This window comes from Aquarana catesbeiana, linkage group LG01 (genome assembly GCF_042186555.1).
Source record: "Aquarana catesbeiana isolate 2022-GZ linkage group LG01, ASM4218655v1, whole genome shotgun sequence".
Lineage (NCBI taxonomy): Eukaryota > Metazoa > Chordata > Amphibia > Anura > Ranidae > Aquarana > Aquarana catesbeiana.
In genome coordinates, this window is record NC_133324.1 from 125,440,619 (window position 1) to 125,584,797 (window position 144,179).

Sequence of the window (144,179 nt, forward strand, 5' to 3'; positions counted from 1 at the left end):
TGCTACTACACAGGTTTTTATAGAAATCAAGAAACACTGATGAAATCTCCAAAGTTGTTAGTGCAATTTCAGTAGAAGAAATTTGTAATTCTACTACTTGTGACATTGGTTTCTGGGATTTTACAATTGCAGATAAAAGATGGCCCGTATTTTGCTCATCCTCGAAATAAGGTTGCTGGAGGAAAAAACGTTTCTGCTCTGCTTTTTTACGAGAGATACCAGAATATATCTGTTGTTTTTGTATTCATTTCTGCTGTGTTTCTATAGTAGGGTTTGCTATATATTGAAGTTCAGCCTTTAAGAAATCTTCAGTCAATAAATATTCCCAGGCCCTAGATTTTTTTTTTATTCTTGATATTTGAAAAAATATACAGTCCTCTCATATAAGCTTTTAATGAATCCCAATAGATCTGTGAAGATACAGTAGACTTGTTAATAGTGCTAGAGGCCTGAATTATTTTCTGTTTTGAAGGAAAAAGGTCAAACCAAAAAGGGTTGACTTTCTATAAAGTACAGATATGAGTTAAATTTAAAGTCAACTTAAGGACTAATGGGCAGTGTTCGGACAATCCTCTAGCTGCATATGAAGCTTCAGATATGACGGGTAGCATCATAGGTGTAACTAGCAAAAGGGGTGCATGCAGAAATTACTGGAGTTATATCCAAGCTATATCTATCTAAAGAAGGATCAAGATAATTATTTAAATCTCCTATTATTGGCCAGGGAACATCCGTTTTGTCAGACATAAAATTCAGTAGCTCTTTAAGTACCTCTGAGGAATATGGGGGGTATGGAAAGTATTCAGACCCCCTTACATTTTTCACTCTTTGTTATATTGCTGCCATTTGCTAAAATCATTTTAAGTTCATTATTTTCCTCATGAATGTACACACAGCACCCCATATTGACAGAAAAACACAGAATTGTTGACATTTGTGCAGATTTATTAAAAAAGAAAAACTGAAATATCACATGGTCCTAAGTATTCAGACCCTTTGCTCAGTATTTAGTAGAAGCCCCTTTTGATCTAATACAGCCATGAGTCTTTTTGGGAAAGATGCAACAAGTTTTTCACACCTGGATTTGGGGATCCTCTGCCATTCCTCCTTGCAGATTCTCTCCAGTTCTGTCAGGTTGGATGGTAAACGTTGATGGACAGCCATTTTTAGGTCTCTCCAGAGATGCTCAATTGAGTTTAAGTCAGGGCTCTGGATGGGCCATTCAAGAACAGTCACGGAGTTGTTGTGAAGCCACTCCTTCGTTATTTTAGCTGTGTGCTTAGGGTCATTGTCTTGTTGGAAGGTAAACCTTCGGCCCAGTCTGAGGTCCTGAGCACTCTGGAGAAGGTTTTCGTCCAGGATATCCCTCTATTCATCTTTCCCTTGATTGCAACCAGTTGTCCTGTCCCTGCAGCTGAAAAACACCCCCCACAGCATGATGCTGACACCACCATGCTTCACTGTTGGGACTGTATTGGACAGGTGATGAGCAGTGCCTTGTTTTCTCCACACATACCACTTAGAATTAAGGCCAAAAGGTTCTATCTTGGTCTCATCAGACCAGAGAATCTTATTTCTCATCATCTTGGAGTCCTTCAGGTGTTTTTTAGCAAACTCCATGCGGGCGTTCATGTGTCTTGCTCTGAGGAGAGGCTTCCGTCGGGCCACTCTGCCATAAAGCCCCGACTGGTGGAGGGCTGCAGTGATGGTTGACTTTCCACAACTTTCTCCCATTTCCCGACTGCATCTCTGGAGCTCAGCCACAATGATCTTTGGGTTCTTCTTTACCTCTCTCACCAAGGCTCTTCTCCCCCGATAGCTCAGTTTGGCCGGACGGCCAGCTCTAGGAAGGGTTCTGGTCATCCCAAACGTCTTCCATTTAAGGATTATGGAGGCCACTGTGCTCTTAGGAACCTTCTGGCCATACTGAGTGATTTGGGAGAAGGGCCTTAGTCAGGGAGGTGACCAAGAACCCGATGGTTACTTTGACAGAGCTCCAGCGTTTCTCTGTGGAAAGAATAGAACTTTCCAGAAGAACAACCATCTCTGCAGCACTCCACCAATCAGGCCTGTATGGAAGAGTGGCAAGACAGAAGCCACTCCTCAGTAAAAGGCACATGACAGCCCGCCTGGGAGTGTGCCATAAGGCACTTGAAGGACTCTCAGACCATGAGAAACAAAAGTCTCTGGTCTCATGAAACAAAGATTGAACTCTTTGGCCTGAATGGCAAGCTCCATGTCTGGAGGAAACCACTGCTCATCACCTGGCCAATACTATCCCTACAGTGAAGCATGGTGGTGGCAGCATCATGCTGTGGGGATGTTGTTCAGTGGCAGGAACTAGGAGACTAGTCAGGATCGAGGGAAAGATGAATGCAACAATATACAGAGACATTCTTGAAGGCAACTTGCTCCATAGCGCTCTGGAACTCAGACTGGGGCAATTTTCGTCTTCCAACAGGACAACAACCCTAAGCACACAGCCAAGATAACAAAGCGGTGACTCTGTAAATGTCTTTGAGTTGCACAGCCAGAGCCCAGACTTGAACCCAAGTGAACATCTCTGGAGAGATCTGAAAAGGGCTGTGCACTGATGCTCCCCGTTCAAACTAATTGAGCTGGAGAGGTCCTGCAAAGAAGAATGGGAGAAACTGCCTAAAAATAGGTGTGACAAGCTTGTAGCATCATACTCAAAAAGAACTGAGGCTGTAATTGGTGCCAAAGGTGCTTCAACAAAGTATTGAGCAAAGGCTGTGAATACTTATGTACATGTGATTTTTTTATTTTTAATAAATTTGCAAAGATTTCAAAAAAACTTTTTTCACGTTGTCATTATGGGCTATTGTTTGAAGAATTTTGAGGAAAATAATGAATTTAATTCATTTTGGAATAAGGCTGTAACATAACAAAATGTGGAAATAGTGAAGCGCTGTGAATACTTTTTGGATCCACTGTATGTGGCTTAATTATGTTAGGGAGTGATGACACAAAATGATTTCTAAACAGACTGACTGACAACTATCTGGTTAAATAGTGGCTTATATTATAAACATACTCTCCCATTGCAACACACTTCAGAATAGAAGTTTATTAAATGAACATGGTGTTTAACAACTGTTGTGTTATTTATGATCAATATGTATTTTTTTTACACTGAGAGAAAGAAATAATAAATGAGAAGACAGAATACAATAAATCCAATGACCCAATTCATTGAGTAAAAATATATCATAATCATGTCAAGGTTGAATCTCCATCCATGGCTTTCATCTTCAAAGTCAAATCTGTAACCAGCATGTGGAAACTGCCTTCTCCCAATACGGTCCATGTGTCTTCTGAAATCTAACACAAAGATGGTAATTAGGTATGTGACACATTGAAGCAGAGTTATGTAGCTCACACAAGTTAAACACGAATAAGTCAGAGTTTTAACCTTGTTCTCCTAGTCTATAAACAGAAACCACAACAACAAAGTTACAAATGATTACAAAACACATTTCATAAGAAACATACAAACCCCTCTAGGATGCACCAGTCAATACATATGTAATTTATTGGTAATCAGTGTCAGGTCACCTAGAGGCTGGGTGACAGATGCACACCGTTGGGATCAGGAGTGCACCGCAAGGTAGTGGACCGTACGGCTGACTGCTGCGGATTGAACCCTGGGAGGTTTCAGGAATCAGGTCTACTGGATCACTGACACAGATCCCACTGGGAGCTAGAGCATAGATTCCCCAGGGCACGGAGTCTAAGAGCAAGCAGGTGTTCACCAGAGCCTTTAATGGTAAGGATGGACTGCGATGCAGTCTGGCTCCAGGTCGCGGCCCCCAGGGTCTCACAGCTCACGCTTACGGTAGACTACAGGAGAAGAGGAAGGAGGCAGCAGGCTGGAACAACAAGGAAAGTAAGGGACAAGCCAAGGTCGGGGCCACAAGCAGACAAGGACAACAGAGTACACGCCAAGGTTCAGGGTCACAGGCAAACAGGGATGGTCAGGGTCACAAGCAGACAGGAATAGTTAAGAACAGGCCAAAGTCGGTAACATGAATCAGATGTAGGAAACACAGCAAGTACACACAGAGGCTAACACACAATGGTTGATCAGCACTGCTGGCTTGCAGTGCACAGGTTAATACAGGGTTCCCTGATAGGGCCCGGGGTGGGGCCATGCTTAGAGGAGAGGTTACAAAAGCAGTCAGGTGAGGGTCAGCTGGTCTCTAGAGATGAACACATGGAGACAGGTATGCTGATCGACAAACTCTATTGCATAACCATGACAATCAGTAACATATATTAAACCTTTGCAGTCAAGAGCTTTAATAAACATCCCGACCATTTTCATATCAAAGCAAAAACTTCCTCAGTATTTCTTTTTATACTTACGAGGCACTGCCCATATTTAGTATGTTACTTCTGAGTATGGGGGTGCTCATGCATGTGCTTTATGCAATGATTAAACACAGGAGTGTGAAATGCATTTGCTGATTTGCCTAGAGCTGTACGTGGATGTCCTGTACCTATTTTTAATTGATCTGTGATAGACTCACCCGGGACAGACGCTTTTGGAGGGGACTGAATGCTTGCCTCTTGCCTACCGACTATGGGCCCTGGCATTTGAGGGAGCTACAAGCATTTAGGAAGATGTTCTGTTATGTAATGCAAAAGGACATTATTAAAAAGGCCATGATGGTCTATGCCAGTGTGGGACTCATAGCAGATGCTGATGTCATCAGTAAACCACCTGTCTGGGGCCCCCTGCCATAATGTTTATAATGTTTTTATTGTAAGTAGGTCTGCTATTTTCTAAAGGAGTTTTGTTTTTTTACTTATGATAATGTGTATTGTACTGTGTGAGCTTGGAGACGGCAAGTCTGACCTGCAATGTGACATCTGAGTCATCCAGGTGGTTAATTAAGTATCCTTTGTGATGGGATTAACCATGAGTCAGCTGTACCTCATTAGCTAAACCATTCTGTGATCTTTTGGGTAAATATTTGGGTCATTGCTAATGTGGTGAGTGACTTCCTTCTCAAGTTTAAGTATAAAAGTCTGTATTCTTGTTCAAATAAACAGTTCTTATTCTGGTTTACTCTAAAACTGGTGTTGCCTAGTTCTTGGGGTAACTACAGCCAGATTTGCTGGACTTGTGTTCCAGAGCTTTGGGAAGCAGCTTCTTGGCGGAAATACCCAGTCAGGGTGTCCGGATTCTGTCACATGATCTTCAATAAAGACTTGTATTTTAATGCTGGAAGTGCCGTAATTTCTTCTTTCTTTATACACATGCATGTGCTTTACCTGCTGCCTGGCCTAGAATTAAAGGTAATACATTCAAGTTTAAAAGCTGAACTCTAGGGAAGATATTTTTTATAAACTAGATAAGGCCAACTTGGTTCAATATAAATATGCATACGTGATATCGGGGACCACTGGTGATGCTGTAAATCACTGTAGCAGCCTTTGCTACATATAGTGAGTCCCGTGATCTTCTGGGTTCCCTGCGTGTGGCTTCCCCTCTTCACACTGACCACAGAGGGCCACATGATCAGCACCTCCACCATACATAGAACGCCTTGTACTTTTTTTATTTTTTTGATATCTGGCCCAATTAAGTCTGCAAAAATATAATTCCTGGAGTTTAGTTTTAAGTCTTTTTTTTACATTTTTTAATTTGTTCAGAAATCATATTATATTTGCAATGAAGGTTGTCCCAAAAAGGCACCACAGAGAAAATCAGACATTGCACGACATTTAAAAATGAACAGGCAGATATAAAGAAAACACTACAGTTTTTTGTTTTTTTTTAAATAAATAAATACACAAGATTAAAGCGTTTGTTACCCCAACACTTCATATTCCTGATATGTGCCTGCTGTACCATGTACTTGTATAAGAAAGTATCCTGTTCTCTTTGTATTGCTTCCTTTATGTGAAATCCCTGGTGTTTCTGCCAGTCCTTCCTTCCTATTAAATACTGACCACACTAATCAGCAGAGCACACTGTGGTCAGTACTCTAGCTATGCTGGGAACTCAGTGTGCTCTCCTCCAATGATCAGACTTGTCCTGACACACCCCCCACACAGCCATTCACTGGGAAGCTCAGTATGCTGCTGCTTCTCCTCCCCCAGGTCTTATGCAGCTGAGAACAGAGGGAACAAGATCACTTAGAAAAAGGACATTTATAACGTATTTTTATATCTATACCAAAATATTTTGCCTTTCATTCCAATTTTAACTGAATGGGTTGTTTTACAAGGTGATCGTTTATAATCACTTTCAGTCCATATATTTTTAAATGCAAGTAGTATAAGCACATAAATATGACTTAGGAAGCCTTTTTGTAATGCCCTGTACAATAGAGCCCAGGCTGGGAGAGGCTGGTGCATTACAAGGAGCCAATCAGTTCCAGTGCACAAGAGCTAACAAGTGACATGCTGACAGCAGAGGAACATTAGGTCACCAGGTTTGCTCTGTTGTCTAACAAGGCTTTGTAAGCCTCAAAAAAGGCTAAAAGAAATTTAAAACAGCTCCCATATAGGTATTTAACTGTATAACTTGCTGTTTGCTGGAGTTTTAGCTTTAACAAGGGGTATACTGCATGCGCGCATCTCTGATTATTCTGAATTTTATTGAAAAAATGAAGACAAGACAAAGTGTAAATATTCATCTACCTATCCTTTTACTTGGCTAGCTAGATAAATATTTTTGTCATGTTTATTTTATTCAAATTAATTGTTTATTCACATTAATGAACAGTCTCACGCATCATGATGTACTCTACAACATGATATACTGTAAGTGAAACATGTATTTTCATTTGCTTTGTTTATGCATGTTTGTTTTAAACTGAGATTTTATGTCTTATTGTATACAATCTTTGTTTACATAAAAACTATTACATGGCAAAGGATTTCCAAAGCGCCATTGGCTATCTAAAGAGAAACCACAGCAATGGCAGCCTGGTTTTAGGCTCTGTTCTAAGATAAAGTAATCACAGATAAAAGAATGAATCACAATAAATCATTGCTCTGACCCTGTATGTATCGTTCCTCTTAAGCTATTTACAGTAGTTGCGGAAAAGGATAGCATTTTTTTTAACAGGTGGAAATCAGACAGAAAGTTTAATCAAAAACAAAAATAAATGAAAACCTGCATCCACAAAACCCAAAACCCACAACTAATCAGGAGGAAGGCAAAAAACCCTCATACAGCATGGTCCAATCAAAATAAGCCTCCACCAAAGCCCCCAGCTCCGATGGGATGCCCCTTGAATTTTATGCCACGTACAATATGTTGCTACACAAATTATTGGACGTGTTCAATGGCATTTTCGATTCTATCATCCTCCCAGCTTCTATGAGAGATGCTCTTACAATCTTAATTCCAAAACCAGGAAAAAACCCACTATTCCTAAAATCGTACAGAATTGTACAGGCCTACTTTCTTGTTGCAGGTGGACATTAAAATTCTGGCAAAAGTGCTTACCTCCTGTCTCAACCAGGTGATTCTATCCTTAATCCACATGGATCAGACGGGCTGCATGCTCAGTAAAAGCATCGCAATTAACATACAGTCATAATTTATAAATCTCCAGGCCTGTCATAACCATGTTGGTACTAGGGTGGTGGTGGCATTGGATGCAGAAAAAGCGTTCTATTCAGTGGCATGGAGTTACCTTTGGGAGTGTCTAAAATGTTTTGGATTTGGTCTCAAATTCATTAAGAGGGTGCAACTGTTATATCAAACACTGATAGCATGGGTATCTGTGAACGGCTGGGTCTCTGACCCATCCTGTAAACTGGGGCACCCGCCAGGGTTGCCAATTCTCCCCTCTCCTCTACGCTTTAGCAACGGAGCCATTAGCAATTTCCATTAGCTCTAACCTCCTCAAACGTGGACTTCAACTATAGGCCAGATGATTTGCTTGTATTTGAAGGGCTCTGGTGCATCGCTCCCAGATCTCCTATGTCATCCCCCGGGCATCCTTAGCTAAGCCGATACATATGTACGAGCCTTATTCAGCTGGCACGGCTCAAGTGCCATTTTTGTAAATGTAATTACATGTTTTTAATGAGAATTAATTTCTACCATATGGAAAGCACTAGATATTGTATATTTTGTTTCAGGTACCATCATCCCTTGAGTGCACCTATGATGCGGGGAACCAATTGAAGGAAAACAGAAGGATAACACGCTATGTGGCTTTGATTATATAATAGGGGACAGCTTGTTATGACTCACTGGTGAAACAGGGGTCATAACGTGAGGTGAGCAGTTACTGATTATATATATTTTCAGTTGATTTATTAACACAGTTTATGTATATATGTGATATTTATCTTATAGCATTCCCTGGTGTATCTACCATTGCAAATCTACAAAATCATTGACTCCATATTAAACACCTTTGTGTGTAGCAGCAGCATAAGCTACCTTGGCAGATCTTGAAAAACCAGCTGACCCTAGAGAAGCAGCCTTGCCTGATTTCAATAGTTACTACCTAGCATCCCAGCTTTCCCATTTTTACCATTTTGACAAACTGGATATGGTATGATGCCAAAACCCTAGCCTGCAGGTTGTCTACCCACCCTGTCTTCATCCCCTTGCAGACCATCATGTGCGGGACACGGGGCTCGGCTGCGCCTCATGACTGGATGAGCTTGACTTACAACCAACTGAACTGGCTATGACTAAACTGAGTACTCACACATTCCACTCCCACACGCCTCTCTAGTTCAACAATCATTTACTCAAACTTCTCTCTGCTAAACCCAATCCTCTGGGCCTCCATAGGGGAACATCTATCTACATCATGTAATATCTAATGATGGCCCTAAAACCTTTCAAACACTGAAAGATTAGCTCTCTCTCCCTAATTCTATTGTCCTTTCAATGCCTTTAGCTTCTGCATGCCTTGCATACTCAGTTCTCAAAGGCATACCCAGTGCTGTCAACAACTCCCCTTTTGGAGGTGATCCATGGCTCTGACCCCAAAAAGTTGATTTCTACTCTTTACAATATCCTACTCACACTCCGCCACTAATATAGCTTTTCAATTCAAGACTCGCTGGGAGGTGGACATGGGGGGCTGGACGACACGCAAAAGGAGGAAATACTAGATAGTTGTAAATTGGTCTCTCCTAGGGTCTTGGATTGTCTAACACAGCTGTATATTCTACATTGGGCCTACCTGACCACCAGAAACACTTTACAGTGCCAGAAAAGTGATAATTTGTAACTGGATGCAGGCACTTCCCCCCAACACTCTAATTCTGGATTGTGTATATCAATTCTACTCTCCCCTACAAAAAAAGTTAATATATACACAGAGAGGCTGTCCCTCCAAGTATAGTAAAATCTGGGATATATGGTTGGAACACTCGGCTACCTGTGTATGTGTTGATCTCTGCCTGTTTATTTCTAACCTATATATATATATATATATATATATATATTAGCTGTCAATTACATTTTCTGCATATAGAAAGACATCAAGCCCTTTTTTGAACCAATTTAGAGTTGGCTAGGACTAGATACTGTAGAAGACTATTTCACACTTTCACAGCTCTTATGCCGCGTACACACGAGCGGACTTTTGGACCAGACTGGTCCGACGGACTATCCAACGGACTTTCAACGGACTTCCAATGGACTTTCCGAATGAACGGACTTGCCTACACACAATCACATAAAAGTCCTACGGATTCGTGCGTGATGACGTACGACCGGACTAAAATAAGGAAGTTTATAGCCAGTAGCCAATAGCTGCCCCAGCGTCGCTTTTTGTCCGCTGGACTAGCATACAGACGAGCGGACTTTTCCATAGGAACTGGGTGCAGTGGAGTTCCGACATAAAGATTTGAAACATGTTCCAAATCTAAAGTCCGTCAGATTTTCGACCGAAAAAGTCCGATGCAGGTCCGATGAAGCCCGCACACGGTTGAATTATCCGCCGGACTCGGTCCGTCGGACCAGTCTGGTTAAAAAGTCCGCTCATGTGTACGCGGCATCACTGTAATGAACTCTTTCTTTGTGCATAGGATAAACCTTTTTTCCTCTAGGTTTAGAGCGCTCCCTTAAAGCGAACACCTTTTTTACCAAGTGAAGTATACGTACCATTTGTCTATTTATACAAGGTAATCCTATCCCATCTCTTCTCAAGAAAGAATACATTTAGTTAATCATTTCTCATAGTTAAGGTTTTCCATGCCAACAGATTATCAAAACCCTTTTACATAAATTGGTTTATAAAAAGCTGATGGTTTGCGCATAGTGGTCCTTTAACTATGAGTTAAAACAATGATTTGTCTTTTGCTTATCGTATGAAGTGCTAAATTCTTTGTGCTGAGTGCACTAACCCATAAAAAAGCCCATCTGAATCAACGCATTAGACTCTTACCTCCAAACACTCTGAAGAGTCGATTGCAGCTAGGTAATGGCCATTTTGCACAACTTGCTCTCTGGAAACTCTGCTTCCTTTTCAGATATTCATTTGGAAAAAGAGCCGCAGAAGATTTGCTGAGGTCTGTAATTTGACAAATAGAAAAGCAAGTCACGCTCACAACTAATACCGCAATAAAATCAACCCACATTGAACACATACATTATATATTTGCACAGTATGATGACTCAGCATTGCAAATTAAAATAGCAAGAGTGACATTTAACTTGTGTGACAAGTTACCTTACACTAAGACCCTCCATCAAATTTACAAACTCTAGCAAGATAATAGCTTTTACAGCTCTGCAAACAGTAAGGTTTCCCTACAGTATTCCTAAAGACCAATTAAACCTTTAGTTTAAGTCAGCTAAATACATTCCATGTGCTTCAAAACAAAAGGTGTTTAATGTCTTACAGGTGGTTTTCTTTTTAAAGTAGAAAAGCCTGTCTCTTGCCAGTGATTTCAAAAGGGGAGCAGTGGTCTCTCTGCAGAAGTCTGAGCTGCCCTCTGCCAGTATGACCTGTAACTTTGCAATCAGCAAAATTCAAGTTCCCCTAATTAGAGAGCTCTAACTCTGAGTCAGCAAAGGACGTATCAGACAGATCACTGCTCCCTCACAGAGAGCTAGAATTCTGCTCTGCAGCATGCTGGCATGGGACAGATTATTCTACTAAAGGTTTAATTGGGAATTAAAGCTAGTTTCTAAGTAAATGGCTAAAGACACATTTAAAATGTATATATCTGTTATCTGTCAAAAGCTGTAATTATGTTTAGGCAGCCTAGAGATCCCAGTACCAATGCAAGGCAGCATAGCCGGGTAAGCTATATAAATGTGAAAAAACCTTTCGATGCTATACCTGTGTATAAACCACCTATTATTCAACTCTAATGCCCCGTACACACGGTCGGACATTGATCGGACATTCCGACAACAAAATCCATGGATTTTTTCCGACGGATGTTGGCTCAAACTTGTCTTGCATACACATGGTCACACAAAGTTGTTGGAAAATCCGATCGTTCTAAACGCGGTGACGTAAAACACGTACGTCGGGACTATAAACGGGGCAGTAGCCAATAGCTTTTGTCTCTTAATTTATTCGGAGCATGCGTGGCACTTTGTGTGTCGGATTTGTGTATACACAATCGGAATTTCCAACAACGGATTTTGTTGTTGGAAAATTTTATAGCCTGCTCTCAAACTTTGTGTGTTGGAAAATCCGATGGAAAATGTTCGATGGAGCCCACACACGGTTGGAATTTCCGACAAGCTTCGATCGCACATTTTCCGTCGGAAAGTCCAACCGTGTGTACGGGGCATTATGCCGTGTACACACGGCTGTACTTTTCGACCAAACTTGTCCGACGGAACGAATCCGTCGGATAATTCGACCGTGTGTGGGCTTCATCGGACCTGCATCAGACCTTTTCTGTCGAAAATGTGATGGACTTTAGATTTAGAACATGTTTCAAATCTTTCCGACGGACTCGAGTTCGGGCGAAAAATCCATTCGTCTGTATGCTAGTCCCACGGACGAAAACCAACGCTAGGGCAGCTATTGGCTACTGGCTATGAACTTCTTTATTCTAGTCAGGTCATACGTCATCACGGTCGAATCTGTCGGACTTTGGTATGATTGTGTGTAGACAAGTCTGATTCGACGGAAGTCCATCAATGTCCGTCGAAAAGTCAGACGTGATTCAGTCCGTCGAAAGTCCGGTCGTGTGTACACAGCATAAGAGCCCTTTCACACTGCCAGCGCCCGGGCGTCGATGGTAAAGCGACGCTAGTTTTAACGGGTGCTTTACCGTCGTTTTGCGGCGCTTTTTGGGCACTAGCTTTTAACCCCTGCTAGCGGCCGAATAAAGGGTTAAAAGCAGGCACTTCGGCGGCGCTGCCCATTGATTTCAATGGGCAGGGGCGCTTTAGGAGCGGTGTATAAACCGCTCCTAAAGCGCCTCAAAGAAGCTGCTTGCAGGACTTTTTTTTACATCCTGCCAGTGCAGCGCCCTAGTGTGAAAGCACTCAGGCTTTCACACTGGGATTGCAGACGAGGCTTTTTTCAGGCGCTTTACATGCGCTATTTTTAGTGCTAAAGCGCCTGAAAAACGCCTCCAGAGTGAAAGGGGTTTTAATACTATAGGAGGCAGCTTACACCACTATCCATCCAACCACCTGTACAAAATGCAATCAATATATATAGTCACAAAAAAAGTGAAGCGCTCTCCTTCAATATAGTGCATAAATAAAAATCTGAAAACAGCGTAAAAATCATCCATATATAATAAATTTACATGAGTCCATCTTTTCTTTTTAAACATATAAACAGTCCATAAATAAATGATTCAATGTTCGTGAAAAAAAGGTTGCAGTCCCATACACCAAAAACTCTTCAGTATTTGCCTCTGATCACCACAGTGGCCTTCACCCCACCTATGGGTGTCTTCTCACCTACAGTACAGGAGGTCTATATGCGCTTTGCTGTATTATAAGTGGCACCGCTCCCACTGGCTGTACACTCCAAATCCGTAGCTCTCTGCACGGTGTCAATCAAATAGGAGGCAAGAGGAAAGAACCATAGTGCAAATCGCTAATAAAAAGTATTTATATCCATATAAAAATGCACTCACATTTCAGAAGAATAAAACGGGTATTTCACAATACAATCCTCAGCATACACGGCTTTACCTAGTCCCAGCGAAATTACATCACCGTCCACCTCACTTGTAGCGCCCAATGAGCCTAAACCTTTAAGAAAGCCAATTGGATGCTATGAGTGAGGTGGGCGGTGACATAATCACGCTGGGACTAGTTCGAGCTGTGTATGATGAGGATTGTATTGTGAAATGCCCGTTTTTTACTTCTGAAATGTGAGGGGATTTTTATATGGAAATAAATACTTTTTTTATTAGCGATTTGCACTATGGTTCTTTCCTCTTGCCTCCTAATGATTGACACCACGCTAAGAGCTACGGATTTGGAGTGTACAGCCAGTGGGAGCGGTGCCATTTATAACACTGCAAAGCGCATATAGACCTCCTGTAATTAGTGAGGTCCATTCAAGCAGGTGAGAAGACACCCATAGGTGGGGTGAAGGCCACTGTGGCAATCAGAGGCAAATACTGAAGAGTTTTTGGTGTATGGGACTGCAACCTTTTTCTTCACAGACATTGAATTATTTATTTATGGACTGTATATATGTTTAAAAGAAAAGATGTACTCATGAAAATGTATATATGGATGACTTTTACACTGTTTTAATTTTTATTCATGCACTATAATTTGAATGCACTATATTGAAGGCGAGCGCTGCACTTTTTTTGTGACTGTAGCCAGGTTAGCGACCTTACTCATCAATAGTCTGGTCACTAAACAATGAAGGAGCACCACCACAGTCAAAAGATCATCACTTTGCTCTCTCCTCCGGTTAGCAAGCCTCTGATGTAAGAGTGATAGTACCATGTGGTAGAGCATTACTGGCTAACACACCTCTGGCCCTCCCTCTCACAGTCTGAGACAGCTCATGTAAATGATATAATGGCCATTTAATACATTCATTTATAACCAAATTAAATTATGGTGTTTTGCATCTGCCTGAATTTAAATAGTTTTAATTAAACATATCAACAGTTATATCTAACTGTTAAAAATAACAAAGGAAGCATAATAATCCCACATAAATTCACACAGTTAACTGGTCATTGAAGAGATCAGCTCGGCCCCGCCCCCTCTGTCTCCTAATTGGCTCACTGGCTGTGATTAACAGCAGCGGGAAGCCAATGGCTCCTGTCAAAAGCCAATCAGGAGTGCGAGTCTCCAGAGAGGCAAGGCCCTTTCAGCTATGAGTAAGCACCAGTAAGGGATGTGAAACGCGTCAGTGATTTATCCACTGTCCTTGATTGTTGTATGGACTTATGAGGCTGTCTGGATTTCCCCTATTGCATGTGCTCTTGTGGGGACATTGCTGGATCAAGAGGGTGCTCAGCTAAGTTTTAGGGGTGCTGCTGCACACAGACGGTTTTTTACCTTCATGCATAGAATGCATGAAGGTAAAAAACCTTGTGCCTTTACAACCACTTTAACCAGACTTGTTACATATTATTGAAGACGACTCACCACTCACTCAAGTGGCTTACTCAGTTGAAAGCAATGTTGGGAACATACCCAACATTTATATTTGCATAGGCAAATTAGCTTCAGATCATCTCTCTGGACACATTTTATGACAAACACAGTGTTTGAATTGAGGTGACTGAGCTGCCCGTGTGAGTATAAATGCTGGGGTATGTTTCTGACACTCAAGAAGCCACTTGGGAAAAGCAATATAACGTCTTCAATATTACTAAACAAGTCCAGTCGAATGCCAGTAACTATTAGTTATATCCATAACCTGAATAAATGAAAACTTGAAAGAACATGCCATTTATTTACACAGATGTATGAGCTGTTGCTCTTGTTGACAGCAGGCAGGGACAAAACACACTCACCGGTATGTTAGGTGGTGTAGTGCTTGATGTATGAGATGCTGCCCACAATTTCAGATTTCCCAAACTCTGTACTGCTATAGGATGCTCTCATTGAGTAGTATGTAGAATATAGAGTATATGTAGCAATACAACACGTCAAATCCATCTGTTTGCCGGGTTGTACAAACCATAAATTTTCATACTGTATGTCAACATGGGAAAATTTGGAGTTATCAGGATTTTTTTTTCTGTCAGTGACTCTCTTGGAAAAATTTCTCTCACTTCTTGTCCCTGTAGCACTAGGACATGAAAGGGTGGTGAGGACATTTATCGCTAAAAAAGAAATACACAGCAATAAATATATTTCAGCAGTTATACCGCTTCCCTATCCTACAAAAAATGGCTTTGAATTTTGAGTCTGAGTCCCCATTGTAGAGTCTTCCCATTACTTTGTGTCCTAACAGGAAGCGAGGAGAAATCTTCCCTGTAGGGGAAAAGGCAACAGTAAAACCCTTTAACCATACCTGCTCTATCAAAAGCAAGATTTGGCTTTGGGTGGGCTTTATAGAACGGAAATCTGTTAAGAATTAGGCCAATAGCTTTTAAAGAAAAAAAATATTTTCCTCAAAGAGGTCATGCCCAAAACCTTCCTAGCCCCATCAAGCTGATCCATGGATAAGACATTTCAAAGGTGGTAGGTCCTCTTTAAATTGCTTTACCTGTCTGAAAGCACACTATTGCGATGATTGTCCTGCAAAGTGGACAGGGTGTTCTTGATGGACTGTCTCTTGCCAGTGTGCGTAAACACGGCTCGCAAAAGACATGGCGGCACGGATAGCACATGTAAGGGTTGAAATACACATCTAAGCACACAGCACAAGTGTGGCTTTCCTTCTCTGGGATGTCCTCCTTTTCCTCGTCCTCTGTTCTTAGATTTGAAATATCGATCTGGAAAATAAAACACATCGCAATGATATATTGCCTTTTGCACACACAGTGATTTCACACGAGCGTCTAATGACTCATAAACCCAAACCGGCATCGTGAGCCAATTTAACACAGAATTAACAGGCATGTCAAAAAGACATGTGAAAAGCGCTTATTATCCATTGCCAGCAGTGAAGGGAGCGAGTGGGAAGCACAGGAAGAAAGCAACCATGTATCACTGTGGCCGAATCTCAAAGCTGCCATTAACAAGTGGAAAGAAGGCTTTTCCAAACTGAGAGTAAGCAGATAATGAGAAATTGGTCACAGACATCTGCATAGTGGAAAGCGGAGGAGATGGCTAACATGATCCCCTGCATGCAGTCCACAATGATTGATGCTTCACCAGTTCTGGCACATTTGTCACAGAGATAATGAGCCAAGTCTACTGTATTTCTAAAAAGGATCACTCAACAGTCTGCTTAGAAAAGGCTAGCTCTTCTATGCCCACTCCTTTCACTAAGAGGAGCGGCAGTGCCAGTGTGAAATCAGATGGCGCAGACACTGACACGGGCAGGGACATATGGGTATCGTTTAATGGAAAGAAACGGTCTATGTGGATAACTGGGAAAGCATTGAGCAAGGATAGTTGCTGATTGTAAGGAAAGATACAGTACCTTGAAAAAGTATTCATACCCCTTGAAATTCTCCACATTTTGTCAGGTTACAACCAAAACGTAAATGTATTTTATTGGGATTTTATAGACCAACACATATTGGCACATAATCGTGAAGTGGAAAGAAAATGATAAATGGTTTTTATAAGTTTTTACAAATAAATATGTGAAAAGTGTGGTGTGCATTTGTATTCAGCCCCCCTGAGTCAATACTTTGTAGAACCACCTTTCACTGCAATTACAGCTGCAAGTCTTTTTGGGGATGTCTCTACCAGCTTTGCACACCTAGAGTGACATTTTTGCCCATTCTTTTTGCAAAATAGCTCAAGCTCTGGATAGAGAGCATCTGTGAACAGCAATTTTCAAGGCTTGCTACAGATTCTCAATTGGATTTAGGTCTGGACTTTGACTGGACCATTCTAACACATGAATATGCTTTGATCTAAACCATTCCATTGTAGCTCTGGCTGTATGTTTAGGGTTGTTGTGCTGCTGGAAGGTGAACCTCTGCCCCAGTCTCAAGTCTTTTGCAGACTCTAACAGGTTTTCTTCTAAGATTGCCCTGTATTTGGCTTCATCCATCTTCCCATCAAATCTGACCAGCTACCCTGTCCCTGCTGAAGAAAAGCATCCCCACAACATGATGCCATGTTTCACGGTGGGGATGGTGTGTTCAGGGTGATGTGCAGTGTTAGTTTTCCGCCACCCGAGCACCTTCTTCCACATGTTTGCTGTGCCTCCCACATGGCTTCTCGCAAACTGCAAGCAGGGCTTCTTATGGCTTTCTTTCAACAATGGCTTTCTTCTTGCCACTCTTCCATAAAGGCCAAATTTGTGGAGTGCACGACTAATAGTTGTCCTGTGGACAGATTCTCCCATCTAAGCTGTGGATCTCAGCAGCTCCTCCAGAGTTACTATGGGCCTTTTGGCTGCTTCTCTGATTAATGCTCTCCTTGCCGGGCCTGTCAGTTTAGGTGGACGGCCATGTCTTGGTAGGTTTGCAGTTGTACCATACTCTTTCCATACTTACCTGCTTTGTGCAGTGGTTTTACACAGAGCAGTCCCTATCCTCCTCTTCATGGGTCCCCCGACGACACTCCTGACCACTCCCTCCTGCCCCTATACCAAGTAGCTTGCTTCTGAGTGGCTGCTCTGTGTCCATTCACATTGACTCACTGACTGTGATTGACAGTATTAGGAGCCATTGGCTCCCGCTGCTGTCTCAGCCAATCAGGAGAAGAGACCCAGGAGAGCTGCTGCTCGTGTACGTAGCTGGATCGAGATGGGGCTCAGGTAAGTATTAGGGGGGCTGGGGGGCTGCTGCATACTGAAGGCTTTTTTTTTACCTTCAAGCATAGAATGCATGAAAGTAAAAAACCTTGAGCCTTTACAACCACTTTAACAGACCAAGCTGTCCAGCAATAGTGGAAGTTGGTACAAACCATTTAACACAGGCAGGGAAGCTTACAATGGCCAGCTTTTATCAATTTACATAAAACCTCTATATCAAAAGGAATAAAAAAAATGATAGCTGTAACTGCTTAAAAAGTGTTATTTTGGAATACAGTTTTAATTAGTTAAGCAAGACCTAAATCTGCTAGTGTATCTAACACTACCCTTTCCCCAGATTGGCAATGCTGCTGTCCAAGGGTGGCTCCATTGATCCTGTAAAGAGTGGGGCCATACTAGAACAGGATGTGTGTTACTGGCTGGACCACCACACAAAAATAAAGGGAAAAAGACAAAAATAAACTATTGCAGCCACCACATTTAAGGACTGGTAAGCTGCAATATACTGATTTTTTTGGGGGGGTATAATACCTCTTGCGGACCAGCCACTGCAGTTATACTGCGGCAGGTTGGCTCCGCTGCGCGAAATCACGTAGCTGTAAGTGATCTCGCGAGGTCTGGATAGCAGGTGCGCGTGTGCCTGCCGCGAGCTCCGCGAGTCCGACCGCGGGTCCCGCGGATTCGATGTCCGCGGGCATACCCACGATCATCCCACGGAGAGGGAGAACGGGGAAATGCTGATGTAAACAAGCAATTCCCCATTCTGCCTAGTGACACTGTCACTGATCACCACTCCCTGTAATCGGGAGCGGCGATCAGTGTCGTGTCACACATAGCCCCTTCTCCCCACAGTTAGAATCACTCCCTAGGACACACACAACCCCTGCAGTGCCCCCTCCTGGTTAACCCCTTCACTGCCAGTCACATTTACACAGTAATCAGTGCATTTTTAATCCCACTGATCGCTGTGTAAATGTGAATAGTCCCAAAATAGTGCCAAAAGTGTCCGATGTGTCCGCCATAATGTCGCAGTCACTATAAAAATCGCTGATCGCCACCATTACTATTAAAAAAAAAATTATTAATAAAAATGCCATAAAACTATCCCCTATTTTGTAGACGCTATAACTTTTGCACAAACCAATCAATAATGTAGAAGAGTACATATCGGCCTAAACTGAGGAAAAAAAATATTTTTTTATATATTTTTGGGGGGATATTTATTATAGAAAAAAGTAAAAAATATTGCTTTCTTTCAAAATTGTCGCTCTTTTTTTGTTTATAGCACAAAAAATAAAAACCGCAGAGGTGATCAAATACCACCAAAAGAAAGCTCTATTTGTGGGGAAAAAAGGACGTCAATTTTGTTTGGGGGCCACGTCGCACGACCCTGCAATTGTCAGTTAAAGCGACGCAGTGCCGAATCGCAAAAAGTGCTCTGGTAAGGAAGGGGGCAAATCCTGCCCAGGGCTGAAGTGGTTAAAGAGTATGTTAACCCAACATTTCATATTTCTGATATGTGTCTGTTGTACTGTGTACTTGTGTGAAAAATGATCCTCTTCTCTTTTTATTGCTTTCTTTGTGTGAAATACCTGGTGATCCTGCCAGTCCCTTTGCTTTCCTGTTTCAAACTGGCCATGCTAGGCATGTGAGCACATATACAGTGGCTTGCGAAAGTATTCGGCCCCCTTGAACTTTTCAACCTTTTGCCACATTTCAGGCTTCAAACATAAAGATATACAATTTTAATTTTTTGTGAAGAATCACCAACAAGTGGGACACAATTGTGAAGTGGAACGAAATCTATTGGATATTTTAAACTTTTTTAGCAATTAAAAAACTGAAAAGTGGTGCGTGCAAAATTATTCGGCCCCTTTACTTTCAGTGCAGCAAACTCACTCCAGAAGTTCAGCGAGGATCTCTGAATGATCCAATGTTGTCCTAAATGACTGATGGTGATAAATAGAATCCACCTGTGTGTAATCAAGTCTCTGTATAAATGCACCTGCTCTGTGATAGTCTCAGTGCCGGTTCACATAGGGGCGACTTGTCAGGCGACCTAGTCGCCTGACAAGTCGCCTCCCGTTCTGTGCTACGGAACCGTTCTAATAGGAGCGACGCAAGTCGCTCCGACTTAGAAAAAGGTTCCTGTACTACTTTGGGGGCGACTTGGGGCGACTTACATAGACTTCTGTACAGAAGTCGTTTTGCAAGTCGCCTCGGAAGTCGTTTGCAGGTCGCCTCGCTGAGGCGACCTGCAAGTCGTGCCGCCCCTGTGTGAACCGGCACTAAGGGTTCTGTTGAAAGCGCAGAGAGCATCATGAAGACCAAGGAACACACCAGGCAGGTCCGTAATACTGTTGTGGAGAAGTTTAAAGCTGGATTTGGATACAAAAAGACTTCCCAAGCTTTAAACATCCCAAGGAGCACTGTGCAAGCGATCATTTTGAAATGGAAGGAGTATCAGACCACTGCAAATCTACCAAGACCTGGCTGTCCCTCTAAACTTTCAGCTCAGACAAGGAGAAGACTGATCAGAGATGCAGCCAAGAGGCCCATGATCACTCTGGATGAACTGCAGAGAACTACAGCTGAGGTGGGAGAGTCTGTCCATAGGACAACAATCAGTCGTACACTGCACAAATCTGGCCTTTATGGAAGAGCGGCAAGAAGAAAGCCATTTCCCAAAGATATCCATAAAAAGTCTCGTCTAAAGTTTGCCACAAGCCACCTGGGAGACACACCAAACATGTGGAAGAAGGTGCTCTGGTCCGATGAAACCAAAATCGAATTTTTTGGCCACAATGCAAAACGATATGTTTGGCGTAAAAGCAACACAGCTCATCACCCTCAACACACCATCCCCACTGTCAAACATGGTGGTGGCAGCATCATGGTTTGGGCCTGCTTTTCTTCAGCAGGGACAGGGAAGATGGTTAAAATTGAGGGGAAGATGGATGCAGCCAAATACAGGACCATTCTGGATGAAAACCTGTTGGAGTCTGCAAAAGACCTGAAACTGGGACGGAGATTTATCTTCCAACAAGACAATGATCCCAAACATACAGCAAAATTTACAAAGGAATGGTTCACAAATAAACGTATCCAGGTGTTAGAATGGCCAAGTCAAAGTCCAGACCTGAATCCAATCGAGAATCTGTGGAAAGAGCTGAAAACTGCTGTTCACAAACGCTCTCCATCCAACCTCACTGAGCTCGAGCTGTTTTGCAAGGAAGAATGGGCAAGAATTTCAGTCTCTCGATGTGCAAAACTGATAGAGACATACCCCAAGCGACTTGCAGCTGTAATCGCAGCAAAAGGTGGCTCTACAAAGTATTAACGCAAGGGGGCCGAATAATTTTGCACGCCCCACTTTTCATTTTTTTATTAGTTAAAAAAGTTTCAAAAATCCAAAAGATTTCGTTCCACTTCACAATTGTGTCCCACTTGTTGGTGATTCTTCACAAAAAATAAAAATTTTATATCTTTATGTTTGAAGCCTGAAATGTGGCAAAAGGTTGAAAAGTTCAAGGGGGCCGAATACTTTCGCAAGCCACTGTATACCAGTGTGGTCAGTTTCCTGGCTGTGCTGGGAGAACAGTCTGCCTGTCCTCCAATGATCAGACTTATGATGACATGCCCCCCCCTGCACAGCCATTCACCATGAAGATCTGTGTACTGCTGTTTCTCCATCCCCATCTCTCCAAGCCCCTTATGCAGCTGAGAACAGGGATTATGTGATATTTTCTAAAAAATAAAGGTATTTACACACAATTGCCTTGCCTTTCTATTTTAAACAAAATGGTTTGTTTTACAAGGCAAGGGTTAACATATACTTCAAGGTTAACTAGAAAGAATGCTTAGTTTGTCTTTGCTCCTATTTAATTCTATGTTAAGTTGGCCTATAGAAGAAGAGCAAATATCTCTCTTTCCACATGCACACACTGTCTATAATTTAGTGATGCAAAAATAAGCAAATTAATATTTATCTTTCTAGTAGAAAATGATTCTCCTAGTATCCGGTCATGAGAGCAAATGGCCAGACATAGGTAGTTCTGTTTGTACAGTGCCATGCAAAAGTATTCACCCCCCCCCCCCCTGGCTTTTTACCTATTTTGTTACATTACAGCCTTTAGTTCAATTGTTTTTTATTCTGAATTATATGTGATGGATCAGAACACAGTAGTCTTGGTTGGTGAAGTAAAATTAGAAAAATATATACATAAAACTATTTTTCAAAAATAAAAAACGGATAATTGGCATGTGCGTATGTATTCACCCCCTTTGTTATAAAGCCCATAAAAAGCTCTGGTGCAACCAATTACCTTCAGAAGTCACATAATTAGTGAAATGATGTCCACCTGTGTGCAATCTAAGTGTCACATGATCTGTCATTACATATACACACCTTTCTGAAAGGCCCCAGAGGCTGCAACACCTAAGCAAGAGGCACCACTAAACAAACACTGCCATGAAGACCAAGGAACTCTCCAAACAAGTAAGGGACAATATTGTTGAGAAGTACAAGTCGGGGTGGGGTTAAAAAACAAATATCCAAATCTTTGATGATCCCTAGGAGCACCATCAAATCTATCATAACCAAATGGAAAGAACATGGCACAACAGCAAACCTGCCAAGAGACGGCCGCACACCAAAACTCATGCACCGGGCAAGGAGGGCATTAATCAGAGAGGCAGCACAGAGACCTAAAGTAACCCTGGAGAAGCTGCAGAGATGCACAGCAGAGACTGGAGTATCTGTACATAGGACAATAAGCCGTACGCTCCATAGAGTTGGGCTTTATTGCAGAGTGGCCAGAAGAAAGCCATTACTTTCAGCAAAAAACAAAATGGCACGTTTTGAGTTTACAAAAAGGCATGTGGGAGACTCCCAAATTTTATGGAGGAAGGTGCTCTGGTCTGATGAGACTAATATTGAACTTTTTGGCCATAAAAAAAAATGCTATGTCTGGCGCAAACCGAACACATCACATCACCCAAAGAACACCATCTCTGGCTCTCATATAAAGCCAGCAATTAGTTTGCCCACTCCCGTGGGCTGCCTGGGAGTGGGGGGCAAGCACCGCCGGCAGGCAGGGTTGAATAGGACCTCTTCTCCTAGTAATCGCCCAGAGGAAGAGAGAAAAGAGAGCCGGCCGGATCACCAGAGCACAGAACATTGCTGTAGCAGCTTTCACTTCGATTGCCTTGTGTTCCTCACACTCGCTGTCACATGGTACTTGCTGTCACATGGTACTTTTTTACGCTGGTACTTTTACAGACTGTATAAAACGTATTTTACGTATATAAAAGTTCAACAAAAGGGGGAGGGGAATTGGGACTTTAAATGAAACTGCGCCGGGTAGAGGACGCACGTTTCCATCCCTATGACACAATATCTAAAAACCCACAAGCAGAGGCCAGTGGGTAAAAAAAGAGAAGGGGGTGGGACTTTGAATGAAGCCAATGGTTTGCAAGCCGACACATAACGGCGGGTCAATAAAATTATTTTATTGCATATTCATACAAACAATGATATCAAACAATATCAATTTAACACCTGGTAAAATGTTAACAATGATAACCAGGGATCAGCATAAGGACCATTAGTATAGTTATCAAAGATATAAAAGATAAAAACGGTAACATGAGTAATAACATGGGTATGAGCAATATTATTGAAGATAGACAAGGGATCACCAGGTGTCAGAAAGCGTAGATAATTAAAACAAGGTAATGCCTGCCTGATAGCTGGCCTCAAATTCCTGTTAAAGGGTAAAGTTCTGTATAGCATGGAATGGAACAAAAAGGTGGGCAACTAGTAGCTCGACGCGTTTCGTGGTTCAGGACCACTCATCAGGAGCAGACATGTCATGTTTCTGGAAATTAAAAATAATAATATCATGGATCAGGGTTACAGTGGGTACAGGGGGCCAAATAATCCCCCAAAACAATATATATAGAGAAGTACTTACAGCAGGCATGGGTAGATGGAGAATGGCCAGATACGGCAACCGTCCGGGACTAACGCCGGGCCGGGAGCTGAGGCGGGACCACCCCGCCGCGGCGACCAAAACTATACTAATGGTCCTTATGCTGATCCCTGGTTATCATTGTTAACATTTTACCAAGTGTTAAATTGATATTGTTTGATATCATTGTTTGTATGAATATGCAATAAAAGAATTTTATTGACCCACCGTTATGTGTCGGCTTGCAAACCATTGGCTTCATTCAAAGTCCCACCCCCTTCTCTTTTTTTACCCACTGGCCTCTGCTTGTGCGTTTTTAGAGATAGTATATCAAAGTTCCCGGGCCAGGAGGCGGGGCTGTATGTGACGGCGAGCACGGGGAACACATGGCAATTGAAATGAAAGTGGTTACAGCGATGTTCCTCGGCATTCTGATGATCCGGCCGGCAATCCTTTTCCTCGCCTCTCTTCCCCTGCACAGGTAGGCTGCATTGATGGACACAGGCTGCATTGATGGACACAGGTAGGCTGCATTGATGGACACAGGTAGGCTGCATTGTTGGGCACAGGTAGGCTGCATTGTTGGGCATAGGTAGGCTGCATTGTTGGGCATAGGTAGGCTGCATTGTTGGGCACAGTTAGGCTGCATTGTTGGGCACAGGTAGGCTGCATTGTTGGGCACAGGTAGGCTGCATTGATGGACACAGGTAGGCTGCATTTATGGACACAGGTGACGCAGCTGTGATGGACACAGGTAAGCTGCATTGTTGGGCACAGGTGAGACAGTATTGTTGGACACAGGTGAAGCAGCATTGATTGGCACAGGTAGGCTGCATTGTTGGGCACAGATGAGGCAGCAATGATGATCGGGGTGAAGCAGCATTGATGGACATAGGTAGGCTGCATTGTTGGGCACAGGTGAGGCAGCATTGATGCACACAGGGGAAGCAGCATTGGACACAGGTAGGCTGCATTGTTGGGCACAGGTAGGCTGCATTGATGGACACAGGTAGGCTGCATTGTTGGGCACAGGTGAGGCTGCATTGATGGACACAGGTGAAGCAGCATTCATGGAGACAGGCTACATTGTTGGGCACAGGTGAGGCAGCATTGATGGACACAGGTGAAGCAGCATTGATGGACACAGGTAGGCTGCATTGATGGACACAGGTAGGCTGCATTGTTGGGCACAGGTGAGGCTGCATTTTGATGGGCACAGGTGAAGCAGCATTGATGGACACAGGTAGGCTGCATTGATGGGCACAGGTGAAGCAGCATTGATGGACACAGGTAGGTTGAATTGTTGGGTACAGGTGAAGCGGCATTAATGGATACATGTAGGGTGTATTGTGGGGCAAAGGTGAGCCTACACTGATGGGCACTGATAAAGTTGTTGTTAATATTTATTTTTATAACTTAATTCTGCATAAAACATTTAAGTGTCATTTCATGAGATAATTTATGAGGGCGTGTTTAGGGGCGGGGCAGGGTAGGGGTTGGGTGGGGCAACTGGTGGCGAGTAACCTTGAGGCCTAGCTAGTAGCTTGGGACACACACAGTATCTCACAAAAGTGAGTACACCCCTCACATTTTTGTAAATATTTTATTATATCTGTTCCTGTGACAACACTGAAAAAATTACACTTTGCTACAATGTAGTGAGTGTACAGCTTGTATAACAATGTCAATTTGCAGTCCCCTCAAAAAAACTCAACACACATCCATCAATGTCCAAACTGCTGGCAACAAACGTGAGTACACCCCTATGTGAAAATTTCCAAATTGGGCCCAAAGTGTCAATATTTTGTGTGGCCACCATTATTTTCCAGCACTGCCTTAACCCTCTTGGGCATGGAGTTCACCAGAGCTTCACAGGTTGCCACTGAAGTCCTCTTCCACTCCTCCATGACGTCATCACGGAGCTGGTGGATGTTAGAGAACTTGCGCTTCTCCACCTTCTGTTTGAGGATACCCCACAGATGCTCAATAGTATTTCCGGTGGCACTGACTTAATTTCCTGCTCCTTGGAACGCACTTCCTGGTTTCTGGAACGCACGCCGTGAGCAGCGTCCGTATCCATCTCTAATCCCTTTACATGCCTGTTTTTATCAACTATTTTGTAAGTACCCATTTGTATATGGAATAAATCCCTTTTCACTATTCGTTTCATTTTTTCCTTTTTTGGTGCCTAGTGATTCTGCTGAGAAATTCCAACAAGAAATCCTTTGATCTGATGTGCACAACACCACTCCTGAGCTTCTCTGGATACCATCACATAAGCCTGAAGTAACCCCCAGGCTGCAAAGCTGGGGGTCATCGCCATTTGGTGAGTGGGGACACATGTGGGGGTGGCGTTTCTGCACCTGAAAAGTCCTGGAGCGTCTGTGGTCCATTGCACTTCAAAAGTTCTTTTTCCCATTGTGGATCAGAACATTCAGCACATTTATTTGTACTTTATTTACATGTTTTTTGCTTTGAATATTTACATCTGCACTCGTCTACACTTGGTGACACGTGTTTAATAACATTTGCGAGCGCCACATTTCCATAATTTTACATTTCTAGTGAGTAGCACTTTGTGTGTGGCAGCTGCTTTAGTTTTCTTTTTCACTGTTTTTTCACCATTCAGCGCAAGATTAAATTTTATATTATTCACAGGACTCTGTGCAGGCTAGTCAAGTTCCTCCACCCCAAACTCACTCATCCATGTTTTTATGGACCTTGCTTTGTGCAGTGGTGTGCAGTCATGTTGGAACAGGAAGGAGCCTTCCCCAAACTGTTCCCACAAAGTTGGGAGCATGAAATTGTCCAAAACGTCTTGGTATGCTAAAGCCTTACACTCCTTTCACTGGAACCAAGGGGCCAAGCCCAACCCCTGAAAAGCAACCCCACACCATAATCCCCCCTCCACCAAATGATTTGGACCAGGGCACAAAGCAAGGTCCATAAAGACATGGATGAGTGAGTTTGGGGTGGAGGTATACCTTTGTGAAAGATATACTGTAATATCTCCTTACACCTACATGTAGTTAACAATATAAATATTACACAGTGCTAATTTGGCACATTTATTTGTTTGAAAACAACATGGTATAAACTGGAATTCCCCTTTAATGTGTCAGAATTAATAAACCTTAATCACTGTCATTTACTCATGGAGGAGCCATCTGTTTACTGAGCAGGAAAGATCTACACATGAAAACTGTAATTATTCTGGTATATGCTTTTAGCCCTGGCATATTTTTAGGTCTGTGAAAGACAAAGAAAATAGATAACATTGTGCAGGTTCTACTCGTAAGAGATGAAATAACAGTAATTATAATAACATAGACACAGACTGAGGTATCACCAGTCTGGGTAGTGCACTTGTACTGTGACCTGGAAACTTGTACATACAGTGCCTTGCAAAAATATTCACCCCCCCTTGGCTTTTTACCTATTCTGTTGCATTACAGCCTTTAGTTGTTAGGTCAATGTTTTTTTAATCCGAATTATATGTGATGGATTAGAACACAATAGTCTAAGTTGGTGAAGTAAAATTAGAAAAATATATACATAAAACTATTTTTCAGAAATAAAAAAACTGATAATTGGCATGTTCGTATGTATTCACCCCCTTTGTTATGAAGTCCATAAAAAGCTCTGGTGCAACCAATTACCGTCAGAAGTCACATAATTAGTGAAATAATGTCCACCTGTGTGCAATCTAAGTGTCACATGATCCGTCATTACATATACACACCTTTTTGAAAGGCCCCAGAGGCTGCAACACCTAAGCAAGAGGCACTACTAACCAAACACTGCCATGAAGACCAAGGAACTCTCCAAACAAGTAAGGGACAATGTTGTTGAGAAGTACAAGTCACGGTTAGGTTATAAAAAAATATTCAAATCTTTGATGACCATCAAATCTATCATAACCAAATGGAAAGAACATGGCACAACAGCAAACTTGCCAAGAGATGGCCGCACACCAAAACTCACGGACCGGGCAAGGAGGGCATTAATCAGAGAGGCAGAACAGAGACCTATAGTAACCCTGCAGGAGCTGCAGAGTTCCACAGCAGAGACTGGAGTATCTGAACATAGGGCGACAATAAGCCGTATGCTCCATAGAGTTGGGCAAAGGCAGAGTGGCCAGAAGAAAGCCATTACTTTCGGCAAAAAACAAAATGGCACGTTTTGAGTTTACGAAAAGGCATGTGGGAGACTCCCAAAATGTAAGGAGGAAGGTGCTCTGGTCTGATGAAACTAAGATTGAACTTTTTGGCCATCAAAGAAAATGCTATGTCTGGCGCAAACCCAACACATCACATCACCCAAAGAACACCATCCCCACAGTGAAACATGGTGGTGGCAGTATCATGCTATGGGAATGTTTTTCAGCAGTCGGGACTGGGAAACTGGTCAGGGTTGAGGGAAAGATGGATGGTGCTAAATACAGGGATATTCTTGAGCAAAACCTGTACCACTCTGTGTGTGAATTGAGGCCAGGACGGAGGTTCACCTTCCAGCAGGACAATGACCCCAAACACACTGCTAAAGCAACACTTGAGTGGTTTAAGGGGAAACATGTAAATGTGTTGGAATGGCCTAGTCAAAGCCCAGACCTCAATCCAATAGAAAATCTGTGGTCAGACTTAAAGATTGCTGTTCACAAGTACAAACCGTCCAACTTGAAGGAGCTGGAGCAATTTTGCAAGGAGGAATGGGCAAAAATCCCAGTGGTAAGATGTGGCAAGCTCATAGAGACTTATCCAAAGCGACTTGGAGCTGTGATAGCTGCAAAAGGTAGCTCTACAAAGTATTGACTTTAGGGGGGTGAATAGTTATGCACATTGACCTTTTCTGTTATTTTTTCCTATTTGTTGTTTGCTTCACAATAATAAAAAAAAACATCTTCAAAGTTGTGGGCATGTTCTGATGCAAATTTTCAAACAATCCATGTTAATTCCAGGTTGTGAGGCAACAAAACATGAAAAATGCCAAGGGGGGTGAATACTTTTGCAAGACACTGTATGTACATAGGAAGAGTTTCCTGTCATCAGAAGACACTGGTACATTCTGTCATTACAGTAAATCGAAAAAGGGAATCTCTATTCATAATAAGTTTGTTACAGAAGGTTTATAACTTGTTTGTAAAGGTCAAAGCGTCATGGCTGTAAGCTAAATTCCCACTTCACTGTCTAGTGAGTGACTAAAAGGAAGCAAGCATAGAGGCAGTAAAGTTTGAACTCCTGTCCCTCCATGCTTATTCCAGGTCAGTGACTCATTAGGTAACAAATCCAGGGTCAAGATGACTGCCCTGAAATCTGCATCATTGAAAAGCAAGTCAGCAATGGCAGCTCAAATATTTCTATCATCATTGGGTCTTTTAAAGTGATTCAGAGCAAAACAACAGGCTGTCTTGGCATCCCCACCAGCTGAGCATACACATCTTTCTTTGGCTTTCCCCCTACTCTGTTCAGCCATCAGGAGTGAATCACCCATACTTCCTGGTATGCAAAATGTGTACAGTGGGGCAAAAAAGTATTTAGTCAGCCACCAATTGTGCAAGTTCTCCCTCTTAAAAAGATGAGAGGCCTGTAATTGTCATCATAGGTATACCTCAACTATGAGAGACAAAATGTGGAAACAAATCCAGACAATCACATTGTCTGATTTTTGAAAGAATTTATTTGCAAATTATGGTGGAAAATAAGTATTTGGTCACCTACAAACAAGCAAGATTTCTGGCTCTCACAGACTTGTATCTTCTTCTTTAAGAGGCTCATCTGTCCTCCACTCATTACCTGTATTAATGGCACCTGTTTGAACTTGTTATCAGTAAAGACACCTGTCCACAACCTCAAACGGCCACACTCCAAACTCCACTATGGTGAAGATCAAAGAGCTGTCGAAGGACACCAGAAACAAAATTGTAGACCTGCACCAGGCTGGGAAGACTGAATCTGCAATAGGCAAGCAGCTTGGTGTGAAGAAATCAACTGTGGGAGCAATAATTAGAAAATGGAAGACATACAAGACCACTGATAATCTCCCTCGATCTGGGGCTCCACGCAAGATCTCACCCCGTGGGGTCAAAATGATCACAGCGGTGAGCAAAAATCCCAGAACCACACTGGGGGACCTAGTGAATGACCTGCAGAGAGCTGGGACCAATGTAACAAAGGCTACCATCAGTAACACACTACGCCGCCAGGGACTCAGATCCTGCAGTGCCAGGTGTGACTCAGATCCTGCAGTGCCAGGTGTGTCCCCCTGCTTAAGCCAGTACATGTCCGGGTCCATCTGAGGTTGAGAGCATTTGGATGATCCAGAAGAGGATTGGGAGAATGTCATATGGTCAGATGAAAGCAAAGTAGAACTGTTTGGTAGAAACACAACTCGTCGTGTTTGGAGGAGAGAGAATTCTGAGTTGCAACCAAAGAACACCATACCTACTGTGAAGCATGGGGGTGGCAACATCATGCTTTGGGGCTGTTTCTCTGCAAAGGGAACAGGACGACTGATCCGTGTACATGAAAGAATGAATGGGGCCATGTATCGTGAGATTTTGAGTGCAAACCTCCTCCCATCAGCAAGGGCATTGAAGATGAAACGTGGCTGGGTCTTTCAGCATGACAATGATCCCAAACACACCGCCTGGGCAACGAAGGAGTGGCTTCGTAAGAAGCATTTCAAGGTCCTGGAGTGTCCTAGCCAGTCTCCAGATTTCAACCCCATAGAAAACCTTTGGAAGGAGTTGAAAGTACGTGTTTCCCAGCGACAGCCCCAAAACATCACTGCTTTAGAGGAGACCTGCATGGAGGAATGGGCCAACATACCAGCAACAGTGTGTGACAATCTTGTGAAGACTTACAGAAAATGTTTGACCTCTGTCATTGCCAACAAAGGATATATAACAAAGTATTGAAATGAACTTTTGATATTGACCAAATATTTATTTTCCACCATAATTTGCAAATAAATTCTTTCCAAATCAGACAATGTGATTGTCTGGATTTGTTTCCACATTTTGTCTCTCATAGTTGAGGTATACCTATGATGACAATTACAGGCCTCTCTCATCTTTTTAAGTGGGAGAACTTGCACAATTGGTGGCTGACTAAATACTTTTTTGCCCCACTGTAACTCACTTGCCTTCCTCCCATGTGGTAGTAATGATGCTTGAAAATTGATTGCTCAGTGACCAATCACTGTTATAAGTAGGTAGGGAGAGAGCCCTTAGCTCTGTGTGAGCTCCAAATAATGACTTGGAACTTTCACAGGGCTTCCTTTCTTTGCTACCAGTGGTTGAGCAGAGCAGGCTGGTCCTCAAGAGAATGTTGCAGAGTTCACTTGAAATTGTCCAAGTAAAGTAAAGACACAGGTTCTCTTTAATGCCCCCACACCCCAGCAGCACCAGTCATTTTTTCTTCACTCCCCTGTTGGTCAGCTTCCAAGAGCAAGAAAAGAAAGCCCTGTGCAAGTTAGTTTTAGTCACTGCCTACATGAGATGGAGGACTGCTCCATGTAAAAGCACTAGGCCTGTCATCAAGCACCCATGTTGTCACTGGAGAGAAAGGAGAGTAATGCCCTGTACACACGATAGGATTTTCCGACAACAAAATCCATGTTTTTTTTCCGACGGATGTTGGCTCAAACTTGTCTTGCATAAACACGGTCACACAAATCTTGTCGGAAATTCCGAACGTCAAGAACGCGGTGACGTAAAACACGTATCACGAGCAGAGAAAAATAAAGTTCAATAGCCAGTGCGGCTCTTCTGCTTGATTCCGAGCATGCGTGGAACTTTGTGCATCAGAATTGTGTACACACGATCGGAATTTACGAGAACGGATTTTGTTGTCGGAAAATTTGAGATGAAGATCTCAAATTTTGTGTCTCAGAAATTCCGATGGAAAATGTCCGATGAAGCCTACACACGGTCGGAAATTTCCGACAACAAGCTCCCATCGAACATTTTCCGTTGGAAAAACCTATTGTGTGTACAGGGCATACGTCACATGTTTCTCCATATACTAAAATCCTAGGTATTTTCTTCACTCCTGGTGGCTGAAGGAAGTGGAGATGATTATTTGCTGCTAGGAAAAAAAAATGTATATTAAAGCACACCTTTCCCATTGCCCTGCATAGTTGTACTTTGGGGATCTTAAAGAATATCTAAAGCTTAACCTTTCTTTTTTTGTATTGGACAGAGAAAAAAATGGTTAAAACCCCATAGGGTTTTTTTCCTGCCATCTGTATCCTACAGGGGAGATCCCCCTTCACTTCCTGTCTCATAGACTAAAAAGGAAGTGAGAAGAAATTGTTTCAAAAGTGAGGGAATTCTCCCCTTGGGAACACAGATAACAGTAAAACCTGAAAGGGGTTCTAACCTTTTCCCACCCTACCCTAAACTAAACACTACATGTTTTGACTTTAGATAGACTTTTAGGCCTCTTGAACATGGGTGAAAAGAAAATGGAACATTTGTAGACATATATCCTTTTTTTAACAGGTGCATTATTGTCTATGGAACAATGCACACAGATGCATAAAGATCCATAATGCTGTTTACGTTTGGGTGCAGTAATTTGTGTCATACAGTATGTGTGTGTACACAAGTGCATACAAGCAATTACACATAAATGTCAATACTGGCAGGTAGATGTAGAATTCTACACAAGCAGGGCTGTCTTAATGCATGTGCACCCCTAGGCACTGCCTAGGGGCCCCAGGTGCATGGGGTCCCCATGATAATCTTGCATTACATCATACTTGTCAACTGTCCTGGATTTGTCGGGACAGTCACGCTTTTTACTAAGCTGTCCCGGGGTGGGCAGGCAGCGTTGTAGAACCTGTATTGTGCCCTCCTGACACTCCCTGTACTCTGCCCTTCTGCACCCCCTGCAGCACCCTTTCTGTGCTTTTTTTGCGGATTAGTCTTGATTTATGGTATGTTTTCTTATTGTTTAAAATCAATTTAATTACTATTAAATACTGTATATGTTTAATTCAATCAACTATTTATACTTTAATTCTTGAGAGTAGGTGCGTAAATTGGGGCAGGCTGGTAGGGGCCCTGATGCACACATTGACTACAGCAGGATGTCCAAAGACATGATTGAACAGTCTTTATTCATTTTTAACTATTGGACTGTTAAATTGTTCATACAGTGTTCGAATTTCAGTCAATTCCTGCAGAATCAAACAAAATTAAGCTGTGGATGGCTCTGTTGGCATGCCGCCCTCCCTTCAACTTTTTTCCAAAAGGAGTTGGTTTGAAAATTCCCAGCTGAACAGCACTTGTATCCAATCAGATGCAAGTAGTATTCGGCAGCCACTGGAGCAGTGAATGGTGGAAACCACCATTCCTTTATTTACACTGCTGATGGATTTGAAGCAATTAAGGCCAATATAAGTTGTGTGGCCAGCTTTAGGGAGGTCATAGCTGGCTTAAATTTCGCAGGCAATGCAGCATAGATCTCAGCACCAATTAAGATAACTGGATAATAATATGGCTGCATGGGAATTAAAGACAACCTGTCATATAAGAACTTACTACCGTAGATTGGCTGTTCATGTTTATACAGTGTGGGTCCCTTCACATGGGCATTCAACCTGTCTGTTTTTCATCCATCCGTTGATGAATGATCATCCGTTTATATCTGTGTCTGTTCAGGAAATAGACTTAAACTGACAAATGGTCTGTTTTTGCATCCGTTTTTGCATTGGTTGTTAGGATCCAGCTCCCAAGGGCCAGTTCACACCAAAGAAACGCAGTCCGGATGCGTTCCAGATGCTTTTCTGCATGCGCGTTTTTGATGCAGTCCAGTGCTTTTTTCCCCCCCTCTTTTTTATTAACCTTAAATAAGGACATATGCATTCCAGTGGGTTTAGGTGCATTCCAGTGGGGTTTACAGTGTTCCAGTATAGTCCAGTGCAGGAAAAATGCAAGCATTTCTACTATGCTTTCTGGAACTGGAACACACTGCAACTGCAAGCACTGGTGTGAACTATGCCATTGAAAACCATATAATCTACTTTACATGCGTTTTTGATGCAGAAAAAAAATGCAATGGACTGCATGTGGTGTGAACTGGCCCTCATAGTCATTGGTTGTTAAGGAGCCGGCACATACTGGCTTCATAAAAATTATGAGTCATCCATGCTGTCAGCAGGGAATTCCCCGCTGACAGCAGAAGTACACAAAAGAGCTGAGGCTGAAAAAAAATAAAATGGTGTGAGGTACAGTGCCTTAAAAAAGTATTCACACCCCTTGAAATTTTCTACATGTTGTCATGTTACAACCATAAATGTAAATGTATTTTATTGGGATTTTATGTGATAGACCAACACAAAGTGTTATAATAAGTCACATAATTGTGAAGTGGAGGGAAAATGATAAATGGTTTTCAAATTGTTTTCAAACTTTTTACAAATAAATATCTGAAAAGTGAGGCGTGCATTTGTATTCAGCACTCCCGAGTGTAGACTTTGTAGAACCACCTTTTGCTGCAATTACAGCTGCAAGCCTTTTTGGGATGTCTCTACCAGCTTTGGACATCTAGAGAGTACAATGGCAGCGCCGGAGACGGGACTTCCTATTACAGAGGCCGCCGTGTAAACAGGAAATACTCCTGTGTGCACGGCTCTCGTCCCGCCTGCTTCCTGTCCCCTCCAAGGCATCTGGACATATATATATTTTGTGGTCCTGGCGCTGGGAGATCTTTGGGGGCCACAAAAGATATATATGTCTAGATAACCAGGCGGGCCGTCCAAAACCAGAACGTGGACCGTGATTGGCCCGAGGGCCGGACTTTGGACATGCCTGCTGTGGATGGACTATGAAATTTGTATCTACATCCAACTGCTACATCCACTGGAATCTTAGTTCAAAGTGTTCAGAAGTGTGACAGTTCTACTTAAACCTCAACTTCAGAAAAGCAGCTAAATACATATCTGAAAAAGGTATATTGGAACCATTTTACCTGCTAAAGAATATTACATTTTCTGTAGCCAGTTTTTTGATCCAGGCACCACTACCTGACAGCACAATCAAGTCTCTGACCACTTTTGCAGAAACAGTAAAGATTGGTCAAGAACAATATACAGTATCTCATAAAAGTGAGTACACCCCTCACATTTTTGTAAATATCTTTTCATGTGACAGCACTGAAGAAATTACTTTGCTACAATGTAAAGTAGTGAGTGTACAGCTTGTATAACTATAAATTTGCTGTCTCCGCAAAATAACTCAACACACAGCCATTAATGTCTAAACCACTGGCAACAAAAGTGAGTACACCCCTAAGTGAAAATGTCCAAGTTGGGCCCAATTAGCCATTTTCCCTCACCTGTGTCATGTGACTTGTTAGTATTACAAGATCTCAGGTGTGAATGGGTTGCAGGTGTGTTAAATTTGGTGTTATCGCTCTCACTCTCTCATACTGGTCGTTTAGACATTATGTGTGTTGAGTTATTTTGAGGGGACAGCAAATTTACACTGTTATACAAGCTGTACACTCACTACTTTACATTGTAGCAAAGTGTCATTTCTTCAGTGTTGTCACATGAAAAGATATAATAAAATATTTACAAAAATGTGAGGGGTGTACTTACTTTTGTGAGATACTGTATAACAAAACACACCCCTGGCTTGCTTATTAGACAGTTGAGCACTTTACTCATTTTTCTCTCTAGTGCTGTCAGGATGCTCACTCTCAGCACAAATGTTCAGCTAAGGAGGGAGTTAAAAATCTATTATGATTTTATTTTGCACACATAACTGCATTCAAATTTGCTTTTCTTCATATGTGCTTGAGTTCATCTTTAAATGGGAAGTTCAGGAATCCAAAAAGCAAACAAACATATATACTCACCTAGATGGCTGCAGCTGTTCACCACTGCCTCTAGACCAAGAGCTGAGCGATCAAAGACTGATGATCCCTCAGTTCTCATCTACACTGAGCAGAGGGCTGGTGAATGTCAGTCTCCTCTACCCCTCCTGCACTCACTGAAGCTCCAGGCTGAGGAAGAGGTGGGAGCAGCTGGCTCAGTTTCTGCCGATCCAGAGCCTGGACCAGCTGAGTGACGTCAGCCAACAATGGACTTTAGCCTGCTGTTGGCTGAAAAGGGGTCACGGGAGTGCACACGGTTTACCTTTTTTGCAGTGGGCAAAGGCAAGGTGATCTTTACAATATGATTATAATAAACTGGTATTACTCACAAAAACTCATTATCATTTTACTTAGAACTAGTGATGTCAGTATGGCATTCCACATGTTCTTTGAAAAGCCTGAGGAATATGGTTGCAAAATTAAAGGGAAACCTAAGGTTAACTATACTTGAAGCCAAACTTGTTTTCGCTTTTAGAATAGAGAAGGTTTCAATAATGTCACTCTTGTGTCCAATTGGGGAAATTTTCCTTCACTTTCTATCTGTTAAAAGCAACAGGAGATCTTTCCTCTCTTAGACAGTTATCACCACAAGTGTCTCCTTTGGATCTTCTACTCACTTTAGGTGACAATTGTCCTTAGAACAAATAGAGAGGGGGGTCAACCTCCCCAACCAGGATTTGGACAGAAACAAAAACTTGTCATGGTTGCTAACCCTTCACTACTCTATCTAAAACTAAAAAAAAAAAAAAACTAAAAAAAGCTTTAGTTTCTAAACATTTTATGGGTAAATTTGGTGGCCAGATAAATTATTTCACTAACTGTCCAGAGCTGCTCTGGAAATCTGGAATCCTGGAAGCTTTAAATGATAAATTAAATTAAAGTAGCATTATTGTGTGAGAGATAATAAATTATATATACAGTATTCTCATCATCTACAATGGGATTAGTGTTATGCTAACTTTCCCCTATCAGAATGACTACACTTAGGGATAAATTTATAAAATATGTGTAGAGCTATTCATCGTGAAACTGCATGTACCATCATTTTGTGTAAATACTGGCAAAATTAAATGTTACTAGGCTATTTTCTATTTAGGTTGAATTTCCTTTATTCATAAATAGTGCGAATCAGAAAAATATGGCATTTGGGCCACTGGATGGAGCTGACCATCAATGTAAATAAGTAAACGTTTCCTATGATCATCAGCTTCATCTAGTTGCAAATTATTTTTTATAAATTCACCACTTATTTTCAAATGTTAGATTTACAAATGTTAAAAAAGGGACATTGTTAGGACTGGAAGAAAAATGATCTGCTTTTGAGCAATAACCTATCAGCTTTTAGTCCTGACCTCAATCTAAATGAACATCTTTAGGATGAATCTGAACACTGATTGGGAGCTAGATCTTCTCTTCTAACGTCACAAATTCGTAAAGACACACTCCAAAATCTTGTACAAACTTTCAGAGAAGAGTGGATGCTGTTATGGCCGTAGAGGGGGACGGCTCCATATTAATGCCCATGGCATTGGAATAGGATATCAAACCAGTTCTTATAGGTATAATGTCCAGGTCTAGTGTCCACAATATGCCAATATATTGCATACAGTAAAAACTGAATTTTTGGCGCTTAATCTAGCTTTGTCCCAGTACGGAGACTCTCTGGGACAAAGCAGCGGTCACAAGGTTTCTCAGGAGAAGCATGGACCTGAGCAGCAAGAATTTTGTCACCCAAAGGAGAAGTAAGACTGGTGCGAACCATAGTCAGAATACAATCAGGAGGAATCACAGGAACCGTAAAGGACTCCATCTTGGAAGTGGAGGAAAATTGTCATGACAAAGCATCAGCCCTTACATTTTAAGTACCAGGTAAGAATGAGACAATGTAATTGAAACTTGACAAGAAAAAAACCCATTGCGCCCTTCCAGGAGAGAGACATTTAGCCTCAGACAAGAATGTGAGATTCTTATAGTCTGTAAGAATGAGAACCGGCACAGTGGTACCTTTGAGGAGATGTCTCCATTCTTTCAGGGCTAAAATGATCGCTAACAGCTCTCTGTCACCACTCTCATAATTGCACTCCGCAGGTGACAATTTCTTGGAAAAGTAGCCACAAGGATGCATAGCACTCTCAGAGGTAGGACGTTGATACAGAAGGGCGTCAACTCCAGTCTCAGAAGCATCAACCTCAAGGATATAAGGTAACGTAGGATCAGGATCCTGCCAACACAGGAGCAGAAACAAAGGCAGCCTTGAGACTCTCAAAGGCATTAATGGACTCCGGAGACCAACTCTGTGGGTTACCATCTTCTCTGGTCATATCAGTCAGGGGCTTGACCAAAGACCAAAAGTTACGAATAAACTTCCGATAATAGTTGGCAAAGCCAAGAAAACGCTGCAGAGGACGTAAATCCCCGGGTCGGGGTTACTGTAGGACTGCTGAAAGTTTCTCTGGGTCCATCGAAAAACCAGTAGTGGAAAAGACATAACCCAGGAATTTAACCTGTTCACGATGGAATTCACACTTCTCCAATTTACAATAGAGATTGTTCTCTCTCTTAGTTTCTGAAGCACACGATAGACATCTGTGTGGTGGCTCTCCAGGGAAATATGAGGATATCGTCGAGGTAAACCACCACACATAACTGCAACAAATCTCGGAGGACATTGTTAATAAATTCCTGGAAAGCTGCCGGGGTGTTAAAAAGGCTAAAAAGGCATTACGAGGTACTCATAATGGCCTGTTCTGGTAATAAATGCAGTTTTCCACTCGACGCCTTCCGTAATCTTCACAAGATTGAATGCCCCTCTCAAATCAAGCTTCGCGAAAACCATTGCTTCCTTGAGGGGGTCAAATAACTCCCCTATAATTAATACAAGGTCTCAGTTCACCACTCTTCTTCACAAAGAAGAAACCAGCACCAGCAGGAGATGAGGATTTGCAGATGAAACCTCGAGAAAGTGCGTCTGCAACATACTCCTCCATGGTCTTATCCTCCGAGACCGACAAAAGGTAAAGCTGGCCACGAGGGGGTATGGCACTAGGTTGAAGGTCAATTGCGCAATCATATGACCGGTGTGGAGGCAAACTACCGGCTTGACCTTTGTCAAAGACATTGCTAAAATTGCGGTACTCCTCCGGAAGGGAGGAGAGTGAAGAGGTGCACAGGACTTTCGCTACCTTCTGGAAGCATGTCTTACTGCATTGTGGTGACCAGGAGAGAACCTCAGCGTGGAGCCAATCAAAAGAGGGGTTGTGCCTCTGTAACCAAGGATAACCAATAACCAGCGGAGACTTAGGTGAGGAAATAACTTGGAATTGGATTATATCATGGTGAAGAGCCCCTATGGCCATGGACAACGGAACAGTCTCATGAGTCACATGGGCAGGCTGTAGAGGTCTCCCGTCAAGAGCCTCAATGGCAAGTGGAGTGTCACGCAGCTGCAGTGGAATTGAGTGCTTCGATACAAAGGCAACATCAATGAACAGGCCTGCAGCCCCAGAGTCGATTAGAGCCTGTATCTCGACGGACGACTCAGCCCAAGAAAGGGTAACTGAAACCAGGGGCTTATCCTTCTGGATAACTGGGGACAAAACAACGCCACCTAAGGTCTGTCTGTGACAGGATCTTAAGGTTCGGGCGTTCCCTGGACAGGTAGGACAAGACTTCAAAAGGTTACCTGCCTGGCTACAATAAAGGCACAATCTCTCCCTCTTCCTAAAGGTTTTCTCATCCGAAGAGAGACAAGTGAAACCCAAGTGCATGGGGTCACCTTCACTGACCGACTCGGGACCAGGAGGCATGGGAGGTGAGGAAGGCAAGGGTAGGACTGCAAAGCTCGGAGACAAATGTACAGGAGGCTTCCACAAGCGCTCCTTAAAAGAGAGTCTTTCTCTGAGTCTGGAGTCAATGAGGATGGCAAACGTGATCAACTTCTCCAGCTCAGTGGGTATATCTTGGGCTGCTATCTCATCCTTGATGGTATCTGAGAGACCATGAGAAAAAACAGCCACAAGGGCCTCATTGTTCCAAGCAACCTCTGCTGCCAGAGTATGGAATTCAATGGCGTAATCGGCAACAGTTCTCGTACTCTGTTTGATGGACATGAGGCACTTGGCAGCAGAAGCGGAGCGTGCGGGAACGTCAAATACCCTTTTAAAAAAAGCCACAAACTCAGGGTAAGTCAAGACAACAGGTTTTTGCATCTTCCATAGAGGGTTTGCCCAGGCCAAGGCTCTCTCAGAAAGCAAAGATATCACGAAACCTACTTTGCTTCTGTCCGAACAAGTGGATTGACTACATCTTTTGAATTCATGGCCTTCACCTACTGTCAGAAACCATGAATCAGACTGAGAAAGAAGTACAGTTAAATCACACTTGTTTAATAATAATAAAAAAAGGGTAAACAGAATAAACGTATTCAAAACATAACCAGAGTTCAGGAACCAGAACGGATAGTCAGACAAGCCAAAACCTCAGGAAGCCAGAAGAAATGTCAGCCAAGCAAGTCTTTAACAGGAACACAGGAGAGCGTCTCTAGAGATGTGACCAAGGCGAAGGCAGAGATCATCTGGACTGGATGGCATACTCTTGCATGCCATTGCTGAGCCTGTCATCTACTAGGACCCCCAGGTCCTTTTCCATCCTAGATTCCCCCAGACTTTCTCCCCCTAGCGAATAAATTGCATTCATATTTTTTAGCACCCAAATGCATTATTTTACATTTTTCAACATTAAACCTCATTTGCCATGTAGTTGCCCACCCCATTAATTTGTTTAGATCTTCTTGGAAGGTTTCTACATCCTGCTTAGCTTAGTATCATCTGCAAATACTGAGATTGAGCTGTTTATCTTATCCTCCAGTTAATTTATGAATAAATTAAATAGGATTGGTCCCAGCACGGAACCCTGGGGAACCCCACTTTCCAGACCATTCCGAGTACTCCCCATTTATCACCACCCTCTGGACTCGCCCCCATTTCCAGTTTTCAATCCATGTACTCACCCTTTGGTCCATGCCGACAGACCTTAATTTGTGCATTAAACATTTATGGGGTACTGCATCGAATGCCTTTGCAAAATCCAGATACACCACATCTACAGGCCTTCCTTTATCTAGATGGCAGCTCACCTCCTCATAGGTTAATATATTGGTCTGGCAAGAATGATTCTTCATGAATCCATGCTGATTACGGCTAATAATACCATTTTTGTTTACTAAAATCTTGTATATAGTCCCTTAACATCCCCTCCAAGAGCTTACAAACTATTGATGTTAGGCTAACTGGCCTGTAGTTCCCAGGGATATATCTTGGCCCTTTTTTAAATATTTGTGCTTTTCTCCAATCAGCTGGTACCATTCCAGTCAGTAGACTGTCCATAAAAACTAGGAAAAATGGTCTGGCTATCACCTGACTGAGTTCCTTAAGGACCCACGGGTGCAAGCCATCTGGTCCTTGTGACTTATTAATGTTAAGTTTTTCAAGTCTACTTCTAATTTTATCCTCTGTTAGCCATGAGGGTGCTTCCTGTGATGTGTTATGAAGATAAACATTGCAGACTTGGTTACAGAATCCACCCGTTTTCCTTGTGAAGACTGAGGAGAAGAATAAATTCAGAACCTTTTTTCTATTTTGTAAACAGATTCCCGTCATCATCCTTTATAGGGACAATATGTTCTGACCTCCCTTTCGCCTTTGCTTTTATATGCATTTTTACGTTGGAGTTAAGCCACCCAGGACTTGTTAGCTCTTTTAAATTTATTTCCCATTGGGATGCACTGGCCAATACCTTTATTTAATATGCTCTTAAAGCACTCCCATTTTTCCTCCGTGTTCTTTATACCCAGGATTTTACCCCATTTAATATCTTCTAGCAAGGAGTGCAGCTTAGGGAAGTTGGCTCTTTTGAAATTCAGTGTCTTTGTTTTACCCTTGTGTTTCCTGTTTGTGTGATTTATGCTGAAACGCATTAACCTGTGGTCGCCGTTTCCTAAAATGCCCCGTATTTCCACATCTGCGATCAGGTCTGTACTGTTTGTAATCAGTAGGTCTAGTAACGTATTGTTTCTTGTTAGTGCATTCACCATCTGACCCATGAAATTGTCCTGCAAGACATTTAGGAAATGGAGAGCCTTGGTCGAATGCGCGGTTCCTTCCACCCAGTCTGTCTGGATATTTAAAATCCCCCATTATGACACTTCCCATCCTTGCCACCATTCCAAACTCTGATATGAAGTCCACCTCCCCCTCCTCCCTCTAGTTATGGGGCCTATAGCATACTCCCAGCATTACTTTCCTCCCTTTAAAAGCTCTACCCATAAGGATTCCACCTCCTCTCCTGCTCCATTTGTGATGTCGTCCCTCATATTCACTTGCACATGATTCTTGATATACAGGCATACCCCTCCCCCTTTTTTTACCCTCCCTATCTCTGCAATATAGGGAATACCCTTGAATGGTTGCCAGCCAATCATCAGTGCTGTTGAACCAAGTCTCTGAAATTCCCACAAAATCAAAATCCTTCTCGTACAACAGCAGCTCTAGTTCTCCCATCTTGTCAGCCAGACTCCTGACATTAGTGAACAAGCCTCATTTTGTCCATTCGCATGCTATCTCTTTGTTGTTTTTCCTGAGACTGGAATATGGATTTATTAATTTACTTACCTCGGGTTTAGGTACTGTCACATACCTGGTTAGTGAGCCTGACGTGCAGAGGTAGACCTCTCCTACAGCTCCGGCTCGGGGACTACTGATAGTGAGACAGCAGTCACAGGAGCACGGTGATGTATGAGTGCCTGTAATCAGTCCAGTAATCTGTGAGGCCGCAGTGGGCAGGTGGATGACAAGGTAGGCAGGCTGATGGTAGCAGAGCTGGCATGGAGCTTGGTAGGCTGAAGTAGACAGCTGAAAGCAGGAAGCCAGATGAGAACTTTCTGGACAGAGCTGGTAGCAGGTTGGATGAGCAAGATGCAGGGTCAGGCAAGCCGGGTTGGTAACAGTCGGGCAGATCAGACATAGATGGTAAACAGCAGGATAGTCAGGTCACAAGCCGGGTCGGTACCAGAAGATTAATTAGGCAGAATCAGGAGGAAGAAGTAGAATCCAAAAGACAAGCCGAGATCAGGGAATGAAGCAGACAAGCACAGGTTAGAAGTAAGCCGGATCAGAGGTCACACGGAATCAGGAAGTCACACAGAAGCTGCAGACTAAACAGCAATGAGTCTATGCAGAGGCCCTGGTTGGCGCCAGCACTAGTGGCAAGCGCGCGCATTGATGCGCGAGTGCGCATGCACGTATAATGCTGTGCCAATGCGCTAGTGCGCATGCACCGATGCGTCAATGCGCTGGTGTGCATACACGCACAAAGTGAACCTCTGTTTGCACTAAAGACCTGCCTTCCCTGACAGGTACTCTAGTCACCCTACCACTAATGCCCCCAATACTACCCTCTGAAAATTTGTTCCATGCTGGTTATCTACATCTTGACCCTCCCCCCATCGCTTAGTTTAAAGGCCCCTTTAACTTTTTGCCCATCTTCACTCCCAGTTGAGCTGCACCCTCCCCATTTAGGTGCAGTCCGTCCCTGCTAAAGAGCCAGTAACCGACTGAGAAGTCAGCCCAGTTCTCCAGGAACCCGAACCCCCCCTTTCTACACCAGCTCCTCAGCCGCTTGTTAACTTCCCTGATCTCCCACTGCCTTTCTGGTGTGGCTCGAGGTACCGGTAGTATTTTTGAGAATACTACCTTGGAGGTCCTATTGCTCAGTTTAGCTCCTAAGGCCCTGAAATCATTTTTTTAGAATACTCCATCCTCCTCTGACTTTGTCATTGGTGCCAACGTGCACCATGACAGCTGGGTCTTCCCAAGCCCCTCCCAGTAATCTGTCCACCAGATTCGTGATGTGCCGAACTTGGGCGCCCGGTAAACAAAATATAGTTTAGCGCTTCAGGTCTTTATGACAGATTGCCCTCTCTGTCCTTCTAATAATTAAGTGCCCTACCACCAAAATCTGTCTTTCCTTACCCTCGGCTTTACCCCAGCCCTCACTGGAGGAGTTTCTCCCCTGGCAGCTAGGGGCGTTCTCTGCTCCAGCAATGCTGGTCCCTGACTGGTTTCCCCAATATCACGCAACAGGGCATACATATTGGGATGTTCCAGCCCAGGATCGTCCTTCCTGACACTTTCCCCTCTACCCTTCTTGAGTGTCACCCATCTACTCTGCTTTGGTGCCTGCACCTCTTTGTCTCCACCCCCCTCTGTGCTGGCCCCTGTCGGCACCTGCTGGGTACGATCCCAACTCTCCTCTCCTCTTCTTAGTGTTCTCAGTTACTTCCTTAGATTCAGAGCATCAAGTTACATAGATTTTATTTTGTCTGGAGTTCATTTTAAGTAGCTTTTAGAACATTACCATGTATTCTAATGCTTTAAAAACTTGGATACACAGCAGCGTTACTGATGCACATTTAAATATCTTTTATTGAACACATAATTGAATTAAATGAGTTTAGAATTGGTATGAATTATATGTTGCATACAATTATACCAATATAAAACATCCCAGACAATTAAAAAGAAAAAAGGTGTCATTTATACCAATCATTAAAATTCTTTGTTAAGTGAGTTTTCGTGAAATACATTTATTTGTTAAAAGAGAAGTCTGGGATTTGTTTTTATTTTAGAATCATACTTACCTAGGTGAATGCAGCATCGGTCCGATGCTGCATCAGTCCCCCGCCAGCTCTAAGGCTCAGAACCGAACGATCAAACACAGCTGATCTCTCAGTTCTCACAGCTCCCTGAGCAGAGAGCTGGTGACTCTCAGTGACGGGGATTAGCCAGCTGAGCTGAGTGCTGGTCCAGGCACGTGGGTGGATTCCAACCATATGGTCACAATATTTCCTTGAGCCTGGACCAGCTCCGTAACGTCAGCTGACAGCGGCCTTTAGCCCGCTGTCTGCTGAAAACAGGTCACAGGAGTGCAGAAAGAACTGCACTCCTGTGATCCACAGGAGAAGTACAACCAAACGAGCTTTGGCTGTACTTCTCCTTTAAGGTGGACCTTTACAAGGTCGACTCACTGACCTACAAACAGAGATTGAATAAAGTCAATGTGAGCTAAAGCTGAAGTCCAGGTTTCCTGTTACTTTAAAAAGTTTGTGTCTAAAATGAACTACGGTATTTACTAATTTATTTGGCACAAGCTCCATCTGATTTGCTGAAGTGGAGAGGTGGGTGGATTATGTCACCATTTCCACCTCCGCCAATCAGAGGAAGCCTTATATTGATTGATAAAATACAAGGCTTCTTCTATATGGCTGAAAAATACTCAGCCTGATTCTATTTTCTTCCAGCCACATAGAAGAAGTTGCTCGTACTGCTGCGGAACACAGAAGGTGCATACTGTATATAGCTGATGCTACTACAGTTTGATACAGCACTGACAGCACCCGAATAACATAGTAGTGGAAAGAGTTCATTTGGGCCAATTTGGCCTAAACAAACTAAAGTGACAGGAAACCTGCACTTTGACTTTAAAGCTCTATTTGGTGGCTGATAGTGTTATTTCTTCACTACCCTGCCTAAGCTGGTATAGCATGTGGTTTCCTTAAACCAAACCTGTGCCTGTACTTTGCCCATTCAGAGCAAAGCAACATTTTTACCTGTCTAACCTGTGGTCCAAGGGCTGCATGCAGCCTTTTGTTACTTATTAGGCCCCAGTAGACCGTAGTTAGAGCATTGATTGTGCTGTAATAGCAGTGATCTTTTGCAGTCCAAAGTAACATGCTACTAGTCTCTAGAGGTTCCTGCAGCCTTCAACCACACCTGTAGGATGTGCCCAGTTTCTGGCCATCTCCACAGGTATGCTAGTAGTCTCTGACTATCTTCTGTAACACTACAGGTTAGGCCTTCTGTATCTAGTAAGTTAACCACCACTTCCTCCCTATCAGCAAATGTTTGATTCCCCAACAAGAGCAAACAAATAACTAATGATTCGGTTATGGGGGAGCATATGACTTACTTCTCTTCCTTTTACATAACAACACCAATGCTTTGTGATTGGCTCAGCATGATCACATGTGAGCGAGGGAAGAATCCTAAGCCCTGTGTAAGCTTCTTTCCTCACTTCCTTTGGCAGAAAAAAGCGGTGGGGAAAATGAAAGGAAAGCAAGTATGGGAGGGAAGGGATGGAAAGGGCAGAACTAAGGAGAACCTGTTGTTTTGCCCTGCATAGGTAAAGCACAAGTTTACTTTAAAAAGATAGTTAATCGTTCAAAACATGCCTATGCAGGTAAGGGATGTTTGTAGATTAAAACAAACTGTGCAGCTCTACAGATGAATAATACCCTTGCTGCAGGTGTAGGCCTTTTACATACCTTATGAAGCCTGACTGGAATACTCCCAGGATATTTTGCTCAGTACTCGCAGGGAAGTTTCTACGTGAGGCCTGTCCATCACTGCTCACCTCCACCATCACAGGAGTGAGCTCTTTCCCCGATTTAAACTCCCTCGCATATTCTCTCTCCAATGATGCAGTAGCTCTGAGCTCAGCATTGGAGAGCTCACTCCTGTGATGGTGGAGGTGAGCAGTGATGACTAGGCCTCACTTTGCAACGTCTTGGGAGTATTCCAGTCAGGCTTCATAAAGGTATGTACATGGCCTACACCTATAGCAAGGGCTTTATTTAACTTTAGTCAGAGCTGCACAGTTTGCTTTTATCTACATATGCTCCTTATCTGCATAGACAGTTGAAGGTGAACTATCCCTTTAACATCACTTTTGTGGCTTACTCTTCAAGATGGCAATAAAACATTACCTGCTAAGTGACTGTCACACAGGGCCAAAGCTGATACAGTCCAAAAATACAGCCATTTTCACACACATAGTAAACATAGGCGTGAACACATAGGATTCCTCCAATTACATAAAACACCTCTAGAAATACAGGTGGATTATAGAGGTTTGCCTGGGACAAGGTATACAGTACTGTTGTACATGTCACAAATACTATTCTTGATCAGGTGACATCAGTCATATTGCTGATAAACTCAGTAATCTAATGAACTGCCTCAGATTCCATTAAGCCTTTCAGTTAGAACATTTTCCCTGGCAAGGAAAACACAATTAATAATTAAAAACTATTTTAAGTGCCACAATCAATAACGGCATTTTTAATGCAGTTGAAACAGTGCATGAAGGAACGGCTTTTCCCATTAATGCTTCCAAGATTGAAAAGTGTCAATTACTTTATACAGCTTGTACTTTCCACATCTTAGTCGAAGCAGCAGCACTGTAGCTTTCATTTCAGGAAGGCCATAGTAAGCAATTTTCATTTGATACGCTTTAGCAATTTGAAATAAGATATAAGAATCCCTTTACACTATGCATTGGGTTAATAGTAAACACAATATGTTTTCCTGTGCAAAAGTGCCCTTTGTTAAGACAGCCCATGCATTTTGGATGCTGTGGAAATATACAGGCAGTCCCTGAGTTACAAACATCTGACTTACATACGACTCATACTTAAGAACGGAGGCATTGTGACGTCATGCTGGTCCCGGAAACTGCCAGGTAGCCATCTTGCTGCTCACAGCATGCTGCCACCTACTGTCTGGTGGACCTGTCAGCAATCCCACATCACTGCATGGCCATTTAACCCTTCCCTATGCTATCCAAAATGTAAAAATCATTTTTTGTCTGGAGTTGCACTTAAAAAATGTACCTGTTCCAACTTACATACAAATTCAACTTAACCAAATTGAGCTCTTTGGACGTACTATGCGTGTCCAAAGTGAGAACCCTTAATCACAAGCTGGTGGCTGCTCCTTTCTGGGTTTTGTGGAGCCGGCTCTCCGCTCCATAGCTGCCAATCACTTTCACAGAGCTGGCCGTGCGGTCCACCCCTCCCACCGGTGCCATACCCCTCCTCCCATGATTCCAGGGCTGTCCTACACTCACCGGAGCCCGGGAACACATCCGCCGGTTGGGGGAGAGAGATTGCAGTGAGAACGAGACAAATCCATGCTTCAATCTCACTTGCAAACAGTGAAACTGGAAGTGGTGTCACTTCCGGTTTCAGATGCACCCTTTCCTGGCCAGCACAGCCAGGGGACACTTCTAACCAAGCTGATCTGTGCTTGGTTAGATGGTGTGAAGGGCAGGGGAGACATTGGGGTCTATTAGACCTCTAATGTTGCCACAAAAAGTACCTGTCACCTGCAGAATGCTATCACATAGGGGTTGTGATAGCAGTCAAGTCAAAATAAATATTTAAAAAAAAATTCCAATGGCTGGGTTCCCCTCATAAACAAACTCCCAGATCACACCCCAGATACTCCCCACTTTGATCACACCTCCCTCGATACCCCCACTCTGATCATACCCCCCAGAAACCCACCCTCCCAGATACCCCCAGTCTGATTACACCTCTCCAGATCCCTCTACTCTGATCACACACCCTCCTCCCCCATACCTTGGGTTTATCAATCCCTTAGTCCTGCAGCTCTTACTTCAGATAATGTCAGTGGAGGAATTTGCAGCACACCCGGTACAGGTGAGTTAGATATGTCCAGGACAGGTTTGAGAAGATCCCCACCAGGATCTCTGGTCACGGCAGCAGCTGCAGCAAGGAGCAGTGAGCTTCCCTGACCTCCTCCTCTGCCGGCACCCCGGGGCCTTAAATTTTTCCTACACAGTCGGGTGCACACCGCCATCCTGCCTGACTGCTGGGCCCCTCCCTGAAAACACGTGGATCCGCCCACCATTCCACATCATTGGATCCGCTCTGACAGCGGTACACATTTATACTTAAAGTTCCAAGCTGCGCCCCTCAGAGAAAGGCTGGGGATCTGGATTTTACTGCCCCCCACCAATGCTGGCACTCTAAGCTGCCTTATGCTGGCACCAGCCCTGCCTTAAAAAGCCTAGAAAGCATTGCATCCCTGATCAGGGGTGCAATGCCAGACTCCTGCAGACATGCCTTGCAGTTTTCAGCTCGTACCTCCTTACAGGCAGACTGTTTGCAAGCTGCAGGGTTTGTCAACGAACTATGAGCATGCTGATTAGCGCCCTCACGGCTCATTCAGCACTACAAGCCATCGGCCATTAGTTGTAGTTTGTGCATTCACAGGAAACTGTGAATGAATGATATGGCTGTTTGCACGGCCGCATTATTTTCAAAAAGTGACCGCGGGCGCAGGAAGAAGATCCCCTGTTCTCTGACTACAAATTGAGGAATGGGAGTAGCTGGGTAGTCCTCGGTACGATACGGCACCTCATCCCAATAATTTTCAAAATATATGTGGAATAGGGATGCAGGGATTATAGCGGTGCCAAAAAAAAAAAAAAAACCCAAAATATATTAAATAAAAACATATGAAATTTTATTAGCAAGTTTAAAAAAGACAAATTTATATACTGTTACATATACAGGGTGTGCACCAAACTACAAGAAATGTAAAACCATTTGTAGCGAGGTTTTACAAGATTAGGCCTGAGAGTGTGGCGGTCAATCCCGTAAGCAGGTAATTGGAGGTCCTACATGTTTTGCCAAAGGTGACTTCCTCAGGGACAGTTGGTTATACCTGTGTCACTACTATGTATTCTGCAAGTCGCCGGGAGCAGGCGTAAGCAACCTCCAGAGCAGTACCAAGGATTAGGGTACAATGCAGGGGGCGGATAAGAGGACAATATTTGTATAATACTCAGAAGCGCAGGACACCAAAGCGCACTGGAAATGGAATATAACCCAATGGCCTAAAAATACATTCCTGTGATGTATGATAACGAGCATTCTTTTTGCACTTTGCTATGTACCAAGAAATGACCTCTAATTATGTGTTTTCCATGTGTGGATGGCTGCTGTGTTAGAACTCAAGTTTCATTCACCCTCAACACCACAGTAAGCATCAAACTTTCAGTGTCGGCACTGGAATTTCAGTGCTTACTATACATACAGTGAAAAATAGTCACTCTCACTTTGTCTAATCTACTCATAAAATGTCTTGTATTTTTTTTCACAGGATGCAAAGTGAAGCGAGACTGGAAAGGGGCAGCGTGAGGGTTTGGTGCATTCTACAGAATCTGCACATGCACCCTGGCATGTCATCAGGGGGCCGGCTGCAAGATCATGCAAGAGACAGCTTGTTCCCGATGACGTAAACAGGGAAGATAGTGGTGCGGGACTCCGCGTGTGGTGGTAGATTACAGCAGGAAAAAAATGGATACGCTGGGCGTCCAGGTATGTTTGTAGAGGATAACCTAAGAAACAAGATAAGTGGGGGAAAAAAAATAATGGGGGGGTCCTATTTAAAGTCACTTAAAGTGGTAACAAACTCTGTTTTAATAAGGCTTACCCATAGGTACTGTGAATATCTCCTAAACTTGCATTGTTTTAGAGATAATCAGAGTGTATGCAGCTCGTGTCATAAACGGCGGCTCCCGCGTGCATGTGATGTTACCGCGCCCCCGGCCACTCATGTAGCCGGACGCTGCGTACCCAGAAGGAAGACCGGGTGAAGATGGAATCTCTGTCAGTGGTAACAGCGTGTTGCTGGAGGGCTTCATTTTAAAGGCAAGTCTCTCATAATGTGCTAGTATGCGCTGCATTCAAACACATTATGACGTTGCCTTGAAGGAATTTTGTTTTCTTCAACTGTGGTTTACTACTGCTTTAAGTTAAAAATAAAATAAAAAAGGACAGCCCAAGTGTAAAACATTTACACTGGTGATGACTCCAATCTTTGCCATCTTGCAGAGTTAGGAGTCCTAGTAGAATTTTAAGCATCCGACACAATTGTGTTTGTTTTCTGTGTCTCCACACTGTGGGTTCTGGTTCTTCACACCAGTCACCATGTAAATAATATGTCCTTGCAGAGTTTGCAGTGGGGAGATGCAGGCATCCAACACACCAGGAAGCCTCTACTGGAGTTTTTGGCTTTTTAAGAGAGTAGACAGGTAACAGAATGACTAATATTACTTCTTACTGCTTTTAAAAGCTATTATTTATGGGCAGAACTGCTTTAACCAGATGGCCTCTGTAGTCTGGCTTTTTTACTATTCGGAGGCACGATATCCCGTGCCTTGAGAACAATAATTAACGTTCAAGGTGAGAGAAAGAAATGAGCACCCTGCTTTCAAATAGCAGCTCCAAGTCCCCCCCCTAGCATTTTGTTCCTGATCATGTGCACACAAGTGAAGCTATAACATGGTGATCAAATGGGTTTGTTAAAAAACAAACCTGCCCACCTGCATTTATAGTGCCTTACACAGAAAAAAAGTGACAGCTTAAGCTGGCAGCCGTTAAAGGGCAATAACAGAGTGTCAAAAAATCATTGAACTTTTTTAAAAAATATTTTTTTTTTCTTCTTTTAACCTTTATATGTCCTAAAAAATATTTAGGTAGGAAAATGAGTAACAGGGTTACTGTGCTGGGTATCAGCACTTGAAGAGAATCAGACACAACTGAATGGATAAAATCATCATTACATCAATGTCTTCTAGCCACAAAGAGGTTAATATACATAGGATATTCTATATAGCTAAGCTAAAAAATAGAAAAGATTGACATGTATGTAACTAGGTACTATGTACTGCATGCACTTAAAAAGGGATTTCAACTGTGCTGGTGGGGTAAAGCATGTGGTTACAGCGTATGTAGCATGAAGTCTGCTGCCCTCTGCTGTTAATAAATAAATATGCCATAATGAAATCTGGATAAACTCATGATAAACTGTTATATAAATGAAACTGTCAACATTAATCCACAAATCAGCAAGACTGGTTTCCTAAACCTCCAGAGTACACTATTTAATAGCACACTCTAATTTTATTTTTCATTTCCTAATTAGAACAATATTATAGGAGAGTTTTAATATAATAACTGCTTTGTAATGCAATTATTCTGAAAATGTACTCAGTTAACCATGTGGGCTTATTTAATATGATTACATACAGACTGTTACCTACAAAAAGAAATAAGCTTTCTTCAGTCTAAAGTGATCAGGAAAATTAAAAGGTGATTTTGCATTTATACTGTGGGCTAGTACAGTGTGGAGATCACACTAATAAAGGATGATGGGGTTGCAGAAATGTCAAGGAATCCGTTATTTTTGTTGTATGAAACTTTCTTGCAACACACGTGCATAAAGCTGAAGCGAGAAAACATATTAAAAGTGTATTTAATGCCCCATTTTTTTCATATACAGTGGGGACAGAAAATATTCAGACCCCCTTAAATTTTTCACTCTTTGTTATATTGCAGCCATTTGCTAAAATCATTTAAGTTCATTTTTTTTCCTCATTAATGTACACACAGCACCCCATATTCACAGAAAAACACAGAATTGTTGACATTTTTGCAGATTTATTAAAAAAGAAAAACTGAAATATCACATGGTCCTAAGTATTCAGACCCTTTGCTCAGTATTTAGTAGAAGCACCCTTTTGATCTAATACAGCCATGAGTCTTTTTGGGAAAGATGCAACAAGTTTTTCACACCTGGATTTGGGGATCCTCTGCCATTCCTCCTTGCAGATCCTTTCCAGTTCTGTCAGGTTGGATGGTAAACGTTGGTGGACAGCTATTTTTAGGTCTCTCCAGAGATGCTCAATTGGGTTTAAGTCAGGGCTCTGGCTGGGCCATTCAAGAACAGTCACAGCCACAGTGATCTTTGGGTTCTTCTTTACCTCTCTCACCAAGGCTCTTCTCCCCCGATAGCTCAGTTTGGTCGGACGGCCAGCTCTAGGAAGGGTTCTGGTCGTCCCAAACGTCTTCCATTTAAGGATTATGGAGGCCACTGTGCTCTTAGGAACCTTAAGTGCAGGAGAAATTTTTTTGTAACCTTGGCCAGATCTGTGCCTTGCCACAATCCTGTCTCTGAGCTCTTCAGGCAGTTCCTTTGACCTCATGATTCTCATTTGCTCTGACATGCACTATGAGCTGTAAGGTCTTATATAGACAGGTGTGTGGCTTTCCTAATCAAGTCCAATCAGTATAATCAAACACAGCTGGACTCAAATGAAGGTGTAGAACCATCTCAAGGATGATCAGAAGAAATGGACAGCACCTGAGTTAAATATATGAGTGTCACAGCAAAGGGTCTGAATACTTAGGACCATGTGATATTTCAGTTTTTCTTTTTTAATAAGTCTGCAAAAATGTCAACAATTCTATGTTTTTCTGTCAATATGGGGTGCTGTGTGTACATTAATGAGGAAAAAAATGAACTTAAATGATTTTAGCAAATGGCTGCAATATAACAAAGAGTGAAAAATGTAAGGGGGTCTGAATACTTTCCGTCCCCAATATATATATATATATATATATATATATATATATATATATATATATATATATATACCGTATTTATCGGCGTATAACACGCGCCGGTGTATAACACGCACCCCAAGTTTAGGAGAGAATTTTAAGGAAAAAAAATTTTTAGGAGGGAAGTTTAAGGAAAAAAAAACTTACATTAAAATGCCCATCAATGCAGCCTTATCTGTCCATCTGCAGCCTTTTCAGTGTCAGTGCAGCTTTGTCAGTGCAGCCTTGTCAGTGCAGCTTTGCCCCAGTGCAGCCTTGTCAGTGCAGCTTTGCCCCAGTGCAGCCTTGTCAGTGAAGCTTTGCCCCAGTGCAGCCTTGTCAGTGAAGCTTTGCCCCAGTGCAGCCTTGCCTCAGTGCAGCCTTGCCCCAGTGCAGCTTCGTTAGTGCAGGTCTGCCCCAGTCCAGCCATGTCAGTGCAGCTTTGTGCACTCGGTGTAGATTCAAAAAATAGCGCCGAGACTGCAGGGAGCCGAGATACACATACTCGAGTGTTCTCGGCTTTTTCCGGCGCCGCCGTCACGCCCAGTCCCGCCCCTGGACCTGTGTTATGTCCATTATAGGGCGGGACTGGGCGTGACTGTGAGCGGCGCCGAAAAAAGCCGAGAACACTCGGGTATGTGTATCTCGGATCGGACAAGAGCCGAGATACACATACCCGAGTGTTCTCGGCTTTTTTCGGCGCCGCTCACAGTCACGCCCAGTCCCGCCCTATGATGGACATAACACAGGTCCAGGGGCGGGACTGGGCATGACGGCGGCGCCGGAAAAAGCCGAGAACACTCGAGTATGTGTATCTCGGCTCCCTGCAGTCTTGGCGCCATTTTTGAATCTACCCACGGCTGTGTATGTCGGCGGCGACCGCGGCAATTGCCGCGATCGCTCCGATGACACAGAAATCGTCGGGGATCGGCCTATAACACGCACCCATGATTTTCCCCTGATTTTCAGGGGAAAAAAGTGCGTGTTATAGGCCGATAAATACGGTATATATATATATATATATATATATATATATATATATATATATATATATATATATAGAGCCTAGTTTTTACTTACATTCACCCTAGGTTCACACCTCTGTGTTTCGTGCAGGCTGCATTTACGCAAGCGTGGCAGCCCGATCAAATGAATGAGCTGCTGTGCCAGCGTTTCTACAAAAAAAGGTGCAAGCACCTTTTCAAAAACACGGCCGCAGGGAAATTCCACGGTATTTTTGACCATGGGATTTCCCTGCGGTTCCAGGACCCGCAAACACATTGCATGCTGAGATGTGTGTGGGGTGTCATTCAGAATAAATGACAGCCCCGCACGTCTCCTAAGAGCAATGCGATTTGGCTGTGGATAGTTGCGGGTGCGGAAACAGATGTGATTACCGCACATGCAGAAGTGTGAACCAAGCCTCAAGGAGAAGTGTTCCATGTGATGGTGGCTGCTCTCTTAGGTTTGGTTTACACCAGGTGTGGCTGCGGGCGTGGCAATCGCATCTGTTCCCGCACTTGCAGCCAAACCATGCTGTCTCTTAGGAGACATGGGTGGCTGCCCTTAATTCTGAATGGCACCCCCACGCATGTCTGCATGCAGCGCTTTTGCTGGTGCGGGGAACGCAGGGAAAAATCACATGGCAAGAAAAGTACATGCGATTTCTCTGCGGCCATGTTTTTGAAAAGGTGCATGCAACTTTTTTTTGCAGAAATGCAGGCACAGCAGGCCATTCATTTGCTGTGCCAGTGCAAACGCGGCCCACATAAAATGCAAGAGTATGAACCTAGGGTTAGTCTGAATTGTCAGTCTTCTGCCCCCATACTCTTGCAGTGATAATCTTCTTTTGCTGCAGCAGACCTGTAATGGGCATTCCCCAAAAGTGCCCACTATGCCCGCCCTTTCTGTCCCCATCCTGCATTTTTAGAAGCTGTACTATAGCTTCCAGCAAAAAAGCGCTCTATGAATGGATGACAGGCGAATGAATGAAAGGTCTGCCTTCTCCATTCCCAGATGGAAGCTATAGTATGGCTTCTATGAATGGAGGAGAGGGACTTTAAGGATGGGCATGGTCGGCACTCTTGATTGTGCCTATGACAGATCCAGTGGCTGTATTAACCCCCACAGGTTAAAATTTACTAAATTACCCCATAATTTACATTTAAGAGCATTTAATGTAGTTAGGTACAATGTGTGTGCATTCTCTCAGATGAAGGCTGCTTATCTGGACACTGATGTATTAAATAGAGTATATACTAGAATAAAACATACAGTCAGGTCCATAAATATTGGGACATAAATACACAATTCTAGTCTTTTTGGCTCTATACACCACCACAATGGATTTGAAATGAAACGAACAAGATGTGCTTTAACTGCAGACTTTCAGCTTTAATTTGAGGGTATTTACATGCAAATAAGGTGAACGGTGTAGGAATTACAACAGTTTGCATATGTGCCTCCCACTTTTTAAGGGACCAAAAGTAATGGGACAGATTATCAATCATCCATCCAACTTTCACTTTTTAATACTTGGTTGCAAAATCTTTGCAGTCAATTACAGCCTGAAGTCTGGAACACATAGACATCACCAGACGCTGGGTTTCATCCCTGGTGATGCTCTGCCAGGCCTCTACTGCAACTGTCTTCAGTTCCTGCTTGTTCTTGGGGCATTTCCCTTCAGTTTTGTCATCAGCAAGTGAAATGCATGCTCAATCAGATTCAGGTCAGGTGATTGAGTTGGCCATTGCATAACATTCCACTTCTTTCCCTTAAAAAACTCTTTGGTTGCTTTCGCAGTATGCTTCGGGTCATTGTCCATCTGCACTGTGAAGCACCATCCAATGAGTTCTGAAGCATTTTGCTGAATATGAGCAGCTAATATTGCCCGAAACACTTCAGAATTCATCCTGCTGCTTTTGTCAGCAGTCACATCATCAATAAATACAAGAGAACCAGTTCCATTGGCAGCCATACATGCCCACACCATGACACTACCACCACCATGCTTCACTGATGAGGTGGTATGCTTTGGATCATGAGCAGTTCTTTTCCTTCTCCATACTCTTCTCTTCCCATCACTCTGGTACAAGTTGATCTTGGTCTCATCTTTCCATAGGATGTTGTTCCAGAACTGTGAAGGCTTTTTTAGATATTGTTTGGCAAACTCTAATCTGGCCTTCCTGTTTTTGAGGCTCACCAATGGTTTACATCTTGTGGTGAACCCTTTGTATTCACTCTGGTGAAGTCTTCTCTTAATTGTTGACTTTGACACACATACACCTACCTCCTGAAAAGTGTTCTTGATCTGGCCAATTGTTTGAAGGGTGTTTTCTTCACCAGGGAAAGAATTCTTCGGTCATCCACCACAGTTGTTTTCCATGGTCTTCCGGGTCTTTGGTGTTGCTGAGCCCACTGGTGCATTCTTTCTTTTTAAGGATGTTCCAAACAGTTGATTTGGCCACACCTAATGTTTTTGCTATCTCCCTGATGAGTTTGTTTTGTTTTTTCAGCCTAATGATGGCTTGCTTCACTGATAGTGACAGCTCTTTGGATCTCATATTGAGAGTTGACAGCAACATATTCCAAATGCAAATAGCACACTTAAAATGAACTCTGGACCTTTTATCTGATCCTTGTAAATGGGATAATGAGGGAATAACACAAACCTGGCCATTGAACAGCTGAGCAGCCAATTGTCCCATTGCTTTTGGTTCCTTAAAAAGTGGGTGGCACATATACAAGCTGTTGTAATTCCTACACCGTTCACCTGATTTGGATGTAAATACCCTCAAATTAAAGCTGAAAGTCTGCAGTTAAAGCAGTTCATTTCATTTCAAATCCATTGTGGTGGTGTATAGAGCCAAAAAGATTAGAATTGTGTCGATGTCCCAATATTTATGGACTGTATCGGCTGAAAATTGTGTTTTCTGCATTTTGCCGATAAGAGAAAAAGGTACCATGGCACCGAAAATACATGCGATTTAGCCTCCATTTTACTGTGCTTATGGTATGTTTTTCATAGGTCACGTGACTCAAAAACCACATCAAAAATGTAACATGGGTGCGTTATTGATGTGTTCTTGTTGCATTCTCAATACATTTCAACAGGGAGGTGCGTTTTTGGTGCATTTTTTTTTAACTCGCCAAAAATGCAGCAAGCGAGCTTTTTGTACACCACAAAGGAAGTGCAACGGACCAGTGTGAAGACATGCATGGAATTTCGTTTTTAAAAAACTGTCATTTTCGGTTTCGGTACCAAAATTTCCATTTGGTGCACCTCTAGTTAATACCATAAACACTATCCAGATTCCCATTGCTTAGGAGGTGCTGTGTTTTATCCAGGAATGGCTGCAAACACATAATGCCGTGGTACGAGAATATTGTACAAGAGATTGTATACACGGCCCAGGAAGGTGTCCTTGCTCAGAGGAAGGTCACACTGCTATGACACTGTTTACAGACTTCTTTACTGACCAACTGACCCAGAATATAAAATGATGTGATCTTATAACTCTGTACAGTAAATCACTGTCCACCAAACATTCACACAGCAGCCAGAGTCAGAGCATGTCATCAATCATCCTTCTTCTGCCCAGGAGAAGAGCTCAGTGTATGGTTCCTCTTTATCTCAAAAGGGCCAAACGAGTCAAAGTGGTTGTTACATCATCAAACAACTGCAAGAAAAACTCAATATTATCTGATTTATTCTTGTTCCATGACTTGAAAAGGTTTGATAAACAAATGGCGTAATTCTATGGTGCTGCAATGGCCCACATGTTGCCTTGGAAGTCTTTCAGACCAGCGTTAATTTCGTCGACTAAAATGACTAAAACATTTTAGTCGACTAAATGAATACAATTTTAGTCGACTAAAATACAACTAAAACAAAAACAAATGCGATGACTAAAATACGACTAAAACTAAAATGGAAATTTAGTCAAAAGACTAAAATGGGACTAAAATTAAAATGGCATTTTGGTCAAAAGACTAAGACTAAAACTAAACTGAAATTTGACTTCAAAATTAACACTGGCCTTTATTGCATGTTCATACCTCAATACCTTAAATAATAACATGAGATTTTTCACTCCAGCAGTATATAATGAGTTTTGAAATTGTAGAGAAATGTTAACTAATGCATTACAATTTAATTACACCCATTCGATTTCAAACGACTAAAATGAGTTTTAGTCGACTAAAATGTACTGGAGATTTAGTCGACTAAATACGACTAAAACAATTGCAGAAGACTAAAATGGGACTAAAACTAAAATGCCATTTTAGTACTAAGACTAAAACTAAGTCGAAATTTGCTGCCAAAATTACACTGTTTCAGACTTTCATAAAAATTGTAAAATATTTATTATCTCTTGTAAGCCACAGTTTTCTACAAGAGCAGAATCTGTATTAGCATTGCAAAGTATTGGCCAATGGGGGGAGAACCTCTGGGGGAATCTAGGATGGAAAAGGACCTGAGGGTCCTAGTAGATGATAGGCTCAGCAATGGCATGCAATGCCAAGCTGCTGCTAACAAAGCAAACAGAATATTAGCATGCATTAAAAAGGGGATCAACTCCAGAGATAAAAAAGATAAAATTCTCCCACTCTACAAGACTCTGGTCCGGCCTCACCTAGAGTATGCTGTCCAGTCCTCAGGAAGGATGTACTGGAAATGGAGTGAGTACAAAGAAGGGCAACTAAGCTAATAAAGGGTCTGGAGGATATTAGCTATGAGGAAAGGTTGCGAGCACTGAACTTATTCTCTCTGGAGAAGAGACACTTGAGAGGGGATATGATTTCAATATACACATATCATACTGGTGACCCCACAACAGGGATAAAACTTTTTTGTGGAAGGGCGTGTAACAAGACTCGTGGCCACTCAATAAAATTAGAAGAAAAGAGGTTTAACCTTAAACTACATAGAGGGTTCTTTACTGTAAGAGCGGCAAGGATGTGGAATTTCCTTCCACAGGCGGTGGTCTCAGCGGGGAGCATTGATAGTTTCAAGAAACTATTAGATAAGTACCTGAACGACCACAACATACAGGGATATACAATGTAATACTAACATATAATAACACACATAGGTTGGACTTGATGGACTTGTATCTTTGTTCAACCTCACCTACTATGTAACTATGTAATATACCGGGCTTAAAAGAAGTTTAGGTTCACTACAACCACCTGGTCTATGGCTTGAGAATGACTAATTTAGACTACAGAAGTCAATAGACAATAGTAGGGAACCAGGTAAACAGATTTTATGCTGGCAATTTAGAGTTGCACAATTCTGGCTAAAATGAGAACCACAATTTTTTTGCTCAGAATAAAGATCACGATTCTCGCGGTGTAACATCATCTTTCACATTAAACAAAAAAATTGGGCTAACATTACTGTTTAGTTTTTTTTTTAATCCATTGAAGTGTATTTTTTTCCTAAAAATTGCCTTTGAAAGACCGCTGCGCAAATACAGTGTGACACAAAATATGGCAAAAAATGCCATTTTATTCTCTAGGGTCTCTGCTAAAAAATATATATAATGTTTGGGGGTTCTAATTAATTTCCTTGCAAAAAATACTGATTTTAACTTTTAAGCAACAAGTGTCAGAAAAAGGTTTAGTCTTTAAGTGATTAAACTGCCCTCATTTGCAGACCAAAGTTCATCCCTCTGATCTAAGAATAAAATGTTTACCATGTTTCTCTTTATCTTGGCTGCCTGGATTTTTTCTTTTTTTTTTTGTCAGCAGTCAGAAGTGAGCAGAGAACTTTCTGCACTTGTTACATAGAATCCGCAAATGCTGTTTTAAGATTGGGAGGGGAGTGGAATCGATATTTGGATTAACGATTAACCACTTCAGCCCCGGAAAAAGATTTTACCCCCTTCCTGACCAGAGCACTTTTTGCGATTCGGCACTGCGTCGCTTTAACTGACAACTGCACGGTCGTGCAACGTTGTACCTAAACAAAATTGACGTCCTTTTTTTCCCACAAATAGAGCTTTCTTTTGGTGGTATTTGATAATCTCTGCGGTTTTTATTTTTTGCGCTATAAACAAAAAAAGAGCGACAATTTTTTTTAAAAAGGCAATACTTTTTACATTTTGCTATAATAAATATCCCCCAAAAATATATAAAACAACAAATTTTTTCCTCAGTTTAGGCCGATATGTATTCTTCTACATATTTTTGGTAAAAAAAAAAAAAAAAAATTGCAATAAGCGTATATTAATTGGTTTGCGCAAAAGTTATAGCGTCTACAAAATAGGGGATAGTTTTATGGCATTTTTATTATTAATTTTTTTAGTAATGGTGGCGATCTGCGATTTTTATCATGACTGCGACATTATGGTGGACACATCGGACACTTTTGACACTATTTTGGGACCATTGTCATTTATACAGCGATCAGTGCTATAAAAATGCACTGATTACTGTTTAAATGACACTGGCAGGGAAGGGGTTAACCACTAGGGGCGATGAATGGGTTAAGTGTGTCCTCGGGAGTGATTCTAACTGTGGGGGGAGGGGCGACCTAGGACATGAGAGAGAACACTGCTCCTGATCACAGGGTGCAGTGGATCTCTGTCATGACACAAGGCAGAACAACGGGGAAATGCCTTGTTTACATCTCCCCGTTCTACCTCTCCACACTGCAATCGCAGGCCGCCAGAGAACATCACGTTCCCGGGGACCCGCGGGCACACTCCCGCGGTGTGCGGCAAATTTAAAGGGACGTACCTGTACGCCCATTTGCCTGCCTGTGCCATTGTGCTGACGTACATCTGTGTGCGGCGGTCAGCAAGCGGTTAATCATGCAGCTGAACTGGAAATCCACCAATTTTCAGGCTGCAACAGGAAGTACTGTTATTGGCTGGATCTCTGGAGAAGAAACCAATTCACTGAAAATAATTGCTTAAAGGGTAACTCCACTTTTGTGGGGAAAAAAAATAGCAAATAAAAAAAAAAATACCATAGCGTATACAATTGCGACTCAAGTCATATTGTAATTGAATGTTATTAAAAATTATCTTTTCAATCTGCAGCTGTCATTTTCTGTAAAATGCAATATAATATGGCTATCTGGAGGTGTTCTGTACACAGAATGTGTACAAAACACCCCCCAGAAACATAATTTCCTGCTTGCATGATTGGCTCACAGATTTTTCCAGAAATCTGCCCTAAGATACAAGTCAGATTTCAGGCATCCCCTGCAACAAAAATGTAATTTTTGGTGAGATACTCCCAATAGAAAATCACGTCTAAAGGGATGCAGACCCAGCAGCTTTCCTCATTAGAGCCCTGCAGGTGTAGCAGCTGATTCATAATTATGAAACCACTCCCATTAGATTCACTTTCCCACATGGATACAGACAAACACACAGGGAAATGGTAGGACTCTGCAACAAAGTTTGTTAAAATCCTTGTTATGTACATTGATCACCCAGAGGGGAATGTTTTTTTCTCAACAGAAGTGGAGTTACCCAACTCCAAGATATTAGAATTTCATGCAAAAATAATGCCATAATGCCACTTCATTCATGAAAAATCTTCATGTGCGGTCCGCAGGGAGAATGACACTTCCAGAAATGTTGGATCTTCTGCATCCCCTTCAGATCTCACTGGCTCCTCCTGCTGACTACTTTTTACAGAATACAGTAGTGATATAGAGGTCAGCAGGAGGAACAGCTGAGTGCTGCAGGGGACATAGGAGACTGACACTCCTAGAAGTGAAGGTTTTCTTGTGAACTACACAAGAATATTTTTTGCAAATGGATTGGCATTCTGGCAGCAGAGACAGCTATGTCTGCTTGGGTTTTTTTTACTTAATCACAGGGTCACTTTAAAACTGAAACAAGTAAAAGGATTGAGCCGGCAACTCTAATCCATTGAGCGATTTTAATGGTTGGTTACAGAAAGTGACAAGCAAAACAGTTGACGCGTTTCAGCAACAGCCTTAGTCGTAGCATGTTTATATATAAAAATGCCAATACATTTATACTCATATAAGCTCTACCCCAAAATATATTTGCATGGTAAATTGAAGGAATTAACTGAGTAATTAAAAGGTGAATATCAAAGTGCCAAAATGTAGGAAAAGGATTGAGACAAAAGATATACATCACATGACATGTTTCGAAAGATATAAAAGCATAGTGGAATACCATACATGATCATCCTACACACACACATGGGTCACAAAAAAACACTCAATAATGATAAATCCTAACAGAAAAAAAGAATCAGTATGCTGGTGCATGTAGCCCATGTGTAAGGGTCCTTATGGCATCATGTTAAACCACTGTGTATAAGACAGGAGAGACAAAAGACCCCATACAACATGTTTCAACAAAAGTCAAAAATACTAGGTAGTTAGTGAAGTAGAAAGTAGAAGTAGAAATGTAGGAACTGACAGAGAAGCATAACGTTGGAGAGGAATGAGGGGAGTGGATTGCATTATTTAAGAAATAAGATCACATCCCATCTGTAATTCATTCCAGCGGGGATCTGTGTCCCCAGGGAAAGGATCCATCATACTTCCTGTTCTAGAAGTCTTCTATGTGTATTCCCTCCACGTGCCGCTGGCCGGGGATACACATAGAAGACTTCTAGAACAGGAAGTGACATGGATTAAGGTAAAAAAACTTTCTGTGGTGGAGCTGCCCCCCCAGAGCCCCCCGTTTTCCTACCTGAACCTGATCAGCCCAGTGAAGAGAACAATCCCAGCAGCTCCACCCACTGTCTCGGGTCCTCATTGGACAGATTGATAGCAGCGGGAGCCAATGGCCAAAGGGCAGCTGCACCACGGAAGGTTTTGCACCTTAATGCATAGGATGCATTAGGGTGAAAAACCTTGGGACTTTACAACTCCTTTAAGCAGGTAAAAGTTTATTCTAAGTGTGGTATTTGCATTTGGAATCTATTGCTGTGAACCTACATCGTGCATTCAAAAGGAGCTGTCCATGTAAGTAAAACAGGCCATTATAAGGCTTCAAAAATGAAACAAATCCATCAGAGAGATAGCAGTAAGGTAGGAGTGGCCAAATCAACAGTTTGGTACATTCTGAGGAAAGAAGAAATGCACTGGTGAGCTCAACAACATAAAAAGGCCTGGACGTCCATGGAAGACAACAGTGGTGGATGATCGCAGGATCCTCTCTATGGTAAAGAAAAAACGATTCACAACATCCAAACAAGTGAAGAACACTCCAGGAGGTTATCGTATCACTGTCAAAGTCCACAATCAAGAGAAGACTTCACAAGAGCAAATACAGAGGGTTCACCACAAGGTGCAAACCATTCCTAAGTCTGAAGAATAGAAAAGCCACATTAGACTTTGCCAGAAAATATCTAAAAAAGCCAGACCAGTTCTGGAAAAGCATTCTTTGGATGGATGAAACTAAGATTAAGAATGATGGGAAGAAAAAAGTGTGGAGAGGGCTTGGAACAACTCATGATCCAAAGCACACATCATCTGTAAAACATGGTGGAGGCAGTGTGATGGCATGGTGGGCATGCATGGCTTCCAGTGTCACTGGGTCATTGATGTTTATTGATGATGCGACAGAAAGCAGCTGGATGAATTCTGCAGTGTTCAGAGATATACTGTCAGCCCAGATTCAACCAAATGCAGCAAAGTTGATTGGATGGCGCTTCCCAGTACAGATGGACAATGATCCAAAACACACTACAATAGCAACCCAGTAGTAAAGAACAACTGAAAACAGCTGTAGTTGGAGCCTGGCAAACCATCAAAAAGGAAGAAACCCAGTCTTTGGTAATATCCATGGGTTCCAGACTTCAGTCAGTCATTGCCAGTAAAGGATTCTCAACAAAATATTAAAAATTAATATTTTATTTATGATTATATTCATTTGTCCAATTACATTTGAGCCCCTGAAAATGGGGGGACTGTGTATACAAAATAGTTGCGGTTCCTAAAATGTGTGGTTGATATTTTTGTTCAACCCCGGAATTAAAGCTGAAAGTCTGTACTTCAAATTAATTTAGATTGTTTCATTTTAATTTTATTCTGGTGGCATACAGAGCCAAAAGTATGACAAATTGTGCCTGTGTCCAAATATATATGGACCGAACTGTGTGTATATATATGTTTGTGCTGTCACAAGGAATGTAAACATCCCTTGTGACAGTAATAGGCAGTGACAGGTACACTTTATGGAGAGATTTGGGGTCTATAAGACCCCCAACCCCTCCTTTGCAAATGAAAGTATTCAAAACGTCAAGATCGGCGTTTTTGGATACTTTCTATTTTTTTAAACTGGTGCCTTTAAGGTGCCAGTAATCCAGGAAGTAATGTCATGACATCGCTTCCGGGTTACTAGATCCGAGACCCGAACAAAGCTGGTCTTCGGTCAGTCAGCAGACGTGTCGGCTGGTTGTTCGGGCCTCCTGGTGGGAGCCCGGGCAAGCGGCGGAAGGCGGCAGGTGATGTCCCCTCCTGCAGTTTGTAATAAATCCGACCGTCTGCTCTAAAGAACGGTACCGGGGTGATGCCTAAGGAAGAGGGGGGGGTGGCTATTGGCAGGGCAGGAGGGTTGGGGAGTGGGTGCAGGTGGGTTCCCAGGGGGGTCCTGGTGGGTCAGTTTGGGTCAAGAGAGGCACTGGTTCTTTTTTATGAATTATAGTTTTTTGCTATGACGTTTAACTGTTTTGAATAAATTATATTTTGGATAGTAGCTGGTGTGGTGTCCATGCCTTTTTTCTTCCTTTTTTCTTTGTCAAATTGGTGGAGATGCCCCAAAATTTCAGCCAAAAATGGCTTTATCTGCATTTTGCCAATGATTCCGATAGTAGAACCGAAAACGCACACGGTTTTACTGTTTTTATGGTGTTTTTCATAGGTCATGTGACTCAAAAACCACATCAAAAATATAACATGGGTGCGTTATTGATGTGTTTTCAATGCATTTCAGGTGCATTTTTTTTTAACTGACCAAAAATGCAGAAAGCAAGATTTTTAACACGACCACAGTGTGAAGACATACATAGAATTTAAAGGGACACATTTTTCTTGAGCTTTTCTAGCGCTAAATGTGTCAATAATGGCTGACAATAAATTTATATTCATTTCAATTCAAGTGATTGTAAAGTCTCATTTAAAAAAAAATAAAAAAAAATAACAAACATGTTATACTTACCTCCTTTGTACAGTAGGTTATGCACAGAACAGCCTGGATCCTCCTCTTCTCTGGTCCCTCTTCTGTGCTCTTGGCCCCTCCCTCCTATTGAGTGCCCCCACAGCCAGCAGCTTCCTATGGGGGCACTGGAGCCGAGTCACAGCTCCGGGTGTCCATTCTGACACGGAGTCCTGACCCGGCCCCGTCCCCTCTCTCCCCTGATTGGCTGACTGACTTTGATTGAAAGCTGTGGAAGCCAATGGCGCCGCTGCTGTGTCTCAACCAATCAGGAGGAGTGTCCTGGACAACTTAGACATTCATGGACATCGCTGAAGAGAGATGGGGCTCAGGTAAGTAATTAGGGGGGTGCTGGGGTGGCTGCTACATACAAAAGGTTTTTTATCTTAATACATACCCTGTTTCCCCGAAAATAAGACCTAGCATGATTGTTGGTGATGGCTGCAATATAAGCCCAACCCCCCAAATAAGCCCTACCCTTTTTCCCCGAAAATAAGCCCTAGCCTGAAAATAAGACCTACAAGGACTTTAACTAGTGCTTATTTGGGGGGTAGGGCTTATATTGCAGCCATCACCGACAATCACGCTAGGTCTTATTTTCGGGGAAACAGGGTAGAATGCATTAGGATAAAGAACATTCTGCCTTTACAACTCCCTTAATGATATTAATTAAAAAGTCGAATATAATACAATTATATATAAAAATAGATATATTTTTTAAAAACTGTAATTTTTGTTTTTTTTCCAAGTGCATCCTGCATTTTCCGTTTCAGCACCGAAATTTCCATTTGGTGCACCTCTACTAATTGGTTTTGGTGACACCTACCCACTTACATAGCAGGAAGCGCTGCCACTTCTGTTTATTAGTGGGATTCCCAAGATCCACCATCCCTTTTTGCATGTAGATTTTTCTAATTCCTGGAGTTGAGCTTTAAGCCCAGCTCCAACCAAATGTTCTTTTTTTCACACGGAAAGTGGGAAGATTACAGCCTCTGTCAGGTTTTGGAGTGTTATCTGTGACCCCATTTCTTGTGAGGTCACAGGGACAAGAAGTGAATGGAATTTTTCCTACAGGGACTCAAACAACAATAAAATACTCAGATTTTTAACAACAAACACAATTTGAATGGGCTTACCTGCCTTTGTTCCAGCAGCCTTTTCTCTCTCTTCCTTTGTTTTCGCCTTAAATTTTTAAGCTTGTTTATTTCTCTCTTGGTTAACCTTTGGTTTGTCCCGGCTAACCTGGTGGGTGCAGAATGTAAGACCTGAGCTGAGGTAGAGTCTGCTGTTGACTGGAGAACATCTCTAGGAGTTAATCTTGGTGGTACAGCATTAGATACAGATGTTGATAATGTAGTACTGTTGTTTTCTTCATTTATTATTCTATTATGAATCAGGTCATTTGTTACTATTGATGTGCTTCCTAAAAACTCTGTCAGCCTTGCTAGTGATCTATTACCAAAAGAAGGCTGAGCTGCACTGCTAGAGCTGACAGATACTCTTGATTGTCTCTGGCTCATCTGTAGCACCATGGTGTTTCCGTTCAGTTCCGGCAACTCATTGACGTCCGAGTCCAAACTTTTTGATTTACGGTGAAATAAATATCCACCACAGGCTCTCCCGTTTTCTCTGATAGCAGAATTAGGTTTTTTTAGGGATGCAGTTTTTAAAAATGCTTGTCTTATCTGATTTCTAGATGCTGGTACTTCAAGACATAATGCCTCCATTAATAATCCAGAGAGGGGGTTGTATGTGTCTACAGTCAAAAAAGCTTGATCCAGCTTCCTTCTGAATGGCTCCATCATCCCACATCTGGTTTTGCTGCTGGAAGGCTTCTCATGTGCAAAGGCAGACAGAGGAGCAGATGCCAGGTTTGGTCCCGTTACTGGAAAACCTACATCAATTTTGCTTTTACAAAGACGTACGGTGCCAAGATGGCCACAGGTGCATTTTGTGCTGTCGATAAAGTTGAAGGCCCCGAGTCGGGACCTGCAATAAGGGCAGTTCAGCTTGCCAGCTGTCCAGTAAGCCTAAAAATAAGGAGATGGGAATTTTTTTCTGTGGCTTGGCACAATACTATTGAACTGACAATTTGTTTGCTTACAAAAGAACTCCCTTTTCTGACTTGCTTTATGTGAAATACAAGCTTGTCAGCACATAGAACACTTTGCTGTAAGCTCTGAAAGAGAAATTCTCAACAACACAGATGTCCCTAGAAAAGACTGACAATGTTGCCACCAGCTATCTACTGTGGTAGAATGAGACAGTTTAACCCCTTTGTGAACACTCATTGTAGATTTACATCCAGACTGTATGAACCTTATTTCTGTAGTATTCCAGTTAATGTTTTGCATTGCACAGCTCCACACTTTACAGCTGGTACCCAATTAAATAATATTTGTACACAGTGTAAGACTAATGCCCCGTACACACGGTCGGATTTTCCGATGGAAAATGTGTGATAGGAACCTTGTTGTCTGAAATTCTGACCGTGTGTAGGCTCCATCACATTTTCCATCGGAATTTCCGACACACAAAGTTTGAGAGCAGGCTATAAAATTTTCCGACAACAAAATCCGTTGTCGGAAATTCCGATCGTGTGTTCACAAATCCGACGCACAAAGAGCCACGCATGCCCAGAATAAATTAAGAGACGAAAGCTATTGGCTACTGCCTCATAGTCCCGACGTACGTGTTTTACGTCACCGCATTCAGAACGATCAGATTTTCCGACAACTTTGTGTGACCGTGTGTATGCAAGACAAGTTTGAGCCAACATCCGTCGGAAAAAATCCATGGATTTTGTTGTCGGAATGTCCGATCAATGTCCGACCGTGTGTACAGGGCATAAGGCCGGCCATACATTATACAATTTTCCCTTATGCCCTGTACACACAAGCGGAATTTCCGTCAGAAAAAACTTGGATGGTTTTTCCGATGGAATTCCGCTCAAGCTTACCTTGCATACACACGGTCACACAAAAGTTCTCTGAACTTTCAACCGTCAAGAACGCGGTGACGTACAACACTAGGACGAGCCGAGAAAACGAAGTTCAATGCTTTTGAGCATGCGTCGAATTGTTTCCGAGCATGCGTGATTTTTTTGCGCGTCCGAATTGCATACAGACGAATGCATTTTCGGATAGGAACCGACCGAAGAATAGAGAACCTGCTCTCAATCTTTTGCTGGCTGGAATTCTGCCAGCAAAAGTCCGATGGAGCATACACATGGTCGGGATTTCTGACCAAAAGCTCACATCCGACTTTTGCTGGCAGAATTTCTGATCGTGTGTACGGGGCATTAGTTTTGTCAAAACAATATAATATGGAGGTCAAACCTAAACACTTTCAATTTGTATGCAGTCAGGCAGGCCCTTGCACTACATAGTTGAAGGTAAATCTAAAGGAAATTGAATAAGAAAATTGTATAATGTATGACCAGCCTTAACCATTTCAGCTCTGGAAGATTTACGCCCCTTCATGACCAAGCCATTTTTTGCTTTTTGGCACTGCATTACTTTACCTGACAATTGCGCCGGCATGTAACGCTGTACACAAATTTAATTTATAGCATTTTTTTCCACAAATAGGGGTATCTTTTGCTGGTATTTGATCACTACTGGGTTTTTTATTTTTTGCTAAATAAACGAAAAAAAAGAACGTCTTTCTTTAAAAAACAATATTTTTTATTTTCTGCTATAAAACATATCCAATAAAAAAATTAAATTTAGGCCAATATGTATCCTGCTACATATTTTTGGTAAACAAATCCTAAAAAGCGTATATTGATTAGTTTGTGCAGAAGTTAGTGTCTACAAGCTATGGGATATATACAGAATTAGTAATAGTAATGGTGGTGATCAGTAACTTATAGCTGGACTGTGATGGTATGGTGGGCAATCTGACACTTTTGATTCTTTGTGGGAACCAGTGACACCAATACAGATATCAGTGCTAAAAATACACACTGTCACTGTACTAATGACACTGGCTGGGAAGGGGCTAAACATCTAGGGCGATCAAAGGGTTAAATGTGTGCCTAACAGTGCTTGGTGCATTTACTGTGTGCTGTTTTTACTAAGGGATGTGCTGGTTTTGATACCCTGTTCTGCAGGGAAACAAAATCCAGCACATACCCACAGACAGGACAGAGCTCTGTGCTGCCATCCTCTTCTCCGATCAGTGGATGCCGGCAATCTACCATTGGCTGACACCTGCTGATGGGCTTGTTCTGTGACTAATCACAGCACAGCTGGCGCCATGCCCTCACTACCCAGAAGTGCTGGATCACGTACTAGATACATGATCCAGCACAGGAGAGCGTTCTGCCACTGTAGATGGTCGTTAGGCAGTCGGCATGCGGTTAAAGCAGTATTAAACCCAAAAAAATCTTGATTTAAAAAATACAGCTCACCATTTTTAGATGTGGTGGCTGCATTGCTTTTCTTTTTTTTAGCTGTCCAGACAATGTAACAGAGGGTTGAGACAAACAAGTTAACACTGGCAGGGGTGCTTACAATTGTCCGCTTTTAATCATTTATGTAAAATATTTATCCCAAGGAGTAAAAAAAAAAAATGGTTTGCTGCAACTACTTATAAAATGTTAGCCTGTTTCAGCTTCAATTTGTTTGTCAAGTCCATCAAAATATACTAGTCTAAATCTGCTAGCCGAGACAATGCTGCTGTCCAAAGGTTTCTGCTTTAATACTTCATCCAGAATACAGACACCCTAAGACAGCCTCTCTCCCCTGAAGAAACTTGTTACAGACAAAAACACTGGATGGGCCAGACACGCAACGTCATTGCGCACGACGCCGTAATACCTGGCAGTGCATACTATGTGACATGTAGAGATGGGCCGAACACCCCCCTGTTCAGTTCACAGTAGAACTCCCAAACGGAAAAAGTTCTGCCCTGCACTCCATTGAAGTCTAGGGGAACCAAACATGAGAAATCAAAAGGGCCCATTCCGAAGGGTTATATGCACATAATTGGCTATAAAAGGGGTATGGGGGTCCAGGTACTGCCCATGGGGACGTGCATCAATGCAACATTTTTTAGTAAAAGCGACAGTTTTTTCGGGAGAAGTGATTTTAATGATGCTTAAATTGCAACAAAAAAAAATTATGAAAAATTCCTTTAAATATAGTGCCTGCGGGGGGGGGGGGGGGGGGTCCTCTTAGTCTGCCTGAAAAGTGGCACATTTATGTACAGAACATGCTGCAGCAAAAAATTACATTTCTAAAAAAAATAAAACGAGTCAAATCACATTTAAAGCAGAGTTCCAGTAATTTTTTGAAGTGTAGCCACTGACTTTTAATAAACAGCCACTCACCTCTCCCATGATCCAGTGGTGTGCTCACCCCAGCCGTGTTCACCCTGTGTCCTCCCTCGGCGGCGCCGGCATCATTACTATGGGCACCTGGCTGGAACAGCTTTGGGCTTCACAGCCAGATGCCCACTGTGTATGCGCGAGTGGTGCTGCACTCTGTGACACATGACAGGTCCCAGAAAACTTCGGGAGGAAGGGGGGGGGGAAGAAGAACTTCAGCTTCAGATCATCTAAGGAGACCGAAACAGAACTGGGAGCAGGTGCCTGTCAAAAGAGGAGCCGGGGAGGAAGCCTTAAAGCGGAACTTCTCCTATTGGGTGGAGGCCCGCTTTAAATTGACTCACAGTTGCAATTGCCAGCACCTGGCTATTTAAAAAAAAAAAAGGGCGGGGGGTCCATACCAGGCCCTTATCTGAGCATGCAGCCTGGCAGATCAAGAAAGTAAAGGGGGGGGGGGGCGAGCTCCTGAACCATACCAGGCCACATGCCCTCAACATGGGGGGGGGGGGGGTGCTTTGGGGCAGGAGGGACTCTGCCCTCCACCTCAAAGCAACTAGTCCCTATTTTGGTGGGGACAAGGGTCTCTTCCCGACAACCCTGGGCTGTGGGTGTCTGCAGACAGAGGGCTTATCAGAATCTGGAAGCCCCCTTTAACAAGGGGCTCCCAGATCCTGGCTTCCCATGTGAATGAGTATTGGGTACATAGTATCCCTACCCATTTACCAAAAAAGTGTCAAAAAGTAATAAACAGAGACAGTTTCTGACAATTCCATTATTAAGAAATAAAAAAAAATGTGCCCCTCGATGTAAATCTATCGTCAATCATGATGCCCGCCGCACCCCGAAAAATAGAAAGAACGCTCTGCACTCTTTGACGGCTGACCACCGAATGCCTCCTCCGCTGTTTGACAGTTATTTTATAGGTAAGGGCACGGCCACCTGGCGACGTCATGGACTGATGCATGCTGGGACCTATTATGATGGTTTATATGCATTATTGATGAATTTAAAATTTTTAAGATTTATTTATTTTGTTCACTTTATAGTATAGATGTATTGAATATCATAAAATGTGTATGGATTTTTAAAAGGGGCAGCGCACCTATAACAGTTAAATTAGATTAAAGCGGGGTTCCACCCAAATTTTGAACATTATCTCTATGCATTCTCTTCCTTGCCTAGATGCTGACATGCTGTGTAAAAAAATTTAAATCGCCGTAATTACCTTTTTTTTCTAATCTTCTTAGCACTTCCTGGTTTTCCTCCCATGGGAGTAGGCGTGTTTCTAGCCTCTCCCAGACCTCCCACAGTCCCCTGGGAGCTAGTCTCAGGCTTCCCAGCATGCATTGTGCAACAGCGTCATCACAACATCTCTGCACCCAGCATTCACCGCATCCAGGAAATACATGCTTGTGGGCTTCAAATGCCCACAATGAAGATGGAAACCACCTTCAGTGAATTTTATAAGTTATTCTTTACAACAAAATCGGACACAGGCAGACTTATTACACAGAACATGTGAGTAGATAATCATGAGAAGAAAAGTTTGTGAATGAACTCCAAAAAAAAAAAACGATAGATAGGTGGACCCCCGCTTTAAAGCATGTCTTGTATCTAGATTGTGATTTAGGTGCAGCAGTCCAATTTATTATTATTTTCTTTCACTTAGCACAGGATTACTCTTTTGTTTTTTACCCTAAAACAGGGTTACATCAACAAAAGCAGAGCCGCACACAATGTCCACCTGGTGATAGATCAAAGAGAAGACCGTCTTTATTGGTTTTGGGTTTAATAATACCACTTTAAACCGTATGTCACTGTTAATGTGCAGACATTGTTTCCTGTATTTGTTGTAGGTCATTTTAATATTTCACAGTAATGTTGTCTTCTTATATTTTCCCAAGGGTGTGCAAATAAGACATAAAATAGCCTGGCCTGTCAGAGCTGATTGAGGCACTATAATCTTTTGGTAATACCTGCTGTTCTAGATTACTCAGATTGAAGGCATGTCAAATTCCTCAATTTACAGCTAAACTCAAGAGAAAGGAAAAATGCTTGGTTAGGTCTAGGGGGCCCCACAAAATGCACTTTCACTTACCTGACCAACTCACAGATCCTCTGAAGTTGTCAGGTTCAACGCAAAGCCCATAGTCTTCCACTGAATGTGAAGACGCTAAGGGACAGCACACTGTTAGAGGAGAGCTCCGACTGCTGGAGAGCGGAGGGCGAGGTAAATATTAAACTGTTTTTCGGAGCCCCCTAGGCCGACTACAAGGAACAAGGAAGCGTTTTATCTTTCTCCAAAGATGGGCTATAAAGTATAGGTTCACCTTTTTCAAACCCCCTCTCCAGCTCTGTTCCATAGCCCCCTCAATACATACAGCTGTGCCACACCCACACAGTTGTGTACTTACCTCTTCCAGTGACTGTGCCCTTCCACCTTGTCTGCAGCCCCTCTGTTAAAAATCTAGTTCTGGCTCTCCTCACCTCTAACGTCCTATAGACTTGAAAAGGATGTATCTTTCCTGTGGAAGCAACATCCCATTTAAAGTCTAAGTTAGTCAAACATAAAAAAATTATAATAAATAAATAATCAACACTGGGTGACCCCACCCTCTTATGGAGTCATTGAACAATTATGGACATGTCTATGTATGGTAAATTATGTCACTGGGTGACCCCACCGCTTAGTTTATTTCTGTGGCGGGGGGGGGGGGGGAGCGGAATAGCAGTTGTCGGGAGGCAAACAATGGAGCAAGTGTGTCAGTAGTTTTTTTTTTCCCTTGTGGGTTGGCAGCGTTATTCGTCGTGATTGTACTGATGTGCATCAGAGGATGTTTATTAATTTAATAAAGAAACTTTTAAAAACTGTCTTTGTGTTTTTTTTTTCTTTAATACTCTTTATTTTATTTAAAAAAGATATGTATTTTACAACATCTATATGTATTCCAAAAATTTCAAACAAACTTCTTTTGCTCGTAATCCGAGGTTCCACTGTATTCTATATCTTTTACATTTCATACATACCTCTAACAACCTTCTATACACTCTCACTGCTATTATATCCCATCTTACTTATTCCTTTGGCTGCTACCAGTCACCTATTTATCCACTTATCTTTCATTCCTATCCACAGTTGCATGTGCATTATTCCATAAGTCTCATATCTTATGATATTTTTGTATCCCTCCTCTATGCTCATACATTATTTTCTCATAGGGTATCATTGATTAACTGTTTTCATCCATTGGTTTACCGAAGGTGGTTCCACCTGCATCCACCTTACCGCTATTTGCTTCTGTGCCAAAAAATAGCATTTTTATAACAGCTTACCTGTAAAATCCTTTTCATTGAGTACATCACGGAACACAGAGCACCATAGTAATAACTATGTGGGTTATAGGCCACCTTTAGGTGAATGGACACTGGTATAACCAAAAGGAAACAGGAAGTGCCCCTCCCTATATAACCCCTCCCATACCGGGAATACCTCAGTTTTTGTAGCAAAGCAATATATACACATATCCCAATAAGAGGGGAGGGACCTCTGTGTCCCGTGATGTACTCCAAGAAAAGGATTTTACAGATAAGCTGTTAAAATAGTATTTTTAATTTATCGTAAAACACGGGACACAAAGCACCATAGTAATAACTATGTGGGATGTCCCCAAGCAATGCCACCTGAGGGGAGGGAGGCACAAAGCAAATAGCAGCCAACAGGCGTAAGGACCTGAATGTATGTACTGACGACCAAGTAGCAGCCCTGCAAATCACGATCCCTGCATACCAGGGTCTTCTGGGCCATGCCGGCGCCACTAGGATTACCGCCTTCCCTTCTTCTCTGATCCTGTGAAGCAGCCATGGTAGCAGTTGAACTGAAGGGAATGCATAAATCAGTGAAATCTGATTCCACAGGGTCACTAACGCATCTACTCCGAGTGCAAGTGGATCCCTTGTTCTCGCCACAAAGTTGTCCAACTTCTTGTTGAACCTGGACGCCAATAGATCTACGTCTGGCCTCCCCCATCTTTGGCATATCGCCAAAAAGACATCAGGATGTAGAGACCATTCTCCCGTCAACAACTGTTGATGGCTCAGAAAATCTGCCTGCCAGTTTTCCACTCCTGGAATGTTAACTGCAGATAGGCAAGGAACATGTTTCTCTGCCCAAGACAGAATATGGTCCACCTCCCTTTGGGCTGTGTGGCTTCTGGTGCCCCCTTGGTGATTGATATAGGCCACTGCTGTGGCATTGTCGGAATGTATCCTGACAGGAGAATTGTGCAACCTGGACGTCCATGCTAATAGACCCAGACGTACTGCCCGAATCTCTAGGATATTGATTGGCAAGGTCTTCTCGGACTCTGACCACTTCCCTTGAGCAGTGGTCTATTCTAAAACTGCTCCCCAGCTCCATTGGCTGGCATCCGTTGTTACTACTTTCCAGGAAACTGGAATGAAGGATTTCCCCTTCTGTAAATTCCTGGTTATCAACCACCAGTTGAGACTCTGGCGTACCTTTGGAGCCAGATTCATTGGATAATCCAAGGCTTCGATCCGTTTGTTCCAAGCAGACAGAATACTGTGTTGCAACAGTCTTGAATGAAATTGGGCATAGGGAACCGCTTCAAAGGAAGCTACAATCTCCCCTAGTAATCTCATACAAAGGCGAATGGAAGGACCCTTCTTTGCCTTGACCGCCTGGACCAGCTCTCTTAGAGCGTTGACTTTTGCCTGAGGCAAGAACACCCTTTCCTGGGTTGTGTCTATGACCAGGCCCAAATCCTGCAGCCTTCTTACCGGCTGGAAGGATGATTTCTCTAGACTGAGAATCCAACCCAGGTGTTTCAGATAACTGACTGTTCTGGACACCCCCTGATTTAACCCTGCTATTGACTGATCTACCTGTAGCAGGTCGTCTAGGTATGCTATTATTGCTATACCCTGTAGTCTTGCGAGTACTGGGGCTAACACTTTTGTAACCAGTCGGGGAGCGGTGGCAAACCTGAACGGCAAGGCCACGAACTGAAAGTGGCGCTGCTCTACTGCAAACCACAGAAACCTCTGGTGAGTGGGAAATATTGGCGCATGTAGCGCATCCTTGATATCTATGGATGCTAGAACCTCTCCTCCCCGTAGGGTGGAAACAACTGACCGAATCGACTCCATTCAAAAGGAGCGAATGTTTAGGAAGTGATTCAGATTCCTGAGATCTAGAATGGGTCTGGCGTCTCCATTTGGTTTTAGTACCATAAAGAGATTTGAATAAAACCCCATGTGCCTCTCTGCTGAGGGAACCTCTATTATTACTCCCTGATACAGTAATCGGTCCAGTGCCAGAAATAAGAACTTTTCCTTTACTGGGTCCTTGGGAACGTTTGATCTTAGAGAACGCGATGGTTGAAACTCTTGGAACTCTAGTCTGTAGCCTAGGGATACTACAGAGAAGACCCACTTGTCTTGGATTTCCTCTTTCCAAGTTTCTAAAAACCACCGCAGCGTTCCCCCCACTTGATCGGGCGGGGGCGCTCCTTCACAAGGAAACCTTGAGATTCTGTTTTGTGGACTTCTGACTCTAGGGCTTTTTGTAGCCCTGTACCTGGTTATGAGGCTTACCCTTTGCCCCTGACGGTGGAGGCCATCAAGACTGCCTGGAGGCCCCAGGCATCTAAGGAGAAGGTTTAAAAGAAGGCCATCTATTCTTTTTCCTAACCAGCAGAAGGGTACTTTTACAACCCAAAATCTTTTGGATATACTTATCCAAATCTTCCCTAAACAACCTTTCTCCATGAAATGTAAACCCAGCCAAGACCTTCTTGCATGGTAACTCGGCTGACCAGTTCTTTAGCCACAGAATCCTGCGCATATGTATCAACATTAGCGCAAGGCAAGACACCTGATGGATAGAATCCTTGATAGTGTCCACTGCAAAGTATAGGGCCCTAGGTAGCTCAGCTAAACTTTGAACCTCTTCAGTTTGAGCAGGGACTTTTTTAATAACCTGCTTGAATTCATCCCAAAGGGATTAACAGATGCCTATTGCTGCCACTGCAGGTTGTACTACCACACCAGCTACAGCAAATGAGGCTTTAAAGTGGGGTTCCACCCAAAAAAACAAAAATACTTGAAAAATCCTAAAAAAACAAAAAACAAAAAAAATTTGGATATTTTTTTTTTTAACTTACCTCTAAATGCCTGTTGCTAGGGGGTCCCTCGTAGTCTGCCCCTTCCAGTGCCTGGGCTGGTGACATCACTTCCCCCTCGGCACAGGAAGGGCTCTGCTCTGCTCCCTCACCGCTGTCAATCATCTGGGACCCATTACAGGTCCCAGGTGACTGAGCGGCCAATCACGGCGCGTGGCGCTGCTCGCGCATGCGCAGTGGGTGCCAGGCTGTGAAGCCACAGCCCAGCGCCCACAGTTGCAATGCCGGTGCCGCTGAACGGAGGGGGAGATGAGCGGGGCTTCGATCCCCCGCATCGCTGGACCCTGGGACAGGTAAGTGTCCAATTAAAAGTCAGCAGCTGCAGTATTTGTAGCTGTTGACTTTTAATTTTTTTTTTTTTTTACCCGACCCCTGGGTGGAACTCCTCTTTAAGTAGAGATTCCAACTTCTTATCAGCTGGATCACTAAATACTTGTACATTGTCCACTGGACAAGTTAAACTCCTACCGCTGGCAAATCCCATCTCTTTGAGAACTTTTTCTCCATAGGGTAAAGAATTGAAAATCTTTCAGAAGGAGAAAACTGCTTATCTGGGTGATCCCAATCAGCAAAAAATCAGTTACTCCAGTAACGGGTGCATAGGGAAAGCATGAGAACCCTGTGGGAGTTTTAGCGAACCCAAGGAGGAGAAGGAAACATCCTCCACCTCTGCAGGAGGCAACTTATATCCAGAACGAACCAAATCCATAAGGGATTGGATTAGCAATTTCTGCGATTGCGAAGCTGAGAAAGGTTCTTCAGATGCTGAATCCTCAGAAGAGGAGTTACCAGAACCTCCTTCTCTCAAAGATACCCCAATATCATCTGCCCATTGTTGCTCCAATACTGGAAGGTCAAGGGCAGGAGAAGGGGATCTGCCACGTTTTCTCACCTCCTGGGAGGAAGACGCTAACAGTGCCAAAGCCAAATCATCCTTAGTGACGTATGCTTAGGCTGGGACGTTGAAGGTAGCCACCATGCCTGTAAGACGAGATGGATCAGATTCGCCAGATGCTCCAGGTCCTTCAGGGGAGGATGGATGTGCAGGCTTGCGACTAGCAGCCTCAGGCTCTGACTGCAGCGACTTTGCACTCCCCCCCTGATGAATTACCCCTCCTGCGGGCAAACATAGTCCTAAGCACAAAAAAGCAGAGGTACTAAACAAAGTGCATCTACTGCCGAGCTTTAGTCTATACAATTACATAACATGCTGCTATAAATGCTCAGTCTCAATGCTGAGTAAAACGTGCCCCTTGAAAATGCCTGTATCCACACACCCATACAGCTTACATGCCACTTGTGTGCTCTGTGTCCCTCTGTCAGCCAACCAGACACTTCCAGAGAGCAAACCTTTTAAAGCCAGTGAGCCTTGTGCCTGTGCAGTGTCTCAGGTGCACTCCGTTCCACGTGCACGCCAGCAGCGTCTAAGCCACGCCCTGCGTTCTGGAACTCCGCCCCCTTTCAAAAAATCCCTTTACCATGCTCTGTGGGGGGGGGGGGACCTGACCTCCTGAAACGATAGATGGTCCCCCCAAACCCCTCTGATGGCTGATAGAGCTGGAGATAGCAGTGCTGCCGTAGGAGCCTTTCCTGACACTGAGCACAACAGGGGAAGCCTTGAATGTTGGAAGCCAGGTATGTTGCTTTCACACCCTCTAGTGGCAAACACAGGTAAGGCATCACATACTCATGTTAGAAAGACCAAGTGAATTATATATATATATATATATATATATATATATTATATATATATATATATATATATATATATATATATATATATATATATATATATATATATATATATATATATACACACACATTCCTTGTAATCTTTCTGATTTACCTGATCCCGCCGCAGGACTGCTGGAAATTGTCACAGACAGATCCAGCCTTCAACCATCACGGCGGGCCGTGTCATGCCAGACCTTTAAGGACCAGGTCCTCTTTCACGGGTCCACTCCCTTGGACCTGTACAGCACCCTGCGGGAGAACTCTTTGGTCGTATAAACATGACCAAGGTTCCGGGTCCCAGGGTCCAGCTCTCAAAGAGAAGCATTACAGGCAAAAACCTTGTTTCGTCTTCCACGAGGCCCGTGTACCATCCATTTTGGCTTTCAAGCACTTCCCTCTACACAGCTCCTTGATCCCATCAGGGATTTCTTAGCGGCACTCTCTTAGCATTTCATCAACCGTGACCAACACCTTAGACACTGGCGAAAAAACTGAGGAACTCCCGGTATGGGAGAGGTTATATAGGAAGGGGCACTTCCGGTTTCCTTTTTGGTTATACCAGCGTCCATTTACCTAAAGGTGGCCTATAACCCACATAGTTATTACTATGGTGCTCTGTGTCCCGTGATGTACAATAAAGAAATAATGTTTCCTGCAGTGAGATTTTAAGATATTTAGGCCATATTTCGTCTTCCAATGGTCCCAACAGGCATACCTCCACATTACAATCAATTTGCCCACCACATTTGACAGCTTTCCTATTACCTGGTTCCAATATCTTAAAGTGTGGCCGCAGTTCCACATTAAATGTAGGAAATCTGCTCCCTCTTGATAATATCACAGGTAGTTCGATGTAGCCCTATGCCCCATTCCAAATAGTCTACTTGGGCTAAGATATATCTGATGCGTCATATATAATTAAATTAATCTATTAATAGCTGCTGGTGAGACCGTCAGATATATAGAGCATATCTCCTCCCACTTCTCATCTGTCATATTCGGAATAATCATCTGCCATTTATCTCTTACTCTCAATGGGCTACTGCCTATTTTAGCCTGGATTAGATGTGCATATAATAGAGATATTAGTCCTTTAGGGCCCTGTGATCTAAGTACTCCTATAAGGGGAAATATAGATATCTTAGGGTTCTGGTTACCTAGTTGTGACTGTAGCACATGACGAAGCTGTAAGTATTTATAAAAAATTTTATATGAGATATCATGCTATTTACACAGATATTTAAATGAGTGTAATGTTCTATAGTTATATAACTGTCAGTGTGACTATTCCCTTCCATTTCCAGAACTCGCAGTCCATGAATATCTTTAACTGCTCCAAGTTTGGGTTATTTCAGATTGGAATCTCCAAAGTAGTATCAGTATATCCCACCACTTTTTTTGTTTCTCTCCATACTGATCGTGCCAGAGTTAATATGGGGATTTTTACACTTGGTAATCTCGCTGCCTGTGCCTTTAGTCCCACTAACAGTTTATCTACCTCTAAGATCTTAAGCAAGTACCTCTCCACTTCCTCTCCCTGCTCCTGAGCTATCCAATTCTGCAGGTGCTTCAATTGGCCCGCTAAATAATATAGGTATATATCCGGCAGAGCAGCACCTGTCATGGCTTTAGGTCATTGCAATGTTGTTAGTTTTAATTTACATCTTCCCTTAGCCCATATGAATTTAATAAACTAAGAGTTCAGTTTGTTAAATATTACTTTAGGTATTATTACTGGCGAATGTGAGCACACATATAAGCATTTAGTGACTATTATACTTTTAATCAAATTTGTTCTTTCTACTACTGACAACGGCATTTTAGACCAGATCTCCAATTTATATTTAATGTGCTCTGTTAGAGGATATACATTAGCTTTCAATGCCTCCTTGTGAAGTAATATAAATTCCCAAATACTTAAAGGACTGTACTATTTTTAACCACTTCCTGACCACCTCAGGCAGATATACTGTGGCAGAAGGGCACGTACAGGCAAATTAACGTACCTGTATGTTGCCCTTTAAGAGGCGGCTTGCGGGCGCGCGCATGCGCCCGCTGGGAGCTCCATGACCGTGATTGCGGGTCCCGTGATCGTCTCACAGTGAGGAAGCCTAATGACGCTATCACTCCCTAGGACACACTTAACCCCTACAATACCACCTAGTGGTTAACCCCTTCACTGCCAGTGACATTTTTACAGTAATCAATGCAATTTTTTAGCATTGATCGCTGTATTAATGCCAATGATCCCAAAAATGTGTCAAAATTGTCCGATGTGTCCTGCATAATGTCGCAGTCACGATAAAAATCGCTGATCGCCGTCATTACTAATAAAAAAAAAATATCAATAAAAATGCCACAAAACTATCCCCTATTTGGTAAACGCTATAACTTTTGCGCAAACCATTTAATAAACACTTATTGCGATTTTTTTTAACAAAAATATGTAGAAGAATACGTATTGGCCTTAACTGGGGAAAAAAAATGTTTTTTAATATATTTTTTGGGGATATTTATTACAGCAAAAAGTAAAAAATAATGCGTTTTTTTCAACATTGTCGCTATTTTTTTGTTTACAGCACAAAAAATGAAAACCGCAGAGGTGATCAAATACCACCAAAAGAAAGCTCTATTTGTGGGAAAGAAAGGACGTCAACTTTGTTTGGGAGCCACGTCGCACGACCGCATAATTGTCAGTTAAAGCGACGTCGTGCCGAATTGCAAAAGTGCTCTGATCTTTGGCCAGCAAAATGGTTCAGGGCTTAAGTGGTTAATGGGGGCTCTAGCGCCCCCCCCCGTCTCCCATTTATATTTCCTGTCTTAATGGTATCAATGCAGATTTCTGCTAATTTATCTTCAGGCCAGAGAACTCTCCAAATGCCTCTATTATCTTCATGGCTTCATTTAATGTACTCTGAGCATTCCCTTGTATTTCTTTTGACTGCCTGAATCTTAACGCTAAAGCATCTATCGCTATTGCAAACAGTTGTGGAGATGGGGTGGCATCCTTGTCTAGTCCCTCTATACAGCTTTACAGGGGGTGATAATCATACCATTCACCAGCAAATTTGACCATGGCTGTTTATATAATATACCCACCCATTTTATAAATCTTTCTCCAAATCCAAATCTTTTCATTGTCACTCTTAGAAATGGACAATCTATAGCAGCAAATGCTCTAGCCATATCCAAGAATGCCAATGCAGATGTTTTTGTGTTTTTAATTGCACTTGTCATTTTTTTTGTAAGTGAATAGGGGTACTATGTACCTCAATACTCATTCACATAGAGGGAGGGGCTGGATCTGGGGACCCACTTGTTAAAGGGGGGCTTTCGGATTTCAATAAATCTCCCCCTGCACCCCCACAACCATAAGGCCAGGGTTGTAGGGATGAGGTCCTTGTACTCACAAACATAAGGGCAAGGTGCTTTGTCCACCCCCTGGCAGTGTACCTCCCATGTTGAGGGCATTTGGCCTGGTATGGTTTAGGTGCATGGTCTTCAAACCCCCCCCCACCGCCTTTCCTGGCCTGCATGCTCGGAGAAGGGTCTCATATGGATTTTGCAGGGGAATACCTAAGGACCTGGTATAGATTTTGGGGGGACCTCATGCATTTTTTTTTTTCTGGTGAAGGGTCCCTCCGAAAATCCATAGAAGACCTGCAAGGCCTAGTATGGATTTGGGCGTTACCTGCATGCTATTTCAAAGAAAAAAAATTCAGCTCTTTTGTTTACATTCTGCTGACAGCAGGCAGGGGTGAGTCATGTTTGTTAAGGACCCTGGCGGGAGGATGTAAAAACAGATGTAAACTGCACTGAACTGAAGTGAAAACGGATGTAGAAACTGATGTAAACTGAATCCTTTTTCCTAGATGACGCCCATGGGAAAGGAGCCTTCAAGTTTGTTCTCCATCTTCAGTGAAAACATCCTGCATTGGTGGAACCTCCAGCTAATTCTACACCTCTATGAGTTCCCTATTACAGGATCAAGATGGTAGCTTTGCGCCTTTCTTTCATCAGCCTTACTGGGAACATAAAACTAAATAAAACATTACCTTTTCAAACTCTCTCTTTATCCAGTCTGGACTTTCTTCAACCTCCATGTGCCATATATTACAAGCCCCCTGATAAGTGGATGAATCAACACCTTTCTGCAAGAGAAAAAGAGAAAAACCAAACTCCTATGTGGCTAAATAAAACCAACAAAGTAAACCATGCTATCAATAAACAGATCTTATAATTAAGTACTTTACAGATAAGGATTCCTGGCTGTCTAATCCTAAAAGTCTTTATTTTTCTCATTTTCTCTTTGTGTTCTTACTGAAGTTTTGACTTTAAACCTAATTAGAGATGGATTTGTGCTTCTTGAGATATGAAACAAAAAGGGATAAGAATCCAAATGAGATGTGCAATGGTTTGCTAAGCTAGAGTGAGATGAAAGGGTTCACTTTTCTGATTTAGAGAGATTTAAAAAAAAAAAAAAAAGCTTTTAATTAATCTAATTTAATTTTTATAACTTATTGGCATTTACTATAAAATCTCGATCACTCTATTACATCCAATTAAGTTTGCCAATCAAGTATAATTATGAGACGCAGCTTAGGTAAAACGTGCTGAGATTTATTGTCAATCTAAATGAGTGAATATGAACAACGGATTCTGCTTATGTTGTAAGATGGGAAAAACAGCTCTAGCAGAGGTCTTTAAATATCATTCTGTATCCAGGCTCTCTCTCCGCTCTGATCATATTACTAGCAGGCAGCTGCGTAGGTAGGAAATCACCCATTTTCTTGTGCACAATGCATACAATGAACAGGGTATTGCCAGGTCAAGCATATGTAAGGGAAGCCTGACCTCCCTATAACTCATACAAACACATTCTGTTCACAGCTTAGGAAAATATGTTGTTATTCCATATTAGAAAAGAAGAGGTGACAGCTCCACCAGTGAGTCCTTTTCGAGCGGGTTTTTTTCACCAGGTGGTAGAGGAGATGTTTCTGCTTTTACAGGCTTAAAATGGATTCACTGATTTTGCTGTCACCTCTGTACTTATATCAAAAATGCAGTTGTTGCATAAAAAAACCAACTCCATTATCAACATCCATTTCCTGATTCTTTTCCACCAGCCATATGTATCTTTATAAAGTAAACAGGTGTGGCATGGTGTGTGGAGAGTTCTTTATTATCAGTATTGTACATTGTATATATTCCATATCCATTATGCTGGCCAAGACATTCTAGAAACAGTTTTCACAGATGTCAGAAACCGATTACACAAATATTGAAGAATCAAAAATTGCAGGGCTGGGAACTTTGCAAGTGATTTATCTATAAGTGTTTAAAAATACTTGAGGTGGACATTTTTAGGTTAGAACATCTAATGCCCCGTACACACGATCAGAAATTCCGCCAGCAAAAGTCGGATGTGAGCTTTTGGTCAGAAATTCCGACCGTGTGTATGCTCCATCGGACTTTTGCTGGCAGAATTCCAGCCAGCAAAAGATTGAGAGCAGGTTCTCTATTTTTTGGTCGGAAAAAGTTCCTATCCGAAAATACGTTCGTCTGAATGCAATTCGGACACAAAAAATCACGCATGCTCGGAAACAATTTGAAGCATGCTCGGAAGCATTGAACTCCATTTTCTCAGCTCGTCGTAGTGTTGTACGTCGCCGCGTTCTTGACGGTTGAAAGTTCAGAGAACTTTTGTGTGACCGTGTGTATGCAAGGCAAGCTTGAGCGGAATTCCATCGGAAAAAACATCCAAGTTTTTTCTGACGGAATTTCTGATCGTGTGTATGGGGCATTAGGTTTCTACTGCTGTATCAGCCAGGTGTGTATCTAGATCAGCCTTTCAACCAGGGTGCCTTGAGGTTTCTTCAGGGGTACCTTGGCAAAATGCCTAAAAATTGCCCCAAAATTATGTACAAGCTGGTGGGTGGATGAAACCTGCCTTTTAGTTACACAAAGCCATAGGTTTTCATTGTACACCATTACAACCTTCTAGTTGCCAATCTCCTAACGACCAATGACATCATGAGTTGATGAAGAGGGATGTCAACTGCCTGCATATCATCCTTGTTTGACCCTCCCTTGCCTCTCTCCATCAGCTTTGAGGTCTCATTAGCTAAGTGATGGAGAAAAACTGAGGGAGAATCGAAACATTGGAATACTAGTCAGTATCAGTTTGCAAAAACAGGATTTTTTTTGTCATACTTACCTGTAAAATACTTTTCTTTGAGTACATCATGGGACACAGAGTTAGGCTAATATTCATTACCTGCTGGGTTATACTTCATCTCCAGGTGAATGGACACTGGTAGACCAAAGGAGGTTCTTACACCCCTGGAAGAATGAGCTCTCACCCTAAAGGGAGGAGCTTTACGTTTCAGACCATAGGCCTGAATGACCAACTGACGAGCCCAATTGGCAATGGAAGCTTTGGAAGCTGCCTGCCCCTTTTTGGGTACTTTTGGTAAAACAAAAAAGGTGTCTGATCCTCGGATCTCCGCAGATCTAGACAAATAAACCTTGACTGCTCAGACAAAAAATGCAGTCTCTCTTCCGCCGAATGAGGCTGAGAGAAAAAAGGCAAAATAATGTCCTCATTTAAATGAAAGGCCGACACCACTTTTGGCAAAAAGGATGGAACAGGTCATAACACGACCCCATCGCGGTGAAGGATCAAGTATGGTTCCCTGCACGAAAGGGCCGCCAACTCCAACACCCTTCTAGCTGAGGTGATGGCCATAAGGAAGGCTAGCTTGCTTGACAGCAGGTCTAATGGAATTTCCTTGATAGGCCCAAATGGTTGTTTCTGTAACACAGACAGCACCAAGTTCAAGTCTCAAGGACACATAGGTGACCTAATGGGGGGGAAGCAAGCGAGTTGTCCCCTGCATAAAGGTTCGGACCAGTGAATGGGAGGCTAAAGGCCTTTGGAAGAATACTGATAGGGCCAAAACTTGACCTCTGATTGTACTCAAAGCCAATTTGATTTCCACAGCTGACTGTAGAAAAGAGAGAATTCTCCCAATCACGTATTTCCAAGGATGCCATTTTTTGGCTTCACACCAAGCAATATAAGTCTTCCAGACTTTATGATAGATCTTCCTAGTGACAGCTTTTCTAGCATTCACTAGGGTAGACACCACTGGTCCTGAGATGCCACAGTCCTTAAACACCCTGGCTTTAATAGCCATGCTGTCTAATTTAGAGACAGTAAATTGGGGTGGAATAAAGGACCTTGAGACAGTATATCAGGGTGACGTGGAAGTGTCCATGGCCTGTCTATTGTCAGTCTCACAATCTCTGGGAACCAGGGCCTTCTGGGCCAGGCTGGAGTCACCAGAATGACTGGAACCCCCTCTCTCCGAATCCTGCACAACAAATGTGGAAGGAGATGGATCGGAGGGAAAGCATAAACCAGGGAGTACTGGCTCCACGGAACTACCTGCACATCTGTTCTGATTGCCAGAGGATCTCTTCTTCGGGACATAAACTGCTGTAGCTTGTTGTTGAACCTGGATGCTAGTTGGTCGACCTCTGGTCATCCCCAACTTTGGCAAATTTCCTAGAACACCCCTGGGTGTAGGGACCATTCCCCCGGACAGATTTGCTGGCGGCTGAGATAATCTGCCTTCCAGTTCTCTACTCCCGGGATATGGACTACCGATAGAATCGGCACATGTCCCTTTGCCCAGGCTAGTATGTGGTTCACCTCCTTCAGAGCTGAACGACTCCTGGTACTGCCTTGGTGGTTTATATAGGCCACTGCAGTGGCATTGTCGGACTGAACCCTGATAGGGCAGTCCTGAAGCTCCACCGTTCAGGACCGTAGGGCTAGACAAACTGCCAGTAATGCCAGGATGTTGATGGGCAGGATCTGTTCTGTCCTTGACCATTTCCCCTGAGCTGTGAGCCCTTCTAGGGTCGCTCCCCAGCCTGAGAGACTGTCATCTGTAGTCAGTACTCTTCAAGTTACCAGGAAAAAGGAGTTTCTGATCCTACAACTACCAGTTTAGGCTTAAGCGTGCATGAGGAGATAAGAACATTGGATAATCCAGGGCTTGTCCTCTCCTGTTCCAAGCCAACAAGATGTCTTGTTGTAAAGGCCTGGAATGGAATTGGGCATAGGGCACTGCCTCGAAGGAGGATACCATCCTCCCTAAAAGACTTATACAGAGCCGAATGGAGGGTTGTCCGGTGCCACTTATCTGACACACCTGATCGTCTTTTATATCGATGGAGGCTAGAAAGTCTCCCATCTGGAGTGAGGCTACTACTGAGCGGACAGAATTCATCCGAAAGGACTGTATCAGTAGATACTGGTTCAGGGATCTTAGGTCCAAAATGGGCCTTGTGTCCCTGTTTGGTTTTTGAACCGTAAACAGGGTCAAGTAAAACCCCATGCCTTTTTCGGATACAGTAACATCTACAATCACTTCTTGATGCACTAAATGATGTAGTGCCTGAAGCAATAAGTTTCTTTTTGGAGGATCTGAGGGAACGCTGGATCTTAAATACCTCTCAGGAGGAACCCCCCCGCAACTCCAGCTTGTAACCGTGGGATGTAGTTGGTGACCCACTCGTCCTGAATTATTGTTCTCCAAATGTCCGCAAAGTGCAGCAGCCTTCCCCCCACCCGATGGAGTGGGGGCGCCCCTCAAAAGGAGGGCTTGGTACTGTGTTTAGAAGAATTTTGGACCCAGGGCTTTTTCTGGCCCTGGCCTTGCAGTTTGCCCCTGGCCCTAGCACCCTGTTGGCAGCGGAACTGCCTTGGCGCTGAGGCATTTGAGGAAGCAGTCCCTGAGGTTTTAAACGAGGGATGCCTGGTGCTTTTCTGCTCAGGAAGTAGAGAGCTCTTCCCTCTGGAAATCTTTTGGATATGTTTGTCCAAATGATCACCAAATAAACATTCCCCATAAAAGGGGAAACCTGCCAATAACTTTTTACAAGGAAGCTCAGCTGACCAGTTCTTAAGCCACAAAAGTCTGCGCATATGTACAGACAAGAGAGCCAAACGACAAACCTGCTGTATTGAATCCTTTAAGGCGTCAACAGCAAAACACAGAGCTCAAGGAATATCTTATGTCTTATTTCAGCCAGATCATCCTCAAGGTTAGGCCTGTCAGGCCGTCTGATCTGATTCTTTACGGACTGGCAGATACCAATTCCTGCAAGAACTGGCTGAATAGCTGAACTGGCCAAAGAAAAGGAAGCTTTTAATAATGACTCCAATTTCTTGTCAACAGGGTCTTCCAAGCCCTGTGCATTATCTACTGGACAAGTTAAGTTCTTGTTTAAGAAGAGACTGCAGCATCTACGGCTGGCATGCTCCACTTTATAACAAGATTTTCATCCATGGGATATAAAAGGGAATACCGCTTAGGAGGAACAAAAATCCTGTCAGGATGTTCCCAATCAGCATACAATGCCTGTTCCAACAGTGGGTGTAAGGGGAAAGCCTGTGCAGCCTGAAGAGGCCTCAGGGATCCCAAAGAGGACCAGGGGCTCAGTAACCTCTCCATTTCGGTAAGAGTCAGGATCAAAAGCCTCTGTGACTGAGGCAGACATCAACTGGATATTTTCTTGTCCAGATTGCTCGGAAGCAGACTCACCTGCCAGGCCCTCCATAGAATTCTGAGCTTTTAGCTCTTCCCCATCCTCAACCCATTCCTGCTGCAGACTAGGAGGCTCCGGGGAGGGGGATCTGTCACGCTTCTTTCCACCCTGGGGGATGGAGGCAATCATGCCAGCAATACTGTGCTAAGGCCGAGGACAGTTCATCCTTGGTGTTAAGGGGTGAAGCAGCAGCGTTGACTCTAGGCACAATACCAGATAGGCGCAGTGGCTCAGATTGCCCAGCAGCCTCTGGTCCTTCAGGGAATACAACACTAGGGATATGACTAGGCTCATCAGGAACTACTGACAACATAGGTGTGCCCTTCCCTGTAGTGTTAGTCCCGCTCCTCTTTTTTGAAGACATTTACTAGCCACAAAAAGAAAGTACCTGGGTGTAGCATTAAAAGACCTCAGAAGGGAGACTCTTTAATAGAGCTCACCAAGACCCTATGCAACAATCCTGCTAAACACCTTTAGCCTGCCAAGCAACACCTGGTGACTCACGTGACCCGGGTAAGGAGAAATGAACCGCTGCAAATGCCTGGTTCAGAGCCTGCTTTGTGTCCCACAGCTGCCTTCTGGAAGCACCACATGCTAAGCATACACAGGCAAAACCTTGCAGGATCTTGAGTCTTCTTTGTTAGGCTCGGGTACCATTTATCTAAGAATATAAAGCCTGTCAAATGGATCTGATCGGTCAATCTCTTGATTCATTTAAGAACAGTTTGTGGGACTAGAGACCTGGAGCTCAGAGAGCTCAAACAATTGTGCCATCCACCTTGCAGACACTAGTAAAAAACGGAGTACATCCTGTATGGGAGGGGTTATATAGGGTATCACTTCCTGTCTAAAGACCTCTGGTCTACCAGTGTCCATTCACCTGGAGATGAAGTATAACCCAGCAGGTAATGAATATTAGCCCTATTCTGTGTCCCATGATGTATGAAAAAGAAAGTGTATTTGATTTGGAAGAATAAATCACCTCTAACGTTAGGTGTCCTACCTGTATTGATGATGCGGCATTATATAAAAGTATCAGAATCATTTTACATTTTAGAATGGGGTGCCTCAAGACTGTCCATAATTTTGAGGGGTGCCTTGAGATTGTCCATAATTTTAGGGTTCCTTGACTGAAAAAAGGTTGAGTAACACTAATCTAGATTTGCCTGGATGTGTTGGTGCAGCATTGCCCTCACTCTGCCGAGACTCACAATTACCAGAATCCTGGCAGAAGGCAAAGTATTGCCTAGTGGGTCTGTCTAGGGAGGTGACTAGTCAATTTCACAGCAGTAAGGATTCTTCCTTCTGACAAAGAGCCAGGAAAGGACCATCATAAAAATGAAGCAGGAAAGATATTGGTACAGTTTGGTACAGTTTGAGAGAACTGACAACACCCAGTCACTCCGGCAAGGAAGTCATTTTTCTTTGGTAAGGGTTATTCAAAATCCAGTAGATAGTATTTTAAATATTAGAGCCACTGGCCCGGGCAGTGGCATAACCAACTGTTACGGTTAGATGTTGACTAGATTTGTCAGTTGCAATTTACATTGGCTGTAGATGTTTCAGGTTGATATTATTCAGTTGATATTTCCACCTCTGAGGACCACTGGGGGCAAGGAGATGGCAATCATATACTACTCTATCAGCTAAAGCTGAGAACAAGTGCTCTTGAGGCAATATGCAGTCACTGGTTTGTGCACTCTGTTTTTCTGAAATCCATTAAAGGAACTCCTTAAAACTAACCAGACCCTACCCGCCACATGGTCCCTAGTGTCACCTCAAGACCCTTAATATATATGCTTTCACATCTAATCACTTTGTTAGCTATACTGAGATAACTTTGCCTGGGCAGGGTAAGGCCCCATATAATTGTGTGGACAAAAATGCCTTGTTGATGTCATAGGAGAATGGGCAGACTGGTTTGAGATGATAGAAAGGCAACAGTAACTCAAATAACCACTCACTACAACCAAGTTATGCAGAATACCATCTCCGAACGCACAACACATCGAACCTTGAAGCAGATGGGCTAGAGCAGCAGAAGACAGCACTGGGTGGCCCTCCTGTCAGCTAAGAAAAGCAAACTGAGGCTCACCAAAATTAGACAGCAAAAGATTGGAAAAATGTTGCCTGGTCTGGTGAGTCTCAATTTCAGCTGCAACATTCAGATAGTAGGGTCAAAATTTGGCATAAACAACATGAAAGCATGGATCCATCCTGCCTTGTATTAACGGTTTAGGCTGGTGGTGGTGGTGTAATGGTGTGGGGGATATTTTCTATGCACACCTTAGTACCAATTGAGCATCGTTTAAACACTACAGACTACCTGAGTATTGTTGCTGATCATGTTCATCCCATTATGATTAGTTTTTCTAATCATTAGTGGGTCAAAATGAAATTAGTTTTTGACCACAGTGACGATAAAAAATTTGAAGTTGCAGGATGGAAAAATTTTCTCGAACGAACAAAATTTTAACAATGTATGTTTTCATTTGGTGAGATTCATTCCAAAACCAAATGTTAAAAAAATCTCTCGAACGACATTCGAATATTCAGAGAAGTTACAAATTTTCCAAAACTTTTCCTAAGAATTTTCGTTTGTGGCCAGCTGTAGTTTGCTGGGCTACTTCTTCACCATTGTCCAGTTTGCTTGTAGATACACTTTCATAAATCCAGTGACTATCTTGTCTCTCTTTCGGGCCAGGATCTCTTTACAAGAATCCTGACAACATAATTACAAAAAGTCTGACTCCACGAAACAAGATTCTATAACAACGCACAAAAAAGTTAACAAAAGTAATACAAGTCAGAGTGGCTTCTGATCATGTCAGTGTATTTCCAGTAGGCTTTCTGCCTGCACAATTAAGAGTTCACACGTTTTAGGCTTGTATTCAATTGACTTCTCAGAGCTAATACAAATGTAATTTAGTCAGTGCTTAATAGCATTTGACAAGGACAACTTTAATGTATGAGATTTCTGCAGGGTTTCTAGCTCCCAGTTGTATTTGTTGGCATGACATCTGGTCACACATTTCAAGTTCACAATACATGACAGGGAGATAATAGTGTAACCACAAAAAGGCAGGCTGTCCTCAGTAGAAATATGTCATGGCTTTCAATACATGCACAACTGCATTGTGGCAACAATTGTGGGAATTTTTACATATATGTGTGTTGGAAATTTATAGTTTTGTTCGAACTAAAGCAAGCCATAGATGAATGAATTATCGTTCCTTCCACCACACGTGGAAGGAAAGATGAATCGATCGATTCCTCCATCAACACAGTCAGTGTTGATGGGGGAATGCCTCCCGCAGAGCTATTGTATTCTTCCGGCAGGGAGCAAGAGGAGTCTTCCCGGAAGGCAGAATACAATCATTACTACTAGCGGCTATAGCCGCTGTCAGTAATTGCATGTAAAAACATCCGGAAAGGCTGGTTGTACCCAAGTTGATCGATGAATCGACTTGGGTACAATCAGGCTGCCCATACATGGATTGGATCTCGGCCAGTCCCTGCTGAACCGGTTGAATTTCTATCCATGTATGGCTGACTTTACCCATATGCTGTTGTAACCCATATTCTAGGCTTTCTGGTATTTTATCTTATCAGCAAAAGTCTTTAAAGTGGTTGTAAACCCTCCCTCCTGACTTTTAACTATAGGTAAGCCTAGAATAAGGCTTACCTATAGATAGTGGAAATATCTCTTAAACGTGCGCCAATCAGGAGATATTTCACTTGTAGTGCGTCGATGATGTAATTGGCGCATGCGCTGTGAAGAAACGGACCTCCGTGCCTTCGTGAAATGGACCTCCAAAGTTAAAACAAGGGGAGAATATTAGATAGATAGAGAGATGAAAAAATTACTGAAGGTCCTCTTTAAAGACTTTCAATAGATTGCCCATTATGTCCCTATACTGCCTTCAACAGACTAAAGCAAAAGTAGTAGCCTGCAACTCCAACATCCGTATGAATATCTTTATTTCTTGCACAGGATTAGATAAAATGCTTACATGTTTTGGCGAGTAGCCTTGTTTACAGCCAAAGCTACTCATGAACAAGGCTTCTCCATGAAACATGTAAGCATTTCATCTACTCCTGTGCAAGAAATAAAGATATTCATAGGGATGTTAGAGTTGGCGGCTACTACTTTTGCTTTATGCTGAATTCTGGTGTATTGAGCACCAGTTTTTGCATTCCATGTGCAATTCACAGATCTGTTCCCCATTGTGAGTGCTGCACTTTTTCACTATTGCCTTTAACAGACTGTCAAATTTATCATTATCACCAGTCTTATTATACCAATATGATTTCAAACAAAAAAATAAACATGTTATACTTACCTTCTCTGTGCAGTGGTTTTGCACAGAACAGCAACGACTGTGGATGCTTTGCTGAACTGGTTGGGAATGTCCTGCAGAGTTCTTTTGTCAAGCCCCAGAGACCCCCTGGGTATTAAAATTGATGTTTTTTTTTTTTTTTTTTTCTTTTGGATAGAGTTGGAGGGAGTTAAAATTTCTGTCGGATTTTAATTCTATCATTGACCCAGCTGGGAAGATTTTTACTAGTAGCACCAATGGGAAATGGTGGCAATGGTTGTTACCTGGACAGGAAGGCTCAGACAGCAGTGAAACATTCAGACATTCTAGCCATTCCCCTCTCTTAAAGTGGTTGTAAAGGCTGAAGGCTACTTATGAACAAGGCTACTTGCCAAAACATGTAAGCATTTTATCTACTCCTGTACAAGAAATAAAGATATTCATAGGGATGTTAGAGTTGCCAGCTACTACTTTTGCTTTATGCTGAATTCTGGTGTATGGAGGACACTATAACAAGCCAGAGCACCTGTTTTTGGATTTCATGTGCAATTCACAGCTCTGTTCCCTATTGTCTCCAACAGACTGTCAAATTAATCATTATCACCAGTCTTCTTAGATAACAGTATGACTTCAAACGAAAATAACAAACATGTTATGCTTACCTCCTCTGTGCAGTGGTTTTGCACAGAGCAGCAATGATGTGTGTGTGCACTTGGGAGGCTGTATCTGAGCGGGAGGAGGCCGTGGGAGCCGGGACTCGGGAGGACGGGTCGGGGGGGATGTTTTTGAGCGAGGGAGGGCGGCAAAGTGCCTCCCTAGGCCTGGGCCTTGTTTTTTACATTTCTTCAGCTACTTCCTGGTTTCCAGGCATAGGCAAATGATGCCATACATTCCAGGAGTTTTCAGAGGGGGAGGGTTTTTTTCAGCTAAGCACACCCTCCTGCCTGAGCTAAGGGAAGATGAATTCCAGGAAGTAAATGCTACATGAATCATCTGCCCTTCCATATCTTCCTTCATCCAACTTAGATGTAATACATGGTTTACTACTCCCTATCTTCAACTCACACAGTGGTGTATGACACATCACACAGAGCACAACAACAAGAGGAAAAAAAAAGGAATAGCTAAAAGTAAAAATAAATAAAAATAATACAACCAGAAATAGGCAGACTGATATCACCTCACTCATCCCAGCTCTGGACCAACTTCAGGTCTTACCGCCGACCCGTATATAAATTCCGCCGTTCAGGGGATTCCCTGAGCACCTTCCAAGGGAGCCAGCTTTGACAACATTGCCATATGTGTCCAATTCCCGTGACAGGAGAGTCTCCATCATCTCAATATGGTCCATCTCTGTAACCCACTCAATCAACAGTGGAGCATATGCCGACCGCCAGTGGCGTGATATATGCGCTCTTGCAGCGGTCAGCTATTGCCTTAAAAGGCTTTTTTTTAATGCTTTTATACAAGCTGGGTAAGATGGACAGCAAAGTGATTTGTGGCATGTTGGGGATAATTACCCCAGTTGCACGGGTATGGAGCTGGAGTATTGCTTCCCAAAAATCATGTACAGATAGACATTCCCACCAGATATGCAATAGAAAACCCTTAGCAGAGTGACAACGCCAACAAAGGTCTGAGACATTTGGATATATCCAGGTGAAACAACAACAGGCATCTATACCAACGGGAAAGAAGCTTGAAATTCATCTCATGTGCCTTAGTTGCTAATGACGTACAGTGGGTAAGGATAAATGCTTTTTCCCATTACTCTGGTTTAATTTGGACACTCAAGTCCATATTCCACTTATTTGTAAACTCTGGGAAGCATGAGTGGAGTCTAAGAATAAGAACCCTATACACTGCAGAAAGGATATGATATGGTATAGTATCTTGTAACAGGAGAGACTCAAAAGGTATCTGGCTCTCTATTAAATACATCACTTGAAGAGAAGGAGAAGAGAAAAGAGGATAGTTGTTGATATTTCAGACTATGTGTAATTGATTGCTGCTGTATATGAATCAAATTTCATAGCAATGGAAGAGTTCCCTGGCAAAGGATTTGAGATATTCGACGGTTTGTCTCCTTACTCCATGACAGGAAACATCTCTGTGCTACTGCCGGAGGGAACCCTGGGTTACCAAACAGAGGAGTCATTAATCCCACCTTAAGAGAACGTCCTAATTGGGTTTCCAATTTACCCCAGACATGCAGTAAATGTGCTGTAAGAGAGGAGGTCAAAAGGGGCAATCGACTGTTCTATATGTACCCATTGTTTAAGATGAGAATGATGGAACCAGTTTACTAGCCTAGTTAAAGCGGGAGTCCGGCGACCAATCTTTTTTTTTTTTTTTTTTTTTAGGTCATTGAGACACTTTGCTAACCCCAAAATAATACTCACAGTTTGGGTGTAATATTCCCGCCTCTGTCTGATTTGTACTGAAGAATAACTTAAAAAATGTGATGCTGGCTGTTTCCATCTTGCTTGTGGGCATGTGAAGCCCACAAGCATTGATTTCCTGGATGCGGTGAATGCTGTTCATTCACAGCTTGTTCACACGCATGATAATTGTTTCCATACTGAATCTTGGGAAGCCTGACACTAAGCTCCCAGGAGGTGCCGGGGAAAGGCAATAAACACGCCTACTCCCATGGGAGGAGAGACAGGATGTGCCACAATAAAGTACAATATAACGGTAATTACAGCGATAAAAAAAATTTCGTGTGACATTTGATCATCTATGCAATTATCTGAAGGGGGTAAGATTAAGTAAAAAATTTGAGTGGAACCACGCTTTAACATCACTGCAGCATGGTAATATAGGTCCGGTGCCCCTACACCACCCTTTACTTTAGGGAAAGATACAGTTCTCCTTTATAGTCTAGGTCTATTGCATCCCCAAATAAACCTTGTAAAAGCAGATCGTAGAGTAACAAAAAAGGAACAGGGGACCACAATGGGTATAGTTTGGAAAAGATAGATGGTAGGGTTATTCTTTCCAGGGGTTAAAAATCTGAATAGTCTAATGTATCACCATATTTTTCTTTATAATATATATATGAGTCTATTTATTGGTAGACTGTCCCCAGTTTTTTTTCTGGGTCAGGGCTCCTGCTGGGTGTTGGCATATGTCTATATGTAATATGTTTTATGTTCTGTACATTTCTGTAATATGGTATGTTTTTCATTATTGCCTATGGTATGTGGGTAATGTTTTTGTTATATAAATTTGTATAAAATTTCAATAAAGTTGACAGAGTTGATATGAATCATCTGCCCTTACTCAAGATGGCCACATCCAGAAATGTGTCTATGTCTCAGCAAAATAAAGCATGGAGACCTGGATGGATCGGTGCTATGACTAAGCGCTAAGGAAGCGCGAAGTGCGCTAACTGGTGATGCTGTTCCCCTCTATTTGTGTTTTTGGACATGTTTTTTATGGACTTGCTGAAATAAATGTGATTTTACTGAAATAAAGGTGATTTTACTAAACGTGCGGCCAACCAGAATTCTTTTTTGCTCATTGGAATTCGTGATGAACGGGGCCAGAACCTAGTCTGTGTGTCAGTGGAAGTGGAGATGGGAGACACCTAGAGCAGTGTTCACACACATGGATGGATGGGTGAGTTTGCTCTGAAAATTAAAAATGAATTAAATAGTATTTTTGGTTTGTGGTGCTAAGATGCAGTGTAGTTTTGCTTTAAAGTCAGGACAGAGGAAGGCATCTAGAGAAATTTCCTCAAGAGGCAACAGATCACCTATAGAAGGTGGCCTATCTCCAAGTGATCAGGTCCCACAAAGGAATATGAACATACTCTATCCTCAACCGGGGGTACCTTCAGCAGAAACCCAGTGTGTTCCACCTGCTGACAATCCAGGGAAGCACAGAGCCGTCCAGCGATGTTTCTGCCTGCCATGCAAGAGATGTGGAGTGCCCAGATGCACAAACCTCTGCCTTTGATGCAGGGACAACTGGATAAGGAGAGCAAGATGCCAATGCATTGTCTCTAGGAAAGACCCAAGGATGCAGGATTCTTCTGCGGAAGATAATGAATGTCTGGATAAGTTACAAATCCAGAACCCCACTTGGATAGAAAAAAGGGGTCCCAAGAGCTAGGGAACTTAGTGACACCAGGGTAGTTGCATTGCTTTGTGCAGTATCATAACTAAAATAGAGAGGGACTGAAAGATGTGTCACAGACAGAAATTTGGCCTGTGAGCTAAAAGGGGTGTGTCTTTAGCACCCAAATGCCTGAGAGGCATACTACTCTAGGATCTGTCCATATGTACAAACAGGCCCCTACTTGTATAAATGGGGGCACACCTTCATGCGGAAGACTTTTCAGAGGGGTTAGCTGACCTTTTAGGTTTTGAGCCCTACAGACTGAGTGGGAGTTGGGCACTGAAGGCCTGTAAGTACTTATTGCTGAAGTAGATAAAAACAGAAGTGTGGGTACTTACTGCTGAAGTAGAAGGAGAAGGGTGGGATTCCTCCAACCTCTTACAGACCTCCTGCATTGTTTTGGGAGTACCCTCTGGCAAAAGAAAGGGCTGTTTAAGCAGTAGGTGGACCAGTACACTACAGCTATACTTGGATAGAAAACAGAAAGCGTGACAAACAAGCTTTCTCCCTGTATGCAACATTGTAATGCACAGGAGCTTCTCAATCTATATCAGGATTGCATTCTGGGAACCTTTACAAATCTCAATTTCCTAATTTTTTTAAAGTAGAAGGAAACGCTGCACAATAACGTACCTGTTAAGAGTTTTTTCTACCTTGCTTTGATCCTTCCTGTATACATTTTGTAATAAATCATTTACTGAAAACTTTTTTAGGGTTTTCTCTGTGGTCACGTGACCACAAAGCTCTAGCGCTCACTCCTGTGTCTCTGCAGCTGGTGAGTGTGAATCTATTCCCAGTAGGGAGCTATGGAAACTGGTGAGATGGCGCTGTGGCTTTATGGGATTCATCATTATTGTTGGCCCTCTGCAGTACACAAACTAGCAGGTTATTTTGCTGTCATATGGCCGCCTATAACACCTTTAAAAAAAGTATTCGGAAAGTGATTTGGAAGAACATGTAAGCAGGGAGAACTGGTGCAAAAGGGGAAGCAACACCTAACAGGCAACTTAATGTGTAGCTTTTCCTTCTACTTTAAAAGGAGGAGTCCAGCCTGAGATCGTTTGGCTGGGCTTCTCCTATGGGTCACAGGAGTGCAATTCGTTTTGTACTCCTGTGACCCGTTTTCAGCATAGAGCGGTCTGAAGTCCGCTCTCTGATGACGTCACTGGAATCAGTCCAGGCACCGCATCATCACAACAATACGGTCTGGATCCGCCAGGTGCCTGGACTGATGCCTGTCTCAGCCTCTCAGCGAGCTGCTAAGAGACTGAGACGGCCGCTCCCCACCCCTCCACAGCTCAGCACTCCAGTAAGCGTGAGGGGGCAGAGCGGAAAGCTGCTGACTGACAGGCAGCAGCTCTTCGCTCGGGGAGCTGTGAGAACCGAGCCATCGGCAGTGTTCGATGGCTCGCTTCTCAGTGCAGAGGCGGCGGGGGACAGATGCAGCATCTGTCCGATGCTGCATCCACCAACTAAGTATGATGGTAAAAAAAAACTTCAAGAAAGCTTTAGACTCCACAAGATGTGGCCATTAGATGGAGCCAAGTATAATAGGATTTTCCTATAACACTTTGCGCCATCTAGTGACCAAATGCTGTATTTTCAGTTTTACATTTGAACAGCACAGGATAAAGCCCTATTAACATTTATTTTGTGCCCCATTCACATAGAACAAATGCACATGCACGTTTACTGGGTGAATAGCTGTGCAAACTCATAAATCAACCCCCATGTATCAGATTGGCTAGTTTACAGCTACATTGTGGGATAACGCCAGTCATACAGGTGCCATGAGGAATCTGGAGAGCAGGGATGCGGTTAACTATTAGGTGTTTTATTCACACAGAATCATTGTACATGCACTTTCACTGGTCGATGGCTATGTGAATTCTTGATAAATCAACCCCTATGTACCAAACTGGCTATTTTATTTCAGTCACACAGTGCCCTCTGAGATAACGCCAGTCATACAGGCACCAAGAGGATGCTGGAGAGCAGGTATGTGGTGATCTATTAGGCTATTCTTTTTTCACCCAAAATGTACATATATGCACTTTCACTGAGCAAAGGGTTATTCAAATTCTTTATAATTTAACCTCATGGCGTTAATTCAGATTACTGCAAATTAACGTTTTTAAAATGTGAAAACCCTGCACCCTTAAAATGTGCCATTTACACTACAAACCACTGAACTGTTCCCTTTGTCTCTCCAGCTCAACGTTCACCCACCTGATAACGCTGAGCTGTTTTTCCTACAGGCACTTCACTTCATGCATCAGCACTACCATTGTCTTTTATTACTCATCATTTTCCAGATTTCCCTGGACATGTAGTTATGCAGAAAGACTCAAGCTTTTTATTTTCTGTGCATATCTTAAGTAATAAGTAAGGCTACAAAACACTTAAAGCTGTGTTTTTTATTGTTTCCTGTTAAAAGGATTCTCAGAAAGCGAGCACTCACTGCACATATTACAACTAATTACGAAATGGAGACTTTGGTCTGTACATTGGACTGTGATGAGGACCCGTGTCAATGGTGGATATATACACTGTCAAGCACTAAGCGGGCAGCCCAGGTAAAAAAATACAGTACAGGGATGAATGGAGATCCAGATTATTATTATTATTATTCAGAATTTAAATAGTGGCAACAGTTTGAACAGCTCTTTACATGGCCTGGCTGGAGTGGCACTGGCTGAGGTCACACTCACTGACATATTCATGCACCAGGTCGGTGAGCGGTGTTACTTCCTTTATCCGTTGATGGTTCTACACCCCCAAATGGCGCATAGGCACCTGCTCCCTTCACTGCAACTGGCAGGGAGATCTTTGTTTCAGCCTAGAGCAGCACTGCAAGTTATAGCAGGCTTCCCTAAAGAGATGAGTTTTCAGGGATTGCTTAAAGGTGACCAGAGTAGGAGAAAGCCAGACAGATTTAGAGTTCCAGAGGATGGGAGAGGCTCTGGAGTAGTCCCGGAGATGAGCATGGCAGGAGAAGACAAGGGTGAAGGAGGTCTGGGGAGGAACGGAGAGGACGGTTTGGGTGATATTTGGAGACAAAATTGGTGATGTATCTCAGGGCAGAGTTGTTGATGGCTTTGTATGTGGTTGTTATTATTTTGAATCTGTTTCACTGGGCAATCGGAAGCCAGAGAAGGGACTGGCAGAGAGGGGTGGAGGACGCTGAGCGGTCGCTAAGGAAGATGACTCAGCAGCATTCATGACAGACTTAAGAGGGGGATAGTCTATGGGGAGGAAGGTCTATGAGGAGGGAGTGGCAATAGTCAAAGCGAGAGATTGCTCGGTGGTTTCATTAGTTAACAAGGGGCGAATTTTAGAGATGTTACGTACGTGAAGTCTACAAGCTTTTGACAGTGATTGGATTTGGGGCCAAAAGGGACAGATCACAGATGATAATTGGTGGTGCTGAGGTTTTGATGGGGACTGGTAGTTTAATACTGCTGAATACTTTTTTATTCGAAGATCAAAAAAGTAAATCCATCACTTAGGATAGCTGCTGGAACGTGTTAAAACAATGCCAAAGAATGGAAATATGCATCAAAATACAGGGAAACTGCTTTACCATTCAAAAGATTTATAAAGGAATAAACATGGTCTTGTGATCCACCTCCTCTACGGTGCTGAGACTGACTAGTATACAGTATGTTTTCACAGCCTGTAGTTACAGTGGCTTGCGAAAGTATTCGGCCCCCTTGAACTTTTCAACCTTTTGCCACATTTCAGGCTTCAAACATAAAGATATAAAATTTTAATTTTTTGTGAAGAATCACCAACAAGTGGGACACAATTGTGAAGTGGAACGAAATCTATTGGATATTTTAAACTTTTTTAGCAATTAAAAAACTGAAAAGTGGTGCGTGCAAAATTATTCGGCCCCTTTACTTTCAGTGCAGCAAACTCACTCCAGAAATTCAGCGAGGATCTCTGAATGATCCAATGTTGTCCTAAATGACTGATGGTGATAAATAGAATCCACCTGTGTGTAATCAAGTCTCTGTATAAATGCACCTGCTCTGTGATAGTCTCAGGGTTCTGTTGAAAGCGCAGAGAGCATCATGAAGACCAAGGAACACACCAGGCAGGTCCGTAATACTGTTGTGGAGAAGTTTAAAGCTGGATTTGGATACAAAAAGATTTCCCAAGCTTTAAACATCCCAAGGAGCACTGTGCAAGCGATCATTTTGAAATGGAAGGAGTATCAGACCACTGCAAATCTACCAAGACCTGGCTGTCCCTCTAAACTTTCAGCTCAGACAAGGAGAAGACTGATCAGAGATGCAGCCAAGAGGCCCATGATCACTCTGGATGAACTGCAGAGAACTACAGCTGAGGTGGGAGAGTCTGTCCATAGGACAACAATCAGTCGTACACTGCACAAATCTGGCCTTTATGGAAGAGTGGCAAGAAGAAAGCCATTTCTCAAAGATATCCATAAAAAGTCTCGTCTAAAGTTTGCCACAAGCCACCTGGGAGACACACCAAACATGTGGAAGAAGGTGCTCTGGTCCGATGAAACCAAAATCGAACTTTTTGGCCACAATGCAAAACGATATGTTTGGCGTAAAAGCAACACAGCTCATCACACTCAACACACCATCCCCACTGTCAAACATGGTGGTGGCAGCATCATGGTTTGGGCCTGCTTTTCTTCAGCAGGGACAGGGAAGATGGTTAAAATTGAGGGGAAGATGGATGCAGCCAAATACAGGACCATTCTGGATGAAAACCTGTTGGAGTCTGCAAAAGACCTGAAACTGGGACGGAGATTTATCTTCCAACAAGACAATGATCCCAAACATACAGCAAAATCTACAAAGGAATGGTTCACAAATAAACGTATCCAGGTGTTAGAATGGCCAAGTCAAAGTCCAGACCTGAATCCAATCGAGAATCTGTGGAAAGAGCTGAAAACTGCTGTTCACAAACGCTCTCCATCCAACCTCACTGAGCTTGAGCTGTTTTGCAAGGAAGAATGGGCAAGAATTTCAGTCTCTTGATGTGCAAAACTGATAGAGACATACCCCAAGCGACTTGCAGCTGTAATCGCAGCAAAAGGTGGCTCTACAAAGTATTAACGCAAGGGGGCCAAATAATTTTGCACGCCCCACTTTTCATTTTTTTATTAGTTAAAAAAGTTTCAAAAACTCAAAAGATTTCGTTCCACTTCACAATTGTGTCCCACTTGTTGGTGATTCTTCACAAAAAATAAAAATTTTATATGTTTGAAGCCTGAAATGTGGCAAAAGGTTGAAAAGTTCAAGGGGGACGAATACTTTTGCAAGCCACTGTGCACAGTGTGTCACTGCTCGGCCACCTTCTTGGTCTTCCTGGCTTGCACTCTTACCTTATACAAGAAGCAAGCACTGATTGGTGCCATTCCGTTAATTAGGTAGAAGCTAAAGAGCTCAAGGTACCCTAAAATGAGCACTACTTCATTTTGCAACACTGAGCTCAAACACCCCCTTCCCCACTATTGGCCAGTCTATGGACACATAGTAAGGAATAGTAAGGTAAGGTAGGGGAGGGGTCTGCTGTTGCTTAGCCTTTTCTTTTGAAGCTGGTATTTGCAATAAAGTTTGCACACCAACTACTACTGAGATGCCATAATTGCATTTTGTATTACAAAGTAATAGTATACAGAAATACAGTAAATAGAAAACAGCATGCAAAATGAACGGTACATAAGATATACCTGTAGTACATAAGGTGAAATGACATTCACAATGCAAACATTAAAATATAGCAAGATAGTAGAACTGCACGATTCTGGATAAAATGAGAATCACAATTTTTTTGCTTAGAATAAAGATCACAATTCTCACACTTCCTGGCGTAACATCATCTGTCACATTATACAAAAAAATTGGGCTAACGTTACTGTTTTTTTTTAATTAGTTGAAGTTTATTTTCGCCTAAAAACTTGCGTTTGAAAGACCACTGCGCAAATACAGTGTGACCAAAAATATTGCAACAACCCCCATTTTATTCTCTAGGGTCTCTGCTAAAAAAAAAAAAAAGAAATATATATATACACACACACACACAGTATAACATTTGGGCTTTCTAAGTAATTTTCTAGCAAAAAATACTGATTTTAACTTGTAAGCAACAAGTGTCAAAAAAGGCTTAGTCTTAAAAGCGGAGTTCCACCCAAAAGTTGAACCTCTGCTTATTTGCTTCCTCACCCCCCACCCCGGTGCCACATTTGGCACCTTTCAGGGTGCCTGGGAAGTTTGGCCCCCCTCCTCCTTTCCCCCGCCGCCAGGCCAATTAGAAAGCGCAGCACGCTTCGTGCATGCGCAGTAGGGAACCCTTCGTTTCCCTTAGTGGAGATGGCGGCGACAGCACCCGACAGCCATTCCGAAAATTGGCTGGGATGCCGACATCGTGGACTCCCCAGACAGGTAAGTGTCCATATATTAAATAGTATGTAAGTATTTGTAGCTGCTGACTTTTAATCTTTTTTTTTTCCCCAGGCATGACTCCTCTAAATGGTTAAACTGATCTCATTTGCAGACCCAAGTTCATCCCTTTGATCTAAAAGAACCAAATGGTACAATGTTTCTTGCTGAACAATGTTGTGATAAACTTTGCTTGCTGCTCTTTTTTTCCAACAGCTGTGAGCCGAGAATGGCTCTGCACTTGTTACATGAATCGTGGAAATGCTGGACTAAGATTGTGAGGGGGGTTGAATCAAGATCGCAATTTTTTAACGATTAATCGTTGAGCTCTACAAGATAGAATACCAAAGTGCCGAGTGCAGTGGCCACAAAGTATACACATACACAATATTGGTATAATATTCAGAGCTAAACAATCTGATGAAAAATATTAAAGTTTAACATTTAAATGAAAAGGTATGCATCTGCATGCTGATACATGACGGTGCAACCATGTGAATGGTGAGTGGATTGAAAGTTCTGGGGGGATGAACCCCTAAAAATTAGTCTCTAAAAAAATCTTTAAATGGAGGCTGTAAAGGGAGTGAGGCTGCTTCAGGCGCAGGCTGGGGAACCCGATCACTATGAACAAAAAGAAAGCAAAAAGGAGGAGAGAGAAGCTCCAAGCCAATCCTTTAACCACTTCGCCCCAGAAGAATTTACCCCCTTCCTGACCAGAGCACTTTTTGCGATTCAGCACTGCGTAACTATAACTGACAATTGCGCGGTCGTGCGACGTGGCTCCCAAACAAAATTGACGTCCTTTTTTTCCACACAAATAGAGCTTTCTTTTGGTGGTAGTGATTTATATCACTCCAAAATTTAATACCCTGTACCAGGAAAACTTTCCCCCTCTTTTTGGCACAATTAGATCCCTATTAAATCACTGGAAAAAACACCATATCTCCCTACTAGGAAGAATTGCATCTATTAAAATGACCATTCTCCCGAAGCTACTGTACCTCTTCCAAACACTCCCTATACCTATACCACTTAAGCAACTGAAAAAGCTTCAATCAGACTTACTTCACTTTGTATGGAACTACAAAAAGCATAGGATCTCTAAAACAGTGTTGATGGCATCACGCAGTGAGGGGGGCCTAGCCTTCACCAATATCGTTAAATACTACCAAGCTACACAGCTGAGAGTGGTGGCATCATGGTTTACTCAAAAATCATACAATAAGTGGACAGAGATCGAGAAATTATGGCTAGCCCCGATACACCCGAACAACTTATTATGGAATGCAAATGCGGAGGTAGCACCAGAACGCCTTCTGGGTCCTATGTCCATGTTAAAGAGGATTTGGCGTACATTAGCCCAACCTCACAAATTAATCTCAAAAAGATCGACCCTGACATCTTTTGTCTGTAACCCCAAGGTGCCAGATAGCCTCACGCATCAGATGTCACACCCTTGGTCCTCTAGGAGCCTGTTCCACTTTGGAAACATAGTAGATCCCAGAACCCGTAGGCTCCTATCTTTTTCGGACCTGCAGGCCAAACACAAACTGCCAAAACAAGCTTTTTTTGGGTACTTACAAATACGACATTACGCACTAACTATAGCCCCGAATCTACAATTTTCACCTCCATCCCCGTTTGAAACTACCATCCTTGCAGGTAGCTCACAGAAAGGGCTAATATCAGAAATTTATAAGATTTTGAACACCATCACTCTGGAAGAGCAGGGTAAACACCGTTACATGCTCAGATGGGAGAAGATCCTTGGGGAAGAACTCCCATTAGCGCAGTGGCAGGTAATATGGAATCAGACAGCGAAGAGTTCAATGTGTACACTATATAAAGAAAACTCATACAAGGTTCTCTACTTCTGGTACATGACCCCAGATGTACTTCATACAATTTTCCCGGATAGCTCAGATAAATGCTGGCGATGCCAGGACGCTAAAGGCACTCTTATACACATATATTGGACTTGTCCAATATTGGCTCAATATTGGGAGATGGTCCGCCATCTCCTCTCCCGCCTCCTAGAAGTCGAGGTCCAAGCGACTCCAAAATTTTTTTCTACTGGGTTTATCACCATTAAAAATTTGCAGACCATATAAGAAATTAGTAAGACATATACTCACAGCAGCACGCTGTCTTATAGCCCTAAACTGGAAACGTACCACTCCACCCTCAGCTGAAGATCTTTACTCTAGAATTAAAGATGTAGAGCTGATGGAGAAAATGACAGCTAGAATTCAGGACAAGCTGGAGGCACATAACAGGGTCTGGGAGCCGTGGCACCTCCGAGAGGACCCACCATGACCAGGTAACAACACCAATTAGAAGGCTTATCCTCTTCCTTCCCTTCTTTCCTTTCTTTCCTCCTATTCTATTTTGTAACTGAGCTAAGCCATAAAAAAACACATGTTTAATACCACAAATGGATATACTGTACAATGTTTGTGAATGTCCATGTTCCTTTATATTGTATTACTACAATCTACAATAAAAAATTGTTATTTGAAAAAAAAAAAAAAAATGAATGACACCACTGCACGTCTGCAAAAGAGCAACGTGTTTTGGCTGCGGGAATGCATGCGATTTACACACTGTCTTGCACCTGCAACCGTGTGAACCTAGCCTAGGAGATTTATAAAAAAATCACAAGTTTAACCTGCTTTGCAAATAACGTAACTTTGTAATGATTGTAGATTGCCAATATAATTGTTATGGAAGCTGAATTGATCATTTCAATTAGCAAATGTGTCACTGATCTGATACATGCAAACAATCATAGGTGTGCGCAGCCTATTGCATATATATATATATACAAACACAGTCAGGTTCATAAATATTGGGACATCGACACAATTATAATCTTTTTGGCTCTATACACCATCACAATGTATTTGAAATGAAATGATCAAGATGTGCTTTAACTGCAGACTTTCAGTTTTAATGTGAGGGTATTTACATCCAAATCAGGTGAACGGTGTAGGAAGTTCAACAGTTTGTATATGTGCCTCTCACTTTTTAAATGGACCAAAAGTAATGGGACAGATTAACAATCATCCATCAAACTTTCACTTTTTAATACTTGGTTGCAAATCCTTTGCAGTCAATTACAGCCTGAAGTCTGGAACGCATAGACATGACCAAATGCTGGGTTTCATCCCTGGTGATGCTCTGCCAGGCCTCTACTGCAACTGTCTTCCGTTCCTGCTTGTTCTTGGGGCATTTTCCCTTCAGTTTTGTCTTCAGCAAGTGAAATGCATGCTCAGATTCAGGTCAGGTGATTGAGTTGGCCATTGCATAACATTCCACTTCTTTCGCTTAAAAAATTATTTGGTTGCTTTCGCAGTATGCTTCAGGTCACTGGCCATCTGCACTGTGAAGCGCCATCCAATGAGTTCTGAAGCATTTTTCTGAATATGAGCAGATACTATTCAGAATTCATCCTGCTGCTTTTGTCAGCAGTCACATCATCAATAAATACAAGAGAACCAGTTCCATTGGCAGCCATACATGCCCACGCCATGACACTACCACCACCATGCTTCACTGATGAGGTGGTATGCTTTGGATCATGAGCAGTTCCTTTCCTTCTCCATACTCTTCTCTTCCCATCACTCTGGTACAAGTTGATCTTGGTCTCATCTGTCCATAGGATGTTGTTCCAGAACTGTGAAGGCTTTTTAAGATGTTGTTTGGCAAACGCTAATCTGGCCTTCCTGTTTTTGAGGCTCACCAATGGTTTACATCTTGTGGTGAACCCTCTGTATTCACTCTGGTGAAGTCTTCTCTTTTAGTGTTGCTGAGCTCACCGGTGCGTTCTTTCTTTTTAAGGATGTTCCAAACAGTTGATTTGGCCACACCTAATGTTTTTGCTATCTCTCTGATGGGTTTGTTTTGTTTTTTCAGCCTAATGATGGCTTGCTTCACTGATAGTGACAGCTCTTTGGATCTCATATTGAGAGTTGCCAGCAACAGATTCCAAATGCAAATAGCACAACTTGAAATTAACTCTGGACCTTTCATCTGCTCCTTGTAAATGGGATAATGAGGGAATAACACAAACCTGGCCATGGAACAGCTGAGCAGTCCCTTTACTTTTACTACCTTAAAAAGTGGGAGGCACATATACAAACTGTTGTAATTCCTACACCGTTCACCTGATTTGGATGTAAATACCCTCAAATTAAAGCTAAACATCTGCAGTTAAGGCACATCCTGTTTGTTTCATTTCAAATCCATTGTGGTGGTGTATAGAGCCAAAAAGATTAGAATTGTGTCGATGTCCCAATATTTATGGACATGACTGTATATTGATGGCATCAGTAGCTTTTATTTTTATTATTATTTTTTACAATTTTTTTTTACAAATTTTGTAGGAAGCCCGTTAGGGGGCTGTGGTAAAATATCAAGGGTTATCTGCGCTACACAGGGCGATTAGGGTGTGCCCAGGCACACCCTGTGCGCACGCTTATGCAAACATTCCAGATCACTGCTTAGTAACCTGGGTGACAAAAGATTTTAGAGATGCAGCAAGTCACAAGTTCCAATAAAGATTGGAAGAAGAACTTCAATCATTACATTATGTTTTCTCGAGCCTTTATCTGCCCTGAAATCTGGGAAATTGCAATTATCTAACTGAAATATACAATTAAAGTAAATGTGACCCAAATGCAAAAATCTCATATTGTCTTTAACGTGTTAAAGTAATTTCAAATATAATTTTCAGCTTTTATTAAATCAATGTCTGCTAATTTTAGCATAAACATATGCATGAAGATCCATGTTCAGGCACTTTGGGCTCTTTCACACAGGCATTGAAAATAGGCGGTTGGGTCACATTTTTAACACATCCCAAGTGCCTATTAATGCCACACAGAATTTGTCACAATAGGGAGCGGATGGAGGTGTTCCAACTGCAGCGTTAGCCTTGCTTCGTGGTTGCTGCGATGCAAAAATAATGTTGCCTGCACAGTTTGGCAGGCGTTGACGCTTTGCAACTGCCTCCATTCACTTCTATTGGAATGCACCACAACAGCACCTTAAATGCACTGACAGCCTGGGTTCACACTAGCGCAATCTCAAAGATTGCATGTGATTCGCACCCGCACTGTGGGTGCGGATCACATGCGATCTCTGAGCAATGCGAGTTCAGCCATACAGTTTTATGGCTGAACTCGCATTGGATTCGCATAGAAAATAGTGCAGGGACTTGTTTTTCCCTGCACTAGAATCGGATTACATGGGTGTTCTCACCTATGCAATGCGATTCCTGTGTAAGTTCACAGTTCGCACTGCGATCTGTGAACTAAACTGGGGGTGTCATTAACAAAGACACCTGCAGCGGTTTGCACAAGGCAGTGTGAACAGCCTGCTGGAGAGGAGCGATGCGGGAACCGGTGCTGGAATCACGTTGGTTCCCGCATCGCACTAGTGTGAACCCAGGGTCAATGCGCCTATGGCGTTTATAGTGCGTTTATGGTGGGGTTGCAAAGCGTCAAAAGTGATTATTTCCCATTTTAGTCTTCTAAAAACAAAAATAAAAAAGAACACACAACACACAGGGAGTTTGAGAAGTGTTGCCTGAAGCAACATGAACGCCTGAACAACACATCCTAAATGCTCATTAATGCTGTAGGTGCGTCAATGTAATTTTAGGCAGCTTTAAAATGTAACACAAGTGTGAAAGAGCCCTTTCTGTTATGGGATGAAAAGTCCTGTCATGGTCTACTAAATGCTGTCCTGTGTTGTCACCCTGTCGCTTATGCTTAAAGGAGAAACTATAACCGGCTGTCCCAACGCTCAATTTGCAGGCATTGCTTACTGCTGTCACCTTTAGGCTGGGTTCACACTGGTGCGACACGACAGCCGTCCTACTTTGGATCCGACTTTGCCCTGCGACATGAAGCCGGCATGCGTCCGACTTTCAATGAACGGGGATCCGACTTGGATCCCCGCCAATGCCCGGCACTGTCACTGTGTTTGGTATGAATCTTGAGGGGGAACTCCGCACCAAATATTGAATAAAATACCGGCATGGGTTTCCCCCTCCAAGGGCATACCAGGCCTTTGGGTCTGGTATGGACCTCAAGGGGAACCCCCATGCCGAAAAAACGGCGTGGGGTTCCCCCCCAAGATCCATACCAGACCCTTATCCGAGCACGCAGCCCGGCCGGTCAGGAATGGGGGTGGGGACGAGCGAGCGCCCCCCCCCCCCCCCGAACCGTACCAGGCCGCATGCCCTCAACATGGGGGGGTGGGTGCTTTGGGGCAGGGAGGGCGCCCTGCGGGCCCCCCCACCCCAAAGCACCTTGTCCCCATGTTGATGAGAACAAGGGCCTCTTCCCGACAACCCTAGCCGTTGGTTGTCGGGGCCTGCGGGCAGGGGGCTTATCGGAATCCGGGAGCCACCTTTAATAAGAGGGCCCCCAAATCCCGGCCCCCCACCCTATGTGAATGAGTATGGGGTACATGGTACCCCTACCCATTCACCTAGGGAAAAAGTGTCAATAAAAAATACACTACACAGGTTTTTAAAGTAATTTATTAGGCAGCTCCGGGGGTCTCTCCGGTGTCCTGATCTTCTGCCGGCTCCTCCGCTATCTTCTGCGGCTCTTTTGCTAGCGGTGGCCCGGACTTCTGCCTTCTTCCCTCTTCCGATGTTGCCATGACGTTCTCTCCGGCTGGAATGCTGTCTGAGCGCTCTGCAATGGACTTATATAGGCGGTGACCCCGCCCCCTTATGAGATCTCTGTCTTGGGGCATGCTGGGACTGTGCCGTCATAAGCAGGCGTGGTCAACATCACCCGCTGACCACGCCCCCCAAAGCGTCACAGTCCCAGCATGCCCAGGAACTGTGATGGCATAAGGGGGCAGGGTCACCGCCTATATAAGTCCATTGCGGAGCGCTCAGAGAGCATTCCAGCCGGAGACAGCGTCGTGTCAACATCAGAAGAGGGAAGAAGGCAGAAGTCCGGGCCACCGCTAGCAAAAGAGCCGCAGAGGATAGCGGAGGAGTCGGCAGAAGATCAGGACACCGGAGAGACCCCCGAAGTCAGAAGACCCCCGAAGCCGGAAGAAGACCCCCGAAGTCGGAAGAAGACCCCGGAGCTGCCTAATAAATGACTTTAAAAACCTGTGTAGTGTGTTTTTTTATTGACACTTTTTCCCTAGGTGAATGGGTAGAGGTACCATGTACCCCATACTCATTCACATAGGGTGGGGGGGCCGGGATCTGGGGGCCCTTGTCCTCATCAATATGGGGACAAGGTGCTTTGGGGTGGGGTGGGCCCCCCTGCCCTAAAGCACCCACCCCCCATGTTGAGGGCATGCGGCCTCGTACGGTTCGGGGGGGGGGGGGGGGGGCGCTCGCTCATCCCCACCCCCATTCCTGACCGGCCGGGCTGCGTGCTCGGATAAGGGTCTGGTATGGATTTGGGGGGACCCCCATGCCGTTTTTTCAGCGTAGGGGGTTCCCCTTAAGGTCCATACCAGACCCAAGGGCCTGGTATGCTCTTGAAGGGGAACCCATGCCGGTTTTTTATTTAAAATTTGGTGCAGAGTTCCCCCTCAAGATCATCTGAGCACAAGTCGCATGCTGAAGTCGGATCATGCGAGACGGCGATCCGACTTTGATCCGACTTCAATAATAGTCAATGGGCTGAAGTAGGATCAAAGTCGGACCAAAGTAGTACAGGGAGCATTTCTAAAGTCGGAACGACTTGTGTCGGACCAGTTAGGACGGCTCCCCTAGGGAAACATTGGATTTCACACGTCATGTGACATGAGCTCCCAATGTCAGAGCGTTTGTCGGACCAGTGTGAACCCAGCCTTAGCAAGCCTGAGCAATGACATGCAGCTGCTGATGGAGGCATGTGTGTAGATAGGACATGTCTGTAAAGAGGCTGGAAGACACCCGCAGCACTGAGATGAAAAGAGGATGAAAAAAAAGCTGAAAATAGTATTTTCTTAAGTAAAACAAAACATGGCAATTGTTTTTGGTGCACAAAATTAAAGTAATTGTCATCCCATTAGGCTTTGCTCACACAGTTGAGTTGAAAATACAGTAAGTGATTGGGTCCTGTTTTACCACTTCCTGACTGCCTATCAACGCCATTCACAATTGTTAAAACTTGGAGTTGTACACGCGGAAGTGTTAGGGCTCGTTTACACATGCAGTCGGGAGGCAGGCAGTAAAAATAGGTAATTAACCCCTTTGGAGCCGGGGTTTCGAATGCAGGGCTTATGATCATGTGACCACCGTGACTGTTGCGGCAGTCACATAATCAGAAAGCTCCCCATCGCAAGCAGCGAAGGGAGATTTCTATTAGCTGCCAGTAACCGTGCAAGGAGCCTGAAGGGCGCGTGCTCTCGGCTCAGCTCTATTTGCACTTATGCGGCCACTCGGCACCAAGGCCTGTCCACCGAGAGGTCGCTTATTTGCATGCACTTGGTGCCAAGAGGTTAAAGCAATGGTTTTACTGATCCCTGACTGGAAGTTAAAAAATAAAAGACTTACTGGTCGCATCAACAGTTGATAATAAAAGAAAAAAACTGAAAAAGAAAAGTAATGCAGCCACCACATATATGAACTGGTAAGCTGCAATATACGTAAATTCTGCTTTTGTCCTAGGGGCATATGGGTCAAACACAAGGCCCATGGGCCGAATCCAGCCTACCAGGCCATTTAATGTGGCCCTCGCACCCAGGGCTTTCTCATCTCTGGCTCTCACCCTCCGTTCCCCACTTGCCTCTGTCACTTCAAAAACAGAAGCCTTCTGTATCTACAAAGGCAGCTTTCCTCTCTGTGGATCTCACAGATCCCTGTCTGCCCTACACTCACAATGGAGATTCAGATGCAGTGTGGGATGAGGCATCACATGGTGAGCTGAAATGCTGACCAATAATCTCCCTGCAAGCGACAGAGAGAATCAGAGCCGCCTACATTTACAGGATGTACTAGAGCTGGTGTTCTCTCAAAATAGCCAATTCATTGAGATCTCCAATCTCGTCACTTCCGGTTACTGTAGACCAGGGGTGTCCAAACTTTTTTCAAAGAGGGCCAGATTTGATGAAGTGAACATGCGTGAGGGCCGACCATTTTGCCTGACATTCTTTGAACCATTAAAATTCGGTCTGAGTGTGTTCATCCGAGCACTTATACACTGCCCAACAAGAATTCTCCTGTCTTTGTGGTTGTATGTGGTGAAGAGATGAGCTCGGGCGTGTTATTTGGATATACCGTATTTATTGGCATGCAGGCCGGACTTTGGACATGCCTGCTGTAGACCATCAGTAATCGGAGATTTCGATGAATTGCTGTTTTGACACAACACTGGCAACGGTATACACTCTGGTACACGATATTATGAGTGGACATTGTTAGACCGCTCCGTTACTAACCAACAAAATGGGGTGACAACTTTTTTCTCCTTACCCACTGTTCTGTCAAAAATTGTAAATCTTCTTTTACCAGAGTGTATACAGTTGCCAGTACTTTGTAAAAACAGCAATTCATAAAAAACTCCAATTACTGATGGTTTACAGTAACCGGAAGTGACGCGATTGAGAATCAATAAATTGGCTATTTTAACAGAACACCGAGCTGGGTAGGTGAGATGCGAGGAAGCTTGGGGGGGGGGGGGGGGGGGATTGTGAAGAGGGAGATGTGTGCAGAGGTGGGGGATGGGAGAGCAAGGTGCAGAGGTCAAACCAGAAGAAGGGTGGAAGTAAGATATGGACAGCCTGTGCAAGAGAGCTGAACCCTGCACTCTGTATATAGCACACCCCTAAACCCTGCACTCTGTGTATAGCACACCACTAAACCCTGCACTCTGTGTATAGCACACCAATAAACCCTGCACTCTGTGTATAGCACACCACTAAACCCTGCACTCTGTGTATAGCACACCACTAAACCCTGCACTCTGTGTATAGCACACCACTAAACCCTGCACTCTGTGTATAGCACACCACTAAACCCTGCACTCTGTGTATAGCACTCCACTAAACCCTGCACTCTGTGTATAGCACTCCACTAAACCCTGCACTCTGTGTATAGCACACCACTAAACCCTGCACTCTGTGTATAGCACACCACTAAACCCTGCACTCTGTGTATAGCACACCAATAAACCCTGCACTCTGTGTACAGCACACCACTAAACCCTGCACTCTGTGCATAGCACACCACTACACCCTGCACTCTGTGTATAGCACACCCCTAAACCCTGCACTCTGTGTATAGCACACCACTAAACCCTGCACTCTGTATATAGCACACCCCTAAACCCTGCACTCTGTGTATAGCACACCAATAAACCCTGCACTCTGTGTATAGCACACCACTAAACCCTGCACTCTGTGCATAGCACACCACTAAACCCTGCACTCTGTGCATAGCACACCACTAAACCCTGCACTCTGTGCATAGCACACCACTAAACCCTGCACTCTGTGTATAGCACACCACTAAACCCTGCACTCTGTATGTTGTGCACTCCTCAACCCATCACTCTTTACCGAGATCGCCCCTGAACCCTGCACTCTATACACAGCACACCCCTGAACTCTGCAGCGCACTCCTCAACCCCGCACTCTATACACAGCACACTCCTAAACTTTGTGCGTAGGGCACCCCTGAAACTACACTCTGTACATAGCTCACCCTGAACTCCACATATAATGCACTCCTGGTATTTATTGTCAGTTTAAGATCCTCCCATTGTTCAATGTGGCTCAGTGGGGGGCTTGGTTGAGTTCCTGAGCCTATTCTCTGAAAAAAAAACACCCTGGATAAATTTATATAGTCTTACAGATACAAGCGGCCCCTAATACAGCCCGCAATGAAATTGAGTTTGACACCCTTGTCCTAGAGTGACAATGTCGTTCCTCCACAGATACAATGTTGTCAGCCAAGGAAATTAGGTGTGTTACTCGCAGGATCAATAAGTAAAAAGAAAGCAAATGAAATGCATTTAAAAGAAAACGAATGCAGCCACCACATCTAGAGACCAGTAATCCGCAACATATTAGGTTTTTATTCTTGGGTCTAAATACCCTTTAATTCAAATAGTCTTGTCAATGTGTGGTCACACTTCTTAAACTATTTTTGGATTTAGAACTAATGTGCAGCAGATAGTCCTGATACCTCATCAGGGTATTATTTATTGTCATTTCTTTACTCACCTGACAATGTACACATTCTCCGTCCATGATCAGACAGTCTGAATTGGCTACACACTTCCGGCATTTCCAGCAGCGGAAAAGGAAGACATTGTCCTTATGGCTCATTTTAGGTTACTTACTGAAAAACAAAAATCAAATTACAAATGTAGTCATAGTTTACTGGAACACCCGTACAGATACTTCCCAAATTATTTAGGGGTGACCTTCCAGAAACTATTATACAAGCTACTATTTAACCCTTCCTCTGCTGGGGCAAATACAATAGTGGTAGCTGAATTTTCGATGTCACTATTTGTGCTGTTTTTAAAATCTATATGGCTAGTGGAGTGTACTTCCCCCACTGGTTGCTAATAAAGGGGGTCTTTGTCCCATTGGCCACTGATACAATGGGGGTCCTTCCCCCCTTGGCCACTAATATATTGGGGGGTCCTTCCCCCATTGGCCACTAATATAAGAAGGTTCTTCTTCTCTGGCCATAGATGTAAAGGGACCATTCATTCACATCCATAACCCTAACCCCACTGGTCCTTCCCCCCACTTGCCAGTAATAGAGGGGCTTTCTCCCACTGGCCAATAATCTGGGGTCCCCCTTCTGCTGACTTTTATAAGAGGGTCCTTCCTCTGTGGCCAATTTTCACTATCGATTTATTTTCTCTGGCTATTTTATTTGTTTTTATGATTATTACTGATAATAATGTTGTTATACAGAGCAGGGAGGTATTACAAATGATTTGCTCTGGGTGGTAAATACACGAGGTACGCCACACTCTTTATTATATCTTTTATTATGTCTATAGCTTACTGATCATGCTAATGTACTGTGAGCTGTAGCTGTGATCACTTACATATAGCACTGCAGAGTTCTACCCCCAGCGATCACACACACCACCGCAGAGTATTCTACCCCCCAGTGATCACACATATACACCGCAGAGTATTCTACCCCCAGTGATCACACATATACACAGCAGAGCATTCTACCCCCAGTGATCACACATATACACAGCAGAGCATTCTACCCCCAGTGATCACACATATACACTGCAGAGCATTCTACCCCCAGTGATCACACATATACACTGCAGAGCATTGTACCCCCAGTGATCACACATATACACTGCAGAGCATTGTACCCCCAGTGATCACACATATACACAGCAGAGCAATCTACCCCCAGTGATCACACACACCACCGCAGAGTATTCTACCCCCCAGTGATCACACATATACACTGCAGAGTATTCTACCCCCAGTGATCACACATATACACTGCAGAGCATTCTACCCCCAGTGATCACACATATACACTGCAGAGCATTCTACCCCCAGTGATCACACATATACACTGCAGAGCATTCTACCCCCAGTGATCACACATATACACTGCAGAGCATTCTACCCCCAGTGATCACACACACCACTGCAGAGTATTCTACCCCCAGTGATCACACATATACACTGCCGAGCATTCCAGGTGATTCCAGAGCTTTCCCCCCAGTTTTCCCTGACCACACAGAAGTAATGCAGAGTTGATCTCTGTGTACATTGTATCAGCCTGTAGAACACTCACCACTTCCTGGTTGAAGAAACAAGTCAGCGTAGGTGGGAGGTCACATGGTGCAGCCTCCTCCAATCACATAGCGGGGATGATGGAAGTAAACATTGGCAGGATTAGAGGAGTGTGTGCTGTGCGTCATATGAAGGGCCTGTCCCTCTATGGAGGAATGATTCCTCTGACCCACTCTTCTCATATCATTTCATAGTCTACATAAACACTGGCTGGCTGGGATAGCTGACAGCTGGAAAAGCTTCTTAAATCTGAACTGCAGTCAGACTAAACTGGCATTCATGAGGGATCAGACTTCAGAAAGTCCACATAGAAGCTGACCCCCTCACCCTACTACATCATCCTTAAAGGGTAACTCCACTTTCGTGGGGAAAACAAATTTAGCAAATAAAAAATAAATACAGCATATACAGTTGCGACGCAAGTCATGAATGTTATTAAAAATGACTTTCCCTTTCCTTTGATAAAAAATGACTTTTCCTTTTCAATCTGCGGCTCTGTAAAATGCAATGCAATATGGCTACCTGGAGGTGTTCTGTACACAGCGTACCCCCCGATATGTCGTTCCCTGCTTGTGTGATCGGCTTACTGATTTTTAGGCATGTGCAATTTGTTTCGTTCCAAATTCGTTTTTTAACGAATTTCGACAAATTCGTTAATTCGGAAATATCCAAATTAAAGAAAACCCGTTTGACGAATTTTTCCGAATATTCGTAAATTCGAAAAATTTGTACATTCGTAAATTCGTACATTCGTATATTAGTAAATTAGTGAATTCGTAAATTTGTAAATTCGGAAATCTGAAATAATAATTGACTAATAATAACTTAACTATTACTAGTAACTATTAAAATTTAGGTATTATAATTTCCTTTCAAATTTTGCTGTTAGTGAACGTAACACATTCAAATTTATCCGAAGTTATTAATGATGCGAAATAACGAATGCCGTATCCAAACGTATGGAATGTAATGAATTAATAATAATAAATAACAATAATAATAATAAAAACCTTTTATTATTATTATTTCTTATTCATTTGTTGAGTTCCATTTGTTTAGATGCAGCATTCGTTTTGGATAATTCGTAACTTCAGATAAATTCATATTTGTTACGTTCACTGACAGTCAAATTTGAAAGAAAATTACAATACCTATAATTTAATAGATAGTTACTATTTCAGATATTCGAATTTTCGGGTTTTTGGATTTTTTAATTTACAAATGTACGATTTTACAAATGTACGAATGTAAGAATGTACGAATTCACGAATGTACGAATTCACGAATGTAAGAATGTACGAATTCACGAATGTACGAATTCACGAATGTAAGAATGTACGAATTCACGAATGTAAGAATGTACGAATTCACAAATGTACGAATTCACGAATGTACGAATGTACGAATTTACGAATGTACGAATTCACGAATGTACGAATTCACGAATGTACGAATTCACGAATGTAAGAATGTACGAATTCACGAATGTATGAATTCACGAATGTAAGAATGTACGAATTCACGAATGTACGAATTCACGAATGTAAGAATGTACGAATTCACAAATGTACGAATTCACGAATGTACGAATGTACGAATTTACGAATGTACGAATGAGCGAATGTACGAATTTATGAATTGCGATCATAACGAATGACCTGAAAAACGAAAAAAAAGAAATAAACTAATGAAACGAAAATGAACACATTTTTTGGCTGTGCACATGTCTACTGATTTTCACAGAAGTCTGCACTAAGATACAAGTTAGACTTTGAGCATCCCCTGCAACACAAATGTCATTTTTGGTGAGATACTCCCAATAGGAAATCACGTCTAATGGGATCGTAGACAGTACTTAATTAATCCATATAATACCCTTCAATAATATAATTAATAAAACACACTAGGCATACTTTTAATGGATTGAAATTGGCCACTGCCCTTTATTATTGGAAATAAATAATTTGATCTTTAATCCAATATCATAACACACATTACATTCTTGTCTTATCACAAAATATTTTCACACCAAACCAAAATTTATTATATAATGTACACACATCTTAAATCCATATATGATAGCCATTACAGCTCGAGTTATAACCATTTTTAACCAAAAAACTGTCCCCTTTCATTTAGCAGAAAGGGACTGATGCCACACAACAAGGACTGCGACAAGGCAGGGAGGGTGGGAAGCTTCTCCTTCTCCTGCTGAGCGCCGACTGAAAACTGTTGCTCAGATTGTTTACATTTAAATAACTTCTATTAGCTCGTGCCCTGGCAGTTGTGACCATGTGACCTCCTGAACCAATTATATTGCAACAATTAAAAAACTGCTTGTCGAATATTGAGAGGTAGTTGTAGGACCCCGGCCGGGTCTTGGGGAAGCGCCTCCCTCCCAACGCAGCATGGAGTAATAATAGGGAGGAGGGAATTAAGAGAGGAAGATTACTCTTCTTATTTTTCTGTCCTTTTTTGCTCCCTTATTTTCATCTGGGTTCATTCTCTTAACTATCTTCACTGGATAGCATACTAGGAATAGGCAGGAGTAGATGGAATTGAATGTAATGAGTTATTATTATTATGGGTTTTTTTTTATCTGGCTGTATGCTCAGAAATGGAATGTTAAGGATTGTTCATTTCTCTCTTGTTATACCCTGTTTCCCTGAAAATAAAACCTAGTGTGATTGTCGGTGATGGCTGCAATATAAGCCCTACCCCCCAAATAAGCCCCAGTTAAAGTCCTTGTAGGTCTTATTTTCAGGGTAGGGCTTATTTTCGGGGAAACAGGGTAGGGCTTATTTGGGGGGTAGGGCTTATGTTGCAGCCATCACCGACAATCACACTAGGTTTTATTTTCAGGGAAACAGGGGTAAAAAATAAAAATAAAGACATTATATTAAAAAAAAAAAATGCCTGTTGCTATGGGCTTTAAAATATATTTTATAACTGTCAAGCTCCCATTGATGTGCGAGGCAAATTAATTGCTCGAACATTTCTTAAGGGATGCAGACCCTACCACTTTCCTCATTAGAGCCCTGCAGGTGCAGCAGATTGTTGATCATTATAAAACCATTCCCATACAGATGCACTCAGGACATGGACAGACAAAGCAATTTCTTCAGAATAACAAAAGGTAGGACTCTGCAACAAAGTTTGTTAAAACCCTTGCAAGGTACATCGATCACTCAGAGGGGGGAATGGTTTTTTTTCTCAATAAAAGTGGAGTTACTCTTTAACCACTTGCCGACCAGCTCACGCAGATATACTGCGGCCGGTCAGCTCTCCTGCACGAACCGACGTACCTGTGCGTCCGCACAAGGAGGATAGCGGGCCTGCCATAGGAGCGTGCCCGCGGGTCCCACAGACTCGATGTTCGCCGGCGACCTGCGATCGCTGTGTACAGAGGCAGAACGGGGAACAAGGTGAGTCCCCGTTCTGCCTAAGAAAAAGGATATGGTTGGTAGTAGCCTGCGGGGCGCCTCCATCCCCATTAACATACAAATACAGAGTTTTGCCCATTGGGACTTTAGATGCAGTGCCACACAGTCAGTAATAACAACAGCATAGATTTATTGAATATGTCAGAAATAGGACTGGGACAAATGTCACAATGCCAAACAGTTGGCCCAAATGTACATATCCATTACATCGTTACATGCAGTCATAAAATAATCCATAGTAGGAGTGTCATAGCATCTATTTATTTATTTATTTATTTATTTCAGGTACTTATATAGCGCTGTCAATTTACTATGGTGACCCAACATATTTCGTGAGTTCAGTCTCACTCTTCAGGGGTTGATGCATGGACATGATCTATAAGGTAATGACATGTCAGAGATCTTCTGTTCCCAGTGATCGGGAACAGTGATCTGTCATGTCCCAGTGAGCCCACCCCCCTACAGTTAGAACACACCCAGGGAACAATTTTTTTTTTTTTTTTATAAAATTCTGTTTATTGTTTTTTCTTTTTTATATCATACAACAATGGACTCGTCCAGAGGACCGTGCCCATAAAGGTCAACATGACCTTATTGTCTATCTAACAAAGACCAATTATCTAACAATCGTTCCCCCACCTCCCCACCCCACCCCACCCCTTGAACCACCCCTTGAACCACAGCCCGACATGTTATCATAAATCTATACAGCAATTTTCATGGTATGTACGTACTTTTTCCCCTGTGACAGGAATTGCAACATTCAGTGTCTCTAGTTTCCAAATGTAGTAATCTGCCAGTAAATGATTAGGACCTTCTGGCATTTATTTTCCAACAGAGGGTATCACTTTGCTTAGATTAAATTACATTAATTTATTCCCCCATGAACCCACTGTGCTATTGGATTTAAACCACGCTTGCCACACCCTATCAAATTTTTTCATGCAACCTCTGGCCTCGTATGTGGCTTTGTAATACGGAAGCATGGAATTTACCAGGCCTTTCCATGCAGCAAAACTCGGGGCTTTAGATTTTTTCCACTCCAAGAGAATGGCTTTCTTACCATAGAAAAACAAGACATTTAGCATTGTTCCCATTGCCCGTGAGGGTACAACTTCATCTACCAATCCTAGAAAACACACCTTAACATTCATTGGGATCGGTACTGATATCACTTCAGTAATACAGGTCGTGATATCAGTCCAAAATTTTTGGATGTGTGGGCAGCTCCAAAAAATGTGGTCAGCGTCAGCATTCCGCCGACACCATGGGAAAAATCTTATTCAGTCTAGCAGGCGTATAGTAGCTTCTATGAAGGAATTTAAACTGAATCAGCCTATCTCTCGCCGATACCAGATGTTTAAATGGCTGCGTCCATAGATCATCCCAGTCCTCTCCCTGTACCTCTGGGACTTCCCCCTCCCATTTTTCTCTGCATCTGGCAATCGCCAATGGCGTTACCTTAAAGAATTCCTTGTAAGTATTTGAGAGAGGCTTAACCAGATCAACGTCTGATAACATAGTTTCAAGAGACGAGGGCAAGGATTCTACCTTTGTCTCGCGAAACTGCATCTGATATGCGTGACGAATTTGCAAAAACCTAAATAGATAAGAGTTTGGGAGATCATGCCTTGACTGTAATTGTGAAAAAGCTAGAAGTTCACCATATATTGTTATATCCCCCAGCGTCTTAATACCTTTAATTGCCCAGATCATGGGATCCGGTAAATTATAAAATTGTGTTAACCTTGGGTTCATCCATATGGGGGTTGACAGCGACATTCCCCCGTAACTGGGACATGCTAATTTAACTGCTGTTTCCCAGGCCTTAATAGTGGCTTTCATTGTCAAAGTTAAAGGTAACTCAGACCTGGAGCCCCTAAACAGAGCAAACTTGAGACTATCATATGACCCCAAATGTGCCGCTTCCAGTACTGTAGCTGCATCTCCATCCTCAGTCTTCAGCCAGACAGCCACCTATGAGCAAAAACCATCTGTCCCGCTATGTAGTATTTTTGCCAATCTGGCAATGCCAGGCCTCCCTGATCTCCTGGTTCCTTCAACACCTTATACCCAATTCTTGGAGGCTTAGGAGCCCAAAGGAAGGATGAGATGATACTGTCCAGCTTTCGATAATACGATTTCGGAACCCAGACAGGTGCATATCTCAGAAAATATAGTACCACCGGGAGAAATTTCATTTTCAATAAGCTGATGCGGCCTATTAGTGACAGCGGAAGTTTTGTCCATGTTAGTACTTTCTGCTTTAACAATGTTATTAGAGGTAACAGATTAAGAGATATGTAGTCCTGAATGTTCGCTGTGATCTGTATGCCAAGGTACCTAATGGAGGAAACCCACTGTAACTGCAAGTCAGGGTCTGCATCTGCTCTGGCCCCCGGGTCTATCGGTAGGACTGATGACTTATTCCAATTCACTTTTAGACCTGAAAACATTGCGAAGTGATTAATAATTCCTAGTGCTGCTCTTAAGGAGTCTCTGGGGTCATCTAAAAAGAGCAGCATGTCGTCTGCGTAAAGTGCCAAGGTTTCCTCTATGGTGCCTACCCGAATGGATTTTATTGCACTGGCTGATCTCAATGCAACTGCCAGAGGTTCCAGTGCAATGGCAAACAGAAAGGGGGATAATGGGCATCCCTGCCGAGTTCCCCTACCCACTTCAAAAAAATCCGAGGTGGAGGTTCCCAATCTGATTGCTACTTTTGGATGATTATAAAGCATGGCCACCCACCTCCTAAAGTATGGTCCAAACCCCATAATCTCCAGGACCTTAAACATGAAGGCCCAATCCACTGAGTCGAAGGCCTTTTCAAAGTCAATAGATACTACTATTCTAGTACCAGGGGCCACTGGGTGAATTTGCAAATGAGTAAATACTCTCCTTAAGTTAGTGTCTGTCGACTTCCCCGGCATAAAGCCGGTTTGATCTATGTTAATGATCGAGGGGATTACTGTAGCCAACCTCATGGCCAATACTTTAGTCAGAATTTTAAGGTCTGTATTTAATAATGCTATATGCCGGTATGAGGCACATTCCTGTGGGTCTTTCCCTCGCTTTAGCAAGAGGACCATATAAGCCTCCAACATGGAATTAGGCAGGGCGTTATGTTCATGACAGTATGCCAGTAGTGTGTTAATTCTCGGGGCCAGGACCTCCACGTTTGCCTTATAGAAGTCTGCTGGAAACCCGTCTGGGCCAGGGGCTTTGTTTGGGGGAAATGTAAAAATTGCCTGTTCAATTTCCTTCTTGGTAATTTTGGCTTCTAAAGTATTCCTGTCCGCATCGGTAAGTTTTGGTATTGGCAAGCCCTCAAGTAAAGAATCTAATTCAGTTGGGTCATAAGCGGGGATTGGAGAGTAGAGAGAGGAGTAGAACCGGACAAACTCCTGCATAATCTGTTCTGGTTCACTAAGCATAGATCCTCCCTGGGTTTTAATGAGCGGAATATTTGTAATCTGTCGAGAGTCAGCGACCAACATGGCCAACAGTTTCCCATTTTTGTCTCCCTCTGCGAAGACCGTCTGAGCTCCTTTAACCATTTCTACCCGGGCCTGTCCCGTAAAATGTAGTGAAATGGATCGTCTTGCTTCCAGCAAGGCGTCATAAGATGTTCTTGTAGAGGATCCCGCATGGGCCTCTGCAGCTTCTCTTTCCTTGTTCGCCAGAATTTCTATCTCTTCCCTATCCTGCTTGCGGGTTGTTTTAATGGCAGAGATAAATTCCCCCCTTGTCACTGCCTTGAAGGCATCCCATACAAAATGAGGTTCCACCAAGTCAACATTGGAGGACCAATATGTGTCCATGGCCTCATTCACCTGAGCGGAGACTTGCTCATTGTGTATCCAGCCGGGTGAGAGCCTCCATCCCCCTCCCCGTGTTCCCGAACCAAGGCTCAGAGTAACAGCCAGGAGGTTGTGATCAGTCAGACCGCCAGCTAAATACTCTGTGTCTTTCACATATGGTAGCAAGAGATTATTCCCAAAAGCAAGATCAATCCTTGCTGCAGATCTATGAGCCGTTGACACGTGCGAAAAGCATCTATCCGTTGGATGCTTCCAACGCCATAACTCCGTGAGATCAGCCACAGATTGCCATCCATTCAGGTCACTGCAGCTTCCCCTAGATGGGTTAGAGCTATCCAATGCTGCATCAAGAACCGCATTGAAATCTCCCAAAACCATCACAGGAAGGTGAGCATAAGGTGCTAATTTAGGCAAGAGATCGTATAATATTTTAGCCTGAAATGGAGGAGGCACATAAACATTTATTATCATGATAGTTCTATGACATATATCTAGGACTATTGCTACATAGCGACCATTTGGATCTGTGAATACCTGATGGATCGTGCAAGAGAGATTTTTGCATATCAAGATGGAAACACCCCTAGCAAACGTGGAATAGGTTGAGTGTATTGCCCTTTGAATCCATGGTTTGCGCAAAGAGAGGATTCTACTGCCATCCAAATGTGTTTCCTGTAGCAGTATTATATGTGGGCGAGTCTGTTTAATGTATTGGAATATGGAGGCCCTCTTAAGTTTGTGATTCAGGCCCCTAACATTCCAAGACACAATCCTAACATCCGCCATCATTATATCTACCACCATCTATCATCAACCGGAGATTTATCCATATAGGGGGGTCACCCCAACATACCTTATTCATCACTACTGTAATAGAAACTAAAATAAAACATGTATCCCTATGTCGAGCTGTGGTTACAAAACTTCCCTCCCATGCTTTTATACCAGAAACAAAACACCCCAGTCCAGTATATAGCTTATTCCCTAAACAAAACAGCAGCGCCAAAAAAAAACTTGCGGTGACTTCCTGCCGCAGCAATCGAAAGTTCGGCAGCACTTTAACTGGTCTTTTAGCACCTCCACACACTCCAGCTGTATTAGAGTCCATTAGGCATTTTCATAAGGACTACTTGAATACCTAATCCACAGTACATGTGAGCTACGCAGGATACACTGATAAGAAAAAACAACATATAGCCAAAAAAAAAAAGAAAAAATTTTCTCACAAAATGGAAGTCCCTGGATAGAGATACAAAATCACCCCTTTTAACCTCACAAGGGATGTAGAACATGTGTGTCAAACAATTTAACTGTGATCAGCAGTACCATATAGCGACTCGATATGTACTGTACACCCTTTAGTGTAAATTATAATAAGGTGGGGGTGTCAATGAGAGTTACTTCTTGTTGGGGGCTTCTTGAAGGAAAATATGAGCCTTCGTGCCATGCTATGTTGGTGTGAATCTCAACCGATCCACGCTTCCTCATCGTTTCTCATAAGCATGGACTCCATAAATTATAGAAGAAAACAAAAAAATAAAAAATGTATAAAAAGGCAAAAATGTAGAGAAAAGGCAGCAGTAAAATAAGAAAAAATATAATATGAATGAAAAAAAAAAAAAGGAGAAGAGAAACAAAAGCCAATTCCACAAGGCCTTACCCCATAGCATCCACTTCAGGAGGATGATATCATTGTATATTCAGCATGTTAAAGTTCTTTGTCCATCCAGTCACTGGCCTCCTCTGGGTTCTCAAAAAATTTCACCGACCCCTTATGCTGGATCCTGAGTTTGCTAGGATATAACATACTGTATTTGACTTCTTTTTCTCTCAGGCGTCTTCTGACCTCATTGAAGGATCTGCGTTTTTGCTGTGTCGCAGCTGAGAAGTCTGGAAACAGCATTATGCACGCGTTGTCATGCTTCAGCTCTTGTGTCTGCCTGGCCTGCATCAGGATCATGTCACGATCACGGAAATTCAAGAAGCGGACCAGGAACGGTCTGGGGAAAGCCCCTGGGGGTCTGTTGCCCATCAGGACCCTGTGCGCTCTCTCAACCACATATGTAGGGGGCATGTCTGGCATGGCTAGTAGTTGTTTAAAGAAATGTTCAGCAAACTGTGCCGACCTGTCCCCCTCAGCTCCCTCAGGGAGACCCACCACTCTTATATTATTCCTCCTCTGGCGGTCTTCTGCATCTATGGCTTTATGCTGAAGGGATCTGACCTGTTCTCTGAGCTCTGCAATTTGCGCTCCAAAATCATGAGAAGTGTCTTCTATGTCAGAGACACGTGCCTCCACGGTGGTTAGTCGGCCTCGGATCTTATCCAAATCATGCCTGATTAGATTGCACTCTGATGAGAGATGATCAATGCGCCCCGTGAGCTCTGCTTTGCTAGCATTGATTGCCTCTAGAATTGGCCTTGTGATAGCTTCAGCATCCACTGCAGGGTTCAGCTCACCTGCTCCCTCCGTCCCCCCTGCATTCTCTGTGTGAGCCATCTTACCAGGATGTGTCTTGGCGCGCTGCTCTTTCGGAGAGGAAGACAAGATGGCGGGGGCGGGGCCAGGCGCTGTGTCCTTAATGGAGCGTGTCTGCCGCTGGTCTAACGGTGCCTTGCCGGTCTTTTTCGATGTTGAAGAAGGCATCTCCAAGTTCAGCGTTCTCTCCCCCACCAGATCTGAAATTTGTGGGTCAGAATATACACTCTGTAGCTGCGGATGATAAGCAGGAGAGCGGAGCTGTGGAGAGATGCACACTGCCTCGATCACATCCGGCCGGAAGTCTCCCAGGGAACACATTTAACCCCTTGACCGCCCCCTAGTGTTAACCCCTTCCCTGCCAGTGTCATTTTTACATTGATCAGTGCGTTTTTATAGCACTGATCAGTGTAATACTGTAATGTCACTGGTCCCCAAAAAGTGTCAGATTTGTCTGCCGCAATGTCGCAGTCCCGCTAAAAAACACAGATTGACGAAATTACCAGGAGAAACAATAAAAAAAAGCCCCTAAATCTATCCCATAGTTTGTAGACGTGATAACTTTTGCGCAAACCAATGAATATAAGCCTATTGCGATTTTTTATTACCAAAAATATGTAGAAGAATATATATCGGCCTAAACTGATGAAGACATTAGTTTTTTTATATTTTTTGGATATGTATTATAGCAGAAACTTTTTTTTAAATTTTTGGTCTTTTTTTCTTTATAGTGCAAAAAATAAAAACCGCAGAGGTGTTCAAATACCACCAAAAGAAAGCTCTATTTGTGGGTAAAAAAGGACATCAATTTTGTTTGGGCACAGCGTCGCACGACTGCTCAATTGTCAGTTAAAGTGACGCAGTGCCATATCGCAAAACATGGCCTGGTCATTGAGGGGGCAAATTCTTCCGGAGCTGAAGTGGTAAAATAAATGGAGGTCCTCCAAGTGATTGCTATGGATGGTGTCATCACTGCCAGAACCAAATACAAAGAGACAAAGTCACCAGCACTCCAAATAAAGACATTTCATACATTTACAGTGAAGTTAGTGTTGCATAGTCATAAGAAATGTACATTTCTGAGCCTTGCTGCATCCCTTTTTCAAGGTGACATTGATAACAAGGGTTTGTTTACACTGGCAGTAGCCCTTGCTGTCCCTCTGAAAAGCGATCCATTGTGGTTAACCGACAACTTCCTCACCAGCTGTTTTAACCCTGAAAGCCCACACTGCTGCACGCAATTGTGCGCTTTCATGTAATTTGGGTGAAACTATTTATTTTAATAAGTTGCATTCAGTGGGCAGTATTGACCACCCAGGGGGTATAATGTTTGTCGCAAAGCATCAAAGGCTGCAACATGTGTACAACCCTGTTGGAAGGCAACATGATTTAATATATTTCTGGAGTTTCTTTCTGGTTGATGCAACCAAGCCTTTGCTTTCTTGGGGGGGCGGTCTGGAATGTAACCGGTTGCACATCAAAGCTTTGTAGCATATCTGAAAGAAGAAATCAGGCCTCCCTCAAGGCTGAACAACAACTATCCTATCTGCCTGATGTTATAAAGCTATGCGAGCAAGCTTCAAAAGGACCATAGCTGACAAGATGATTGATGAATGTCCTGCTACAGAAGATCAAAGGGCCAGCTAAGATTGAAGATTACCTAGGATACAGAGACATGATACATGGACAATGCTGCCCCTAGAGACCAATACAGCAGGACGGACAGTAATATAATATATTGAGGAAGACTGCCCCATAAATACCGTGATTCGTCAAAAGTCTAGATGGGATGGCAATGGGGTTGGGTCTGGATGGTGCTTGATTGAACTATAAAGGCCTGAACGAGTGAGAGAGCTCCCTCCTTTTGCTATGCTGACCCCAGCCGACGAAACAATATCGAGGAAAGCATTGTGATAAGTATCTTTGATGTTCTTTTGTCATATACTCTGTTTAATTTCCTTTAGTATTTTCATGTTAGCGTTTTCCTATTTTCTTGGGAAATAAAAAAGACGTTGTTTTATTAAGCAGTGTGCTTGGTTTTATAGCTAACCTTGTATTATTGTGATATCAACAGTAACATGTGATCAGAGTTTTAATAGACTAGCTAACTATGGGAATAGACAAGTTAATACATATATGCAATAAATAGAGGGAATCCGTAGCCACCCTCGAATAATATTTATTGTACCAATTACTTCAAACCCCCTCTGGCCATTGTGTTAGGTTGGGCGGGGGGCGGTCAGGAGCAGTACTAGTCTCCCCTGCTGCATGTGTGAATGAGCCCCTAGCTGAAGTCAAACGTATCACATGCAGATCAGGGCAGGTTCGCAGAACATGTCTAAAGTTCAGGTGCCGATTCTGAATCCAACGGAAGTGAAATGTTTAAAAAGAGTAATGAACATTTTTAAAGCTAATAGGCAATAGATTGTCATACAAATGGCATAGGAGTCTGGGCACTGTCCTGAGGCACATGTACCAAAGCAAAAAGAAAACCCAAAAGTGAAAAATTCTTTGTTCATGCCAGGGGATACTGTTCAGAGTGACAATCTTCCCATGCTGCATGGGTTAATAGCAGTGGCTGCGAGTGTGAGGGTCTCATTCCTGCTTGCTCACCCGCCCCTTCCTGCTCCATCTTCATTCACAGAGCTCATACTATTACTGTCTCACAATGCAACGCGTTCTGTGAATGGGCAGGAAAGATCCCGTCGTTCATCTGCTCCTCCTCCATTCACAAAACACATGGTGAGGGAACAGGAAAGGGCTGGCGATCTGGGAGGAATTTGGTGACATGAAGGAAGAATGTTTACATGAAAAACAAGTGTATCAAACTAATCAGCGCAACCAAAAATATAAAATAGGTGAATACTAAGATATGAAATTATAAATGATACTTAAAGCTGCCCACTATAGCACTTTTCAGTGATTCCACCCACCGCATAAAACAATATAATAAATATAGTGCAGCGCAACTTGTAACTCTCAAAAATACATATCAACATAAAAGTCCCCTCTCAAAGTGATTTTAAGAGTCCAGTGTCTCCATTCAGTTCATGTCACTACAAGTGAAAATAAACAGCGAAGTGTCTTCAGAGTGTTCATGCTTCTGGGCTCATCCTTCACCAGGTGAAAAACCTGCTCACCTTAAGGCTGGGTTCACACTAGTGCGAATTGGACGTGGGTCTCTCCGCATCCAATTCGCATGACAGGAGATTGTGACCGGCTCTCTATGGAGCCAGTTCACATATCTCCGTGGCGGCTGCGGAGCGGAGTTCTGTGCATTTTTGGCTCTGTTTCAGGGCCAAATTCAGGCAAAAATTCAGGCCTGATTCATCCCTGAAACAGAGAACAGGGACTCACCAGAACCCTGCTGCGAGCCGTATCCGGCAGCAGTGTGAAACCCAGCCTAAAACCAAAGTAAACCAGCTTATAGTATGTGATACTCCAGGTTATAGTGCACATAGATCAGCTCCTCAATCCTCTTTCCTATGCTCCCAATGGCTGTTTCCTCCAACTCCACCAAAACAGCTCACATATCCATAGAAGGATTATCAAAAATATAAAGGCACAAACATAGTGTACTTCTGCTAAAACACATTTATTCCCACATAAGACATGCACTACTAAAAGGCAGACTTCTACAGTGTTCCAACAAAACAGTCATCAGCCGATTTAGCTCTCGGGCGAGAGAACGGCATGACGTTATGGGCTCCGCTCCTCCCTAGATGCTCCTCTTCTGGGCGAGAGACTGGCTCCTCACTCCCTTCTCTACTAAAGAAGCCCAATCACATGGGCGCCACGGGTCTAGGGAGAATCCAAGCCCATGACATCATGCCGTTCTCTTGCCCGCAAGCTGATTTGGCTGATGACTGTTTTGTTGGAACGCTGTCAAAATCTTCCACACTAGGAACCCTAACAGGGTCGCTTGCCTTGCACATGGGGTAACTTTACTTTTGTGCTGAGTACTGTGTACATTTGAGCATATGACTGTAGTTTAGTTAAGTGAAGTCCACACTAGGTGCACAGCGGGACCCCATACCGTTACTAGGAGTGAGGTAGCAGTGATACGCTTGACAAGTGGAGAGGACATTGACTCTGTGTGTCCTTCCTGAATGCATCTGTGACAGGGACACAGGACGAGAGAGTCAACTCTTTCTCTGAGGTACCTATGCACAGGATGAGGGCTCCGGCGGTACAGATCTGCTCCCGTTGCTATGGGAGACGAATCGCTGTTGGGGGAGTGCCAACAACATCTCCCTCGCTGCAAGAGCCTTTCTTACCTGCCATATGTACACGCTTAACAGGCTGCTTGTGAGACCTTCATTACCCTTGTGTAGCGGGCACCTACTTTTAGGTAGGTGACCCTTTTTTCTTCTACCTTTCTATGTCAGGTAAATTTAGACAGGCTTGTGCTATTACAGCAGGCCTGTTGTTGTCAAATTACCATTTGAGTGACAGGTAGTTTATGTGATAGTCTCAACCAATCATTGATTGCTTGGTAATGCCCGGGACTCTCATATAAAAAGGGGGCCACGTGGTGTCCCGGGAGTTCGATTCGGAGTTGGAGTGGGAGTCCAGTCCTGCTCTGAGGAGCGAGAGAGCCAGCCTGCTTCACCTTTGCAAGATGGGCGAAGAACCAGTCCTCATGGAGGAATGGACGACATCTTACAGCATGTAGTCGTTGATGTCATTGGCCACCCCTGCGGGGAGGGGAACGGGCCACAAAGGAGCAGAGGAACTAGGAATCCTTGCGGGAGAAGTAGAGTCAAGCAAAAGGAAACTGGGTGATCGATTGCTTAGGAGCAGCATACCGGCTATTGATCAAGTGAGTGAAAAGCCCAAGGGAGAGGTACTGTCCAGAGGCTGAGGGATGTTGGTACATAAGTCAGCAAGACAGGTGGTTGAGGGCTGTGACTTTGGGTTCAACATTGCCCCGGGATTCCAATCAGTCAAGCGGGAGAGGTCATTCAGAGTGACTCTTGTCGTTTATTCTGGGACAGAAATTTACTTCCCTTTTCCCTAATAAAGTAGGGAACATAGCATAGGGAGAAAATTATTCAGCCTCAGGGAGCTTAAGAGGACAAGCGGCCACAGTGAAGTTGGACAAGAAGCAGTTTATCAGTATGCTGATTTCACTTATATTGGTACCAGTGGCAGTGCATCCATTAAGGGCGCACGGGCGCCGCTCCACTCTCCAGCCACCCCCTCTGTGTATAATGGATCGATTCATGCATTGCATGAATCTATCCATCGCTGCTGCCACCACCCCCTAGTCGGGCGTCCGGCCCCCTTCCGGATGCCGGGCGCCTGAATTCCAACGGCAGGGGTGTATTTTTGAAGCTCCTGATTAGAGCCATTGGCTCTAATAGGCTTCAAAAAGGTTGGGGGGGGGGTCACAGTGGCATCTTTTGATGGGCACAGTGGCACTTTTTGATGGACACAGTGGCAGCATTTGATGGGGCACAGTGGCGCTATTTGAGCACAGTGGTGCTATTTGATGGGCACAGTGGCGCTATTTGATGGGCACAGTGGCTGCGTTTGATGGGGCACAGTGGCTGCGTTTGATGGACACAGTGGCGCTATTTGATGGGCACAGTGGCTGCATTTGATGGGCCACAGTGGCTGCGTTTGATGGGGCACAGTGGCTGCATTTGATGGGCACAGTGGCTGCATTTGCTGAGCATAGTGGCTGCGTTTGATGGAACAGTGGCTGCAATTGATGGGCACAGTGGCTGCGTTTGATGGGGCACAGTGGCTGCGTTTGATGGACACAGTGGCGCTATTTGATGGGCACAGTGGCTGCATTTGATGGGGCACAGTGGCTGCGTTTGATGGGCACAGTGGCTGCATTTGATGGGCACAGTGGCTGCATTTGCTGAGCATAGTGGCTGCGTTTGATGGAACAGTGGCTGCAATTGATGGGCACAGTGGCTGCGTTTGATAGCACAGTAGCGCTATTTGGGCACAGTGGCGCTATTTGATGGGAACAGTGGTGCTATTTGATGGGCACAGTGGCTGCGTTTGATGGGGCACAGTGGCGCTATTTGATGGGCACAGTGGCTGCGTTTGATGGGCACAGTGGCGCTATTTGATGGACCCAGTGGCGCTATTTGATGGGCACAGTGGCTGCGTTTGATGGGCACAGTGGCTGCGTTTGATGGGCCTGGTGGCTGCGTTTGATGGGCAGAGTGGCTGCATTTGCTGGGCATAGTGGCTGCGTTTGATGGAACAGTGGCTCCAATTGATGGGCACAGTGGCTGCGTTTGATAGCACAGTGGCTGCGTTTCATGGGCACAGTGAAACTGCAATTGATGGGGTTTTTTTCAGAATTTTTCAGTTTGTTTGTGCCTCCCCCCAAATTTTGAGCACCAGCTGCCACTGATTGGTACTGACCTCACAAACAAAACAGTATTGTGGCCTTGCCTCCTGGCTTCTGCTCTCTCATTGCTGCTTCCCTAAACTTCCAATCTTTGCAAAAAACAGTTAGCATTGGACAGTGAAGTCTCCAGTCCAGGGAGGGGTGACTTTAAATAATGCTGCAAGAGATAAGTGCCACCCGAGCACCAGCTTAATATGGAACATAGACAAGGATTAAAAGATAAAAAAGGTGCATAGTCATGTAGTCATGTAGCACCCTCCTAGATAGGCTACTAGTTAGGTTAGGTAAATTTTGGTCCTGTAACTCTCCTGAAATAAGTTGAGCAGCTTGTGATTATTTGGGGCTGTCCTGTGTCTCACTGGTTGCAGATTTTTAATTTTTTTTGCAATAGATATTTCTTGAGGTTTTAAAAAGGCATACAAATTAGGCTGCAAAACGCGGACCTGCGTCAAACAGTCGTTTTGATATAACAAACATGGATTAGGACATAATCCAGGGCATGTCCTGGCCATGGAGGGGAGAGACCGTGCATCTCCTCGGCTCCATGTCCACCTCTGCTTCTATCGCAGTTTTTGCAGGAGATCTCGCACTCAGGCAGCCCTTACAATGTCCCAGCGGATGTCCTCCCATCCACCGAGAGCCGTTCATTCTCGGCAGGGACAGCTGGAAATGTTCTTTCTCGGGACCCGTGGATCAGGACATGAGGCTTCCAAGATGGCGCCGAAGGCCCAGAAGGCCGCAAGGTCTCCCAGCTCCAGAGGATCGCAGCGTCCCCGATACCTTCTTCAAGGTCGGTGAGTGACTCTGCTCCCCCAGCCTCACCTGGCTCCATAGCCTCGAATGATAGAGACTCTGATGTGAATGATCTGCATCAAGATGGGGATATCATGCACCATATTTGGTCTCTTCCCACCTGAGAAGACCTGGAGCGGTTTACTATTAGGTTGGAAAAGGCCTTTAAAGAGGATATAGCACAACTCAATACTGATACCACACATCTGGGGTCTAGATTGGAGTCTCTTGAACGGAGATTTGATGAAGCACTTCCCAACATCTCTATACTCCAGACCCGCTGCATTACACAGGATCAGAAAATTGAGACTTTGCTGTGCCAGTTAGATGATTTTAAAAACCGCAGCCGGCGAGCAAATATCCGATTCTGTGGCCTGCCAGAAGCCACGGGTCCTAGAGACATTATTCCTACCCTAGTGGACATATTCCTGCTACAGCTCCCATCGAGATCGATCGTGCCCACAGGGCACTTAGACCCCCTTCTCAAGATGTGGACAATCCCAAGGATGTAAGTTACACAAATATACGCTTAAAGACCGTATTATGCAGAAAATGAGTTGCAAATCGTACTTTGACTTTAATGGGGCCCGCTTATCCTTCTACCAAGATATATGAAGGTGTACTCTTATGCAGCAAAGGTCGCTTCGCCCCCCTAGTGGCCACTATCCAGGAGGCAGATCTGACTTACTCTTGGGGTTTTCCCTTTTACCTTCAGGTGAGTATAGATGACAAACAGTCACGCTACTCACTAAAGACGATCTTCCACACTTCTTGTCCACTCTTGGGCTGGATCCAGTCAACTTTCCGGATTGGAGAGGATCTCAGGATTTCCCTACCATACAGCTTCCTCAACCCTGGCTGCCCGCTAAGCACAGAAGTTGCAAAAGGGGTCATCAACGCCCTGATTCTGGGTCCTCTCTGGGCCCATCCACCCCCAGGGAGTGATGGGACATGTTTTTGAAGCCCCCATCCTCTGTTAAGATGCGATCTTGATCCTAAATGTTAACCCCTTAATTGGGTCCAGGTCTGGATTTTTGTTACCTGTACATTGCTGAGATTGCCCCTGATGGAGTTCATGGCCACGTGGGGCAAGCAGGGCTCAAGTTAGACATTGTTTCCAGCTGATGCTGCTAGAATCTTAGTTCACGTGCCCCAGACTTGCTGTTATGGCCCTGGACTGAAACCTCTGGGCACTCCACAATGATATTTCCCCCCTTATTCCTTTAATAGCAACTAGTTAGATTGCGTAGACCTAGGTCGAGCCTTCCCACCTACCCCCTTATGTTGGCACACGTTCCACACATAGGCCATACCTCTATTGGTATAGTTCCCTATTGGGGCCATAGGTTTTGGCTCGGAGCCCTCTCCCTAATGTTGGTTTGGTTACTAACATTCGGTTATGATTTTCATGTCTCTCCTAATAATTTTTTTCCATATTTATCCTTTTTTCTCCTTTTTCTCTTCTCTCTCTCCCCTCGCAGGAGCTGCCTCTCGCTTCACTGCCCACATTGAGTATGCTGGTATACTTGGCGACTTGTCCATCGTCCAGATCTCCCATGGCAACTCTTAAGGTAATCTCTGTTCGGGGTCTCTGTTCTCCATGCAAACGTAGCAAGATGTGGTGGGAACTGAAAAAGTCAGGGGCATAGGTGATCTTCTTGCAGGAGATGCAATTTACCCCCCAACCATTGCCTAAGCTACCCACTCATCTGTATAGTCAGTGATTTCTAAGCACTTCTCCGGTATCCAAGTCTAGGGGCACGGCTATTGCGATACATAAATCCTGTCCTTTCCAACCCACTGGGCATAAGGTGGATCCTCAGGGCTGGTATTTTTTCTTTAAAGGTTCTATTGCTGGGAAATTGTTCACATTTGCCACGATTTACGATCCCAATACCAACCAACTTACCTTCTTGGACACAGTCCTAGAACAATTGCTAGACTTTAAGGAGGGCTCCCTGATCCTTGGGGGAGACTTTACCGTTAGTCCGGACCCTTTACTAGACACCTCTCATAGGCGACCCTCTCATTCTCATGCTTTCCTCAAACACTTTCGCAAAGCCCTTCACCTTCAGTCTCACTTTTTGATGGATAGCTGGAGAGTGCTTCACCCTTCGGAAAAGGACTTCAGCTACTATTCTAATGTCTACAATGTGTACACCCGCATTGACCTCCTTTGCGTAGATCATCCTATCCTCGAACTTCTGCAGTTGGCCTCCATTGGGAACATTACTATTGCAGACCATGCTCCGGTCCTGATCACCCTAGCCCTGCCATCTGGCACTCATAGGGCCTGGTTGTGGCGCTTAAATGAAAATCTGTTGGACGGCACTGTGGTAGTCTTGGGGGTCACGGATGTCTTAACCCACTACTTTAGTATATTACAGAAGGCCTTAGCAAAGGGATTGTCTGGGAGAGTCATAAAACAGTGGTGAGGGGGGAGCTGATATTCTTAGGCTCTAAGCTCAAGAAAGCGCACCAGGCAGACTTTCAAAGGGTACTTCAAGCCCTTCAAAAAGCTGAACTTCGGCATAAACATAGCGGAGACCCTGAAACATTGATGAGGCTGACTGAACTGCGGTCGTATGTTTGCTAGAGCTCTACGAAAGAAACGTGCACAAACATATATACATAAGCTTCACTCTCCTTCTAGAGAGAGTGTGGTCCAGTCCTCTAAAATTGCCTCTGGGTTTTGAGATTATTATGCTGAACTGTATCATTTAGATTCGAGATTGCCCCCAGACGCCCAAACAGCTAGGCTGTCTGCTATTCAGGAATACTTGGCCAATGCTGACCTCCCTCCCCTGACCAGATGAACAATGCTCCACTTTGGAATCTCCAATAACATCTGCTGAGATTGGGTTAACTGTGATTTCTTCCTAGTGGGAAAAGCCCTGTCCCCGATGGGTTCACCAAGGCATACTATAAGACATTTTTTTCCCCTTTTGTCACACTTCATGTGCAGTTATTTCAACTTCATAGGGGGTGGTAGTGCTATTCCCCTTGAGGCGCTGTTAGCCCATATCTCAGTGCTCCCAAAAGAAGGTAAAGACCCTACCGTACCCCAAAGCTATCGTCCCATTTCCCTCCTTAATGTGGATAAATAAAATCCTGGCAAAAATGTTAGCAACCTGACTGAAGCACCTTATGCCTCATATTATCCACTGGGACCAAACAGGTTTCATTACACGTCGGGAAGCCAGAGACAATTCCATTAGAGCAATACAACTTATCCACTGGGCTCGTAACTGTCAGGATCCTCTGCCCTACATAATTTTATCAACAGATGCAGAAAAAGCATTTGACTGCATTGATTGGTCATACCTGTGAGTGGTGCTAGAGGCCTTCGGGTTAGGTCCAAATATGTTGACTTGGATTATGGCTCTGACAGAAAAATCGGGAGCCGGGACCCCAACTCCGAGATCTCCAGGGGGGAGGTGCAAGCGGACTATCTCAGTACAAGTAGAAGGGGATAAACAGCAGAAGCAATAGACATGTATATAAAAAACACAATTTTATTTATACAAAAAGTCAAAGGGATATATAATACAAACTATATAAAAAATATGCACAGATGACATGGAATGTTCAATTTCGACTAGTTTTGCGGGAAACCTGCTTCATCAGGAAATGTATCTGTGAATAAAATACAATGCAATAGAATATAAATGTTTTTCAAGGTGAAAGGAAATGAAAGGGATAATACCAAAACATGAAAAAGAGGAAGGGGGGTTTTGTTTTGGAAGGGTAAAGGCGATTTGTAAACAGGTAAGGGGGGCTGCTTACCCATGCTGAGGTGCAAACAGAGTTCAGGCCCGACCCGGCGGGGTCTCCCACGGCGACTGGGGAAGACACAAATGAGGCCGCAAGGAGACAAACCTCTGCATAGATACAGAATGAAGAGGTGTGTATAAAAGTAAAACGATTACATTATATGTCTATGAACCACTCCGTTAGAGTGAGTGAGCAAAACACCAGAAAGCAGTGATGAAGGAGACCACAGAAAATTGCAGAAGGGATCCAATAACAAAGCACCACACTAGAGAGGTAAATGTGGTCAAAAGAAAAAGGAAAAGATAAGAAAGACAATGATGATTGGCACCAAAGGAGAATAATCCAGGGAAGCCGGGCAGTGATTGGGTGGTGAAAGTGAACTAGGCGAATAAATACACAGAAATACAAAAATGCAAAGTGAAAGTGACAGGATAAGTGTTTGAGAAACAGCTAAGAGGGCAAAATTAGATGAGAGTGTGCAAAAAGCAAACAGTGGAGCCTAAAGAAGACCCAGGGACCAGGGTTCATGCAGGTGATGGAAATGAAGATTGAAACAAAGATATACCTGTGCCAGGTAATATAGATGAAAAAAGGGGGGGGGTCCGGATGTACAGTTATATTTGTTGACCAGCAGATGGATACTGATGAGGAGGAACTGATAGATGTAAACTGGAGTACAGGCGATACGCCTGTTAGGTGTCCAGTATCTAACAAATCGGGTCAAAATCTATAGAGTGAAGTAAATAAGAAAGGTATGGTAAACAAACTATCACCCTGCATCTCAAATCAAGTGAGTGCAGTGGGCAGGTTGATAAGGTAAAAGACTTACTATAGATGGAGCTGGTCAAGGAGCCATCCGGATCCTACGCTGGCCTGTAAAGACTGCGGGGTGAAGCCGCAGTATAATTGTCTTCCAACCCCGTGACGTCACAACGGCGCCGGTCTTGGCGTGGAGCGGCGTCACCTCCCTCCTGGAGAGCTCGGAGTTGGCGCCCCTGCTCCCGATTTTTCTGTCTCAATTAAATTCGGATGATGGTACTTTTTACATTATATCTTCTCCGATATATGAGGCCAGCTAATCCCTTGGATTATGGCTCTGTATTCAACCCCCAGTGCACAGGTCAGTGGCGTTACTAGGGTTGGTGTCACCTGGTGTGGTAAAACATGGTATCACCCCCCCCTCCTGTCTAGGCTGCCCAACACCATGCAGGCAGCGCATGGTCATGGGGCGCACCCCAAACCAGCCCCTGTAAATATAGTATAGGGTGGTATAGTGGCAGGTTAGGGTAGTATAGGGTGGTATAGTGGCAGGTTGGGTGGTATAGGGCAGGTTGAGGTGATATATGGCAGGTCAAGTTGGTACAGGGCAGGTTAAGGTGGTATAGGGCATGTTGGGGTGGTACAGGGCAGGTTGGGGTGGTACAGAACAGGTTGGGGTGGCACAGGGCAGATTGGGGTGGCACAAGGCAGGTTGGGGTGATATAGGGGAAGTTAGGGTGGCACAGGGCAGGTTGGGGTGGTATAGGGCAAGTTATGGTGGCATAGGGAAGGTTGGGGTGGTATAGGGCAAGTTAGGGTGGCATAGGGCAGTTTGGGGTGGTATGGGGCAAGTTAGGGAGGTACAGGGCAAGTTGGCGTAGTACAGGGCAGGTTGGGCTGACACAGCCCAGGTTGGGGTGGTATAGGACAGGTTGGGGTGGTACAGGACAAGTTAGGGTGGTATAGGGCAGGTTGGGGTGGTTTGGGGCAGGTTGGGGTGGCAAAGGGCAAGTTGGGGTGGCATGGGGCAGGTTGGGGTGGTACAGGGCAAGTAGGGGTGACACAGGGCAAGTTAGTGTGGTATAGGGCAGGTTGGGGTGGTACAGGACAAGTTAGGGTGGCACAGAGCAGGTTGGGGTGTTATAGGGCAAGTTAGGGTGATATAGGGCATGTTGGGGTGGCACAGGACAAGGTAGGGTGGTACAGGGCAAGTTAGGGTGGCATAGGGCAGGTTGGGATGGTATAGAGCAGGTTGGGGTGGTATGGGGCAGGCTGGGGTGGTACAGGGCAGGCTGGGGTGATATAGGGCAGGCTAGGGTGGTACAGGGCAGGCTGGGGTGGTATAGGGCAGGTTGGGGTGGTACAGGGCAGGCTGGGGTGGTATAGGGCAGGTTAGAACTCTATGTAGTGACACTGTGCAGTGTGCAGAGTAACTTGCATAGCATGCCTCATGCCTGCAGATGAAGACCCAGGTGGGGCTGCTGTGTCCTCGCCTCTATCTCCTTCAGCTGCGGGATCAGCCATAGTGAAGGAGTCTGTGGGAAGAGTGGAGGAGGCAGCCACACCCCCAGCTCCGCCCACCAACTCCGGCTCTCTCGGGGATATTAGAGTGAGGAGTGTTGCAGGCAGCCTCCCCAGCATGGCTGGATACCCTGCTCACACAGCTCTGCTAAAAGCAATACAGTACAGTGTTTAACGGCGGCCCCTCTGGGGGGTGTCACCTGGTGCGGGCCGCCCCCCCCCCGCACCCCCATAGCAATGCCACAGGCACAGGTCAAGGTCAATGGACTTCTCTCTTTACAATTCTTGATCAGGAATGGCACGAGGCAGGGGTGTCCTCTTTCATACCTCCTTTTCGCTTTGGTACTTGAGCCTTTATTACGCACATTGCGAATGATTACGGATAATAAGGGTCTGAAGGTTGGTAATACTACGCAAAAAATGTCAGCGTATGCTGATGACGTGCTATTTCATCTTACGGTCCCCTTGATCTCACTGCCAAATCTGATGCGAGAACTTAAACTTTTTGGAACGCTCTCGAATTTCAAAATTAATTTCACAAAGTCAGACATTCTTCCCATTAATTTGCCTTCCTCCTTGGCAAGTAACCTACAGGCTGCCTTCCCCTTCACCTGGACCAAATCATCCTTGAGATACTTGGGCATTCAGCTTATGGACCGCTTTAATACCCTGTATGTTTCCAACTATCCCCCACTACTTACCATGATTAAAAGGGATCTATATCAGACTAAAAGAGACTAAAACAGCTTTCACCTGGTTGGGGTGCGTAAATATTATAAAGATGAATATTATTCCATGAATACTCTTCTACCTGCAGATGATTCCTGTGCCCCTGCCTAGAGGCTTCTTTACCCAATTGTCTAGCATGCTATCCAGGTTTGTGTGGAGTTCACGGAGACCACAAATTGCTCTGAGAGTGCTGAGGCACCCAAAACATGCAGGTGGTTTGGGAATCCCAGGGCTATTGTTCTTCAGTGGATCACCAACTGGCGCTTCCATACTCACTCTAAGCTTTGGGTTTCCATGGAGAAATACATGGCAGGTCGAAATTTATCCTATGCCCCGTGGCTGTCTCGGGAGCACAGGGGGTTGTCAGATACTATTTATATGACACAATGTGCAGCGCTAATAAAATAAACAAATACTAATGCAAATACATAAAACCTATAGACGACTATATAAAGCATTAATATAAAATGTGACATTCTATATAAAAAATATATATAAATAAAGTGCTCATGCTCCGTGAGTCACACTCAGTCCTTAATGAGGTATTGAATTAATCAGCAAAAGTGCAAATAACATTTGACATATGATAATTGTGTCTTCATGCGGTGTGCACACGACCCCCACCAGGTGTACCCTAACCTTAAGGCCCCTTTCACACGAGGCGGACTCCGCTTCCACGGAGCCCGCCTCGGTCCGCTGCCTCAGCGGGAGATCTCTCTGTTGATCTGAGCCGTCAGATGACAGGTCCCTCTCTGCTCCCTGAGCAGGGAGGGGCTTGTCAGGCGCCACTGCCGCCTATGGAGGGATCGGATGAAAACAGACAGCGTGTCCGTTTTCATCAGATCTCACCCGATCCGATCCGCCAGCGACGGACCTGGACGTAGGGCCATCCGTCTGCTTTTAGCGGATCGGACCGGGTCGGATGTCAGCGGACATGTCTTCGCTGACATCCGTCGCTCCATAGGCTAACATGGAGCTCCCGTTCAGGTCCGTCATCAAAACTGACAGGCGGACCTGAACGGTCCGATCATGTGAAAGGGGCCTAAGGGCTTAAAAAAAAGCCTGTAATATGATAGCAATAGCCTGCAGTGATCCTCCTTTGTCTCCTTTATCCTATGCAGGTTTATGGAATACTGATATGGACCACAAGGCACCTGCTCCTCCCGGTGATAGCCCAGCTCAAAAGCCACGATTTTCTCCTGGTATGTTCAAAAACTCCTGACTTCTGGAGGGTTCTGGAAGGTAGTGAGCTAGGAGAGTCAAATGGGCAGCCTAAATATTTATGTGTTCCCAGCTAATCCCTGGGGGGAGGATGCCTGGTAGGTGGCTGGGGAGTGCAGAAATAGTCTGAGGCTGGGAACAGCAGGGTTCTTTGTCCAGAAGGAGAGGTTCCCAGCCTGAGGGGCTGCTGCCCTTCTGGACAGTCCAGCTGTGCTTATACACTTGTTCATTGAGGTCTCACCTGTGTTAGAGCTGGGGGGCCTATCCTACTGAACTTTGCTGGAACTGACTGAGGGATTTTACTGAGGAACTGGTCTGGAGATTTCAAAGGAGGTATGTCTGACTTATATCAGAAGGAAGCACCCAAGTATCCTTTTGTATTTGTGAATACAAGCCTGTGTGAGAGATCCTACTGACTGCGTGCTGCTACTAGCTATCCAGAGTCAGTGGCAGCTCTTGCGCAAAACATAGACATTTTGTATGGTGTTCCAGTGTAGATTAGTTCCCAAGTTGCTGCTGCAAGGACTGTGCTAAGAAACTTTAAGAAGGCCTCATGTTACTGTTTTTTTTACCATTGGAGTCCCCACATCTTCCCTATAAACTGTCTAATTTCAATTTTAATAAAGCATCAAGATACCCCTAGATTGTTCACTGAGCCAGAAGAAAGACTGATGCTGGCCATGCATGTATGAATTTACATCAGCTGTTGACACTGCTTAAAAACTGAGGTTATAATATCACTTTAAGGTATATAAAACCTTTAGACTTTATGGCTATTTTAAAAAAAGTGTGCAGATATGTCCCTTCTCCTGGAGTAGGGGGAGCATAAAAATCCAAGGTGGAGAGGGTTAGGTTCATGGAAGAATCATGAGGGCTGGGGGTTTCAGGTACAGCAGATAAGGAGGTGTACATTTTACTCTTAAAGTGTCACTAAACCCACATCATAAAAAACTATCAACAAATAGTGTATTATATGCTATTCATACTCACTCAGTCAAAATGAGATTTGTTTTCTGTTCTCTGCAAAAAACCTGGTTGATCCTGTTGCTCTCTCTCCACTTCCTATTCATGTCCCATATTCAGCTAGGGATTTTGCAGCTGTCGTGACAACTCTGCACATGCTCAGTTTTCAGTAATTTTCTATGCTAAGCATTTCCCCCCTATCACATCTGAGCAGCCCATGTGATTATAGAGTCACACATGTGGGCGTATACACAATGGTAAATGACAGCCCAGTCCCTCCCTCCTCCCCTGTGCCCACTAACCAGCTAAACACAATGGGGGGCAGGATATTATATGTAGATTAATGGTGGCTTCAGCTCCCTGTCATTCTAAGACACAGCTGGAGGGGCGTGGCATAGCCTGTGACTGGCAGAAATCCGCCCACACCATGTTATTGCCAAAAAATAATAAAGATTTGATTTCATATATATATTTGTATGATGATTTAATACAGTTTATTGATATAAATTGTTTATTTGTACTGTGTATTCCAAAGGTTGTTTTTTTATATTGAACATGTGACCAGCAGTCGAGGACTAGAAGCTCCTTCTTCTGTTTCCTACCGGCAGGCTGGGAAAGAGCTGGGTCATGTGACTGCTGTATATCGATTAGGGAAAAGGTACTTAGATGTTTTTTTTTTTTTTTATGAAAATAGTTACAGTGCCATCATCCATATATAGAAAGAGAAGGGACAATATAATATTTAGTATCACTTTAACTCTCAAAGCAAGCAAAGTGCTAAGCATATATTTGTTTTCCTTTTAAAACATTGGTAATGCCAGACAACTACTTTTAAAATAGCTGTCAAAATGGATATAATGGAGCTTTTGAAGACCTGTTGCTTTGTTAATGTTACTCCAGGAAAAGGCAAGCCAATGGATATTACCAAATCCTAAAGGAAAGCAAAGATTATTCGCCTATAAATATTGTACATAGGCTGTGCAGAGAGCAAAGCTGTGGGAATAACCCAACAGGCCTGCCCACTACAGTTTGTCTTCAGAAAACTACAGGAGGGGGTGGAGACTAGACCAGTCACCCTGCACAAGGAGGGAGAGCAGCAGTGACCGGTCTTTATTGGAGGAGGCTCCTGCACAGAGATAAAGTTTCACACTAGATTACTGCACAGATCTGGATGAAATACACAAGGCACACCAAAATTCAATGAAAAATACACATGCCTCTAGTATTTAGACAATATTTGCTTATTCCAGAGTTCAGCTTTAGATGGAATTGGTATTTCATATACAAGCAGCTATTTATACTCCTATTTGATAGCTACGCTCTGCCAGACTTTGCAGTGTGAAAAATAAAATAATGCTCTGAGCGTCTGTATAAGCTGGATAAAAAAAAGTCAGACATCCTAACCATGCTTTTGCTTTCTGTTTTGATATTTGACAACATCTGGCAGGGCTACCTCACTATAATATACATTCCTGGCATGATTTGCCATGTCAGTGTATCTTTAACCATTTCTGGTAGCTATCAGAGACGGTTTTGCTGGACCATCTGGCTGAGAGAAGATTAAAGTAAGTTTTATTATGTGATGTTTTTTCCCACATGGAACATTTCTGCAGAATATGGAGAGAAACACATTTGGAGTTATGTGAAATACTGTAAGAAGCCATCTCCTTGGTTCTTCAATTGAAGCATTCTAGTAAAAATAGGTCACCACCAGGTGCAGAAGCTTGTTTGTGGGCGTCTGTACACAGAAGCCATGGAACATTTGAGCAGAATAGTGCCCTTAATCTCTCTTACTAAATATCCTGTTATCTTCCCAAACATCTGTTCATACGATTTTAGACCAAATTTAAGCTCAAGTTAAGGCAAAGCTCCTGCCAATGCCATCCCCCTATAAACACTGAGCTTCTAATGTCTAACTTCCTTGAAAATGCAATGCTCTATACACACACACCAGGCAAACACTTTTTTTCTTACACTTTCTTTAGAAATGAGATAATGAACACAGTTTTGGTTTCCTGTGCATCAGTTTTGTAATTGAGACATTCATTTTTTATATTGATGTACAGAAAAAGGCCACTATCTGCTTAAAGAAGAAGTACTTCAATTTTTATTTTTGTGTTTCATTCTCCATGTAGTACTTTGTCCTATCTTCTTATGTGCCGTTTAAGGCTTGCTGTGAGGTCAGGTAGGCCAACCCTCCTCCTTCTACAGCCCTCCAACAACACAGCTAGCAAGGAGACAACTGCTTTGACGAATGGCCACTTTTCTCCATCTCCAGGCACTTGCCCAAGAAAAGGGTCTCACGATGGAATGGAAGAAAGGAGGCTTGTCAGCTAAAATGCTTCAAGCAAGCAGGTAAGTACCATAGTTGCCAACAGTCCAGATTTTCCCGGGACAATCCTGATTTTGGGACCCTCCTCCCGATTGGAGGCTTTCCCGAATCGGGATTTCCATCTGGAAAATCGGGAATGTTGTTTTTTTTAATTTTTGGAGCAGCTGGCTCCAGCAAAATGGCCGCCGGCGCCGCCGCCCAATCTTCCCCCTAGTGTTCAGTGGAGAGAGGAAGGGGGCTCGATCCGTGCAGCCAATGAATCGGCTTCTTTAGTTGCACGGATCGGCCCCTCCCTTCTCCACTGAACACACGGCGCCG

The 144,179-nt window shown here is 43.4% G+C and overlaps 1 protein-coding gene across 2 annotated transcripts; it reads right to left on the reverse strand.

Moving 5' to 3' along the window:
* Positions 1-3,073: 3,073 nt before the first annotated feature.
* RNF180 (ring finger protein 180) lies at positions 3,074-115,803 on the reverse strand. 2 transcript variants are annotated; one of them, XM_073623581.1, is made up of 7 exons: positions 115,650-115,803; positions 114,080-114,197; positions 82,455-82,550; positions 66,267-67,160; positions 15,630-15,858; positions 10,401-10,526; positions 3,074-3,342 (listed from the first exon to the last, which is right to left on the reverse strand). In XM_073623581.1, the coding sequence occupies exons 2-7, from the start codon at positions 114,182-114,184 to the stop codon at positions 3,149-3,151; spliced, it is 1,644 nt and encodes a 547-aa protein (XP_073479682.1). In that variant the 5' UTR covers positions 114,185-114,197; positions 115,650-115,803; the 3' UTR covers positions 3,074-3,148. The 2 variants fall into 2 exon arrangements, with proteins under 2 accessions (XP_073479682.1, XP_073479687.1); XM_073623586.1 differs by having other exon boundaries at positions 115,624-115,661.
* Positions 115,804-144,179: the final 28,376 nt, after the last annotated feature.

Coding starts and splice junctions, on each gene's coding strand:
- RNF180 (XM_073623581.1), bottom strand. CDS start 114,184: ATGAGCCATAAGGACAATGTCTTCCTTTTCCGCTGCTGGAAATGCCGG. Junction 67,161..82,454: donor TAAAGAGAGAGTTTGAAAAG/GTAATGTTTTAT, acceptor CCTTATTTTTAG/GCTTACTGGACAGCTGGCAA. Junction 10,527..15,629: donor AATAGTGTGCTTTCAGACAG/GTAAAGCAATTT, acceptor GTCAAATTACAG/ACCTCAGCAAATCTTCTGCG.